Source organism: Stegodyphus dumicola, chromosome X1 (genome assembly GCF_044657685.1).
Source record: "Stegodyphus dumicola isolate Sdum_Otavi_A_Nest chromosome X1, ASM4465768v1".
Lineage (NCBI taxonomy): Eukaryota > Metazoa > Arthropoda > Arachnida > Araneae > Eresidae > Stegodyphus > Stegodyphus dumicola.
The window spans coordinates 155,424,719-155,546,614 of NC_140780.1; the positions used below are offsets into that span (position 1 = coordinate 155,424,719).

At 35.2% G+C, this 121,896-nt stretch overlaps 1 protein-coding gene across 1 annotated transcript; it reads right to left on the minus strand.

Moving 5' to 3' along the window:
• Window positions 1–10,678: 10,678 nt before the first annotated feature.
• Window positions 10,679–99,278, minus strand: LOC118187564 (protein jagunal-like). Its single transcript, XM_035357812.2, has 2 exons — window positions 99,006–99,278; window positions 10,679–12,627 (listed from the first exon to the last, which is right to left on the minus strand). Exons 1-2 carry the CDS (start codon window positions 99,176–99,178, stop codon window positions 12,147–12,149), a joined length of 654 nt encoding a protein of 217 aa, XP_035213703.1. The 5' UTR covers window positions 99,179–99,278; the 3' UTR covers window positions 10,679–12,146.
• Between the last annotated feature and the right edge of the window lie 22,618 nt (window positions 99,279–121,896).

The window sequence follows — 121,896 nt, forward strand, 5'->3', positions numbered from 1 at the left end:
TGAATTCGCATATTTATCTGTTGCATATGTCCCGTCCTAATAATCTCTTTGCTGTCCATAGCAGCTAACAATGTACTTATGGTACATTTTTTACCAGGTGCTGTTAAATATCTGAATATATTAAATCTGCATATTTACCTATGAATAATAATGTTATTGTCTTTATTTTTATCTTTTGCTCATGTATTATCATACATATAACTGCCTGTATTCCCTCATAATGCACTATGATAATATCTACATTGAACGTATTTTGCGTTTTTCACTGTATAATAGTATATAATATCTTGGCATATCTAGTTGTGCGTATTAATGATACATTGTTTGCCAGTTGCTGTTAAACATCGGTATATCATATACTTGCATATTTGGCTATACATTATACTGTTACTGTCTTCTTTTCATCAATTGCCCATGTAATATCATACATTTAATTCTCTGTGTAATAATAACACTGAATGTATTAGGGTCGCTAGAGATTTTCATTGTATAATATATCCAACCATTATCCATTGTTTTAAATATATCCATTGTATTTATACCAACATTGAATGTATTTTGTGTTTTTCACGGTATAATATATGTTCATAATTTGTGGCATACTTAAGTCTATATTTCATCCTTTACAAATGTATAGTAACACATTTAACTGTCTGCATCAATTTATTTGCTGCATAAGGATCACAGGTGTCATGACAATTTTAAATGTATATTTGTGTTACCAACACTGAATGTATTTTATATTTTTATTGTATAGTATTGTATAGTATCTACTGTATCGTATCGTATTGTGGTATTGTTTAGTATTGTATAGTATCTTATATCAGTTGGCTTTATACAGGTTAAATATGTTAATTTTTATTCATTATAATCGTTTAATTAGCTTTTGTATTGTATTGTAGTATTGTATAGTATTGTATGGTATCTTATATTACTTATCTTTTATGCAGGTAACTGCATCAATTTATTTGCTGCATTAGGATCACTGGTGTCATGACAATTTTAAATGTATTTTTGTGTCACCAACACTGAATGTATTTTGTATTTTCATCACTAGTGTCATGACAATTTTAAATGTATTTTTGTGTCACCAACACTGAATGTATTTTGTATTTTCATTGTATAGTATTGTATAGCATCTACTGTATCGTATTGCATTGTGGTATTGTATCTACTGTATCGTATTGTATTGTGGTATTGTATAGTATTGTATAGTATCTTATATCAGTTGGCTTTTAGTACAGGTTAAATATGTTAATTTTTTTTTGGTATTGTATTGTATTGTAATATTGTATAATATTGTATGGTATCCTATATTCGTTAACTTTTATGCAGGCTAAATATGTTATTTTTATTCCTCATAATCGTATAATTAGCCTTATTGCATGTTTTTCCCACAATACCACGTGATCAATTGTATTGTACCGCTATTGCATTCTGTTACTAAGTTTGGTACGAATCCTGTACCATAATTGGTAGTAACCAATGTATCGACCTTTGTATATCTTAAACACAGTTGCATGCTAAATATATTTTGTATAACATATTCCTTTTTCTTAACTATTGTTGTACTATAGGGATTGAATGCGTACCGAGATCAAATTATATTGTACGCTACCTACTTCTTCTGTATCACATCACTACCTGCGGTATTGTAACATGACTTTGTCATAGCGAATATCTAGTTTATTACACTGACTTTCAATATGTTGCTTTGTCAAATATATGTACTTGGCTATGCAATGTATCCCGATCCAGTTGTTAGTCTTCTGAATTAAGTCGAATTCTGAATGCTTTACGCATTTCCCATGTATCAGTACTTCCAGTCACACACTGATGGCTATTGTATTCTTTTATTTTTATTTCTTTTGGTATATCCTCTGTGTATTGCTGTAATCATTTACATTCATTATGTCACTATGTTCTCTATTGTTATATTGTCATGTTATATTGTCATTAAGTTATATTGTCATTAAGTCTAATTCTACTGTCTATATTTTACTCATTGCATATTATTGGGCTGCTCAACATCAGACTGTACTTTAGCTTATGTATATTCTATATTTGTGTGTATTACACCTTTGTAAAATTTTTGCTTATTGTCAAAACTCGCCCTTTTTGGCCCTGCACGCTTTTGTTATTTTATTTAATAAATGTGGGGCCTGGGCGGTTGCTGGGACTGTCATTCGTGGGCATTTGGTCTGTTGGACTGCCCCCGGGTTGAATTTGGCTTTGGGTTTGGGCGCCCGGTGCGTGGCGTCTTGTGATTCCTCTTTAGGCTCTAGATATAGGTGGACGTGGTGCTATACCGATTAACCTCTTGGTAAACGGACAGTGCCCACATCCTCTGTTGCTTATCGCTTATCGCTTATCAGTTTTCGCTGTGAATAGAGTAAAAGAAGTAAACAGTTTGCTTTCTTCTCAGATTTGGCGCCATGTACCAGGTGATTTGAACCCGGCAGATATACATTTTTTTTTCTCTTATTACGTGCTCCGTCCTTAGGCATTACACGGAAAGGGAGGGATGCCCCGTGGAGGTCTTTCTAAGGGAAACTGGCTCGTATCCACGTTACACATGGGGAAAACCACGAAAACGCCCATGCAGCCAGCCCGTTCGCCGGGACTCGAACCCCGGACCGAACTACCAGTGTTCAGTGGCTTTTACCGCTCGGCCGCTGGTGGGCCAGATATACATTTAAGGGGCAGTTTTCCGATTCCCTTTGGTGGGAGGGTCCGTCCTGGCTCCTGGAACCTACTAACAACTAACCACTAGACCGCCTGGCTTACGAGACCTCTGAAGTAGAGCGAGAAAAAAGGGAAGGTCAGGTTACGTAATCTTAATTTAGTTGAAGAGGAAATACCTTGATATGTCATTAGGTTCTCAGGTTTTCAATCCATCATTCGATTAGTGTCATGGATATTGCGGTTTGTGAAAAAACGCAAAACGTAAACGTGTATTTTGAGATTTACCCGTTCATGAGATGTCACACGCCAAGAAAACTTGTAAAAATTGTACAAAATAAGTATTTTCCCTCCCTGGACTCTATTCTTAAAATGTGTGTCATTTCAGACGGAGAGGGTATAAAAAGGGGAAAAACCCGCATTACCGAGCGATCAGACGACACTGAATTTATTTGTCCAATTAATATTACCAAACCAGTGCATTTTTACCCAGCGTCTGATCGAATATAATCATTTACAAAATTGTCAGGCTTGGACCCAAACACTACTTGTAATATTAAGTGAGCGATTTTGGATAGTGAGGGGCAGAAGAGGAAAGTCGTAAAACATTGTGTAAGATGCAATCAATATAAGACCAAGTCTCCTGGTTGCGAGCCGGTGTCCTTGCCGGGCGATTGTGTCAATAACGCTGCGGTGTTCGAGGTGGTAGGAGTTGATTTAGCAAGACCCTTGTACGTGAAGGGAGGTGAAAACGTTTGGATTGTTTTGTTCACATGCGCAATATATAGGGCCGTTCATTTAGAATTGACGTCTTCAGTGTCTACTGACGCATTCTTGTTGTCATTAAGATGATTCGTAGCCAGAAGGGGGAGGTTGAGAATAATTTATTTCCGCAACGGAACCAGTTTTCGAGGAGCGCAAAGAGAACTAAGTAACATCGATTGGGAAAAATTTTGAGGCAAAAGCCTACACAACGCTTAATATGGAAACTTAATTCTCCCACAGCTACTTGGTGGGGCGGCTGGTGGAAAAGGTTACTACCGGTTATGAATAGTCAGTCCTTCGACTCTCGCTCTCTCTAAACAAACTTTGGATGTCGGCTAGAGAGACTGTAGGAATTACGGATTGAATAAATAGCAGAAAGGCTGTCTACGAAGATGCGGAATATTTTCCCATAAAATTGCTCCGTTGCTGCGATGGCCTGCCTAACTGCGGCCACTTCAGCTTGAAATACCGTATTCCTTTATCCTAAGTGCCCTTTCTCTGCTTGTAAAACTTCATTGTTACAATTTATTACAGCGGTGCATCCAAATCCTCCATCGAGTTTGGAACCATCTGCATATATGTAAATTGCATTTTCGGAAAAATTTTGGCTATTGAGCATCATTGGGTGGGCATGGATACCTGCTCCATGTTGCGTTGGATGGACATTAAGCAACGACCACTTGTACTCATAATCGATTGGATTAAGGTAAACATCTCTGTACGTTGCTTGTCTTTTAAGCAATGTAACAGTTGTTATTGCTGACCCCGTGGCTGCGCTAATATGGAGAGGTACTAGGCCTGTTAAGGACCGTGTCAGCTGCAGTCACTGTAATGCGATTTGCTTTGGTAATGGCTAAGGCTAAAGAGCGTTGCGTACTACTTAAGATCATGATTTTACGTCTATTCATGGAGCTTACCCAACCTGCTGCTCCGTACGCAATGACATTTCCTTTTAATGTTTTGTAAATTATTTTGAGAATATGTGGTTTTATTCCCTAATCAGAACTTTGCATATTTTTAGGGTTATTCGTTATGCAACGCTTTGGTCCCCCTGTGCTCGCTGGTGCGGTATCCAAGTTAAGTTTTCATCTAATAACGATGCCTAGGAGTTTGAGTTCCTTGGACTCTTTTCGCTCGTTTACCGTTCATTTCTATTAATGGGTTTCCTTGGATAGTTTAGCCAGGTTTGTGGAAAATACTGTATCTGGATTTCTCTCCCGAGATTTTAAGACGTTTTAGGCAACAAGGACGATGGAACAAGGCTATAATTTCATTACAATTTTTCTGGAGAATGTCTCTGCTATGCTCTTGAACAATAACTGCAACGTTTTCAACAAATGCCAGAGCCCGTGCGTGTGATAGCCTTTGAGCTTTCAGAACCGAATTAATGTAACATTACAAAGGTCTGGACCAGCACATGATTCCTGTGGACCGCCTCGAGTCTGCTTGCGAGTGATTAGTCCTCCTTTGTGGACTATAACGTAGATCCGGTTGCTGAGATAGCTGATGATTACTTGCAGAAGATTATTAGGAATGCTGGCTCCAAGCAGTACCTATATTATGCAGTGCCCACCACAGAGAATCGAATGTACTTTGTAGTCCAGACTAAGAACGGCGGCATGACATTTGTTGCTTTTAATTGCTCTCACTTAATGTTGAATAATATCTAAGGCATTTAACGGCACGTCATTAAGCGTACCTGAGGACAAGCAATAGGTCAGATTTGACTGAAAGTCCAGTTCGTACTGCTGCTCGACCGGAAATACTGCTTCCAAGATGGCAGTGAGTGTCGCTTCCATCGAACTGGAAGTTGATTGTGTTGAGTGCACTTATTCTCTATGATGAGGTGGTTTTGAATGCCTTATTAGAAGCTATTTTATGTAAACGCCCATACACTTGCGTATCGTGCAAAATTTACTCCAGCTTTCTAATTTGGTCTTTTTAGTATAATTTTTATAGATTACCAATGCCTGATCGTAGGCAACACTTTGTGCCTGCCTTGTCTCCTGGTTATGTTCAGCTTTCCTTCTTCTCATCAAGGCACTCGTTGGACTGCGTCGTATCCTGAGGTTTTTCGACCACCAGTTTGGGCGATGTAGCACTTCTAGTTCTTAGAGAGAAGATTCTATTGCACAGGCTTGCGATAAGCTGAGATTTAAAATGTCCAGCTAGAAAACCGTATGGTACTCTTCTAATTCGCATTCCATTCGCATAAGTGCCTTTCTCACTTGGGTGATGAACCTTGAGAGACTGCCTCTTGTCAGCTGATATTGTTATATTGAGAATTTGGCCGATCCTATAGGTAACGTACTTATGGTAGGAGACAGACGGAACATCTTACACTGCCCATGCTATTGAGGCGGTTGAGAGGGCAAAGCCTGGCCCTTCCCCTGAATAATCTCATAAATCGGAGGACTGTTTGGAACATTTTGAAGGATTAAGTCATTACTTGCAATGGACCCTTCGACGACATGTCCTCTTATTTCCGTTATTAGGATATTATCACATTCCAGCCTGGGCGTTATAATCTCTAACCAGCAGATGTTGTGTCGAAGGATACCTGAGTAGTGCTTGCTGGATTCTCTAGAGCTTCCATAATATCAGCTGTTGGCGCGATGTATATACTGGTTATGCAGATACTGAGGTCTATAGCTTTTTCAGCGGTGGTGAGAGTCCATAGATAGAAATACTGTGTTAGGAACCTGTTTTTGCCAGCAGATTGTTTCGACTGTTGGGTTCTCTTCACCATCGGACTGTATAACGTCTATGTTAATGGCAGTTCTTCTACCCTGTTTAGGCGACAGTAAGGTTTCTGCGTGAGGATGAAGTCCATTTCACGTTCCAGGGTATATTGTACGAGCTGGGCAGTAGCCGCTCTTGCCCTTCGAAGATTGATTTGCAAAACACGAATTTTATCTTGTTGAGCTATGTGAGCATTGATATCACCGTCCGTGTCCTATTCCGTACCAGAGGAACTCCTGTGGACTAGTAGACTTCGGTTGATGATTTTTGCCCTTTGGCTAGTACCCGGTACTGTTGCGAAATTGTTTGGCAATACGTTGGTATTGTGGGCATCTAGGGTTGTAGGCTTTTTTGCGTGTCTAAAGTCATGGTTTCTGGTCATGCTCGTAGTTTGCAGTTCCGAGTCATTGCGAAAAGTCGCAACACAGCCTTCAAGTAGATCTAGTTACAATGCATGCTAACAAAGACTAGATCCTACAACATAAATGCGCGCCTTTATGTACTGTATTTGGGGGGGGAGAGGAAGAAAAATAAAATATATGCCTGTATATATATTAGAACCTAATTCACAAAGCCATGAAAGAAATGAAATTCAGATCCAGTAAAATCCCAAAATTTCTCTATAAAAATGCAAAAAATTATCAACTAAATGTTTTTGAACCGGAAAAAGCTTAAAAGCTACAGAAATATATAAAATAGGAAGAGAAATACAGTTAAAATATGACTTAACATTATCAAGTAGAGGTAAATATTGAATTAAATCCCCTCTCTTGATAACGTTGAATCATATTTTAATTGTGCATCTCTTCCTATTTTATGTATTTTTATATATTTCTGTTGTTTTCCGGAGTTTTCCTGGTTTGAAAGTGCTTAGTTGATATTTTTTTATATTTTTATTGGCAAATTTTGAGATTTTGCTGGTTTTCAATTTCATGTCTTTGTGAATTTGAGTCTAAATTTCTTACTATTTTGTCTATCATTGATTGAGTTTCCAGCAGCATATTGCACAGAAATAACATTGGGATATTTTTGCTTCAAAAAACTTTGTGATACTGATATATATATATATGAAAATGTATTTTCTCATACATTATTTGTGTTGTGCAGCCGGGACAACAGGAATGAGACAAATTTTGAAATATAAAGTGATAGGTTTATTTTAGCATCCATCTCACAAGCGTTCCCCCTGTACCTTAAGTAGAAGCCCTATTTATAGATATGATTTATATATAGATCTTTACATTATTTAAAACATTTTTGTAATCCGAAGTACATGTCTACGAACAATGGTTACGATAATTAAGGCCGGGTAAGGACTTCTGTAGACATACTGTAAACTGTATGTGCACAGTTTTGTACTTATTAAAAGTAACTATTTCAAATTATAATAAGATAATTCTTGCGACAATATTTAATTATAGCTTCATATATTTTGAAAAATAAATATATATAATGATTCACAATTTTGAAATGAAAATCGCTAAAAATATCCTTTTAGTGATTTTAAATAGCATAATAATCCAAGACAACTCTTAATTTATGTTTATAATCCTAAGTAGATTGTAACATTAATATAAAATGAACATAATTTTTCCTGCGGATATCATTTGTATTTTTTAAAACCATCCAAACATAGTTTCACCGCTCGTTGGAATTCTTTTAAAAACAATCGTATCTTTACAATAGCATTTTAAAACCGATTATATCTCTACAGTATACATAATTTTAAAAGAAGTATATATAATTCTACAGTACAGTATGCATTTATTACAGTATATATAATTTTAAAAATGCAATTTGAGTTTTAAAATTAATGAAGTAACACAGTAACTTAAGAATGATTTCAAAGTTAACGATATTTAATGATTCATTTTTTTTAAACTTTACGTTTAACCCGTGTCTTTAATTAACTCAATAGGCTTCCATGTATTAAATTTCGCGACTATGATAAGGGTTTGCCCCCAGTTATTATTCACAGCAATAAACAAGTTTTCCGTTTCAGGTCTAACTGAAACTGAATGACCTCTGCAAACTAAACATGGGTACAAGAAGACAAATCTCAAATCAAGCGCCTCCGTTCATTGGCAAATTTTACACAAAATATAGATTCAAAGATTAATAACAAGGTACATTTCCTTTTCACCCTCGCTCAGTCTTCCGATGCTATTCAATGTGAGTCATGCTGCAAAATATTGTCAGCAATTGCGTCACCATCTATGCTTACTTAGTAGACTTCAGAAAACTTACTATGGGCCAGTAGGAGTACAGGAAATTAATGGGAGACAGAGTAAAGAATTCCTGATATCAGGAGGATGATATTTTCTACGCAAGTTTAGTCTACGTAACTCGTTAGAGCAAGTGTAAATTAACTTCAGCATGCTACTTCCAATCATAAATTTTAATGTTAGAAAATAATACATGCACTACTCTGTGACCTCATCTCTTCTGAGAATAAATGTTATATATTAATTCTTCTTTTAATTTAAGTTGATTGTTTATAACAAAAAACTTGTTTTCATATTTATTCGTGTATTCCAGAGTTGAAAGTTAAAATCATAATTTATTTCTTAAAATGAATTTCTAAATTTTCCCAGCTAATTAACCGACTCTTTTGTTTACCCGAGGCAAATACTTCACTTACCTCACCTTTGTCCCCGCTCTGACTGAAGGCATATATTATCAAGCTCCATGTGCCTTTATACATAAAACTGAATTTTAATCTTAATTTATATTCAGAATAAATATTTCATCTTCAAGAATGTTTTGGTGACAAATATAAATGATTTGCATTCATACAGATGTTAACGAATCAAAAATTCTTAACCTGGCAAATTTTATGTAGTTATTTACTTACCTTTAATTTATAAAATCCTCCCAAGCTGCTGAATCATAACTGTTGCAAGTATTTAGTTATTTCTTAGAGAAACTTTAGAATTAATGCTGCTTAGCATTCAAAATATAAACTATCGTGTTGCACAAACCTAGTCATCTTTCTGCTACATCTTTAACGACCCCATGTTACTATTTCTTACTCTTGGAGGTGAACAACTCCTTCATATTTCAACTTCCTGGAAGTCGTTGCAATGCCGCCGCCGAAAGATGTGGAATTGAAATAAGTAATAATCCGATAGTGTAAGATTCGGACCGTATATAAATGTGCTAGCCATTAAAACTACAAAAGCAGATTCGGGAAAATTCGATAATTTCTTTCAACATCAGCTCGATTTTATCAAGTTCATGAAGTCTTTTTCTGGATCACGCGAATAGTATGAGGTTTAGAGTTATTTTGTAGGAAATGCGCTTCCTATTCACTGTTGCCAGGTGCTCCTGTTTCAAAATGGAATACTTACTCTCCAGTTGTTCCAAGTCAAAGTTGACTAAAGTCAAAGTTAACGCTAATTAGCGTTCACAGTACGATCATGTGGGATGATTCCGCAGTAGACTGCCTCCTAGAATTTCCACCAGATACAAAGCATCATGCTACGTTCGAAGCAGCAGTGCTTCTTCAGTCCGGTTCAAGAAGCTGGTTTGATTTTAAAGGCTCTTCTTTTTGCGTTTATGAAAACAGATCCACTTCTTATCGCATTCTATTGTATATCACATAGGTTTTCTATGAGATTTCTACGCATTTTTCATCCACTGTTTGCGTGAAATTTACGTCATTTCATGAGGTATGGTAAGTTTAAGTACGGAACAAAATTATTATTTGAGCTTTGTAGTTCTGATATTTGACTTCATTATTCAGCTCCCTCCATTGTTACAGCTGTTTTAGATACTTTGTTCTTTTCTCTACTATCTATTCTCATCCTAAAACAATTCAAATAATAATTTTGTTCCATACTTGTATTATGCGGCAGCTCCTATTGACATTGCAGATGCCGGGAAAGTGCAAACTATGGTAATCTGTTATACACACGGGTCCTTTCATGATCTCTAAGTTATAATCACCGGATTCGGTGATCTCTAAGTTATAATCACGGCTTGGAATCCTATGCCAGAATCTACGATTTGTAGACTACCAGACGTTGGCTGATTGTTGAAGTTCCTGTCGCTTGAATGAATTTTTTTAACCATTTGGTTGCGGTTTTTGCCATGGGCTAAGGAACCTCTCTCTCTCTCATGCCAAATGTTTTCATGCTGCTTATACAGCCTAAACTTGTTGCTCATAAAACACATTTCGTACTCGTATAGCAAAAGTTCTTTATCTTGATTGTTGTGACTGGATTTGGGTTAGGTGTCTGAATCATAGAAGGGACGAAGAAATTAAAAACGATTCAGATGAAATAAAGCATAATTCTTTAATGTTCAGTTTTCCTTACAGATTATATATTTGATACATTTGCCACTGAACGTGCTTTTATTCATTGTAAAACTTTTAATTAAACCTAATAATATTTTATGCAACTATCCATGCGTTCAGTTAAGAATATTGTGTACGTAATTTATTTTATTGTCTGCATATTATGCAAAAACGATTTTTACTCCTTCAAAGATTTTCACAACAATATTTATTGAATTCCACTTGCAATAATTACAGTAATGACATTTTCTTTTAAAATGAACTAATTTAGCACTTTTACAGGTAACAACAGGAATTCAAAAGGTGGTACGACGACAGATAAATGACGAATAAAGATACAGGCATTCATTTTTTGTTCAAATAAATGATGACATATCAGAAACAATGACATTCAAAATATTTGACCAGATGTCTTATACTTTCTTGCAGATGAAACACTTCAGGCAGGAGATATTCGCTTGCACAGCCGCAACATTTGAAAAAATAAGATCACATGCATCTCTTTCACATCAGGATAAAAATCATCCATGTACTTTTGATGAATGACTTCAAATTTGTTATAAAACAAAAAGGGGATGTAGAAAATATTTTGAATACGATACACAATGTCGGCCTGGAATTATAGTATTTGCAAAACATTTAGGAACGAAAAACGAAATAATTAAAAAAAATATCGAAAGAAAAACGTTTAATTTATTTATGATTTGACAAAGCAAAAGAAGAGGAACGCTTTTATTCAGTGGTCTTCGTTACACATATCGAGAGAAACTACTACTTTACTAATTTTTCCTAATGCATCAAGTAATTAATGTAACAAAAATGTACTTTTAGTAGTTTGGCGTGATTTAATATCTGAAACAAAGAAAGAAACAGTGTCTAGCTAACTAACAGTACCAAAAATAACTTAATAGAACCTAAACTGCAAATTAATTAAAAACATCTACAGAATGTTCGTTAAATACACAGTGTCACGTCACTGAAAAACTCCATTGAAGACGAGACTTCTGCTTGCATTGAGCGATTAGTTTTACTTTCACTTCAACTTCTTGAGGATAAAAAAGATACGTTTCAATGAAGCAGCAAACATTCTGAATTTGAAGTTGCTCTAATTGCTACTAGAGTTAATTAATAGGGGGGGGAAAGCTACTTTTGATGCTGACTTCATGAAAAAGCAACGTCATTTTCTTTCTATATTTTTAGATGTTTCGCCGAACAAGCGCTGCATACAACGTGTACTTACAATAGTCATTTTCCAGTGCTATATAAATTGTAAATATTTTTAGATTCTTTTATTTCGCAAAAAATGGTTTGCTTAATTAAATACATGGCAAGTGGTATTTTTCCTTCAAATACAAAATGTACTTGCATCACACAGAATGATTTTTAATTCTGCAATGAAGAAAGTATTTGCAGCATAAACATTCCAACAATGATGCCACCTTAAGGCCCATTTATGAAGCCCGAATTTAGCAACATATATTTCATATATGCTTCTGAAACTTATGAATAAGATTCATATCTATGACTTTCATTTTAACTGAACGTATCAAATCTTGTGAAAGAAGATAGTGATAAAAATTTTAGAACATGTTTTACAGTCGCTTAGTAGACCAGTTTCTATTAGTGAATAATGGATATGCACAGATAAAGGATGAAATCAAAATCGTTTCGTTTTGACGCGCCATATCTTGATCAGTTTGGCGGCGAACAACAATGAGAATATGTGAACCTGAAAGGCAATCATAATAAAGCCATACCACCATACTGCGACCGGGAATCCTTGCCACATTTCAATATCTGCTTCTCCTTTTTTTTCTGCATATTCCCAAACATCATTGAAGAAGTAGATGGCTGCTCCAAGCAGAGGGCATAGGGCGAATACGACGGTTCCCGCAGAGTATGTGTTAAGAGATGAAAGTCTGTTACGGGACAAGGCCCTTAGGCCTATAAAGCCAAATAATATGCTTAATGTCCAAAGATATTCCCAAGGCAAAGGTTTCGGGATGTAGAGCTCTTCTAATTCTAATATGAACACGTCCATTTTGTCCAGGATGTCTTCGGAAAGTTTCGCACACATGACTAGGAACAGTAGGAAATGCAGGAATATGCAGAACCGTAGCCGGCTCTTGTATAAAGCACTGAAAAGAAATAATAAAAGAAATCACTTTCATATGAAATAAAAGAAAAGATTCGTTATCTAATTAAGAAATATGAAAGAAGTAGTATAAAAGCGCCTGTTCATTGACAAAATTGCTCAGACATTCCCAGGCACACTGCAACCATGACCCGCGCTGCTTCAAGTGTAGACTTGGACATTTTTCTTATCAGTGTGAAAAACCCAAAGATGTCACACCTAAGTGTGACAATTGCTCAAGCCCACATACTTCAAATTTTCGAGGATGCGAGATGTTCCTTGGAAAAGGAGAATCTGATCCAGTCAAAACATATGAAGAAAGATTTGTTGTAGTAAGCAAATCCTATGCTGCAACCCTTTCCCCCACCATTACCCTTAAACCTCAAACAGATGAAATCGCAGAGGCCAAGAAATTGATTGAAAATCTTCAATCCCTTGTTTTGCTCTTCAAAAGCTCAGGCATAGAAGAACTTGCAAGTAATTTCGAAAAGAAACAGGGTGCTTTCACGCCTGAATCAGTCAAACGAATTCCAACCAATTATGGATAAGAGCGACAAAACTGCTCTACCAACCAGAAACATGGTGTGGAACGCTTGCTGCTAATTACAAACAGATTACAGACTTTTGCAAATCCCACACTAAAAATCAAAATTATGAACTATTTTTGCTACCGATGTGATAGAATTCGGCATAGAGGTGGTGGCGTAGCTATCCACGTCAAAAGAACTTTACAATCTTGCCTTATTTCAACTGACAATTCCAAAGGCTTTGAGTTAGTAGTGGCTTCAGTTATCCTTCCCAAGTTTAGAAGCACTTTCTTCAGTATGGTTTACAACCTTCCTGACAATAGACTAACCAAGAAAATACTCTTTGACCTGATACCGGACAATTCAGGTACGATCCTGGCTGGCAATCTAAACGCCAAACATGCAGAATGGCGATGCCGGAGGACTATCTTCAATGGAAAAATTCTTCATCAATTCATTCAAAATCATTCTGTGGCACTCCATGCTCGTGAAGAACCTATATACCGGCCCAACAGCATCCTTCAACGCCCGTATATCCTGGATCTCATCCTCTCAAATACTTCTATCCCAATGACAGGGGACACAAAAATTGAACTATGTTCTGATCCCATTCCGATTCTTGCTGCACTGGAAGCACCTCAACCTATTTCCAGAATTTCCGCTACATCACCGACTGGAGGTTATTTCACAACATTCTTGCCACCAACCCTTCAAAAATCTCAAAATTCAGCACTTCCGACCAAATCGACAAAGCAGTGCACGATTTCATGGACTGCATTACGCAAGCTCACAATGAAGCTACCAAAACAATTATCTTTAAACATAAATTCACCACACTTCCCTTGGAAATCAGAGAAACCGCAGAATTAAAAAATCAACTCCGAGAAACTTGGCAGCGTAGCTAAAACCCCAAGATTAAAAAAGAAATCAACAGACTTAATAGAGTGATCAAGAAACTCATCGATAAGCACAGAATCGAAAGCTGGGGAAATAAAATCTCCAACCTCGCTAATAAATGCATTGCACTAACATCTTCCGGGGAGGTAACAAATATTGTGAAACAACCCAAGCTCAAAAAAACTGCCGGTATCGACAAAATAACTGTTACAGCATTAGCTGCACCTACGCACCTCAGCCCTCTAGTGGCATTTTCTGTATATACTTAGGAGAATAGTAAAATTATTCATTAGTGGAATACAGTTCATAAAATAACAAATGCAAAGATAAAAAAAACCTCTCAATAAACTGCATTTCCAAACTCACCAGCGTTCTCAACGCCTGTCTGGCACAAGTGTACTTTCCCACCCCATGGAAAACGGCTATGATCACCATGCTGCCAAAACCGAAAAAAGATGCGTCCAAACCCCCGCCCCATCAGTCTCTTATCTGGTCTCGGAAAAATTTACGAAAAAAATCATTTTTCACAGACGTTAACCTTTTTTAGAGCTACTCCCAGACGAACAGCTTGGCTTTCGCCGTAACCTGTGCACTACGAAATAACTGGTCGGGAGTTTAGAATATGCAGGCTCTGCAATTCATAATAAAAGATGTGTGGCACTTCTACTCGATGTCTCAAAAGCTTTTGATAATGTATTTTATGGCATTACGGATTAATTTACAAATTAATACAGCTGATACTGATCGTGACATTATTAGGCTCATTTAGTCGTTCCTAAACGAAAGACGCTTCGTGGTTCGCCAAGGAAAAAATTTCTCCTCATAATGACCAATCAGAGCCGCCCTCAAGCTTCGTATTGGCTCCCGTAGCCAATTGGCTGACCTGAAACTCAAGTACTCAGGATCACGTTCCAGCCAATGAACCTGCCTCCTCATTATGCCTCACTGGATTGGACCCTAAAACATCATGTGACTACTGTGTTCTCTCTGGATGCTTCCACTACTGCTGACAACGCCACGAAGTGTACCCTTCACGGTAGCTCATGGTTACCCCGTTCTCCTTTGTCACCACTTCTCTACTCTCGCGGATCGCCATCTTACTGATCCAACTTTTTTTTCTTGTCTTGTCTATTTTGTTGCCTATTTTCATTCATTACATCTTTCTTTGCCGACTGATGGCGGCTAAGTGAAATACCTCACTCTACCACCTCGATTCTTCTTATCATCCTTTTGTTGTTCCAGACATTCTTTTATCTGATGCAGAGTAAAAGCGCGCTCTCTTTCTATTCGACACAAGTCAAGGCGGATATCCATCTCCAGAGATAGAAATCAAATGCCGTTTGTGGCAGTAATTTTAAATGAGCTGGTAACATGCGCTTCGCGGGATAATTCATCAATAATTCAATATTGGTTGGCAAAAGGCGCAGTACACCAGCAGGCAAATCGCTGAGTCAACTCAGTGATAAAGAGATAGTTTGAGTATGATAAGAGAGACAGGATGGCTGGATGACGTTGCATTTGATAAGAGTTAGAAATTAGAATATCCTTTAAGCATTTTTCAGCCATAACATTCTTAATCATTATCTTAATGAATTTATAGGATATTTATCCTCTGTAAATTATATTTTCCTCCATATTCTGAATATTTTATCCTATAATTCTTGATTCCCATTCTTTATTCAATTTTATTTCACCATTTTAATGTTTTCGTCAATTTTTAACCTTTGTAAATTTCATCATATTCTACGTTTTAACTTATTCTTATATTTTTTGACCATGTGCACAACTATAATTTTTTATATTATTTAATTTTAGATGTAAATTTTAGTCTCATTCACACTTCTATGTTTCCTAGTTGCCCATGGTCGGAAAATACAAGAAATAATTATAGGTTGGAATATAAGAAATAATTCTAGGGTCGAAAAATAAAAGAAATACTTTTAACTTATTTCTTAAATTTTGCGAGCCAAACTATTCATACACATGGCTTTAATTAATGACAGTATTTAATTTTAGATGTAATTTGTAATTTCATACGCATTTTTATCCTTCCTAGTTTCAAATGTGTTCTTAATTTAAATTTTTTATTATACCGTACATATTCGCGTATGTCTTCTCCTTTTCCTACTGATTTTACCGCTAAAAAGCAACGGGAAAGTACGCTGCGTATACTGCTTCTAAACAGACAGCTTAAATGATAAACATAGTACATTAATAAGGACACATAAAGACACGCTAATATTATGATATTATATATTTCGAAGGACTTAACGGCTTCAGCAATATTCTTTTTACTCATACGGAATAATTTCTTATTTGTGCACACGTTTTACATTATTACCATAAATCCGAAGTTTCTAAATCATATGCTGAAAAACCTGGTGGTGGAAAAATACACGAAGGGAGAATATATGCGAGTAAATATAGTATTTTTTGTTCATAACGACTCATTTCAATCCTATAATAATCGCATTTAACGTAGCTAATTTTGCTCTTTTACTTAACTTATGTAGTTTTGATTTCTTCCATATGTTTAGCACTTCGATTTCGTTACGTAGTCCAAGATTTTCAAATCAGATAGTTCATTTTACACTTATAACTGTCAATTACTATTCTACGTTCCCAAAAGCATTCAAGGTCGGCCAGGTCGTATTATTCCTAAAACAGGATCGCGATCCTTCAGATCCATCCTCGTACCGACCGATCTGCTTACTTTCGGCTCTCGGAAAAGTATATGAGAAGCTTCTAATGAATCGCTTACGACACCACTTAGAAAGAGGCCAACATCTACACCCCAAGCAATATGGATTTCGAACAGGGTCATCAACACTGCATGCACTCCACGATATACATTCAGCTATACACGATAATCGCAACCACGGCTATCATACTGCACTAATCAATATAGACCTGAAAAGTGCATTTGATATGCTGTGGTGGCCCTCAATTTTAGAAGCACTCAGAACAGTTCAATGTCCACGCAATATTTTCCTTACTTTGCGACATTACCTAACGGACCGTTGCCTTCTAATAGTGCACGACAGTGGGATTATCAAGCGTACCCAAACCAGAGGATGTCCACAGGGGTCCTGTGCAGGCCCCCATTTGTGGAACACAACCTTCAACTCAGTCCTAAATTTCATACTGCCAACGCATTCCTCCATATTCGCATATGCAGACGATGTTGCTCTACTTGTCCGAGGACGTACTAGAGCAGAATTGGAGGCCAACTCAAATGAAGTTTGCAATCTATTCTACCAGCAATGCAACAGACAAAAACTCAAGTAGCAGAGCACAAATGTCAAATTCTACTAATCGCAAAGAAGGGAGGATCACTTGTAAGGATCTTAAGTTTTACTAACGTTTATTTTATTTTAAATCTTTACTATCACTTCTTATTTTCTACTTCCGGCCAGAATTATAAGCGTGAAGGAGTTTATGCAAAGTTGTCTGGCGAACGCCAAGTATTTAAGTGTGGCCTTTTTGCCAAGCAGAGGAGAGGAAGCCGTGAGTTCGAAGCAGGCCGCTTACCTTAGAAGTTACGCAGTTGCTACTTTGCCTTCCAGGCCAGAGGTTTTAATCCTCTTGATAAATTAAACGTATTGTAGTGTTCACAGTCTCTGTGCTACATACGCTTTCTGTTATTATAAGGCCAATCTTATTCTAAAGTTAAATTAGAGTTTAGTTTTATTTTGATATCTTTTAAGTTAGACCACAAGTAGTGGGTCTTTGTATTCCGAAGTACGGAAGTCATTGTATATAAAGAAAAAAATAAAGGGTTTTGTATACCCTTCGTCTGTATCCTGTCTACTTACTACAATTAGTGAACATAGCTTTAGTAAGCTCTCTGTTCTAGTCAGGTCATTGTATGTTTCCGAAGAAGGTTAGAAGAAACATTGAACCTGATAGTGGCGCCCGACGAAGAATAACCATGGCCGAGTTTCAAGAAGAACCTGTGCTGCCTGCAGAAACAGCTCAGAATCCAGAAATGCCAGCTGCCGCCCTGGAAGGATTTGGGTATATTGTCCAGACCATGCGCGCTTCGATGAAACCAGAAGCAACGTTTAATGGAAACTCACAGGTAACCAGTTTTTTGGAAAAATTGGATGACCACTTCATGCTCTACCCCGTGCACGAGTTTCAAAAAGTTACCTTAGCTACCAGCGCTTTGAGGGGCCAAGCGCTTAACTGGTTCAAATGTATCGGCAGAAGTCTCTTGGGTCAAGCAGGAAGTCCCACCTATACCTACGAAAATTTCAAGACTGCCCTACTAAAAGCCTTCCCTGTTGTAAGGGATCGTGCGAAATTAGAAACAGAACTTTTCAGTATATATCAACAAAGAATGGAAAACATCTCGAGCTTTATTTTAAGAAAAATTCACGTTTTCAAGCTCTTGTATGGAAACCGTCCGGATCCTGAAATAATTCAAGTGATTTTGCCGAGGTTACTACCCCAAGTGCAAGACTTTATTGAATTGAGAAATCCGACTACACTGGAAAAATTATTTGAGCTGGCAATCCAGTTTGAAAGTAGAAGAACGGCGGACGTCGAAAGAAGACGCCAATATCAACAGCGAAACCAATTTGGTACGCCAAGACTACAGCAAACTCAAGCACATGGCTACGGAGAAAAAGCGAATCAGTGGGCAAGGAAACCCGAGCATTCAAAAACAGCCGGCGAACGTCGACAGTTCAATAGCAACCCAGGAAAAAAGTCTCAAGGCCAGTGGAGAAAGAAGGAAAGCACCGAAAGGAAAAATAATTTAAACTAAAACGGATTTCTGCTGACGAGAGGGTGCGGAAATCCGAAGGCCACGAAAACCCCTCTTCCTACAAGTTAAATACAGTAATGGTGAAAAATTTAACTCTTCCGAAGATTGAAGTCTTGGTAAATAATATCCCGGCCACCGCACTCCTGGATACCGGCGCGCAGTGTTCCTGTGTGCCAGAAGTCTTTTTTAGAAAGTATTTTCGCAAATACCGCATATATAATGCGGATAATACAACAGTATTAGCGGCGCAAGGAGAACAATGTAAGTGCGTAGGTAAAGTACCTTTGTACATCCGTATCAAGGACGAACAAGTAAAGGTAATGTTTTTTATAGTAAAGAATTTGCAAGCACACTTAATACTAGGAATAGACTTTCTTTCAGACGCACAAGCTACACTGGATTTTAATGAAGCGTCTCTTAAGCTGACGATGAAACCAGTGCGTGTAGAAAAGGTTGAACCGCCAAGGTTAAATCTCGACCACCTGCCTAATGACGAGCAAGATAGAATCCGACAAGTGGTAAGTGAATTTGCTTCCTTATTTAGTGATATTCCAGGATTTACCCAGGTTACTAACCATAGTATTGACACAGGAGATGCATTGCCGGTTCGTCAAAAACCATACCGGTATGATAAGAATAAGGAAAAAATTATAGAATGGCATATTACCGATATGCTACGTAAAAAGATCGTAACGCCTATCTCAAGTAGTTATGCTAGTCCGGTGGTTTTATGTAAGAAAAATAATGATTATCCTTTGGAGCATCCAAAAAGGTGGAGATTCGCTATTGATTACCGTAAATTAAATTCCATAACGAAATATCCGGTATATCCGTTACCGATTATAGAAGAAATTTTAAGGAACATAAAATCAACCAAATTTATGACAACTTTAGACTTAACGAATGGTTATTTTCAAATAGGGATCCGGCCTGAGGACGTGCCTAAGACTGCTTTTATAACCAAGTCTGGCACTTATGCATTTTTGCGAATGCCGTTTGGCCTTTCAGGCGCCCCAGCAACATTTCAGCGATGCATGGACATTGTGTTAAGACCTGTTCTCGGAAAGTCCACATTTATCTATTTAGACGATATCATTATTACTAGTGATAATCTAGACCAACATGTACAGGATTTAAGACAGGTGTTTTCTTTATTAAATGAGGCCGGTCTAAAAGTTAATGTCGAAAAATGCAAATTTGCAGCCCCTGAATTAAAATATTTAGGTTACAAAATATCGCAAAAAGGGATCGAGACAGATGAATCAAAAATAATCGCTGTACAAAAGTATCCGACTCCAAACACGGCAAAGAAGCTCTCTTCTTTTCTAGGACTTTGTTCATATTATAGGTCCTTTATAAAAGATTTTGCGGCTATCGCTGAGCCGTTGTTAAAATTAAAAAGGAAAAAGGCAAGATTCTCGTGGACGGCCGAAGCCAATAGTGCTTTCGAAAAATTAAAACAAGCATTAACGCAAGCCCCTGTGTTGAAATTTCCTGAAAAGGATGAAAATTTAGAAATTTCAGCGGATGCTTCGGATTATGCGGTAGGAGCGGTACTTTCGCAAAATCAGCAGCCAGTAGCATTTTTTAGCCGAACTTTAAATCAAACACAAAGAAACTATTCCGCGACCGAGAGAGAGGCACTTGCAGTTCTGTTAGCAGTGCAAAAGTTCCGAGTCTATTTTGGAAAGGCACCAATAACAGTGTACTCTGATCATGCGGAGGTAACTAGATTGTACTCAGGGAAAAACTTATCCCCAAGGTTAATAAGATGGGCACTCAAGCTACAAGAATATAATCTGGTAATCAAGCATACCCCGGAAAGGAAAATATCGTAGCAGATGCCCTATCCAGAATTAAAATAGATGAAGAAGGTAATACTGTAAAGGTGGCAATGCTCACAGCATGTACAATAAATTCCCGAGAAACTGTAATAACCGAACTGGGTAAGGATCCTGAGTTTGGAAGCATTTATGAGTATTTAAAGGATCCTGAAAATTTTAGCCACCAAGATATTGTGGCGATAAGAAATAGGGCGGCCCATTACGAACTAATAGATGGTCTATTATTTTATACAAAAACTACGAAATCCAACGACGAATTTCGACCTGTTATCCCAGCTAGTCTTAGATTAAATATCCTGCAAGAGCTCCATGACAGCCCTTTAGCTTCTCATGCTGGTATTCGAAAAACTACTCAACGCGTACGCGAGGCAGTCTACTTTCCTGAACTGCAAAAGTTAACAAGGGCGTATGTCCAGTCCTGCCCAACATGTCAAGCCGTTAATTATATTAATTTCCGCCCGGCCGGGTTTCTAAATAGTATTAAATCCGAATTTCCAAATGAAATAATCGGCATCGATTTATTGGGCCCTTTCCCAAAAAGTCAGTTAAACAAAAGTCGCTATCTCCTTGTTATAGTTGATCATTTTAGTAAATGGACCGAAATTGTTCCCTTAAAACGAGCCTCCGCGAAATTAGTTACCGATTCTATTTTAAATAAATATATTTTAAAATACGGGGCGCCCCTAAAAGTTATATCGGATAATGGTCCTCAATTTGTAAGTAATATATTTGAAGACATGTGCCAAAAACTGGGCATACGTCATTTAAAAATGGTCCCGTATCGGCCGCAATCAAATATAGCGGAACGGGTCAACAGAAATATAGTGAAAATTATCCGTAGTTATGTTAAAAATTTTCATAAAAGCTGGGATAACTATGTCAATGAATTTGCTTTCGCCCTTAGGACCGCAAAACATGATACAACGGGCAAAACTCCTGCTGAGTTATTTCTAGGCAGAAAGGTTATAACACCGTTAGATAAACTATTTTATGTGCAACAAAGAGCCCCAGAATTTAAAATGGGTGATATAGAAAAACTAATAAAAGAAGCAAAAAAGAATACGGAAGTAGCACAAAGAAAACAAAAATTGTATTATGATTTGAAACGACGGGGAGTAACTTATAAAGTAGGGGATGAAGTACTAAAAATTAAGCATTCACTTTCTTCAGCACCAGAAGATAAAACTGCCAAATTTTTTCCACGCTTTGAAGGACCATATGTTATAGAAAAAATAACTCACGCTGTTGTAGTGTTAAAGGCAAGAAATGGTGAAACCTGTTCCGCAAACATTCACCAGATAAAACCATTCTATGACCGTAATAAAATGCAAATCTTTTCAGATCTTTTGCAGGATCCGGTACGGCAGACACCGCAGGTACAAGTTCCAGAGGTGGGAAAACGACAAGTACAAGGGCAAGCCAATGAGAGACAGAAGCAAGTGAAAAGAAAATTGCCCCGCGGAAAAATTGAAGGTACAAAGAAAAAGAAGCCGTTCCACCGTCCAAAAAACAGAGTTCACGAACACCCCCAGAATGAAGAAGGGAGAAGGACGACGTATGTGGAAAAGACCGGGAGAAAGGACGGCAACTATAACCCGGCTGTGAAACGGAAGATTGACTCATCCGACAGAACTCTCCGCAGCAAAAGTCGCCGAACTGCGGAAGGGCCACCAGCGGCGGAGGAAAAAGTACAAGAAAAATTTGAACGGCCAACAACGAGGTCCAAGCAGGATCACGACAGAAGTTTCCCGGTTCCACCAAGACCAGCTGCCTTCAAACGGCCAAGACCACAAGCAGAGGACAGAAGGAAGATGTTCAAGGGTGGCCGTAGTGGTGAAAAACGGAAGCTTCCAGAAGAAAGCACTGAAGGGCGAGCCCGTACAAGAAGGAGGATCAACCAAGCTACGGTCTGCAGCACCTTTAAAGACTGGGCCCAGAAAAGGATGTCTGAATATTACAAAGATAAGTAAAATTTTATGTTACTTTACAAACTTAAGTTAATCTTTCATTCTTACTGCAAGTGGCAGATTTCAAGAAGTTTTACCTCATGCGAGGTCTACCTTTATCGCCAAAAGGGCGAGAAATGAGTTGTGACCGATTTTCTTATTATGTTTTTCAATTACTCGCGCGTAAAACTAAAGTTGATGTATAATAGCGTTGTATAAAGACTTAAATATTGTAAAAAGTTATTGTATAAATTTTATTTAAAACATTCTAACAAGAAAGAAGTTTTAGTCTGAAAGACTTTTTGAAATGTAGTATTATTTCAATGTAGAAAGAATTGGCACTTGCTTTGAAAAGAATAGAAGTTAACAATGTACTACTAATGTATGTTTTCAAATGTGTAAAATTAACGGCATCTTGATATGTTCTTGTATACATGTGAACTGTTATTTTGAATGTTTAGAAATACCGTGATATGGTAAAAGTGAAAGTAATGTTAAAAAATTTGTTATTCGTGTGACTGTAAAGATTAAATCATGGTGAATATGTGTTAAAGGTTGAATGATGTAGTTAGGCTCTCTGACGCTACACTTTAGAGTTAGCCACTTTCAGAATAGTACCTCAGGGTCTAGAGTTGAAATTAGGGTGTGTTAAGAGGTCTCGTATGTTGAATTTTAACACATTAGTGTTTTGATTGTAGGAGGAAGTGTTGAACACATAGACAGAAACACATTCGTGTTTGGTGTTTTTACAACACATGTCAGAGAGCACGGGGAGAGATAATTAAAATAATCATGAATGAAATAAGAATGTTAAGAAAAGTATATTCTATATGTTATTTGCAATGTCATTCTGTAACATTTCATTAAACTAGTTTTCCTTCCAGATCTCTGGAAGGAACCAGAATTGAATAAAGCTCCTGTTTTGATGCAGTACAGATGAAAAAGAAAAAAGATTGTTGTATATTCCGGGAGCTGCTATTGTAACAAATTTCTTTCTTTTAAAATTTTCTAGTTTCTAGCTAAGTTGTGATTGTTAAAGGTTGGCCTCGCGTTAGTTTCTAGAGCTAAAAGTTTTCAACAAGGTCGTTTTAGACCTCAGTTTCAAACTAATTAACTCTGGCGGGAAGTATGTAAGGATCTTAAGTTTTACTAACGTTTATTTTATTTTAAATCTTTACTATCACTTCTTATTTTCTACTTCCGGCCAGAATTATAAGCGTGAAGGAGTTTATGCAAAGTTGTCTGGCGAACGCCAAGTATTTAAGTGTGGCCTTTTTGCCAAGCAGAGGAGAGGAAGCCGTGAGTTCGAAGCAGGCCGCTTACCTTAGAAGTTACGCAGTTGCTACTTTGCCTTCCAGGCCAGAGGTTTTAATCCTCTTGATAAATTAAACGTATTAAATTAGAGTTTAGTTTTATTTTGATATCTTTTAAGTTAGACCCCGAGTAGAGGGTCATTGTATTCCGAAGTACGGAAGTCATTGTATATAAAGAAAAAAATAAAGGGTTTTGTATACCCTTCGTCTGTATCCTGTCTACTTACTACAATTAGTGAACATAGCTTTAGTAAGCTCTCTGTTCTAGTCAGGTCATTGTATGTTTCCGAAGAAGGTTAGAAGAAACATTGAACCTGATACACTGACTAGAAGACCGACAATCCGTATCAACAATCGTCGAATTAAAATTGTCCGTGTCCTGAGATACCTCGGCCTATACATAGATGAAAAACTGACATGGATGCCGCACATACTTAATTTAAGGAAGCGTACAGCAACCATAGCACAGCATTTCAGAATGCAACGCGGATTTCATTGGGGGATTAATTCTCACATACAAAAAGCGTTATATCTTACTGTCGCCGAGAAGATGGTGTCCTATGGAGCGGCCATTTGGGCCTTCCCTATGCAGTGAAGGAAAATTCGGCAACTGTCTGCACTACACAGGCCCTTCCTACTCTCAATTACAAGGGCCTTCAGGACAACATCTACTGATGCACTAAATATCTTGGAAGGAGTGCTACCACTTCATGTATGCATAGAAGAAGAAGAGGTGACACTGTAAGGATCTTAAGTTTTACTAACGTTTATTTTATTTTAAATCTTTACTATCACTTCTTATTTTCTACTTCCGGCCAGAATTATAAGCGTTAACGTATTTATGCAAAGTTTGTCTGGCGAACGCCAAGTATTTAAGTTGTGGCTTTTTGCCAAGCGAGAGAGAGCAAGCAGTTAGTCGAAGCAGGCCGCTTACCTTAGAAGTTTTACTCAGTCGCTGGTTGCCTTCCAGGCAAGAGGTTTAATCCTCTTGATAACTTTAAACGTATTGTAGTGTTCACAGTTCTCTGTACTACATACGGCTTCCTGTTAATATAAGGCCAATCTTCCACGTTTATTATTTTAAAGTTAAATTAGAGTTTAGTTTTATTTTTATATTTTTACGTTTAGACCACAAGTAGTGGGTCTTTGTATTCCGAAGTACGGAAGTTATTGTAAATAGAGAAAAATAAAGGGTTTTGTATACCCTTCTTGTGTATCCTGTCTACTTCCCACAGTTATTGAACATAGCTTTAGTAAGCTCTCTGTTCCGAGTCAGGTCCTTGCATGTTCCCGAAGAATGTAAGACGGAACATTGAACCTGATAGTGGCGCCCAACGAAGAAGAATAACCATGGCCGAGTTTCAAGAAGAACCTGTGCTGCCTGCAGAAGCGGCTCAGAATCCAGAAATGCCAGCTGCCGCCCTGGAAGGATTTGGTTACATCGTCCAGACCATGCGCGCTTCGATAAAACCAGAAGCAACATTTAATGGAAACTCACCGGTAACCAGTTTTTTGGAAAAATTGGATGACCACTTCATGCTCTACACCGTGCACGAATTTCAAAACGTTACCTTAGCTACCAGCGCTTTGAGGGGCCAAGCGCTTAATTGGTTCAAATGTATAGGCAGACGTCTCTTGGGTCAAGCAGGAAGTCCCACCTATACTTACGAGAATTTCAAGACTGCCCTACTAAAAGCCTTCCCTGTCGTAAGGGATCGTGCGAAATTATAAACGGAACTTTTCAGCATATATCAACAAAGAATCGAAAATCTCTCAAGCTTTATTTTAAGAAAAATTCACGTCTTCAAACTCTTGTATGGAAACCGTCCGGATCCTGAGATAATTCAAGTGATTTTGCCGAGGTTACTGCCCCAAGTGCAAGACTTTATTGAATTAAGAAATCCGACTACACTGGAAAAGTTATTTGAGCTAGCAATCCAGTTTGAAAGTAGAAGAACGGCGGACATTGAAAGAAGACGCCAATATCAACAGCGAAACCAATTTGGTGCGCCAAGACTACAGCAAACTCAAGCACACGGCTACGGAAGGAAAGCGAATCAGTGGGCAAGGAAACCCGAGCATTCAAAAACAGCCGGCGAACGTCGACAGTTCAATAGCAATCCAGGAAATAGCCAAAACATAGCCTTAATACATACAAATAGCCTGTCTTCTATGCACGCAATTGCCAATTCAGAACATACCTCCGAGCAAATAGCAGGCATTCAAAAAAGTCTACGTGAAAATGCTCACAATCATTACGTCATAAAATGGATTAAAGCGCACACAGGTATTTATGGCAATGAACTTGCAGACGGCCTGGCAAAAGATGCCGCCACTGGGAACAACATTACTACAGTACAGATCCCATGGCCTACCTCATATCTAAAAAAGACCTTACGACAAATTGTTTGCAATAAATGGCAGCAGGAGTGGACGAACAGCTTGACCGGCAGAAGAACTTTTTACTTCAAGCCAAAAGTAGATTTACAAAGACTTATCGCCAGTCCCCTCTTGGTACGTTACATATCCGGTCATGGCCCCTTCCCACAGTACTATCATCGACACGCTATCACCAGCACTGACGAATGCATCTGTGGTGAAGAGGGCACAGCAGACCATTACATCACTGCATGTCCCCTTACAGAGGACCACCATATTGCCATTCCTATAACGGATAGGCAGCCCTTCTGCAGGTTCCTCGTTAAGCATAAACCAACAATACGCCAAATCACTGCCGTCATGTCAAAGCTAATGACACTTGGCACAGAATTGTGTCAAACTGCTTAATGCAACTTATGGTGTCATGCAGCATAATGACTATTGCATAGGAATCACAAATTTATGCATGTACTATGCCTATTTTTCATATCAGACTATTTATATACAGACTGCAACCCAATCTGCAGATTACCTTTCCTTGTGCAATTAATAATGTTACAATATTTCAACATAGTGACTTTTTCTGCATGTATATTACATGCAAATTAATATAACCTGCATTATATAATGTGTGTAGTATGTGAAATGCAGGTTTGTAATATGCACTATGTAAAACTTGGCACAGAATTATAAGAAACTGCTTAATGTATCTTATGGTGTCAAGCAGCATAATGACTACTGCATATGAATCACAAACTTATGCATACAGTATGCCTATTAATCACATATCTGACTATTTATATTTATTCAATTTCTCAGTAATTGTAAACTGTACTATTTAATGTGTGTAATATGTACCATGCTAATATTGTAGTAATATGTACCATGCTAATATTATTATAATATGTACCATGCTAATATACTAAGTAATTGTAAACTGTAAATGCGTGTAATATGTACCATGCTAATATTCTAAGTAATTGTAATCTGTAAATGTGTGTAATATGTACCATGTCTCAGTAATTGTGTGTAATATGTACCATGCTAACACTCTCAGTACTTAAACTTAAGCGCTATTCAATCTCTCACCAAATGTTAAATGTACTATGAAATGTGTGTAATATGTACCATGCAAGTATTAATTAATATTATTAACTATTAACGAACTTCTTAGTAAATGTAATCAGTATTATGTAATGTATGTACTATCTATCATGCAAGTCTGTAAATAATAATGAATGCATAATGTTAACCTAAGTACCTAATTAAGTATGATTACGTAAACATGAACTCAACGGATGCAACGTACCTTAAACATAAGTTATATTCAATTTCCCAGTAAACGCAATATATAGTATGTAATGTGTAAAATATATACCATGCAATATGAATGTTTATGTATCATACAAGCCTGGATTTGCAAGTCTGAACGTATTAAGTACTTTAAAGACAAGTATTCATCAATCTCTCAATAAATGTAAACTGTACTATAATAAGCAAGTAATATGCACCATGCAAGTATTAATTAATATCATTAACGATTAATTAACTTCTTAGCAAATGTAATCAATATTATGTAATGTGTGTACTAGGTACCATGCAAGTCTGTAAACAATAATGAACGCATAATTATGTTTAATTAATATTAAAATATTGAACCTTGCGGATGCAACGTACCTTAAACATAAGTAAAAACAATTTCTGAGTAAATGCAATATATAGTATGTAACGTGTGAGAATATGTACCATGCAATATGAATGTATATGCATCAAGCAAGTTTGAATAGGGTATAAAACATATAATAGTCATGCAAGTCAGAATATGGTAATAGGTACCATGCAAGTCTGAACATAACGGAAATAAGTACTATTAAATTTCTCAATAATTGTAATCTGTACTATTTAATGTGTGCAACATGTACCATGTTAATATTATTCTAATATGTAACATGCTAATATTCTCAGCAATTGTATTTTTTGTAACTGTAAGTTGTAAACGTGTGTTATATGTACCATGCAAATGTACCCCATGTCTCAGTAATTGTGTGTAATATGTACCATGTCAATATTCACAGTACTATTTAATGTGTATAATATGTACCATGCTAATTAATTAGCATGCACTATTTAATGTGTGTAATATGTACCAATGTGTGTAATATGTACTATGCAAACTGTAAATAATAATTAATGCGTAAAGCCAACCTATGTGTTAACCTAAGCACCCAACTATACATACTTATAGTAAGAATTGAACCAAACAAGTGTAAAGTACTTTAAACATAAATATTAAGTACCCTAAACAAAAGTATTAATCAATCTCCTCAGTAAATGTAAACTGCACTATGAAATATGTATGATTGTATGATGTATGATTGTATGTATGTATGATGTACCATGCAAGTATTAATTAATATTATTAATTAATAATTAAATTCTTAGAAATGTAATCTGTATTATGTAATGCGTGAACTATGTACAATGCAAGTCTTCTCAGTAAATATAAGCTGTACTATGTAATGTGTATAATATGCACCATGCAAACCTGTAAACAATAATGAATGCGTAGTGTTAAACTATGTGCTAACCTAAATACCTAAGATGTAAAGTACCTTTAACATAAGTATTAATCAGTCTCTCTGTGTGTAATATGTACCATGCAAGTCTGTAAATAATAATGAATGCATAGAGTTAACCTAAGTATCTAATCGTGTATAATTAACGTAAATATTGAACCTTACGGATGCAAAGAACCTTAAACATAAGTCATATTCAATTTCCCAGTAAATGTAATGTGTAATATGAAATGTGTGAAATATGTACCATGCAATATGAATGTAAATGCACCATGCAAGTATGAATAAGCAAGTCCGAATATGGTACGGCATGTGTAATAGTCATGCAAGTCAGAGTATGTACTATGCAAGTCTGAATGGGTAGCGATAACCTAAGTACCTAATTATGTCATTGTAGATAAGGGCGGGCGTGGTGCTCATACCAATTAACCGTAACTGTAGAGGGATGGTTTCACAGCAACTCATTTCACAGCAACAAATATATTATTGCAGTGTGCATCTGCCTTTGAGTAACTGGGCCACTTACGTAGAATTTTCGATTCTACGCGCAGATCGACGTGTAATGGAGTATCGTTTCTATTGTTATACAAGAACCTAGTTATTCCTTAAATAAAATCATAACAGATTCTAATTGCATCAGCATTCCTCCTCCTTCTACTCTTCCCCATCATCTTTCTTCTTTTTCAGAACATATCCTATTATTTCATTGTGATATTGAAAGAGTGCGACGGAAACTAGATTGTCTGAATCTACTCAAGCCTATACCTACTCTTCACTAGCAAAAGGTCTCACTAATAGTATTTGCATTTTCTTCTCTGGTGGTAATCACTCAGCCACCTTTTCTTCAGAAAAGAAAGTTGAGTGGCCATTATAAATTCAACATGCTTTTTCTAACTCTTTTCCAACTCGTTAGCTTGTCGTACAGCATGTTATTCATGATGCATAGGATTTCCGCGAATCCCTCTGGATCTGCCTTCTTACTTTTTCTTGCATATATTTTAGCATTTTTGAAAGCATGTAAGGTATTTATGTTTGTCAGTTATTTTATGTTACGAATCTATACTGTCATTTCTCTCTTTCCGTTTTCCTGCCAGAATAAAATTTAGCTCGCGTGTATTTAGTGAGGGTTTGCAACTGTTTTAGACAGAGTGTGTTCTGCTTGCTGAAGACCATGTTACCAGTTGTTAGTCTACCATAATTCTTCCTGTCTACGGCGTTGATTTTATTAGTCCGACAGTGCTGTCATGATGGTGTAGGTTACAGCCAATTTGCTCGTTTTAATATCTCTTGTAGTCTTTGGCTAATTATGACTTAGCTCCAGTTTTTATTTAAAGTTCTAGTTTCGAGTTCGCGCCATAAATGCTGGCTGATTTTTAATCATTAGGAGTGCCTTTTGCTCAACTTTGTGAGTTTTTAATAAAAGGGTTTTGTACACACTTAGTACGTTTCTGTTTGCTTATCTAGACATAAAGTCGCTTACCTCTACATAGGAGTCTTGACTTAGTATAAGTTTACGAAACAGCTTAGTGAGACTGCAAACTTTGACAAAGTGGGGTATCTACAAAACACACCCCAGTCTTTTCTCTGCTGCCTCAGAGTTTCCTTCCATTTACGGCTTCACCATAGATTTAAGTAGTTAGAAAGATCTTTTTATGGTAGAGGTATAGACATCGTAGCTGTTTGAATAATAGTATACTGGTTATCATAAATCAAGGAAAAATCACAAAAATAGCGATAACTCCCTCAAAAATAAGCCAAACCGTGTAAAATTTGAATATGTTGGAAAGTAAGAGTAGCTGAATAAAACTGCAATATGCAAATTAGTGGTGCTGCAGTCGGAATACGTCATCTGCGAGGAGCATAAAAGTCAAGTCCATGTTTGAGAGCAAGCCATCACATTTCACTGTGATAGTGACATCAGAAATCTGAGATAGCCAATTCGTAACAATGACCTCCAGGCATCATTTGCCTGCAAAACTACGATGGAGAGCCACTGGGACACTAGAGGCAGGACAAAGTCCAACAGAAGTGGCCAGATGGTTAATGTGAGTCCTTCTGTGGTTCACAGACTTTGGAGGCGATTTCAAACCACAGATTCGGCATCTAGGAGGTTGAGCCAAAGACGGCCAACTGCTACGACGAGCGCCGATGGCCCATATTTGACATTATGCGCACGCAGGAATGGAACCGCTACTCCGACTCTTCTTAGATCCTCCCTTGCTGCAGCCACTGGAAGGTTAGTGTCAACGTCAACTGTGCGTAGAAGGCTTCACAAAGGTAGTCTGTATGCGAGACTAGCCATTTGCGTGCCGCTCACGTCATGCCATAGGAGGGAGCATTTGCAGTAGGCACGACAACATGTCCACTGGACGTCTAATCAATGGAGGGCTGTTATCTTTACGGATGAGTCCAGGTTTAGTCTAGAAAGCGATAGTAGGCGTTTTTTGATATGGAGAAAACCTGGAGCCCGCTATCATCCGTCAATCATCCGTGAAAGAGATGCATACGGAAGGGGCAGTGTCTGTGTTTGGGGTGGCATCTCTTTGGGTGGACGCACAGACCTCCATGTCTTTCTAAGGGGAACCGCGAATACTCAAGTTTATAGAGATGACATCCTTGATGTTTATGTGCGCCCATATTCCGGGGCAATAGGTGATGCTTTCCTGTTACAGGACGACAACGGAAGACCACACAGTGCTCGCACCGTAGATGATTATCTTCAACAGGAAACAATTATGCGCATGGAGTGGCCAGCTCGATTCCCGGACTTGAATTCTATCGAGCACTTTTGGGATGCTTTAGGGAGGCGTTTAGCTGCTCTCAATCCACCCCCTCAGATCCTTGCCGTGCTTGCAACTGCTTTGCAAGAGCAATGGCTCTCGCTCCTATGGAATTGATAGACCGCATAATTGAAAGCATCACGCATCGCTGTATGTTCTGTATTGCTTTTAGAGATGTTCATATTCCATATTGAAGGTACTTTTCCTATAGCAAACTGACACCTTCGATTTGTTCATTTTATACATGTGCTAATTTCTATACTACCAAGATTGCCTGGTAATTAATTTTTATGTTATTTGATACCTTACTATGTGTTGTATATTGTGGGTACGTTTCATAAAATTCTACATGTAACTCTTTCAGTAATCGTGATTTTTCCTTCATTTATGATAACCAGTGTATATCTAAGTTCTAAAATTAGAAGTGTCATAGCCCTATGGAAGACTGTGAGGAAGGTAAGAAAAAGAAATAAATAAAATAGCTAAAACTTAAAATTATTAAATAATAAATATAAATTTAAAATAATATTAATTTAATTAATTAATTATTTAATTAAAATGATTAATATTTAAAGAGATAAAGATAAATCTAATAAATTAATTTTAAATAGTTAAAATAGAAAACAAGTATCGGACCTTATCTTATTTGGGGCATCGGCTAGAATTACAGTTTCATTTAGATGCTAAAAAGCAGTTCAGCCGATCGCGGTCTGAGTTTAAGCCCTGATTATAGGCATAATATATTAATAAATCAGAAGGGATGACAAGGTATTTCAAGGGATGGCAGGTATCACACTTTTCTTGCAGCACAGCAAGGAAAAAATATAAAAGGATTAAAGCTCCACTAAAGAGAATTGTGAGAATTTTAGAAAAATTATGAGGATATGGAAAGAAATTTAACGGACAAGTGTAGCTTTGAAAATAAAGAGTGAAGAGTTCAAGACTTTCTGATCTCGATGCCCTGCCGATACAGTTCTATCGGTCAAGCAGAAATTTTCCCTGAATACTTTTCCTGAATAAATTTTTCTGAATACAGCGTGAGAATAAACATGAGACTTCTTTGCACGACCAGGCTTATTTTAATACATAACTAATCTGGTTAATCAATAAGATAACTAATTTGGTTAGTTACCAAATTAGTTAGAACTAAACGTGCACGACTTTTAGTTCTTTGAAGAATACAAAATTTACCCGTTCTCATAAATTCATTGCATATCCTGAAGAATAAGCCTTTGACATATAATTGGGGGACTTTTCTTTCCTTAAAAGTCTCAACCTCTGTGCAAGGCTTAAGTGCGAGGGAAAGACAGGCCTGCATTCAAAAGTTAGAATTGATTTTTAAGGCATGCTTATTATTAAAACAAAAATTATATGATAAAATTGTGGTTCCCTTACATAAAAGAAGTGCCGGAGACCTTTTACTTAAGGCTCCGGCTGAAATTATAATTTATCTCGAAAACTGAAAAGTACAGGAGCCGGGCTCCGGCGCAATTTAAGATCTGTATGGAATGGTTTTGTCTGCTTCTTTGATAGGAATATTGTTCTCTATTTATTTATTATTTATTTTATTTTCTTCAGTGATATCTGCGAAGGATAAGGAAGATTCCCAGTCCGCTTTATCAAGAAGAGAAGGAGTAGCTGTTGTAATAGTATTGCTTACAACTTCTGTAAAAGGTACAAATATAAGAGAGTAATCACTGGCATAGGGATCATTCCCCAGACTAAAACAGCTTTGGCATAGGGATCATTCCCCACACTGAAACAGCAAAGTGGCAGGAAGGCAAGATCAATGGTATGAAATGTCCTCGTAGGCTGTTGGAAGTAAGTGTTCTGTTCATTGTTCAACAAGTATAGTGAATGATCCTCTGTCAGATTTCTTATCTTTGTCCTCGTGAATTTAGACCATTACTTTCCCAGCGAGGGCTATGACCATTAAAGTCACCTGCAGAAATGAAAGGTTCAGCTGACCGTTCTATAAGATAATTTAATTCTTGTTAATCGATTCAATCATTTGAAGGCAAATAAGCATAACAGACTGAAACCAAAATACAAAAATTTGTTTGTAATGCGACAGCTTGGAGGCATGTTATCAAAAGAAGCGAATTTGACGGATAGTCAAATGAAGTGACGGAACCTACATCTCCCCTGGCATGCTTACCTAGTGTGAATCTTTTCTAATAAAAGAATACCTCCGAAACTTTGCTGGTCGTTGAGGTTTCCGCATAGTTTCCTATACTGCTAAGAGCGCATGATGATGGATATCGAGCATATCTTTGATAGTAACGAGATTTTGGTGACAGCCATTATAGTTTCATGGAATCGCAATGGCCATCATGAATACCGTTTTCCTTTCAGTGCTGATTTCTCAGTCTCACGTGTATTGAAAGAGTTTGGGAACGGCCAGTTTCTTGTTCATCTGTAGATGAGAATCTAAATTTTTCGAGTTCCTGCATTCTCTGGCTTGTAGGAAGTTTAAAATTTTTTATTTGCTTGTTTGCAATTTGGCTATCTTTTGTACCCTGTTATTTTAAACATTTTCTTTCCACGACGTATTCATATTTACTTTGTTTTTTTCCGGTCGGAATCTGATATTACCTGCGCACATACACTAATTTGGTGGCTATTGATCTGGTAGATTTAATGATATTGCCACATAATATTTTACATCGTGAATGTGACTTATTTACTATTTTACTTGTTTGTACTTTTAACTAAGGTGACTTTAACCGAGTGAAATTCCAAATTCTCTTTTCCAGTTTGGGCAGGAACTTACAAATGCTGTATTATTTCCCTTGCAATTTGTACAGTACTTTTCAGTAGTACAATTTTCACTACCCAGCCACACCCAAGGCAACTAGCGCGCTTGAAGCAGTCGTGACACGATATTTTGGTTACAACCGAAAACATCGCGGACGAAAATGTCGCGGAATAAACAACGCAAGGCGAAAACATCGTGCTATAAAACATCGTGGGAGAAAACATAGCAGTTCTAAAACATCGTGGTACAAAATATCGTCGTCGAAAATAAAGCGGTTCAAAAACTACCCAGTTTAAAAATATCGTCGTCGAAAATATAGTGGTAAAAAACAAAGTATCTACAAATCATCGCATGACGATAACATCGCAGACATGCTTTTTCAGGATTTAATAACTGTAAATGAGTATAACCATAATGATTTGTGAGCGCAAGATGGAAAGAAGTATAATTTTTACTTTCATATTTTTAATTTACTAATAAATGTTTGCTGAAAAAGTAAGAAGGAAACTTAAGCATAGAATATTAACGCAACTTATAGCACACTTAATATAGTTAACTAACAAAGGTCATTAATAAATCACTTTTTATAAAGTTCTTACTGGGAATTTTTCATTAAAAGTATAATCTAAGTAACTGCATGACCTTATCTATAAAAGAAACTGAGTATAAAATAAAGAGTATAAAAGAAATTGAGTATAAAATAAAATTGACTAATAAAAAAATTGATATCTATAAAAATATTATGAGATTATTTTCTTCAATTTTGTTAATCTAATACTCTTATAGTGAAAATTATTTCTTGTTTTGTTTCAGTTTATTCTTTAAGTTTCATTAAAACTTTCATGCACAGCGTGCAGTCAGTTACTTGAATGTCGATTTGTTAGTTATGACGAAAGTCAGCTATATAATATTTCAATAGAGTTTGGATTTATTAGATTATGCCAAAGCAGATTACGGCTATCTGCTTAAGGGGTGGGATTCCTTTGAGGAGTACATTCTCAGGAACTTGTTCATATGCATATTAAACTTTAGAAAAATCACGAAAACCTTCCCGGAGCTTTTTTTTCGAACAATAAACATAGGTTTTAATCATTACGCGAGTTCACCACATTCACACCAGATTAAAAAGATATGGAATTTTGAGTGGTCGCTTTAAATTGAATTGCTTACATTTAGTTTTAGATATAGACATTTCTTGTTAGCTCTTTAAAATTATTATTTAATTTTTCATACAAATTGTATTCGAAAATTTTGTAGTTACTTATTAAATTTACAGTGACCAACATCTTAAGGCTATTTTTAATGTTTTTCTTCGGTGTTTCTTAATTTTCAGAATATCTTAATTTACCAGAAATCTGTAACGAATTAAAATTAATAGTTCTGAGTGAGATTCTATTTTGTGGCGATTCTTTGTTCTCGGAATTCTTTGCCTAACAACTTTGAAGCGACTAATTTTTCTTGTAAATTTTTAATTAAAGATAAAATTTAATGAAATAGAAACTTAAATCAGATTTCCTTATATAATTTTCAGGCATAAAAACCGCACATATTTTACATGGATTTTTATTTTCAGTGCCTGAAACGTTTCAGAAACAATTTTTTTTGTATTTGAATGACAAATTGTTTGGAATAAGATCATGTAACTTTTTTATGTATTATTTTAAATGTTTTATAAATATATGATTTTGAACATCAACCATAACTAAATTTTAAAATCCGAGTTCGCTTCGTGCATGAGTATTTTTTAATTAAAGTAACCAGAAAGAATATTTTTTAAATAAATGAAAGTATTTAGTGCTTCTACGCATTAAACTATTGGGGAAAAGATATTTTGAAAGAAGGCATGTTAATTTCCATAGTTTACGTTTTAAATGAAACAAATGTATCTTTTTGTTTTAATAATTTTACTAATCTTATATTTTTTTTATCTGTAATTAACTGTAGTTTTAGTTTCTCAGTTCATAATAATAAACAAAGATATACTGTGGGTTTCCTAAATCAATGAGAGGTGTGTTATTAGGTAAATGTAGAATTCAGTTTATCCATGTACACCACTGTAAACAAGAAATATACTAATTGCTTGATTAATCTTTACCTCAAGGTTACACATTTTCTTCATCTTACACTTCACAGAGAGGGAAAAAGGGCTTCTCTATCTCTTTTCCCAGCCATAAAAACTCTACTACAATGTTCATTATTTCATCTGCATGTAACAAAAGGAGCAAAATGTTGCATATAAGTTTATAATTTCATGGAGCTTGCCATTTTTTATAACTTCATGGAGCTAGCCATTTTTTATAACTTCATGGAGCTAGCCATTTTTTATACTTCGATATGCGTTCTCATTAAAATTCATGTAAGGCTTAATTAGCATGTTGTTTGTGATTCATACTGTATATTTATACTTGTATGTACTAGAATCACATGCTTTTTTTAGTGTTGGATTGCTAAAAATTTTTTTTTTCATTTTATTGTTGCAACATGACTAATTTTCATATGAAGTGTAGTGGAGATGGTGCGTGTATAGGAGGATTACATATAATCCTTATTCGTTTTGTATATTGTCAGTATTTAGTGGTATTTATTATATTACATATTATAATAATGCATTTTAGTAATATCTACGAATTTGCATTGGTCTTGTGACACAATCATTTTCTTCTTGAAATCTACTTTTGCAATAAACTTCAAATGCTTTAGTTCCATCATAGAAGGGGAATGTTTTTCATACTGAATATTTTTTATGGATATTTAGCGCTAGGATTTTAGTACGAAAAATATGAATTGAATTTTGTGCTCTATTTTTCCATTAAATTGGACCAAAAGTTTTGGGAAATCCTCTTATTTATTTAAGTCTGTCCTATATAACGAAGTTATGTACTATATAATAAGTCTTATTTAAACAATTACATTGTTCAGAATCTATGTTGAATTGTCAAGAATAATGTTCAGCGTAATATGTTGCAAAGCATAGTGTATTAAGTGTAGCATTGAGTTGTAAATGTGCCTTAAGTACAGTGCAATAATCAACGCAATGCATATTATGAAATGTATATTGTAGCGGGTATGTGTAGCAATGTGTTAACATGCGATGTAGCCAGGAAAATGTTTAATTTCGTATGCAGAAAAATCTATATTTTGCCCTTGTATGGCCATGTACTTTGCCCTTGTATTGTTTTCGGAATGTAGCTTCAGATAGTTGCGGGATCCGGACGATACCCGACTAGTCTATGTAAGCCGTCCGGGTGTCCGGACCTGCTCTCACCTGTCACCTGTTATTGAAAACTAATACATATAAAAGTATAAAATAGTAGTTTCTCTAAATTGTTCTGAATTTCTTTTAAATGAATGTCAAATTCTTCTGGGATAAATATATTCCTAACTGTAATGATTAAGAATTGTTATCAAATTATAGCTGATAGGAAATGTAGAATTATAAAATAATCAGATGATTATGAATTTTCTCAACTGTATTCAGAATTCTTGAATCTTTATTTAGAACTGAGTCATCTATGATTGTTTCACTAATGACCTAGCTAACTACAGTGTTATCAAATGAGTCCTACAAAAATGCATAATATTATAATGCTTAAAATCATTTAAACAGTATAGATAATGGATATCTGGTTACATTTTTGTGTAAGGTCTTTCTGATTTGTATATAAAAATATTTGCATTATATTTATTTTATTGATAAATGTTTAAAAAGCAAACGTAAAACTCTGATCGACTTAAATGAATGTAGGTCTTTACATTTATGACTTAAATGAATCTAGGTCTTTACATTTATGACTTAAGTGAATCTAGGTCTTTACATTTATGACTTTATATAAACAAAGTTTTTGAAAATGGAATAACTTATTTAATTATTTTAAAATGGTTCAAACTCAAAGAAAAATATCTTTAAATCAAATATCAGATAGTAATTGAATCTTACAGTACTAATTAAACTGAAATTTTATGATAAACAATTAGAAGTAAAATGAAGACCGAAAGAGAGAGAGATGAGTCTAGTCAGAATGAAAATATTCATGTAGAATTAAAATGAAAAAAGTAAAAATACAATAATCCAACATCTAAGTTTTAGTTATCTATATCGTATAGAGATGTCTTATATGAGTGAGTATATTATACTCTAAGTAAAGTGGTAAAAAGCATTCCGTGTCATATTTGTTTGTACAGCTAGACTATTGTTATGATCTGAATGATGAGTTTTATCAGAAGTACTTTATTAATTACATATCTAGGGGTCTCTATCGATATTTATCCACGTATTGTCGAGCAGCGAGTACCAGATGTATGTAGATCACAGCCACTGTCATACTATAACACTAAAAGAAAACCGTTTACTTGAGAAACTTAAGATTGAGTCTACCAGGAAAATTAGAAATGAGCTTCAAATCTAAAAGTCACTCTGCACATTTTATGACGTAGTTCCATTTTTATAGAGTGTTTTTGTTTCATATTGAATTTTATTTGAAATCTTTAATCTTACCGTAAGCATGAATCCTATTAGTGGCCGAATGGTTATAATCGGTGAATGCTAGGAGTTTGAACGTAATCCCATTTCAGGCGAAGAGGCAGGCTTCATGGTTGGTTTCGCGTATGTGTAACGTGAATACAAGCCAATTTCCTTTAGAAAGCCGTCATCGGAGGCATCCTTTCTCTAAGGTTGATAGCCTTCGTGCGCCTTGCCATATTTAAATAACCTAGACTATAGTATAAACAAAGAAACATATGATAAGAGATCACACTCTGTAAGGATCTTAAGTTTTACTAACGTTTATTTTATTTTAAATCTTTACTATCACTTCTTATTTTCTACTTCCGGCCAGAATTATAAGCGTGAAGGTATTTATGCAAAGTTTGTCTGGCGAACGCCAAGTATTTAAGTTGTGGCTTTTTTGCCAAGCGAGAGAGAGGAAGCAGTGAGTCGAAGCAGGCCGCTTACCTTAGAAGTTGCGCAGTTGCTTGTTGCCTTCCAGGCCAGAGGTTTTAATCCTCTTGATAAATTTTAAACGTATTGTAGCGTTCACAGTTCTCTGTACTACATACGCTTCCTGTTAATATAAGGCCAATCTTCCACGTTTATTATTCTAAAGTTAAATTTGAGTTTAGTTTTATTTTTATACTTTTACGTTTTGACCCCAAGTAGCGGGTCGGTGTATTCCGAAGTACGGAAGTCATTGTAAATAGAGAAAAATAAAGGGTTTTGTATACCCTTCTTGTGTATCCTGTTTACTTCCCACAATTAGTGAACATAGCTTTAGTAAGCTCTCTGTTCCGAGTCAGGTCCTTGCATGTTCCCGAAGAAGGTAAGAAGGAACATTGAACCTGATAACTCTTTATGGAAACGAAATGTACGTGTCGAAAGTGTGCAATTAAATTCTAGACATGTTGTTGAATTATATATTTATATGCAAATGTAGTGTGTAGATTGTGCAATGCGTTTATTTGCTAACAATTTTTATTTTTAGTGCATTTTTATGAAGAATTTAAATACTTCTTACAAAATAACAGGACCGAGACAATGATGAAGAGAAAGCAGTACTTAGCTAGGATAAATAACTTGGAAATTGCACGGGAAAAAAATAACATGAAAGACAGTGCTACTTAAACCTGAATGAATTAATATGTGCTATTTTCTGCCATGGTAAATATTTTATGAAGGATTTGCAGTAATTAAGTCTTTTAATTTTGTTTAATTATGTTTTCGTTACATCGTGTGATTAACGAAAGAGATTTAGAGATTTAGATTAGAGATTTAAATTTAATAGAATTAATCATGTGATTGTGTTATGTGAATAATCAAATATAAAATTAAACTAGCTCTTTGGAAAGTTGTGCAAGATGTATATCAATGTAGAGGTTACGTCGATTATTCTTTAACCGTTCGTCGTCAAGGCCAAATCACATTCCCAATTCGTAAAGCCGCATATCATACTCCTAATTAATAATAATTTGTAAAATCATATTCCCAGTTCGTAAAGCCGTAGATGCTGTTTCAAGGCTGTAGATGTTAGTTATATCATCATTTAATCTTTAAGGTGCTATATACGATTCTAAATTTAATTTTGTCTAAATTTATTTTTTTAAATTACATTTTAATTTAGAATTACGCAGTACAGTTATTACGTAGATTTAATCGTACAGGTACAGACGTTTTGAATACGAGAGACATAAAGAAAGACAGTCGTGTGGGCGTTTTTTGAACAATCAGAAGCAAAGGGGAATTAATGAAACATTTCAGAAAGCGGAACTGAAAAAAAAAAAGAAAAAGAAAAAGAAAAAAGAAAGAAAGAAAGGAAAAAAAAAAAAACAGTACTTTTAAAGCATTGTGCCAACTTCATTTACTTGTAAAGCACTTATATTTTTTTCACTTCTTCGTATTTATATTATTCTCAGTATTTACATAAACTAAAGTTTTATTCCTTAAATACATTAAATCGTAAAAGCAAATTTTATAACTTTTGTGTTTAACGACCAGACGACAAATTTTTAAAGTTATTTTGACAGATTAAAACATTTTTCGGGAAAATCTGCATAATTCTCTTATTAGTCTGGAGAAGTATTAAATAATAAAGAAAAAAATGAAAAAAATGCATATTGCACTGTTCTGAAAATACACTGCTTAAAATTTATATAATTAAAAAAAATTATTGAAATTTGGAAAATCTTGTTCCTCAGATTCTAAATATTTTCCATTCTCAGCGACATGTTTTTATCATACGTATAATTGGGGACTTTCGCCTCCTTAATCGAACTACAAGTATATGTAATTTTATTGGAAAAAGATTAAAATGTACTGTTCATTATTCGTAATGCTGAAGTTTGGCCAAAAAAGAAAGAAAAAATGTCAATTAAATCTATATTTTTAATATAATTCATTGATGAAATTTTTTATTAATTAAATAAATCTGTATGCATGAATACATATATGCAAAAGAGGCAAAGGGCTTTATCAAAAACAAACAAGGGCGATCTAAACACGTCTGGTAAACTCTAAACTAAAGTTTACTGGGTTCTCTTTTTAAAGTGCATAGTAGCTGTAAAACATACAAATACTATTAAGTTAAGAAATGCTATTTCTGTCTGTATATGGAGCATCATCAGCAATGACCGAAATTTTCAGCTGTCTTTTATAGCCATCAGCGTCCAGAGGAGACAGACCCGTTCTCACGGTTGCCGACTAACGGGACTAATTATTGGGACTCTCCCCAATAGTATAATTAGCTGTAATTCATCCCTCACCCCTGAGTTCAGCTGCTTAGCTTGTTTTTCATCTCAATACTCAGAACTAAGAGCTTCAAGCGTAAGTTTCCCGAAAAGATTCTAATTGCTTTCATCTTGTATGCAGATTGCTACAGTTTCCAGCCAAACCCTGATTCTCACTTCTCTTTCGAAAAAAATATATACTACTATTAATGAAAGAACAAATTTCATTTTATGAATAAAATAACTGAATATAAAATGTGAAACTAAATCATTTATTAAAAATGAACTTTTATAAAAAACTCATAAATCAATATTCTGAAAATTTTAAGTGCGGTGAAATACAGTATTTAATTCTCTCCCTTAACCCTTTCAGTCCCATGGGTTATATAAGGCCCAGTAGATGTTTGAAGAAGCCTAGAGGGAATTACACGCATCAATTTACTACATAGATGATGTCCCACTGGTAGTATTCATCATTTCTAACATCCCCAATACAAAATTGTCGCGCGCATCTTCTTATAGAGGTTAGTGAGAGACTGTCAATTACCGTCAATGTCATTTGCGATAATTACCAAGAATACGTAAAAAAATCAAGTCGGTTGAAACAAACAAATAAATATGTACTGAAAGGGTTAAACAATTTAAGATGTTTTTAAAATTTTCAGTATTTAGTTATTCAGATTTCAAGCAGCAAAATCATCTTCTCCAAATGCATTTGTTAAATGTATTTATTTAGCCCCTCAAATTATTCTTCCTTTCATTTGAAGATTTTATATTTTGACAACTTGTACACACTTGTTTTTCATATTCTGCACTATATCACACTTAATGAATAAATTTTTACTCATAAAAATTCATAAAGTCATGAGTCTCTTTGAATTAATTGCGTTTCTTAATTCTAAAACATGTTTAATATGTTGAAGACGTATTTAATAGAGTTTTATAATATATTTTCAGTGAAAAATATGCACTAACATATAATATAACATGCATTAAAATAATTGAGTCACAGGATCAGTAAGAAACCATGGTTATTACCAAAATAAATAAGGGCAATGTACAATATAATAAAGACTACAAAAATGAATGAGGACAATATTTAAAATAAATAAGGACTATATACAGCTCCTCGCACCTCCACACCATCTCTACTATAAAAAATTAAACATGTTGCAACAATAAAATGAACAAAAAAGGAGGGAGCCTGAGCAATCCAGTATTCCAAAAAAAAAAGCATGTGATTCGAGTATATAGTGTGTGTGTGTGTGATTATGGCAAAGCCTCGAGGGCTATTTGCCTAAGGAGATGGATGCCTTCGTGGAGGACTTTCTAAGGGAAACTGTCTCGTATACACGTTACACATGGGGAAAACCACGAAAACGCCCATGCAGCCAGCCCGTTCGCGGGATTCGAACCTCGGACCGAACTACCAGTGTTCAGCGACTTTACCGCTCGGCCGCTGGTGGGCCGATTCGAGTATATAGAAGAATTAATGTATAGTATGAATCACAACAACATACTAATTAAGCCTTGCATGTATATTCAAGAGAACGCACATCGAAGTAAAAGAAATGGCTAACTCCTGAAGTATAAAGATGAAAAAGATATTTTTGTTTGATTTAAAATGTAAACTGTGGAAAACGTTGCCTTCTTTAAAGATATCCTTTTCCAAAATGTGTTAGATGCTTTTAGTTGAATGCATAGAACACTAAATACTTTCATTTTATTGAAATTATATCCTTTCTGATTACTTTAATTAAAAAATAACCATGCACGAAGCGAACTCGAACTTTAAAATTTAGTTAAAATGTTCAAAATCATATATTTAGAAAACATTTAAAATAATACATAAAAAGTTACATGATCTTATTCCAAACAATTTGTCATTCAAATACAAAAAAAAAAAAAAATGTTTCTGAAACGTTTCAGGCACTGAAAATAAAAATCCATGTAAAATATGTGCGGTTTTTATGCCTGAAAATTATATAAGGAAATCTGATTTAAGTTTCTATTTCATTAAATTTTATCTTTAATTAAAAATTTACAAGAAAAATTAGTCGCTTCAAAGTTGTTAGGCAAAGAATTCCGAGAAAAAAGAATCGCCACAAAATAGAATCTCACTCAGAACTATTAATTTTAATTCGTTACAGATTTCTGGTAAATTAAGATATTCTGAAAATTAAGAAACACCGAAGAAAAACATTAAAAATAGCCTTAAGATGTTGGTCACTGTAAGTTCAATAAGTAACTACAAAATTTTCGAATACAATTTGTATGAAAAATTAAATAATAATTTTAAAGAGCTAATAAGAAATGTCTATATCTAAAACTAAATGTAAGCAATCCAATTTAAAGCGACCACTCAAAATTCCATATCTTTTTAATCTGGTGTGAACGTGGTGAACTTGCGTAATGATTAAAACCTATGTTTATTGTTCTCAAAAACACTGTCCGTTTTAGGGAGATAGTCACCAAGAAGGTTCAATGCAAGTATACATATTTCTAAACACTTCCCCCGAAAAAAAAGCTCCTGGAAGATTTTCGTGATTTTCCTAAAGTATAATGTGCATATGAACAAGTTCCTGAGAATGTACTCCTCAAAGGAATCCCACCCCTTAAGCAGATAGCCGTAATCTGCTTTGGCATAATTCTAATAAATCCAAACTCTATTGAAATATTATATAGCTGACTTTCGTCATAACTAACAAATCGACATTCAAGTAACTGACTGCACGCTGTGCATGAAAATTTTAATGAAACTTAAAGAATAAACTGAAACAAAACAAGAAATAATTTTCACTATAAGAGTATTAGATTAACAAAAGTGAAGAAAATAATCTCGTATTTGACTTAGCAATTTTTTTATAGATATGGTCATGCAGTTACTTACCTTCCTTTTTCTAATCTTTTCTAGATTATACTTTTCATAAAAAATTACTAGTAAAAACTTTATAAAAAGTAATTTATTAATGACGTTTGTTAGTTAACTATGTCGGTTTAAAATTCTATTAAGTGTGCTGTAAATTGCATTAATATTCTATGTTTAAGTTTCCTTCTTACGTTTTCCGCAAACATTTATTAGTTAATTAATATGAAAGTAAAAATTATCTTTCCACCTTGCGCTCACAAATCATTATGTTATATATATTTACAGTTATTACAGCCTGAAAAAAGAATGTCTGCGATGTTATCGTCATGCAATTATTTGTAGGTACTTTGTTTTTTACCACGATATTTTCGACGACGATATTTTGTACCACGATGTTTTAGAACTGCGATGTTTTCTCCCAAGATGTTTTGTAGCAGGACTTTTTCGCTTTATGTTGTTTTTTCCGCGATGTTATCGGCGGACACCAATATTTTAGTGTGAGCAAAACGCTGGCATTTTTAGCATCGTATTATACTCCAATTGTATGATCTTACGAAACATTTTATATGCATACCGATTAATGCTTTTTGGCAGATCAATCAAGCCGAATGTCAGGATCACGAGTTTTGTGTTAATCACCTGATCTTCCTTTTGGATCTTGATTCGCTCGATAGCACATACGAGTACATTCTGATCTGACAGTTTAGTGGGTGTTTCGTCTTCTGCAATATACAGATCTGGCTTTGAAATCACAGCTTGATAGAAGTTGAGGATTTTGTGTCCAGAAAATTTAACGGTTTCTAGTCTTAAACTAATCATTTTTAAGAAGTGAAAATTTCTTAGATGAAGCAGATTCTAGGATTAGATTACCTTTGAGCAATTTTTATTACTTGCTTAGATTAGTATCCTAAGAGGAATAGCAAATCTTCCAAGAAATTGGATCAGGACTCTCGTTGTAAATCAAGGTATTTACACAGAAAGAACGTAAGCAGGAACTATCTGAGATAAAATTAATCGGAGGAAAAAACTTTCGAGTGCATTAATTTTAAATTGCCATCGTATAAGTATATTATGTGTTACCCCGATGGCCATTATCTGCTCTAAAAGTAACACGACTGTGACAGTAATTCGCAGAAATAGAATTATTTGTAATTCTGTTTGTTATTCTGACGATAAATGTGTGGCGGAAAGCTCAATTAAATGATTACATACATAATATACTATAAGAAAGCAAATTAGTAATTAATAAAAAAACGCGTAATTGCATTATTTCTATTTCAAAATGCGATTATATGTCGAAAATTAAGCTATTGTTTATTGAGAGCAAGTCGCATTTAAAGTGCCAAAGAGCCTCAAGGCCGCGAGCCGCAGTTTGGCCATGCCTACTATATATACTTTATATACTTCTAAATTAAAAATGGCGACATATTTTGTAGTTGACCTGATGGATAGGTTATAAGGTATTTCTCCCGCCTTCCTAGCGTGCCTTCGTGGTATAGTGGTTTTGCACGCTATTTTAGAGGTCCGTGGTTCGATTCCCGGCGAAGGCGTTTGCTAATTTTTCATCTCTCTGGCTTCTCCAATTAACCTAATGTCTCCACAAGGTGAAGCCGATAAATCGAGACGTAGATAGTTCTAGAAAATTTCTTCTGTGTCAGTTCATGTTTTTTGTTTGTTTGAGAATTATTAAGGTGAGTTATAGAAACCATAACTAAAAGGAAATATAAATTCGGACTCGGCGGCCTCTGCCCTTATTTGGTATTTGGTAGCTCTTATTTTGTTTTAGCCGCTCTTATCATTGTGGTTTGCGTGTTTTAACGGCACTGTAACTTTTTACGATCCTCGGGAGCCAACTAATATGCTTTTATGACAATATTATACAGTCGGTAACGATTAAAGAATATTTCATAAAAGTGTTTGATTTATTTATCTTAATTTTATGCAAAATGCATTATCAAAGCTAGAACTGCAGTTTTCTTGTTTTATAACATATTTACCAATACAATAATAACTGTTGATCATTCTAAATCCTCACAAAATAAAATTTTTACAACTAAAAAATTCTAGATCATTAAGCGCTTTTTTTTTTCTGTGTGTGTGTGTGTGTGTGTAACTGACGTTCTTAAACGCATTTTTATAAATTTGAATTTCGAAACACTCTTTGGATCTTACGCAACACTAATTCAAATTTGGGAAAAATTCTCAAGGTTAAGACAAATCAGTTAATATACACTTAAAATTATTTTTAAAATGTATATCAAGATTTTTAACTAGCCTACTACTTAAAATTCTATGGGTCTAAATTCTACTAATAAAAAAATATGTTATCTTAGCTCTGAAGAGTTCAATCCAAAAATATTTCTAATACTCTTGCTTACTCTATGAATTTGTAAGAAAATATTGAATCAAAATAAGATTTCTCAATTTACTCTTTAACCGTTTCTCCATATTCTCAAAGATATTTTTCAAACTTGGACTTTGAAATCGCATGAAAAATTTTTAAATAAACAATCCTTTTGGATTTATGATTTTTTATTGAGTCTCTACTATAAAAATCGCAAGCACCAGATTTTACCCTTTGCAACTGGAAACTAATCCCTCGAGGACCCCCTGGTCATAACTAGAATGGAGCTTAGGTAGCGAGTCCTTCTGTGTTTTGCCTAAATTAATATCAAGAGAATCAAAATTTCTCACTTCAATTATAGCGAGTATTTTGTATTCTTAATACATTTTATTAAATTACATTTGGGTGCTCTTCGAAATTTAACAAATATAAGTAAACATTAAGAAATTCATTTATGTGACTGCAGTGAAACATTTTATTTACAGCATTAATTATTTGACAAAATGTCGTTCCATATAACGATATTGGGTAACTGAAAATTCAAAGGGCATAGCCTTTTGTAACAAACACTGAGCTACTACGTCTCTGGACCTATTGTCCGGTTTAAATGAATAAATGAAATTTGATAAGATTATTTTGCTTATTGGGCAGTTTTGAAGAAAGTTTGAAAGGGCCGTCTATTTAGTTCGTAACCTTAGCAGATCATGCGGTCAAGATGGCTAAAGGCGAGTCAGCCCTTCTGTTTGTACAATTAAAAAATATGGTGACCGCATTAGCGGGGGAACTTATACAGTATTTTATTCAAATAAAGCACCAGTTATGCCAACGTAATGCAAATATTGGAAAACGTAAGCATTAGAGCTCTAAGCATTACAGCATTAAAGCTCTAAGCATTAGAGGGAAAAGAGGAGAATGTACAGTATTTATCTATTATAATAAATGCAATTTTATGGTTTTATGTACTCATAGTTAAAGAATGTTCGTTATTAATAGAACATTGTATTAATAATCTAGGTTCACTCATACAAGTCTTATCATGAATGAGATCTTTCGCAGCAAGTTTAGATAGTGTCAAGGAAAAAAACTTTATTTTCCAGTTTCCAAGGGTGTCTACCAATAAAGAAAAATGTTTCAAGCAATGATTAGCATCTCGTCAGACGTCATAGGTACCACAAGCACACGTGACATCATCGGTTAATTTATCAAATATTTTGTTAATTAAAATGCTGTTATTATTCTAATTACCGTCACATAATTTGGAGGAAATGATTCACATTTACTTTTATCATGCTAATAGATTAGCTCGGTTTATTTGATTACGAGGACTATTTGCCTAGGGGAAGGGTTGACTTCGGGGATGGCTGTTTAAGAAAAACTGGCTCGTATACACGATACACATGGGGCAAAACACGAAAACGTTTGTCCAGACAGCAGGTTCGCTCAGATTCGAACGGGATAAACTACCACTGTTCAGCAACTTAACCGCTCGGCCTCTGGTGGGCTACTAACTTATCAAGAGATGTGGCATATAATCCTCAGCCCTACGTATAAAGATTTCGAAAGTGGTTAAAGTATTAAGCAGCGTAAAAGTCAGTGAATACTTTCTGCTGAGACTGCTGTTGTGTGATGGGATTATTTTCCAGGGAGTATGCAAATACAATTAATGGAAGCATCACATGATCAAAAGAGGGATTAAAATGGGGAGTATCACGTTTTCAAAAATAGTATATCGTTATCACGCTATCAGAAGAACAGACTATCCACAATATGAAAAATCCAAGCAGTCGGTTAATATGAAGATGGACAAAAGGATGCTCCAGAAGAAGAGCAGCGAGCTCTAGTATCATTTTTAATGAAGAGGGGAGGCATCCTGGAATATTTTCTCTATTTAATATTTACTGCTCTATTTAGCTTCATAAGTGCATTTAAACAGGTTCTTTGCCTTTGGTGAGTCCATTTCTAAATTTTCGTTCGCAATGATTGTTGTTTCTACGGCTGATACTGAGAATTATCTTCTTTTTAGATAAAGTAATGCTGCCCTTAGTACTTTTAATCACACATGCATGGACTCTTGATTTTCCTTAGAATTATTACTGCACTCTTGGATTTGGATTATTGCTTTCTTTTATAAGCTTGTCACAATAGATATCGGCTCATTTTTTACTGACTTAACTTTATACTGAAATTACATTTAAATATTTTTAAAGAAATTAAAGAAAACTACACTGCTAAAATACTTCATATAAGTAGGAAAACAGAAGCGACTGAAATTCGCATATGAAATGAATTCCCAGAAACAATACAATAATTACGGTATAAATGCCGCCAAATCTTCAGTGTGAATGAAATAATTTTTGCTATTTGATTTCCAAGGTTTACATTTTAGTTTGCTTTAAACTATTACTTCTGACGTCCTGATCTTCCTGATGGTAGGGAAACCGACTGACATAGCGGTCGACCTGAGCTCGAATCCCGAAAACGGCAAGGTTGTTTGCAAATGTACAGTAACTGTAACTGTATAGTATGCAGTAGAGAGGCACTTAAAATACTGTCACGCAAACCATTAGATCGATATACCACGGTAGTCTGAATCATAATTGAGATGGAGATGGGCAAACTCGCACTGTTACCAATGAGGTGTACAAATCTTTTACAAACGACAGTAGCCACCCATTTTCTCTTGTCCAGAATGAATTCAAGGATTTGATCTAGACGATGTTAATATCAGGAAGATCACTCACAGCAATAACTATTACTTTTAAATTCGTAATCCTGTCTAATTTGTCGCACCTACATTCATTTCAGAAAGTAAGCGAGAAAATTAATCTAGACTTTATTTATTATGAACAACGTTCCTAATAATGAATGAAGCGCAACACTGCTAAAGTTAAGATATCTGTTAGCTTGCATTATAAGGTATTTCTCCCGCCTTCTTAGCATGCCTTCGTGATGTAAGGGTCAGCACACTCGGCGCGTATTCGAGAGGTCCAGGTTCGAGTCCCGGCGAGGGCACTGCACATTTTTCACATATTCGTCTTCGAAAATAATTTATTGACTCTACGGTGGCGCCCGAACTATACAAGGTGGTGGATAATGATTCTCCATCACCAGGATTTGACGACTGGGTCCACTAATCTTAACTCGTCCATTAAAGGGGGAGTATATAAGGTATTTATCCCACCTTCTTAGCATGCCTTCGTAATGTAATGGTCAGCACAGTCGGCGCGTATTCGAGAGGACCAAGGTTCGAGTCTCGGCAAGAGCATTGCTCATTTTCATGTTTTCTGCTTCGAATTAATCTAATCTCTCTACAGCATCACCGAGAGTTGTCCCGTTGTAAGATCTTAGCTCGAATAAGGATTCGCATGTTGAATGGCCTGACTAATTGACTTCCCACGTGATCGGTAAGCAAAGTTTTATTGCGTTTGGTTTTAGGTTAAACTAAGCAAGAACAAATTGAGCTTTATCTTACGTTTCGTTACGTTATGCTACAACAATTCTACATGGAAACAAATCTGTGTACCTGCTGTCTGAGAACAAACATGCCCATACTACTTCGTAGGAGAACTTTCTGTAACAACTGTATTCCAATAACATAATCCATAACGCAGTGTCTTTGTAACATATAATATTTAGCATGTGATTAGCCATTTGATTGGACTTATTGCACTTGTTTGAAGGTAAGATCAGAAAAGTCTATGAATGTGATTTGCAGGAGCGCAGGATCGTGTCTGTCGTTGGCGTGGGCCTTAAACATCATATAGGTCACAATACTTCTTCCAGCTCCGTTCCACTTTTAAAGGGGAATCCCCAATGACGGTTCCAGAGTTCGTAGTGGAATACAACAGTCATTTTGGTCTAAACATGAAGGGATCCCGATCCTAAGATTGAGACAGAATTCTTTGTCTGGATAGAATGATCTTTAAAAGTTTGAACGTCGTGAAGCTGACTTTTAGATTACTTCAAGAATGTCAAGCAATCATATGCATGTATTCTTTCTTCGCTGTAGTCAGATGTTGCTGGAATATCCGATGAAAAGCATGTAAACAGCTATTTAAAATAATATAATCAATTAGATATTGAATCGTATCCAGGATAAAAAGAAACTGTTTCTAAAAGTTACATAAAATATTACGAAAGTTCAAAGTAGTGAAAAAACTAACAATGAATAAACAAAACTATTGCATCCGAGCAAAGTTTCCGGTAACTAAAATTATAAATGATTATTTAATATAGCCTAACAAATATTTTTTTATCATTCTTACCTTAAAAGGAGGTTATAAAAGATCTTTATAGTGTATAAAAATTTCAAGATGTTTTAAACCTTAGATTCTCCAATATTGGAATTAAAAAATATTGACTTAAAATTATCGAAAAACAAGCGATCCTGTTTAGACAATTCGTCATAAATCCCGTGAATTGTGTAAGAAATCCCGTATTAACTTCATTTAGAAGAATATTCCCTGAGCTTTCCCATGGTGGTATGTTGTGACTTATCTCACTTAACTTGTCTAGCAGTAACACAAGATCAAGTCCTCGAATTTTCCCAAGGCAAGAAGCGAGGATTGCGTTTGTCGTTGGCATGAGCCTTGACCACCTGATTAAGTGGCACTATGATTTTACCCAGTTCAGTCAAAATTTTGAGGGCCAATTCCCTGGAAATCGGGTCGAAAGTTTTTCCACCCCTATTCTCCTACCATAAAACCTCTAAAGAGGACGTTTGGCTTGGAGTGTATTTTAAGTGGCCCCATGCAGATTGTTTACAAACTTCCAAGCCTTCTCGAGAGCTCGGAACCGTGACAAGTTATACGGCAGTCAGTATAGCTAATCACTATACTTATCAAATCTTGCTGCTGAACTGTACATAATCATAAATCTGTTTTAACACTAGCCAAATAAGTTACTCAGAAAAACTGGTGACACAGTTCTATATAATCTTAATATACAAGGTGATTCATCTACACAAATTTTTGGAATGGTAGGTTCCACACAGACAAATCAGTATCATAAAGCAATGCAGATCTCAAACGCCATCTTCATACATTCATCATCACTTAAACATCACATTTGGACATCAGTGAATCAGGTTACTCGGGCACTGGACTGCAAGATCGCCGGATTTAAGATCTCCTAATTACCTCTGGGTTTATATCAAAGGACTGGTGTACGATAGCTCACATCTCTGTGGCTGCCCTAGAAATCTGATCTATACCCCGAATTTTCTAGAATGCATATGATTCCATGAACTGATAATATGAAGTACATGTTATTATTCACTACTGCGAGTCTGAACATCTTCTGCAACCTCAATGTAATTCGTAAATGTCTTGGGAGTGATAAAAATCATTTTGTGATCCTACAAGCTGCTCTTTCAGTTCTGGCCTACTCTGCATAATAACACAGGAGGATGGCATTTTTGACCCTGCAGTGGTGTGGCTGCGAATTTTTTTAACGTAATCAACTCTGCCAAAAATTTGCACTCTTTTAGCTGAATTATACTACATAAGAATAAATTATATGCATCATATTCAGTCAAAATTTTCTAAACTCAGGCAATAGGTGTCGGATTATTTTGAGAATAACTGAAACTGTCGAGCCTGAATCAGTGTATATGGAAGAACGACTACAATTAATTAAATGGCAGGAAAAAAAGTCTTTTCAAAAACTACAAAACATTGCATAATTATAAATTTTGCCATCTAATGCTGTTACAAAACGATGATAGGGGATTAAAATAAATAAAACTTATACTTAATCGATCCACAACTCAAAGCACCATTCTGATAAAGCTTATTTATTCTTTCTTAATTCTGAATTTCTCTTGACTTTGTTAGCTGAACGTTATAAACGGATAACAATTGATTTGACTAGTCAAGTGTGAAAATAAATTAGGAAATGAAAAATGAAAGATTTAAAATTTTTTAGTAATTCTGTTGTCCTTCATTTATTATAATGTCTGTTGAATGAGATAACCATCATATAAATGCCCACAGTAGGAATTCTTAATTTAAAGTTCGGCAGTTTCAGGCCTTTCATTTCGCGAATGTAAATCGCATGAAAATGTTTAGGGTAATAAATGAACACCCAAGTATATATTATATATACGTACTTGTTAGAAAAGGTCTATGTAGTTTTACATCAAAAGACTGAAAGCGGTATATAACCTTATGCGATGAATTAAGGCGAAATAGCTGGCATTGCCTTGTTATCCCGAAAGAGCTGTTAGTTTCGAATCTGACTTTCTCGCCCAATCGCTTTTAATGTCCGTATCATTTTTTAAATAAACAGGTGCAAGGACGTCGTTCAATCCTTAGAGCAGTGGTTCCTAAACTTTTCCCAATTGCGGGCCTTTCTTCAATTAGGCGCCCTACCCTAAGTAAAAGTATGACTAATCGTAATTGAGAGATAAAAATAAATGAAACTCCGGTATCTTCATTATTAAACTTTTTTTATACTTCAGTAACGTTAAATAAATAATTAATTTGATGGATGAGTCGAATCACAGAGCATTTTCTGAAATCGGGGAATTAAACGGAACACTGCTACCCTCATTTCCTTTTCTACTTTGATTTTTGCTCTAGCTCTATACTAACGTTGATTTTTGCTCTATACTAACTTTTTACTACAGCGACCGCTGAAAACCCAGCTTTCTCTCAAATACGAAGTCGAAAATGGAATTAAAATTCCCTTAGCCTTATCACTTAGGAAGGCAGTTTCATCTTTTATTGAAATCCAAAATTCTATCAAGTCTATGCTTCCAAATTTTGCTTTCAAACTTTTGTAGCAAGATAGCTGGACAAGTTTCTCTTCTTCGACAGAAATAAATTCAGATGGAATACTAGTGTTAAATGGATCTTGAATCCATGCAAACCTATCGAAATGTTCATTTTGAAAGTATTTCGCAAACCAAATAATTTGCTGTGATAAATGCCCTTCAAACATGGTTTTCATATCTTGAGAAAGATCAAGTTCATTTGACATCGAAAATTGCCGATTAAAATACAATCTTTGCCTACATCTTCATTTAATTTTCTTCTCTACAGTTTGAGTTCTTTTATAAAAGCTGATATTTTTGACACACTTTAAAAGATGCATGTTTATTCCTACAGAGAGAGATTAACAGAATTCAGCTTTTTAAAAATGTTACATAAATATGTCAGTTTTATTAAAAAATCGGCATTAGCAAAATCTTCTGCATCTTTGTACCCTTCCTCTTTACTGAAAATACAAATTTCTTGCCGCAGTTCAAACGTAGGTGATAAAACATTACCACAAGAGAGGCATCGTGCACTGTACAATCAAGGGGTATGTTCGGCTTCCATATTCTCAAACATTTTGTTTCCTAAAAACCTTGCAAACCTTGCTTTCGATGGAGAAGCTATTATAATATTTAGCACATTCACTACACATTCTAACACATGATTCAGTTCAGGACTCAGATGCTTTGACGTAAGCGCTCTCTATAAATAATGCAGTTGGTAAAGAGTGTCATTGTGTGATTTGCTTCGAATACGTACCTGCAATCCTCAATGACAGCTATACATGGTGCAAGCTCCATAAGTACAGACACCAACGCACTTAATCCAATTCAAATTATTTTGAGATATGAATGTCTCAAATAGGTTCTGAGACTTTGCTCCTGTAATGATATTTTTAAAAAACAGAAGGTTTTTCTTTAATATTATTACCATGTATATACCGTACAGAGCATACCAAATGAGCATCCTTATTATTATCTGTAGCCTCATCTAGCTGCAATTCAAATTCCTCTCTTTAAATTTTTTTCCAATTAATTGATCTGTAATATCCTCCGCCATATGTTATACTCTTCAACTAATTGTGTTATTGGAGAAAAGCACTTTTAAAAGCAGCTTCCCAGCAGACGTGCCAACCATGATGTTCGCCATATTTACAGCAGCCGGTAGAATATGTTCTTCAGCGATGGTATGAGGCTTCTTACATTTCGCGATTCTGTAAACCACCTTGTAAGATGCTAACAAAGCGTTGTTTGGCATTAATGCAGTCTTAAAAATACATTTTTTGTTGTTTCAGTTCTTTTAATTTCTTGGCAAAAACATCACGAAGTTTGACAACCATGCTCTGCTCTGGTGATTTGCTTCTAAATTGCGCTTCAGTTTACTTAAAAGCGTACACTTCACTGCCAAAATTTTCATATATAATACACATTGTTTTCTCTCTTCATCATTCATTTATGTTGACGTAAAACCAAACTCTAAATAACCGTCATCATATTTATATGATGACTGTATATAGATATTTTCGTTTCTTAATAGTCGTGCCACTGGTTGAAGACATACTTTCTTTATCTGCACTATCATGTTTATTACTGTTCAAAAATCTCTCCATCAAAGATACAAGAGCAAAGTGACAAAACTATTTATTAAAGACAACAGTCAAGAAGGAATATAATGAACTAATTTATATAGCTATCTATTTATATGAAGCGCTGAATTTAATTTCACAAGACTTAGATTATAAAACCGACTGACTGAAATCGAGGCGGCAATGCTTGCTTATATGTTTTCCGCAAGATCTTCCAGAACAGTCCATAACATAAGAACTTCAGAGATAATTAGATAGTGTATTGATGGTGTATTGTGAATACGGCAAAGCACACTAGGGCTATCTGCCTAAGGGAAGGGATGCCTTCGTGGAGGACTTTCTAAGGGAAACAGGCTCGTATACACGTTACACATGGGAAAACCACGAAAACGCTCATGCAGCCAGCCCGTTCGCGGGAGTCGAACCTCGGACCGAACTACCAGTGTTCAACGATTTTACCGCTCGGCCGCTGGTGGGCCCTCAGAGATAATTAGAAATTAGTCTCTACGGCACACGTGAAAAGGATATTCGGCGTCGAGGACCTTATTTTTATACAGGTTAAAGTAAAAACAAACCACACAAAAAGTATAGATATTTTTAGCTTCTCACTTTGCTTTTGTTTAGTTAAGACAAACGTCTTGGCACAATTAATTCTGAAGCTTTTACAATATTTCGTGGCGTCCCTGTGAAGAGTACAGTTTGAGAGCCACTTCCTTAAAGGGAAAGCGATGCTCCAAATCAGTCGCATTGGTAAAGGTATCTAAGTTAAGTTTATTTGAACCAATTCAAGTTTATTTGAAGCGTTTTTCAGACTATCACGTGATCGGAAGTTTTGTATCGCTTGAAGTAACCGATGAAATTTTTTATTTTCCATAATATAGAAGAACAGAATAGTATAAAAAGAATAGTCTACAGGAGTGAATACAAGAACAGATTAAACAACTGTCACGTTAGAACGATGTAACAAAAGCATACGAAACTTGGGGGGGGGGAGTCCTTTTGATTGATGTTAAAATCTGAACATTTTCTGTTTTTTAATATTTAAATTTATATGCATTTATAAATCCTGAATAAAAACTAGGGGGTACGTTTTGTCAGTTCTGCCAGTCTGCTGTAAAGAATACTGTTTGACATCTCTTTCGATCTTTAGAAATTAATTAATTTTAATTTCATTCTTTAGAAATTATTTAATCTTCACTCGAGAGCTATGGGGAAGAGGTCATTAACATGAGCGAGGGATATATCTCGGGAAGAATGCCGTGGAAAGAGCGTTTTCAGAATAACAAGTTTAGGTCTATGGTATACAGGCAGAGGAAAAAAAAAGCACTATCCTCGCGGAAATTCCAATCTTACCACCTTTCAAGAATAAGAAAACTTAACCAGCACCTAACTAAAGAAAGAAAAGAGCGCTAGGAGCAATTTTTCATCTTCAGTCCCAAGAATTTACAACGCAGTTAGGTTGCGCGTAACAGTTCCATTGCCTTCAAAATACTCCAAAAGGTCTTATAAAGCCGTAATTACCTTTAGTATTTAAGTACTTTGGAATATTGTTTCTCCATGTGTTGCATGAATATGAGCCAGTTTTCCTTACAACCCCCCCCCCCCCCACACACACATGAAGATTCTCTTTAGGTAGATTGCCCACGCGCGTTTTTGCCTCATAAACTAAATAGCTAACTTTTAGAATATTGAATAACTTTTGAATTAAATTTTTTGAAATTTAAATAAAAAGACTCTATTTTGAAGAAAATGTATTCGCAGTATGAATGTCAGAAGTTTTGAATCGAAGAAAGTAAAATAATGGAAAATTTTAAATAGATAATTATTTTAAACTGACTTTTTTGTTTTATTACTTTCAACACCAATTAATAAAAATTCCCACGAAATAGTTATTGCATCAACAGCTAATTGGGCTTTAAACTGCAGTTAAACTGTTCTCTTTAAAGTTTTCACGTGTTTTTGTGTTATCCGTTCATTCACGTGCTTCCTTATCAAATCATTCCAACCCTGTGTGTCCTTTCTTATCTCTGAATTCGTATTTGATAAAACGTAATCGGAATAATATTGAGACACTTTGAACTAAAAAGGTGTGATCTGTAAATATACCTTCGTAATATATCTTTAAACAAATTTTTTTTCTTCTCCCATTGGTGGGCACTTAGCCGATTTAGACTTGGCCACTACAAAGGCCGGAAATTGAGGCCATTTTATTGTCGAAGTACCTAATAGGTAGGCCATCGTTACCACCTATGAAGAAACGGATAATTACAGCCATGCCTTATTCGAATGTGGATCCTTCGGTACCGCAGTAGGCTTTCCTGACCACTATACCGTATGAGATGCTCTTTAAGAATAGTAATAACTTATATAATAGTAAGCAATAGTACTTTATATTTAAGAAAAGTCCAACTTAATCCTCGTCCAACTTATTACCTTTTTAAAATGTTCAAAATTACAAACAATGGGCAAAATACATTAAATGGCCAATTTTTCATATTTATTTTTAATTAATTTATTTTTATTATGTTTTATATTCAGATTATGAACAACCTCTTATAGAAAATTACATCAGAGGTTAATTATTTTCTTAATTTAAACTGAGGTGAGATTGAAATAAAGAACAAGTACTTTAATTACTCCCCACCCTAAAGTTCCAGGTCGGAGAAATTTCGCTTTTTGCTATACATAGTTTTGAAATATTGAACTATGAAAACAAATTTCATGTGTTAGGAAAAAATATCTCATATTTTCGCTTCGCTTAAGAGGCTATAGTAGAAAAATATTAGAAAATTTTCATCTTGCACATCTCCCGGTTTTGAGATATTTATAAGTAATAATAATTTACAATTAACGCATTTGTTTTTTGACATCTAAATTAACACAAAATTTTAACATTGTTTCTAGAAAAACCAGCGTATTAGAAGTGTAAAGCACAACACTTAAAAATGGTAATTTACGAAAGCGCTGACTGTAGGTACATATGGTAAATGTATAGCAGTATTTCTTGTAAGTGCATAACACGAATTTTTATTTAGAGACTTCACTAAATTTACGGTTAAACTGCGGATGAAAAAGCATTTATTTTATTTCGCAAATAAACAGCGTGAAAATAAATTGTAAACGAAACATGCAATAGACAAAGCTTATTTTCTTTTCACGACTCCCTTTTTTACCTTCATAGACGCTTCATGCAGTAATACATTTCGGCATTTATTAATTCATTACTGTCTCTCTTCAAGATGTTTATGTTATATTTACATAATACATCGTCGAATTTGTGTTCAGAGTGACGGTGGTTTCCACTATTATTAAAACAATATGAAAAAGTTCACCACGGTCATGCAGTTTGTTAGCAAAATCAACAAAAATCTAACTTGGCTCAAGGTGCTAAGTAGTGCCAAGGAAAAACGATGCGGGTGCCTGTGTAACTTGGCACCGTTAGGCAGCTGACCTTTAGAATAAAGAATGACTCATGCCGACTTCCTCGAACTTTACTTCAATCAAATTTCAGGCAGTTGTTGCTCACACTCACACTGCAATCTTTACTCCTCCTCTCTTCAATTCATAAAATGATTGCTAAGGGCGGTAAATGTTTTCAAGGTTAAAAACAATTCTGAATTCTCTTCTAACTATTTGCTGCTCAGCAGAAATTGCAGTTGGCTTTGCCAGGCTCGCACTGAAATCGCTTACGGCGAAAATTTAACTCATTCACCTACAGAGTATGAGAACAAAAATAGTTGTTTTCCCTTTGCGCTTTCGAAATTAACTGTTTAATCGACGAGAAAATGCGAGGAAAAAATTAATTTGAATTGATAAGATAATTTCCAATGAATTTATTTAAAATCATTTCGCATAATTCGTTATTTATCATCAAATAATATAAGCTTATCAGGCGGTTAGGTTATCTGATTATGGCAAAGCGCATGAGGGCCATCTACCTAAATCTTATTATGTGAAACAACAAAACTATGTTAAAACAAATGCTTCAGCTAAGACTTATCGTAAATATCTAGTACTCATTTTATTGCACTCTGACTGCTCTTAATCTAAAATACTGAGTTACTTTACTAGACCATCGGATGAATTTAATATCGTCTTAACTTAAAACCCTACAATACAAATTGATAACAACGTACGCATAAAAACGACTGAAATATTTACTGGTACTTCAGTTTGAAGTTACAACTAATGAAACTAACAAAACTTAACTACTACTGCTTCCGTCTACAGAATACAAATAATAGCTCAGTTATTTGCAAATAAAATACTTCAGACAAAAGCGGCTTCTCGTGAACTACAAAAGAATGCTAATAAATATTACAGTTCTCCAGACATAAACTGGTAAATCTCTCCCTCTAAGCTTAAATTCTCACTCACTCATTAAACTCATTTAATTTGCATTTTCTGGTGGAGTAGACGAAACTGCGCAGGAGACATTCAACATAAGAAATCGCGTGTTAATTAAAATAAACCTTACAAGGTACTCTCGAAAACAGAATTATTTTACGTTTGAAACAAACAAATACCTGAGAATCACATATTTCTCCAGAAATAGCAGACGAAACACTGTTGCAGATGTTGACAATTTGGTAAAAGCTGTCTCAAAATAAAATCGATTAACGACTTTAAGGTAAAGGTATAGTAATATTTTTATGGGCCTATCGAAATGATATAGCACTCTTATTCATATTAAAAAATTTCGAGGAACATTTCATGGAGGCTTGGTAATAAAACTGCATATCGCGTCCGTCCCGCTTGAAAAACAATGGATTAACCCTTTGCAACACAGTGTGTCCGGTCTGGACACACCTAAAAATTTCCTTCTGTACGCACAGAAAAATTGAATGAAAAAGGATTTAGAGACTACTATAGGTTACTCTAAACCTTCTTTATTTATAGTAGATGGCAGCTCAACACAAACCAGTCCACATATTTTAGCCATGCTTAGTCTTTTAAGACCCTCATTTTTCAAAGAAATCTTCCAGATTTTTTTAGGGTATAAAAGGAATTGTTTGAAAAGAAATTTCTATGTTATTTTTCGGCTGTATGCTAATCTCCTTATTCTATATTAGTTTTAAGTTTTTACCTTGAAATCTTGCCTAAAATCAAACGGCGAACCCTAGGTGTGCCCAGATCGGGCTCACCGATAATCTAGGACAACTGAGAGTATGTATTTTTTGTTTCTCCGCATCTCATCGGTCAGTTCATTGACAACAACGCTCGTTTCAGCACCGTTTTCGAAGCTCTATTCAATGAGTGTGCCCACTTTTGGCACACCCACAGAATTAAAACAAAATTTTAGTGTACTCTTCTAGGCCTAATTAGACTGTCTACCTTTTTTTAATCAAAACTCCGACTTTAAAAGGCAGCGTGGGGGAAAGGGTTAATACGAGGGCTGTCTGAAAAGTTTCCGACCTCATTATGTAGTTGGTAACTCAAATCAACTGAAGTAAGAGGGAACTTGTTTGGGCATCACTTGATAACTACCAATCAAAATTTCGGCTATTTTGAACAGGAATTTTTCGTTTGACAATTAATTTTGTGGGTTGATGCGACCGTTTTTGCAAAAATGAAAAAAAAAATTGAGTATCATGCTCTCATTAGATACCTGTTTTGGAAAGGAAATACGCTTACTCAGATTAAAGAGGAGTTGGACACAGTGTACGGGAACACTACACTATCATTTATTACTGTGCAATTTTGAGCAGCTGAATTTAAACATATTTGTACTAGCTTGGATGACAATGAACGTTCATGAGGCCAAAAACTGCAACCACTGACGAAAACTTCGCTAAAATCCACAAAATGGTGCTGGACGACCATCGAATCAAGTTTAGAGAGTTAGCAGAGGCTATTAACATTTCCAAAGAAAGTGTTCGCCATATATTGAACTAAAGATTTAGATATGCGCAAGCTGGCTGCACATTGGCTGCCGCGATGGCTCACTTTCTAGAGACATTAGGTATTTTCTGAAAGCAGGAGACATGAAAATGAGCAATATCCTCGCCGGGACTCGAGCCATGGACCTCTCGAATACTCCCCGAGCTTGCTGACCATTACAGCACGAAGTCATGTTAAGAAGGCTGGAGAAATACCTTATAACTTTGGACCGAAAACATGTCCGAATGAATATTTACACTGTTTTCGGAGTTTTTTCGACTATTAATCACTGTAGATGAAAAGTGTATTCATCATTACAGCTCAGTTAAGAAAACACAATAAAAACAGTAGAATGCAAAAGGGCTCCAAAAATGGCAAAAACTGTTCCTTCTGCTGGGAAAGTGATAGCAACAGTTTTTTGGAGCAGCGATGAAATTGTCTTAATAGATTATCTTGAAAGAGATAACCATTATCGGAGCTAAAAGAAGCACTTGGAGGACAAAGATTTTCATCAAATGAGGAAACTTTACAGAGAAAGATTCCGCATATTATTTGGGCGGGTTAAAAGGATGGGAGCATCGCTGAAAAAAATGTGCAGAATTACAAGCAGACTATGTCGAAAAGTAAGGTAATTTTTGAGAAAAAATGCATTTTTTCTATGTTAGGTCGGAAATTTTTCAGACAAAAACCTGTTTTCTATTCCTCTATCATTACTTTGGGAAGCTAAATATATCCAATCTTCCGCTGCAAGTAAATTTCACAAATTTATTCATTTAGAAATATTTCAGGTTCATTTGTCTGCCAAGAAAACCTCATGTGGCTGAATGTCGAAAGAGGCGGAGCTGAGCTATAAAGATTTCTTTATAAACTTTTTTCTTCCGTGAGTGCATTGTAGTTAAACCACCATTACCACAACTTTGGTTGGCATTCCGCCAAAAGACTTCGACTCACGTACCATTCTGAGGAGGAATAATGTGCAATTTAATTGATCTTGTCTCTCTTACGCGAACTGCTGGCATCTACGCTGCATACTTCATAAATAAATCGGTCCGAATTGCGCATGAACATTTTTGTTCATAGTCGCGTCTTTAGGGTCTAACTGTACTAAGCTAAGCTATACTAAGCTGAACTAAGGAAAACAGCCGATACGTTTTCTAAATGAAGACATTTAAGGAGAAATAGAAATATAGCAGTTTAAACTTTAAAATTAAACAAACTTCAGCATTAAATTGAAGTTGATTTTTTTGACAAAGCTGCATGCATTTCAAAGGAGACTGCCAGTGGTCCTCTTTCTGAAAGAGCAAAAAACATTCTGCGTCATTCTGCTTAAATGCACTCACTGAAGCAAACTTAGTTTTCTCTAGACTGTCAAAGATTATTCCAATGCTTTCTTTTCCGGATATTTAAACACTGTTATTAAATAAGGCTTTAAACACTTTGATGAGTAAAGGACTGAAATTAAAAATCTTTAATTTCGTTGATATACATATTTGGAGGCTATGTAAGTCTTTAAGAAAATCTAATCCAGCAGGTAAGGAATGTTTTGGATAATTTTAGTGGAATTAAAATTAAAAGACTAATTAGGGGACCCACAGTATTTGGTGATGGAAGAGTTATTAATTTTGTCCCTATCTGGTTTGAAAGTCGTGTTCTTTAATAGGAAAGTTAAACGCACAGTTAATTCTGTTAGAGATATCATATAAAATAAAGTATGACTGAGGCGTGACTATTGCTAGACAAAAGTCCATAATAAATTACACTGATAAGAAACGTTATTATAAATAATACATTACATAATAATCAGCAAGATAATAAGCACGGCTATTAAAATAAGGAACATTCGGTTTCATTCATAACGATATACTGATATACTACTACAAACAGCACCTAAAGCAGAAGAAGGGAGGGTGAAGAGAGCAATTTTTGTTTTCTGTGAATGGAAACATCTGTGCATTGAAAGCAGACATTTTCGAATTATTTTATTACTTTTTTCGAATTAAGGGGGGGGGAATAAACATAAGCGGGAATTTTACAGTTAACGCTCAATAATTCCTCTTCCCTTCTCCCATTTCAGACTCATTTTGTACAGAAACCCTTGAAACTTTGTTGTAGAAGAGCAATTTAACAAGCAACCCATGTTTATGTTAGTATGATCGTTTTCATTTTTCTATTTTCGTACGTTCTTGGCAGTTTTCTTAAATTCAGACATCTGTTATGCTTCAGGAGGTGAAGAAAGAAAGTGACAGACGGTCTCGAGACACAAATCTATTGGCATTTCATTATTCAGCCAAGGAACTCAGAAGACAAAAACACATTCTTAATACTTTTAGATGAATTTTAAATAAGTATAGAATTCTGAAAGTTGCGTAAATTCAAAATGCATACGTTGTAAATAATGTCCCAAATCCTTTTATCTAAGAATTTTCTAATACGTAAGACAGCAAACTATCATTTCTTTTCTTTAGCAACGAAAATGATTACAGGTTGCTTTAGGTGCTGCTACGTCTCTTCCTTTCACATTAAAGTACACTACTACCTAGAGTTACCTATTTGTTTTGATCTTGGATACTGAAAAAGTGAAAAAAAATCAGCGTATAGAACTTCCGGATTACTGCTTACAATACTGCGTCCGTAAAGTTTTTACACAGTCTATTTTTTCAGTTTATTTACACAGTCTATTTGTAAATATATATATAAGTCCAATTGCAAAAGTGTTTTAAATGAGGTACAATTATTTCCGCTATTGCATTTTAAATTTCTTTGATGGTTCCGAAGTCCATATAAATATGCTTTGGAAAAATCTTTACTCATTCCAAAAAGTGAAACACAAAACGTTCGACGTGCGTGCGACAAAAATTGACCGAAATATTTTCTTCTAAAATTTGATATCGTATTTAGTTGTACACAGATTGAGGAGTGAAGCGTTTCCATTTGCGCGTAACTAAAAATGGAATAACAGTTTACAGAAATGCTTTTGACGCTAACAAATTAAGGGACGCACATTGCTATCTGATTTGTGGCGAAAAGCATTAATCAGTGCAAATTAGTTAAAAAATGAGATGTTATTCATAGAATCTCATAGAATTGGTGGTCTAACGGCAATGGCACATATACAACTCATAACATTTGCATAAATAAAAGATATAGACTATTTCTAGTTTAATAAACTTTTACATAATTATTAGGTTACAGTTCATAAGTAATAAAACTGTATTTGAATATTATTAATGTGTATTTAGTAGTTGACAAATTATAAATTACTTATAGGAAAATCCTTTTGACATACCAAATGTAACAAAATTATACATTAAAATTAATATCACTGAAGGACATTGAATGAGAAAAAAAGAGGTCAACCTCGAATTATCGTAATTTTATTTTAGCAGTCTCTCAAGGACAGCAAATGGCTTAATTTTCTGACACTGAAAAATCTAGAAACATCCTCAATTTCAAAATTAAATAACTTGGTTAATTTTTGTGAAAAGAGACTCAAATTTTTTGTTTTATTTTTTGGAATGAGTAAAAACATTAATTAAATTTTTACTTCTTTTATGGAGCGGGAGAACACATACAAAGTAAAAACTGTGTAATTTTTACAAAATTAAATTTTTTAAATTTAAAATTACTATAACATGAATATTTTAGTCATCTAAAATATTTTTGCAACGGGAAGTATGGGTGTACGGCTAACGGTTTCGAAAGTAAAGACTACACATGGACATTCATGGAAACGGTGTATATTTGTAGTGTAAGCATTTATCTGTTAAATCTAATATCAGTGATGAATTTTAATAATCGATAATCACTAAGCTAGCTTTGGACTATTAGCAATATATGTTTGACATTTAAACAAAATTTTTTATAATTGAGTTGAAGCAATGTTAGCTTATGTTATGCATTTTTTATCAAGGAACCTTCAACAAGAATGTGAATTAATGAAGGACACACAAACACAAACTCAATCAGAAGATTTATTTTTATCCGATTTTTGTGTCATGGTTTTTCGAGAATTTGATGTATTAAAGGTGAATAGTATTTAATAATAAGAGTCCTGAGGAGATTCTTAAAAAAATATGTATTGTATGCTTCGTATTTCCAAATTCCTTCCTGGGGGTTTCAGTGCCTGCGTGCAGTTCTTTGTGCGCTCTTATGCAATTAAGTATTTTTTATGCGTTTTTTTACAACTTTAAGTGGGGATTAGTTAATTTACTTAACGGTTTTTTTATTTTGAAGCAGCCTTCTTCCTATCGCTTTTGCTTTCAACTTCAGTTTTTTTAACAGAATGTAAATGATACAACACACGTGTATTCAAATGAGGCAGAAAGAAGGAAGGTGAATTTTGAAGGAAGGTTTTGAAAGGTGAAATCAGAATGTTCTGCCTGCCTGAAGATCACGTCGCTATCTCGATTTCTCTAGAGAGTAGATTTCTGCGGAGTTGAGCGCTTCTTGCCATTAAGCTTGTTTACGTCGAATTTTACGAGTCAGAGCCAGCCTGCGTGTTAATTAACCTGTGAAGACATAAGCTAATTCTCATTAAATTTTTAATTAATCGTTACCTTTTTGAGTTAAGCCAAACGTGTTGGCTTTTGCAAACACGAATAGGTGCCATATGTGAACTTTACCTAAGTTAATAAAGAGTTCCTTGCACCCTTCTCCTGACTTTGTTGTACTATACGACTTACGTATAATTCCCTAAACAGTCTTCTGACCTCTAGCTCAGATTATGATAGCAAAGGATACGAGACGTTAAAATATAATTTAATAATTTATTTTATCCTTTGGACAAAATAAGGCGTTTTTTTTACCTCCTTATGGCAAAAAATCATTGGATAACGTATTTGCTCTTGCGCAGGTAACTGACACTTTGCAGGATATCAACCGAATTTGGAAACCTTAAATTTTGAAGCCTGCGTATGGAGCATTCTCTGTATACCCACCAGGAACGGGGTTTTGTATTTCCTAACAATAGGAACCTTCTCGGTGTAAAGCGAGATTTTGAAACCTGATCAGAAGTTTTAACTTTCTCTACTTTTGTGTCAAGATTGTTCGACGTAACAGGATCTACCTTCAATATTAGGTGTCATAAAGCAATTCGAAATTAGCTGCGAATGAATGAATTATTCTTTATTCATCACTATGATATTATAGTTCTTCAGAATACGTAAATACATGTCGTCATTCTACAAAGTGATTACGCTTCTCGAAGCCGAAAAACATGCAAAATCAAATGTGGCTTCTCCGAGATTTCGAATCACAGATGTTCCAATTGCTAGTTGGACGTTCTGCCACTTATACCACGAAAGCACGATCAGAGAAAATCGATAATTTCTTATAATTCTAAATAGATTTTGTTATGCATTATAATTATTTTAAAACGAATATTAACATTATGCATTTTATATGTCGAAATTGAAAAATGAAGGTGCATATGTGCTGATTGTATAAGTGAAAACCACCTATGTATACTAAGAGTTCAGAATCATGAGAAACAAAAGTCGATGTAACGTTTAAAATCACATGAACCAAATATAGATCGAAAACTTTGAGCAAAAGCATGATATAAGGATAGCGGAAGCAACAGAAGATTTTCTTTAATGCAATATATCTATCGCAAATTCACTAAAAATCTTCCTCGAAACTTTTTCTGGTAACTTACTAGGAGTTCGAACAACAGCAATAAATCAAAAAGCTTTAAATTGATTCGCTAAGTCACTAAGTCTTTTCATGATATAAAAAGCGGTATTCCCGACTCAGAAAAAGTATATATAGATTGTGTAAGAGAACTAAAATATGACCCCCCTCTCCATTGATTAGAGAGATCGTAATCATACGAATGCATACGGCAGGGAATTAACTCCGCATAAACTTAAAAAAATGTACATATATCTGAAACATTTATTTTTATAAAATCAATGATTAAACTTAAGAAATTGAGGAAGCTGAAATTTCATTGGAAAATGAAGGATATGAGAATTTTTAGAGTGCTTAAGATATTCGTTATAAGTATCCCCAATAACTCCAGCGAACATATATATATGTTCTTAGCTGTTCCTTGCTCTCAATTAGAAGATAGATTTTAGTCTTATTAATACATTACTTTGAAAATAAGTAACAGAAATTTTACTTTGGAAATAAGTTACCAGAAAAGGTTTCAGAAACCATAGATCTAAGAATCACTTTAAATAACTTCGATCCTAACTGCGCAAATCTTAACATTCCTTCAAGATCTAGTATCTTATTAAAAATCTCCCCATTAATTCGGTATTACTGATAAGATTTCTAAGTGAATGTTATTTCAACATTTTATCTTGAAATTTTTTATTTTTTCTTATATTTATTAATTTAGTTATTTATTTTATTTCTTATTACCTTTAATTTTGTTATCGTATTTTTAGTTATTTCTCGTTTTTCATTTTTATTCATTTTTGTTAATCTTCTTACAGATGCAATACATAACAAAATTTAACTGTTCCAGTTGCAGGAGCTAAGTCCTTAAATCGTCTATCTTCACCGAAAGAAAAAACCTTCCGTCCTGTAACTCGCACGTTAATTTTTAATGCCGTCAAAAACCAAACTAACCTGAGCACTAAAAAGAATTAATTTAAAAGTAAAACAGCAAAAATCAGTGTTTACGAGATAATTCTTGTTCATTTGCGCTTTTGAAGCTGAGGATGATGGTTTAGTAAAGCCATCGAAACTAGTCCTGTAAAAATTTAAAAATAAAACGCTGATTTTTGTTGTTTGACTTCTAAATTAACACTTGTTTGGCGTGTTATTGTATCTTAATCACTAAAAAGAAGTTTATATCAGAATCACGTCTCTAGGAGTTTCAGCTTGTTAGCAGAAAATAAGGGTACAACTCCATAAAGTGCCTCGTTATAAAATTTCCGGCACCTACATAAAAATCAACCACTATTTCGAAAAGACACAGACTTTCGTTAGGGTGCCCAGGCATGAAGGTCTTCATACCCTTATGAAGATCAGCTTCTTATTTACAACAAGAAATCTCATAAATGCAGGCACCGCTATGCAAGTAAAGATTTAGTTTGCTAATTTTATAAAGTTCGCTCCTCTATGGAGTTTGCTTTTCACAAGTAAGAAAGTGAACTTCTTTAGGATATAGGTACATTTAATGCCCTGGTACCCTCATGAAGGTTTCTGTCTTTTCGATCAATGGCCGACTTGCATAAAAGTGTCAGCAGCTTCATAATTGGGCAACATTATGAAGGTATCCCATTAAACACCGCAATATATTTCCTGAAGGTAAATTTCACTAAGATTCAACAATATTTTTGAAAAGTAATGGGAGCTCATAGAAAATTAAACTGAAAAACAATACATCAAATAATAATTAAAATTAGGCGTTTGTTTTGTAGAAAAATACGATTATAAAGTAGTGAAGGTACATCTTAAAAATACTTAGATACATTTCAACTTACATAGTATTATTTTACAGCTATATAACTACGTAAGTACAGTTTTCAGAAAAGGGTAGCACTCTTTAAGGTACTTATTTAAGTTACCATATATACAATCTAGTTTACATATTAAAAAAATTTTATCTTGTAAACGTTTTCTACCGAGTTTAACAGGGCTCCGTGATAAAAACGCTAATCATTAAAATTTAATTTCGAACATCAATCTTCGTGAATAAGATGCGTTAAAAGAAGGGAAATCAATGTCTAGAATCTCTTTATAGGAAATTGAATACAGAGAATCCTTAATTTATATAAAAATAGTCATTGCTTTATCGCATTCTATCAAGAAGTTATTTTTAAATCCGAAAGCGACTTTACACAGTATCTTCACTAAACAGTACTAACATATCTTAATGTCTTCCGGAAATTCTCCAATCTTCAAACCATATTCTTATCTACTTCGCTAATACAGGTAAGAAATGTGCGAAGATAGGTTTTACAGAAAAAGCGGAAATAAAACTCCGCAATGCTCTGCTAAACTTTAAGAAAACGTCGAGAATGCCAGAAAGAATTCGATAAATTCACTATCTCATTTATATGTAAACCTTTGTCAAACCAGTAGCAAAGGGCGATCTTTAGTAATTTCAGCTTCTTAAAAATTTTTTATAACACAAATATATCGCTTTACATGCGTACTTTATGTACCCTTTCTCTTATTAGAATGGGGGGGAGGGTGTAAAAATGAAGAAGCTGTACAGTATTACACTATTCCGCTGTACCTTGAAATGCAGAGTAAATGATCATACTCCAAGAAGTCATTTTATATGGGCTAAATTAGACAACAAACATTCTATGCGGAAACTACAAATAGCGGAAACGCTTGAATATATCACTAAGAGCGGAGTGAGGAAACTAACTGCGTGAGCCATTCAAATGAAGATGCAAGGTAAGAAGAAGAAACCAACGTTTCGAGTCCCAGCGAACATCATAGGTATGACTTTGATATGGAAAAAAAAAATGACACGACAGGTATAAAAGCGTTTTGTCAAGAGATAGCTGTTTATTACCTTAACTGCCGCGTAACCCCCCAGTGGATTATGATGGGTTTGTTTTGGGGGCCTCGTGATCCACCGTTGTGTCACAGCAACTTTCAAATTTGTGGATGCATGTGTCACTGTTGTGTCACCTTCTCTGCAGTTTTATATGGGAACGTAAATTTCTTCGGCCTCCAAATCCCTGTGCTCATCTTAGTCCCAAATTGCAAACGCATATAATTTCATAAATGTATTTCGTTATTAATTGTAAACACAATGGTTGCAAATTACAAACGCATATACTTTCATAAATGTATTTCCTTATTACTCGTAAAAATATACATAGTTCTAAAATTTTGGAAATAATATTAATTTTTTTTTTTTAACAAAAGGGTGTTCAAAAGATATGAATATGTGCTGCAGTGTTCTTCTAAAACCTACGGCACGAATAAGTTTAGTAAATTGTATACCTTAAAAAAGAGTGCAATTTTTAAGGTTTTTATTCAAAATTGAATTCACAAGATGTGAAAGAAGGCTTTAAAGTCATAGTGTGCCATATGCTATGAATCCCCTGTATTTTAGCTGTATAAATTCGGAGAAATCGACTAGTTTTATCTATGGATTTCAAGGTTTCTTCGCTGGTAGGAATCTTGGAATGTTCATCCAACAGAAGATGTGTAGCTCGACAAAAGATGTGTGGTATATATTATGAACAAGTCGACAGTCCGGATAAATGCATTTTTTTTTTGAAGATATTGTTTGATTTAATGTTACTTTGCCATGCAGAAAAACCTCTATAATGTTGAAGTAATAAGTGAAGAAAATTTTTAAACGCACTAGTGTCTCCTAAATGTACACACGAGGAAGAATAAAACATAGAAGAGGAATATTCCGACACCCCCCCCCCAAAAAAAAGAAGCTTTAAAAAGAATGGAGAAAAGTAGCCAGTTTCTTTAAACCCAAAGCATGGTTAAGGGTAGCATGAACGATTCTATCCTTTTAAAATTTCATCAAATTATATTTCTTTCTTTAAAAAAGTTTTTCAAATTATATTTATTTTATTTCAAAATTTAATAGAAAACATTGTAAGGATCTTAAGTTTTACTAACGTTTATTTTATTTTAAATCTTTACTATCACTTCTTATTTTCTACTTCCGGCCAGAATTATAAGCGTTAACTGATTTATGCAAAATTTGTCTGGCGAACGCCAAGTACTTAAGTTGTGGCTTTTTGCCAAGCGATAGAGAGGAAGCAGTTAGTCGAAGCAGGCCGCTTACCTTAGAAGTTTTACTCAGTTGCTGGTTGCCTTCCAGGCCAGAGGTTTAATCCTCTTGATAATTTTAAACGTATTGTAGTGTTAACAGTTCTCTGTACTACATACGGCTTCCTGTTAATATAAGGCCAATCTTCCACGTTTATTATTTTAAAGTTAAAGTAGAGTTTAGTTATATTTTTATATTCTTACGTTTAGACCACGAGTAGTGGGTCTTTGTATTCCGAAGTACGGAAATTATTGTAAATAGAGAAAAATAAAGGGTTTTGTATACCCTTCTTGTGTATCCTGTCTACTTCCCACAGTTATTGAACATAGCTTTAGTAAGCTCTCTGTTCCGAGTCAGGTCCTTGCATGTTCCCGAAGAAAGTAAGACGGAACATTGAACCTGATAGTGGCGCCCGACGAAAAAGAATAACCACGGCCGAGTTTCAAGAAGAACCTGTGCTGCCTGCAGAAGTGGCTCAGAATCCAGAAATGCCAGCTGCCTCCCTGGAAGGATTTGGTTACATCGTCCAGACCATGCGCGCTTCGATGAAACCAGAAGCAACATTTAATGGAAACTCACCGGTAACCAGTTTTTTGGAAAAATTGGATGACCACTTCATGCTCTACCCCGTGCACGAGTATCAAAAAGTTACCTTAGCTACCAGCGCTTTGAAGGGCCAAGCGCTTAACTGGTTCAAATGTATAGGCAGAAGTCTCTTGGGTCAAGCAGGAAGTCCCACCTATACTTACGAGAATTTCAAGACTGCCCTAGTAAAAGCCTTCCCTGTTGTAAGGGATCGTGCGAAATTAGAAACGGAACTTTTCAGTATATATCAGCAAAGAATCGAAAATCTCTCAAGCTTTATTTTAAGAAAAATTCACGTCTTCAAACTTGTATGGAAACCGTCCGGATCCTGAGATAATTCAAGTGATTTTGCCAAGGTTACTGCCCCAAGTGCAAGACTTTATTGAATTTAGAAATCCGACTACACTGGAAAAGTTATTTGAGCTAGCAATCCAGTTTTAAAATAGAAGAACGGCGGACATTGAAAGAAGACGCCAATATCAACAGCGAAACCAATTTGGTGCGCCAAGACTACAGCAAAGTCAGGCACACGGCTACGGAAGCAAAGCGAATCAGTGGGCAAGGAAACCCGAGCATTCAGAAACAGCCGGCGAACGTCGACAGTTCAATAGCAATCCAGGAAAAAAGTCTCAAGTCCAGTGGAAAAAGGAAAGCACGGAAATGAAAAATAATTTAAACTAAAACGGATTTCTGCTGACGGGAGGGTGCGGAAATCCGAAGGCCACGAAAACCCCTCTTCCTTCAAGTTAAATACAGTAATGGTGAAAAATTTGACTCTTCCGAAGATTGAAGTGTTGGTGAAAAATATCCCAGCCACCGCACTCCTGGATACAGGCGCGCAGTGTTCCTCTGTGGCAGAAGATTTTTTTAGGAAGTATTTTCGTAAATATCGTATATATAATTCGGATAATACGACAGTGTTAGCGGCGCAAGGAGAAAAATGTAAGTGTATAGGTAAATTACCGCTGTATGTCCGTATCAAGGACGAACAAGTAAAGGTGATGTTTTTCATAGTAAAGAATCTGCAAGCACATATTATTTTAGGAATAGATTTTCTTTCAGAGGCACAAGCAACGCTAGATTTTAATGAAGCGTCCCTTAAGCTGACAATGAAACCAGTTCGAGAAGAAAAGGCTGAACCGCCGATGTTAAACCTTGACCACCTGCCTAATGACGAGCAACGAAGAATCCGACAAGTGGTAAGTGAATTTGCTTCGTTATTTAGTGATATTTCAGGATTTACTCAGGTTACTAACCATAGTATTGACACCGGAGATTCAATGCCAGTTCGCCACAAAGCATACCGGTATCATAAGAATAAGGAAAAAATTATAGAATGGCATATCACCGATATGCTACGTAAAAAGATCATAACGCCCATCTCAAGTAGTTATGCTAGCCCGGTGGTTTTATGTAAGAAAAATAATGACTATCCTTTGACACATCCAAAAAGGTGGAGATTCGCAATTGACTACCGTAAATTAAACTCCATAACTAAATATCCGGTATATCCGTTACCTATTATTGAAGAAATTCTAAGGAACATAACATCCACCAAATATAGGACGACTTTAGACTTAACGACTGGTTATTTTCAAATAGGGGTTAAGCCTGAGGACGTGCCTAAGACTGCTTTTATAACCAAGTCTGGCACTTATGCATTTCTGCGTATGCCGTTTGGCCTTTCAGGGGCACCGGCAACATTTCAGCGATGTATGGACATTGTGTTAAGGCCTGTTCTTGGAAAGTCCACATTTATCTATTTAGACGATATCATTATTACTAGTGATAATCTCGACCAACATGTACAGGATTTAAGACAGGTGTTTTCTTTATTAAATGAGGCCGGTCTAAAAGTTAATGTCGAAAAGTGCAAATTTGCAGCCCCTGAATTAAAATATTTAGGTTACAAAATATCTCAGAAAAGAATCGAGACAGACGAATCAAAAATAATCGCTGTACAAAAGTATCCGACTCCAAACACGGCGAAGAAGCTCTCTTCTTTTCTAGGACTTTGTTCATATTATAGGCCCTTTATAAAAAATTTTGCAGCTATTGCTGAACCATTGTTAAAATTAAAAAGGAAAAAGGCAAGATTCTCGTGGACGGCCGAAGCCAATAGTGCTTTCGAAAAATTAAAACAAGCATTAACGCAAGCCCCTGTGTTGAAATTTCCTGAAAAGGATGAGAATTTAGAAATTTCAGCGGATGCTTCGGATTATGCGGTAGGAGCGGTACTTTCGCAAAATCAGCAGCCCGTGGCATTTTTTAGCCGAACTTTAAATCAAACACAAAGAAACTATTCCGAGACCGAGAGAGAGGCAAAACTCCTGCTGAGTTCTGTTAGCAGTGCAAAAGTTCCGAGTCTATTTTGGAAAGGCACCAATAACAGTGTACTCTGATCATGCGGAGGTAACTAGATTGTACTCAGGGAAAAACTTATCCCCAAGGTTAATAAGATGGGCACTCAAGCTACAAGAATATAATCTGGTAATCAAGCATACCCCGGAAAGGAAAATATCGTAGCAGATGCCCTATCCAGAATTAAAATAGATGAAGAAGGTAATACTGTAAAGGTGGCAATGCTCACAGCATGTACAATAAATTCCCGAGAAACTGTAATAACCGAACTGGGTAAGGATCCTGAGTTTGGAAGCATTTATGAGTATTTAAAGGATCCTGAAAATTTTAGCCACCAAGATATTGTGGCGATAAGAAATAGGGCGGCCCATTACGAACTAATAGATGGTCTATTATTTTATACAAAAACTACGAAATCCAACGACGAATTTCGACCTGTTATCCCAGCTAGTCTTAGATTAAATATCCTGCAGGAGCTCCATGACAGCCCTTTAGCTTCTCATGCTGGTATTCGAAAAACTATCCAACGCGTACGCGAGGCAGTCTATTTTCCTGAACTGCAAAAGTTAACAAGTGCGTATGTCCAGTCCTGCCCAACATGTCAAGCAGTTAATTATATTAATTTCCGCCCGGCCGGGTTTCTAAATAGTATTAAATCCGAATTTCCAAATGAAATAATTGGCATCGGTTTATTGGGCCCTTTCCCAAAAAGTCAGTTAAATAAAAGTCGCTATCTCCTTGTTATGGTTGATCATTTTAGTAAGTGGACCGAAATTGTTCCCTTAAAACGAGCCTCCGCGAAATTAGTTACTGATTCTATTTTAAATAAATATATTTTAAAATACGGGGCGCCCCTAAAAGTTATATCGGATAATGGTCTTCAATTTGTAGGTAATGTATTTGAAGACATGTGCCAAAAACTGGGCATACGTCATTTAAAAATGGTCCCGTATCGGCCGCAATCAAATATAGCAGAACGGGTCAATAGAAATATAGTGAAAATTATCCGTAGTTATGTTAAAAATTTTCATAAAAGCTGGGATAACTATGTCAATGAATTTGCTTTCGCCCTTAGGACCGCAAAACATGATACAACGGGCAAAACTCCTGCTGAGTTATTTTGAGGCAGAAAGATTATAACGCCGTTAGATAAATTATTTTATGTGCAACAAAGAGCCCCAGAATTTAAAATGGGTGATATAGAAAAACTAATTAAAGAAGCAAAAAAGAATACGGAAGTAGCACAGAGAAAACAAAAGCTGTATTATGACTTGAAACGACGGGGAGTAACTTATAAAGTAGAGGATGAAGTACTAAAAATTAAGCATTCACTTTCTTCAGCACCAGAAGATAAAACTGCCAAATTTTTTCCACAATTTGAAGGACCATATGTCATAGAAAAAATAACTCACGCTGTAGTAGTGTTAAAAGCCAGAAATGGGGAAACCTGCTCCGCAAACATTGATCAAATCAAACCCTACTATGATCGTAATAAAATGCAAATTTTCAAAGATCTTTTGCAGGATCCGGCACGGCAGACACCGCAGGCACAAGCTCCAGAGGTGGAACAACGACAAGTACAAGGGCAAGCCATTAAGAGGCAGGAGCAAGTGAAAAGAAAGTTTCCCCGCGGGAAAATTGAAGGTAGCAAGAAAAAGAAGCCGTTCCACCGTCCAGAAAAGAGAGCTCACGAACACCCCCCAGAATGAAGAAGGGAGAAGGACGACGAATGCAAAGAGAGCCAGGAGAAATGACGGCAACTATAACCCGGCTCTAAAACGGAAGATCTACTCATCCGACAGGACTCTCCGCAGCAAATGTCGCCGAACTGCGGAAGGGCCACCAGCGGCGGAGGAAAAGTTACAAGGAAAATTTGAACGGCCAGCAACGAGGTCCAAGCAGGAACGCAAAAGAAGTTTCCCGGTTCCGCCAAGACCAGCTGCCATCAAACGGCCAAGACCACAGGCAGAGGCGAAAAAGAAGGTATTCAAGGGTGACCGAACTGGAGAAAAAAGAAAGCTTCTAGAGGAAGGCATTGAAGGGCGAGCCCGCACAAGAAGGAGGATAAATCAAACGAGAATCTGCACTACCTTTCAGGACTGGGCTCAGAAAAGAATGTCCGAATATCCGAATATCACAAAGATAAGTAAAATTTTATGTTACTTTGCAAACTTAAGTTAATCTTTCATTCTTACTGCAAGTGGCAGATTTCAAGAAGTTTTACCTCATGCGAGGTCTACCTTTATCGCCAAAAAGGCGAGAAATGAGTTGTTATTGATTTTGGTATTATGTTTTTCAATTACTCGCGCGTAAAACTAAAGTTGATGTATAATAGCGATGTGTAAATACTTAAATATTGTAAAAGTTATTGTATAAATTTTATTTAAAACATTCTGGCAAGAAAGAAGTTTTAGTCTGAAAGACTTTTTGAAATGTAGTATTTCAATGTAGAAGAATTGGCACTTGCTTTGAAAAGAAGAGAAGTTAACAATGTACTACTAATGTATGTTTTCAAATGCGTAAAATTAACGGCATGTTAATCAGTTCTTATATACAATGTGAACTGTTATTTCAAATGTTAAGAAATACCGTGATATGGTAAAAATGAAAGTAATGTTAAATTTTTTTTTTTTATTCGTGTGACTGTAAAAAGACCAAATCATGGTGAATATGTGTTAAAGGTTGAATGAATGTAATTAGGCTCTCTGACGCTACACTTCAGAGTTAGCCACTTTCAGAATAGTACCTCAGGGTTTAGAGTTGAAGTTAGGGTGTGTTACGAGGTCTTGGTATGTCGAATTTTAACACGTTAGTGTTTTGATTGTAGGAGGAAGTGTTGAACACGTATACATAAACACATTCGTGTTTGGTGTTCTTTTACAACACATGTCAGAGAGCACGGGGAGAGATAATTAAAATAGTCATGAATGAAATAAGAATCTTAAGAGAAATATAATTATGCATGTTACTTGCCATTTCATTGTGTAACATTTCATTAAACTAGTTTTCCTTCCAGATCTCTGGAAGGAACCAGATTTGAATAAAAGCTCCTGTTTAGATGCAGTACAGATGAAAAAATTGCGTGTCCTGGGAGCTGCTATTGTAAAAACAAATTTCTTTTTTTTTAAATTTCTAGTTTCTAGTAAGGAATGTTTGTAAAAGATTGGCCTCGCGTTAGATTCTAGAGCTAAAAGTTTTCAACAAGGTCGTTTTAGACCTCAGTTTCAAACTAATTAACTCTGGCGGGAAGTATGTAAGGATCTTAAGTTTTACTAACGTTTATTTTATTTTAAATCTTTACTATCACTTCTTATTTTCTACTTCCGGCCAGAATTATAAGCGTGAAGGTATTTATGCAAAGTTTGTCTGGCGAACGCCAAGTATTTAAGTTGTGGCTTTTTTGCCAAGCGAGAGAGAGGAAGCAGTTAGTCGAAGCAGGCCGCTTACCTTAGAAGTTTTACTCAGTTGCTGGTTGCCTTCCAGGCCAGAGGTTTAATCCTCTTGATAATTTTAAACGTATTGTAGTGTTAACAGTTCTCTGTACTACATACGGCTTCCTGTTAATATAAGGCCAATCTTCCACGTTTATTATTTTAAAGTTAAAGTAGAGTTTAGTTATATTTTTATATTCTTACGTTTAGACCACGAGTAGTGGGTCTTTGTATTCCGAAGTACGGAAATTATTGTAAATAGAGAAAAATAAAGGGTTTTGTATACCCTTCTTGTGTATCCTGTCTACTTCCCACACTTATTGAACATAGCTTTAGTAAGCTCTCTGTTCCGAGTCAGGTCCTTGCATGTTCCGAAGAAAGTAAGACGGAACATTGAACCTGATAACATACAAATTATTTTTATACTTATTTATAGATATACTGCATTCATTAAAATTTAGTAGAAAGTTTATAAATTATATCAAACTATAATTGTCTTCGAAATTTAAATTGTCAGAAGAATGTGAAATTAAATTGTTAGAAATGCTTTCTAAAATTTGCTCTTGTAGCTGGATACCCGCATCACTTGCCATAATCATTTAACCCATGACGTATCGAGATTTCTTTGCCTGCCAGTAAAAGTTTTCATATCCGTTTTCCGATATAATTTTCCATTTTGTTCCACTCTTTAGATCTTCGAGAAAAGTTGCGCTCGGAGCCACTCGCAATAAATGTGTTCTGCATTTTCAACCTAGATTTTTTTATTATGATACTTCTTCACTTACAAGTAAACCTGATTAAATAACATTCACAGTGTTATCTCGCATGTTGTTACGTAAATGCTTCAAATATTTGAATCATTCTCAGAATTCTGTTTTCATATGATAATATCAAATAAATAATGAATTTAATGCATTTACAATATTTACGATAGTAAAACACTAGTCAACCCTCTCTCTCTTAAAAATCACAAGATTTTCTTGAGAGGTATTACACAGGACTCTTTCAGAATGCTAAAATAAAAATAAAACACAAAACCAGAAATTTTAATAAAATTAATTTGAAAAAGGCCTAGCAGGCCCAAAGTGCACTTTCGTTATCCATGTGTATTTGAATACTCAGGATTTCCAGTATTCTTTGAATTAAGGCTGGATTGGATCATTTTATTACAGTAAAGATTACGAAAACAAACACACATTTGAGGACTATAATTGCCTAAGCCCCATCCCAATTTTGACACAACAGTTCATCGGTAAATCCTTATGGAATTAAACTGATAAGAATTTAAACTCAAATGATAAGTTCATTCACTACAAGAGAGTCCAGGATAATGTGCTGGTACAAAGAAACAATCCTGGCTTATAAGGGTTTCTCTTAAAAGAAATATGCAAACAAAATATGATTATAAAAATTTTCAACTAATAATTTCGCATTAACCCTAACCTTGGAAAAATTAGTATGTAATATTGAGAACATGATCTATAATGGCGAACTTTTTCCATCTAAACCTAAACAGCGATTCAGTTTAATGTTTACGAGCGTCGGGTGAGGGTTAAACTGCGCGAAGACAAATCGGAATCATGTAAAACTGCAAGGTTGGAAACACTACCCTCATACTATGTTAAGTGTATGAAAAAAACGAGAAATGAAATGGCAGCAAGTAAGAAAACAATAGGCCTTTTATTATTCAAAAGACATTTATGAATTGAATTACATAATTGAAGGTGTCCAAAGTAGCAAACAGAAATTGAAATAGATGTTTGACATCTCCGACGCATGGAACCGTGTATATTTTAGGAACACATAGCGTGTCTCAGATTTCCGAAGCAGTTACAGAGATGGCTGCTTACGACCCTGCATTGCTATAATTTTAGCTTGTCTCAATGCAGTTTATCTTTCTAAGCTTATCTTTGATTTTTTCCCTATTTATTTATTTATTTCCGATTCCATAATGGTGTGGTTTAATAACCATAATAATTTAAACTATTCTACTACTACTATTATCTTAATAACCGCAAATTAGGCAATGAATCCATTTGCACTGGAAATTCGTAAGATAATCTCCGAATTTTTATTAAGTAGCTAGTTTGAATTTTGAAGACAGTTATTTTTTAATTTCTCTTACTCCTGCATCAAAAAGTGTAAAAGATATCAAATGTGCCTAAAACAGTTTATTTACAACACCAGTACGTTAACAATATATTATATATTAATGAAACAAATTAATTTAAAAATTATGTCCATTCAAACAGTAATTGAAATGTGAGTCATTACAAAATGAAATGAAAAGTGAATTTAAATATTTTCTTTCAGCTGCTTTCAGCGGGGGAATTCTTTTTTTCCAATGGCGACCACTTGCCTATGTAGGCATCGGCCACTCCTAGGGTCAGATGTGGTGGTCTCTTTATTATCGAGGCACCTAATAGGTGAGCCAACTTTGCCTCCTATGAAGGGACAGACAATTACAACTATGCCTTCTCTGAGATTCGAACCTGGGCCCTTCAGTATCGCAGTCATGCTCCCCTACCCACTATATCGTCTAGGCGGCTCAGTGGTAAATACTGAGAGGTAAATCTGGCTTAGGTTATTTATCTTGGATCGCGACAAAGCGCACGGAGGCTACCGACCTATCGAATATCGTCATCTTACCTCAGGTCTCAACTACAAAGAGTTTTTACCAGTATATTGAAATTCATAACAAGTAACATTTGCTTGGTTTTCAAAAACACTTAACTACGGTGTCTTAACAAAAACAGCACTGTACAGAGGCAAGAATACGTATGTAAAAACATGAAATTTCAATCGTAACTAAAGACTTCTAACCGGTGAAAGTCTGGAGGTTGAGCTTAGGAAAGGGTAGAGCATCGCAAGGCACGTGATCTGAGGAAAGTTGCTGGTTGGCTGAGGATGAGCTGCTCTTGAAGTGGTGCTTCTATTTCATTTAATAAATGTCCTATCATTTAGATGTTTGTATTTTCCATTAAATAAAAGTTCATAATAACCGACCGACCTATCGACCTATGGGGAGGACAGAATGCCTTTATAGAAGACCTTTTAAGGAAAAACTAGTTGGTATTTACGTTGCATACGGAGACGGCCATGAAAACTCCTATGCAGCCTATCCGTTCGCTGGATTTGAACACGGGTAGAAACGTTGGCAGTACTACGTTCTAATTACTTGGACTCTGAAAGGCCACGAAAAAGGAGGAATGTAAGCGATAACAACAAGCATCATACCACGAAACTTTGCTCCACCAGAGTTACTAAAAACTTTACCATTGTTTCGGATACTTTAAAACAGCATTTCAAAGATTTCCGTAATCAATTTTCGACATGTTTAATATTTCCCAGTTAGAATTAAAAATTCCGTAGTATTTCATGGTTCGTAATGGGGCGATTAAAAAGTTCATAAAGGTTTGTAGGTCGTATAGTGGCGATTAAAATTTTGTAAAGCGGTGTAAGAAATAATGCTAGGTAAAGCGATTATTTTTCATTTTTCAATGTAATCCCTTCCTACGTTAATAGGTTTTCTTCCAGTGTTCTCCATGTGTACTTAATCCTGGACGAGAGATTCTTCCTTCAGCTTTAATAGCTAGTCCCTGGTATTATTCATGGCATTATCATCGCATGCAAAATGAATCCTAAGAAGGTTCAGGGTTTTAAACCAGAAAAAGTCACTTGAAACAAACGAAGCACAAGGTAATAGTTGTTACCTTCAACAGTTATAACAGCCGTTGCCTTGGGATATATTATTACTCGCACTGTAACGGTCACTAAAACATTAACGGTTAAGAAAAAACTGCCATCTACAACTTATTCTTGTTTGTTCTTAATTTCATTAACCTTTTCGCCGTCTTCTCCTGTTCGCAAAAATTTCTCCCCAGCGGCTGTCCGTTTTTCGTAGTGTGTAATGTTGTTTTCTCTGTACATCCTAACTTTCCATACTTAACTTTCGTAGTGGATGAATGTCAATGAATATTAAATAAAATTATAAGGAAATAAAGCATAATGGAAAAATAATATCTCTGCTTATTTTTCACAGCAAGATAATTTGGTAACATCTCATCCAGGCCGTCCACTCCTCCCATTTTGTTGCTGTAATCTTTTACAATTATTGGTTTTTTTACAGTTCTTTTCCAACATCAATCATCGAGTTATTAGGGACTGTACTCATCAAACGTATATCCTTCTTGTCTTTCCAATTCACAACCTCATTTTTTCTCTTTTTCTGCTGAGTAGACGTTGAATCCATCTCTCACTCTCTTGTATCTTATGTAAAATGGCGTGAATATTCATAAAACCCGGGGCAAATTCAATTAGAAATAGAATACCTGATTAGAGCTGCCCTCTAGGAGGTATTAAAACAAACAAAATTAAAAACTCAAACAAGTAAACATTTAGAAAGCGTTTTAAACGTTTAAAAGTTTTAAAACGTAGAAGAACGCTTGTAGTGCGTTACGGCCGCCCTGCGGAAGTTTCACTTGAACGCGCTATATGCGTTACGGACGACGAAGAGGTTAAGTAGCTTTGCTATTACCTGTGCATAGTACTTCTCTGTGATTCTCTTGTCTTCATCGTTGACGGTAGTCAATAATTAACAGTGTTTTGGAATTTCAGAAACATTGGCCATAACTCTGGTTGACGATGCTAACACACAACATTTTTTGAACACAAGAGAAGTAGCATACTGTTGCTTATTCTTACGATTGAAGGTGTGGCCTTATATTTCATCTACGATCACATAGTTATAAAAACCCTCTACTCAATTTCCCTAAATCATTACGAAATTTTCATGTAATTTATTTTCTGTACCTACGTAAACATTCTGGGCAGCACCTATCAAGTTGAGGCATTATTTATCTCGAGAGTTTTTCTTAAAACTGATTTTGTGCTTCCATATATGTAGCACGCAGTCTCTGCAACAGATCTAACTCTCTTCAACTCTGTAGCTTGATTAGCAGCCGATCCAGTGGGATAGATAGCATATCGGACAGATAGCCCCGCTAACGGATTTAACTTGGTCCACATAAAACACTTTGATGCATATTGTGCTCAAGACGAGTGCTGGGGGCGGTGCTAACAAATGCTGGGCGAGTCGATAGTTCAGTGATGGAAGAAGGGTGCATTGCGGGCGAGGAGAACAACTTCAGTCATACATTTGCAAGAGTTATAGATAGATAGTCACAATAGGCATACACATCGTGAACAATAATAGAGTACTGTACAATATATAAGCAATTAACAGAGTGATTGATTTAACTCTTGATATCTACGGGCAGACACAGATCCTCTATCAAACACATAAAGACAGTAAGTGTCCAATCTTCATTATGCCAGTTTATATGATCATATCTGCATCGAAGTAGTGATCATGTTCTCTAGCCCATCGTGGGAATATTTCGCATTCCTGGCTTCCTGCAGATAAACGCCTTTAGAAATATATGTTAAATATATCTTGACTCGTTACAAAAAACTTTTCTTACTAAGCCTTCTGTTGTATACAGTTTGCCGCAATAGGAAAGTTTCAGTTGCAAGCTTTAAACCCAGCTGCTTAAAACAGTCCTGTTAGAAACTAAGTTCCTGTTACCAACAGGCAGCTACGGTCAGAAATTCACCTTGAGAAACAGTTGTTTCTTTCCTGCAACACTGATCTGTCTTCTGATCAGTAGTTTCAGAGTCCTAAAACGGCATTTGTAAGCTAGAGGCTATTTATCTTGACCCATCCATTCATCTTAATTACCTGCTTCTAAACGGCTGACAGTTCTCTACCTAAATGATACTTTGGTGCCACAAAAAATTGTTATGACTTTATAAATACTAAAATCAAACCAATAACTGTAGGGATTAAATAACCATAACTCATACAAAACGTTTGCCATTCCTTTATGTCATGCTATCATTTGCATTTTAGAAATAAACTGACCTAATTGAATAATTAAGCTACAATTCCGATACTTAAAGAATATCAGTTTTTTTTTTCATTAAAGAGGGTTCTCCCAGAAAAAAAAACTGAAAACTTATGCATTTAACTATTTATTTAAAAATATAACAGAGCTCGTTTAGTACTGTACCCTTGCGATAATACAATTTTCTAACGCCATTTCTGGACCATCCGTACAATTAGCTTGAATAGTCCGGAATTCAGTGTTTTCCTTTTGTTAGAAACTCGGAGAAGATGTTTCATCTTACTTAAATGAACATTATTATACAGAGTGTTTCATAGATCATGAGACAAACTTGGAGGAGTGGTGGAGCGTACTAAAACATGCATTTTTTGTATAGGAATGTAGAGTCTAAAGTGACGGGTTTAAGTCAGGAACGCAAAAAAACGACACGAGAGGAAAATGCGTTTATGTACAAAATCAACGCAAAGTGCTTCTTTGCAGCAATACAGTATTCACAATAAATGTTCAAAAAAGGGAACACTAACAGTAATAGGAACTACAACTGTGACTGGCTGGCAATGCAGCGGTAGAGGACGATAGTGAGCCGGACAAACCACGTTTCGATGCATCAGAGGATCATTAGAAACTCTGATGTCGAGCGTGATGGGTGAGTTTATGCACAGGGAAAAAGCTGACATGCATCTCATGTATGGTGCTGCTAATGGAAACGGCAGAGCAACGCTACGGTTGTACAGGAACTGTTTCCGAAAAGGCGTATGCCGAAGCACACAATGTTCGAGAAGTTGCATCGGTCTCTGTGTGAAAACGGGTCATTTGAAGCGACCTCTGACACTAGGAGTGGAAGAAGAAATGCATGACAACCTCGCATTGAAGAATCCATCTTGAACATTGTGCATGAATCACCTCAGACAAGTACAAGAGATATTGCACGTCGTCCGCAGCTGAGTCATTCCACCGTTTGGAGAGTATTGCATGAAAATGGTTTGCACTGATACCAACTGCAGAGAGTCCAAGCCTTGTAAAAGACAGATTACCCTCTTCGAGTTCATTTCTGTCATTGGTTCTTGCAGCAGTGTGCGGCGCAGGCGGATTTCCCATCGGATGCGCTATTCACGGACGAGGCAACTTTCTCGCAGGACGGCATCTTCAATAGTCACAACATGCACGCGTAGGCAACTCATAATCCACACAGCACACGTCCACATGCAATTCCAAACTCGCTTCTCCGTGAATGTGTAGGCCCATACCTCTTACCTGCACGTATAAATGGCTTATGTTATCATATTTTTCTGCAAGAGGTGCTACCGGAATTGCTTCAGGATGTTCCGGCTGTCGTTCGTGATCGCATGTGGTTCCAGCATGATGGTGCACCAGCCCATAACCACGTGCGGGCCTGCAATTATTTGGATGGGACATTTCCGGACCGATGGATTGGCCGTGGTGGACCCGTTCAATGGCCACCCCTTTCGCCAGATTTATCCAGCTTGGATTTTTTTATAGGGCTATCTGAAGAGCATCATTTACGAGACTCCCGTTGACTCACTGGAGGGCCTCGTTGCACGACTATCCATTGCGGCTGCAAGAGTGTGCGAAATGCCCACTCGTTTTTCAAAATGTTCGTCAATCCCTTCTGCGACGTTACCAAGCATGTATTACTGCTGGTGGCCGCAATTTTTAACATTTATATTTATTGTGAATACTGTATTGCTACAAAGAAGCACTTTGCGTTGATTTTGTACATAAACACATTTTCCTCTCGTGTCGTTTTTTTTTTTTTTTTTTTTTTTTTTCGTTCCTGACTTAAACCCGTCATTTTAGACCCTACATTCCTATAAAAATGCATTTTTTGCATTTTTTAGTACGCTCCACCACCACTCCAAGTTTGCCACAGTTTGTCCCATAATGTATGAAACACCCTGTATAGTAATTCCTTGCCCTTTGTAGTTGGCTTTACAATTATATGTGACAACCAACTATACTTTGCGGTTGCAGGTAACAACTTAACATATGAATCATGTGGGTCAGTGGGCATAAATTGCGTAAAAAATAAGAGTTATGCCATGGAGTAAAAGTTGTGAAGATGTACAATATATTCGTGATAGAAGATATCTAGTCGCTGAAAAACACCTTTTTGAACCATTCCTTTATAATTCTTTTTGGTCTTTGCGATGCTAAGAAACATCGATATACAAGTCAGATATCTGGGCAGCGATATTGCATTTTTGAAGCTCATTTAGAGATTTTCATCTTCTTTGGGGCAGTGGTAAATAAAGGCTGATTTTCACGTTTGTGAAAAGAAACTACGTAAAGCAAGTTTTATTACTGAAACATCTGTAGTACGATCTTTCCATTTTTTCGCATCGCGTTTATCAAAGTATCACAACATTAATAAATCACAAAAGCTATCCAATCAATTGTCTATACTGATAGCTAATGCTTAAATTCAGCTGAAGTCCAGTTTCGGTGCTTCTGATTTTTGAGGAAACTATGCGTCAGAGGCACAGATAAGATGAGCCCTGTATTGTGAAATTGAATGGCAATGACAGCAGAAAATTTTGCTATTCCTTCAACTATTTCCGGCCCAAATAATCGGACACTTGCTCGAAGGCGTTCTGGAAGAAAGGCCTCTTCCATTTAGTCATCTCATCATCGAGAACGTGCCCAGAATGCACTACAAGGGGGTAGACCAGTATCACAACTGCAACAGAAGGGGAAAGCCATTAGCGTGGGAGCCGAAACAATACTGTTTGATTCCGACTAACAGTCAGCTTCCGCTCACCACTATGCCATCCTGACCGAAAATTACCAGGTTTATCGTTGAACCTGGTAGCAGTAATTGACACCACTGAAGGCGCTCCTGTCTGTGACGCAGCGTCAAGCCTAGTCGAAGCCATGGTCTCCGTGTTGACAGTCCATGCTGTTGCAAACGTCTTCGAACTGTTTGTTCGAACATAAACCTGTTGTCTTGCAAACGACACCATTTCTCAAATCAGAGTTTGCGATGTGGCTGTACAATCTCTTGGGGCCATGTAGATAAGATGCCTGTTTTCTGGGCTATTAGTGATGAAGGGCCAGCTTAGATCCTGCACAAAGTTCCGCATGATTGTTCTAAGCCTTATAGATTCCATATTCTGCGGACAGTCATAAGATCTCGACCGATGCGAGCAAATACCGCTGCATGATAAACTACAATCCCAGGAGTTATCCTTTCTTGATCAAAGTCAGGAACGTCTTGATAGACATTTTTCCTTCTTACAACAGACATTATAACAACTTTCTTAGCCGAAAACAGCATTCAAGTACACACTGAGTATGAGAAAACTGCCGTTAAATCTCTGGTATGTACACATAGTAGGTACCGCCTGGTTTGCATGAATGCCCTGAAAATCTAATGGTTTGAACATCACAGTATGTTCTATCTGTCATGCGAATTTCCCGCGTGTTGCGTGCTGTCTTCCTGGTGTAGCAATTTTAATGTCCACTTATGTATTTATAAGCATAGTATAAGTAATCTTTTCATCAGAATAAGATACCGCTGACTTTCTTTTACGACAGCAGTTTACAGTCGAATGCTAATTAAATCAGCCGATTTGCCTTTCTTCTTTCCTTCCGTTTACAGTAAATTGAGATTAATGGAGAGGTAAAAAAAATAAGTCGTCATTATTGCCGCCGGCCAATGTTAACCTTTTATTAATAATTATTGTTCCTTCTTAGTATGGAAGATGAAATAAAAAATTTACTAATTAGATAAATAATTCCGGGGATTTTTTGGCCTTTCGAGAAACATAAGTTGCAGAGTTGATAGAAAAGATAAATGAACAAGAGAAAAAGTAGCGTACGAATATTCGTTAAAGAAAATTAGAAATCCCTATGGATACGTAATTGCTGTTCTTTGCTAATTTCACACAATTTAGGTATTCAACGTTCACGATACCCGAGTCCAAGTTTTACTCATTTGCTAATAGCAATTCGGTCAGTCACCGGAAGAGTATATAAGTATGAGTTAGTAGTCTTATTCATGCGGTCGTTGGTGAGCCCAGCAACATTAAGAAATATAATTTCAGCAAATTAAGAAGTCAATAATTCTAAGAGAAGTTTCCTAAATGCTTTAAACATAAATCAAAGCTCTAAATAAAATTGAAGTTAGCTGTTTAAAAGTTAATGAAGAGAATACGTTTTAGATCGAAAATCACCCAGAACTCTATATAGAAAAGAATGAATAAATGAATTAATCTTAATTATGTATACACAATTTTTATATCTTCTAAGAGCTAACAGTATCATATTTCATAAATATCAAACAGCGTTAAAAGTAACTTATTGAAGTCTCACTGCGGTTCCCTCTGCCTCAAAACAAGAATTTACGTCTGCGTATTTTTGTTTCGAATATTAATACTTTTCATTTTTGAAAGGAAATATACCAGAGAATGGCAACATCTGATAAAGACATAAGGTAACCGAAGAATACCACTCAATCGTATCTCTTTATTTTTTTTAAAAAGTCTAGTAAAATTGCGAAATGAAATTTCTTTTAAAAGATTCCCCTCCCCCAAATCCTGTGAATTTAAAATTATACAAAACTAAAAATATGATAAATTAAAAACATCGGAAACCACAAATATCAGACATATAAAGCATTCGTAATGTCATCGTTTAGCTTTTGGCCCAGCATACTGTGAAAATGAATAACTTGATACGATATAAATGACCTTTCTTGTAATATTAAGAGTAATCCTGAGATCATACTAAAAGATATATATTCTTTTAATGTATGGTATTTAATAACGTATTTAACCATTCTATAAAAGTAACTTTTATAATTTACAATTAAATCTTTTCCTTTGTCGTCCGGGGCCCACCAGCGGCCGAGCGGTAAAGACGCTGAACACTGGTAGTTCGGTCCGAGGTTCGAATCCCGCGAACGGGCTGGCTGCATGGGCGTTTCCGTGGTTTTCCTCATGTGTAACGTGTATACGAGCCAATTTTCCTTAGAAAGTCCTCCACGAAGGCATTCCTCCCTTTAGGCAGATAGCCCTCGTGTGCTTTGCCATAACTGAATCCAATCCTTTCTCGTCCTTTTACAAACGTGACAACTGCTTCGAAACAGAATTAAAGCATTAAAATAGTGACAGTTTGGGAATGGAGAATTAAAATATTAATGATGCAAGAAAAATCTTTGCTAAGTTTTGAATTCAGAATGGTAAAGGCAAATGTACTGCAGATGAATGAATTATTGAGGTTTAATGAAAGCGTTACTTATGTGAACCTCAGATATTAGGGGTTTTTTCGCATGCATTTCGAAAAAAAAATTACAACAGCTAAATGTAACTATAGTCAAACGGTAAGTTTTCAACATTTTAGAAGGGACTGCTTTTCTACATGTTTTAAAACTGCTTTGTTTCGTAAGTTCACAAAATCAATGAAATCTATTTACCTATAGAACTGTCACCAGTGAAAATATTTAATGAGTGTTGATTTAGTTTCGAATAAATACGGATTTTAAAGCTTCATTTCTTCGCAAACTGCATGAATCAACTTACTTTAGGAAGTCTATGAAAATTAAAAATTTCTGTGATAATAGAAACAAGTCTATCTTTTGTCTTCACATAAAATTTATTAAGTATGGGGCAAAATTCTTTGTCGACTTCTTTTATGCAAATCTGTTTCAGTATATAAAGCATCGAGCCTAGCTGCAAATTACTGCAGAGTTTCAGTAGCATTCAAATATTTTTAACAGCACTGCTCGATTTAGAAACTAAATCTCATCTCGTCTTCCACAGTAAACGCACTTCGCACGAACAGTCCAGACAGCCAGCTGTTCCATTCACGCCTATTATACGCATATTCACATTTTCATACATTTACATGCCTAAATTTCTTTTTATAATATAAAACAATATCTACGTGATCAAGCAAACGCTCTTAATTGTCTACGTAAATTTCAAGTAAGAACACAAAGGAAAAAATTATTATTATAACTTTCATGTAAGCTGAATGCTTTTCCAATATACAAAACACTAGCAATGTAATCCAAGTTTTCCCATGCAAAGAAAAATATTCTTGCAATAATAATTAAGGAAATAATTATAATTTGAATCTCAACTGAGATTTTCTTTGTGATGTAACTAAGAAAGGTCTTTTGAAATTCATTTTCGAAAGCAAGTTTCCTAAAATTTATAGCACTTAAGTGTTTTCCCGTAGCAATTTATCCTCCATTCTACGAGTAATTTATTTAATGAAAGCCAATACTTAGGTATCCTTTCAGAAATTCTGTTTTCCATTATGGTTATTTTTTATCTGTTTGGTGCAGTTCGAAGCTAGCAAAATATTTATTCTCCTCTTTCATACTTTCCACTTGACAAGCAGTTTTATGATACACTTTCGAAACTGATAAGTATATGCAAAATGAAAAGTAATATTTCTTCCTCTTGCGCTGATAAAATTAGTTTCAGAGTACGATATCGATGCACTTTATCTCCCTCTTGAAGTTGCCAAGGTACTTGAAACCTCTTTAAATATCCTGCAATACAATTTAAGCTACTTTCTGGTCTAAAGTATTTTGAATGATTTATTTAATCTTTAGTTTAATAGCAGAAGGATAGTTGCGAAGAACATTGTACTAGTAATCAAACTAATATACAGAATGATTATAAACGATTTACCGCATTTGAAACCACTTTATTTAAAAACTATTAAACATGGAACAATGAATGATATATATAGTTTTATTTTGTTTATTTTACTTTCGCAAAACTATTGAAACATTCCGCAGGCCTACTTGATTGCTCCAGTTGCTTTTATATAGATAGTATAGAAAGACTTCTTAAAGGCAAAATAAACATTTGTAGGTTGCAACAATTGTGAGGTAAGTTAGCAATAGTATTAATACATTTAGAACATTGTTCTGGATATTGTATTTCAGAATAAACTGCAAATGTTCATAGGGATTGCCCTTCTAAGCTCCTATTTCATTTTCCCCAGCAATAACGGAAATAAAACGTAATACAATAAATACTTTTCTTCTAACGAGAATTCTTCCTTATTAAAGTCCAAGTGATCATAATGTAGTTCATATTCAATAATTTTCAGTCAAAAGTTTCGACGGAATAAAAAAGGTATAACAAGAGTATGTAGCTACTGAAATGTTCGTGACGATTTCTTTGAATACATTATCGAGAGCAAAAACTGTTTATATTCTTAATTTCATTCAGTATGACAATTTCGAATCTATTACTCTTCATCTCCAAGAACGATCCACATGTGTAAGCCGTATAAAATACTATTTAACGCAAAAAATCGCCACTTCCAAAAATGTACCTTCTGAGTATCTTCCTTAAAACAGATGTATTTCTAGACATACCTGCAAAAAAAATTAGAGTTTTTTTTTTTTATTATTATTCAAAATTCCCAAAGATATACGTGAATTTATATACTGGGGCGGTTTGAAATTTGGCATATTTATTATAAGCGAAAATAACGCCACATGTGCTTTAAGCACTTTTTTAAAATAATTTGAAAGAATGAACGATGAACCTTTTTTTTTCCACTCATGCACAATGGAAAAAAGGGAAAAGAAATATATTGCTATAAATTAAGAATTTCGCCAAGCGAATTAGTCTTGGCGAAAAATGAAAAAAGCGAGCCAAGGGAAATTTTTAAATCCCTCGGTAAGTTTCCCGGTAGATTTTACAAAATTTAATATTTGGGAATAATTTTAGTTGTAGAATCGAAATATGAAAAAAAATGCATATTATTTAAAAAAAGTCCGATTTTGTGGCAAAATACCTGTGTTAGAACAAGGCTACGTATAAATCTAATATATGTCCTAAGTCGCGCTTTTGAGACATGAAAAACGCAAGTTAAATTTCGTCAATCGGTCCATTAGAACAGAAGATATATAACGCCCCCGTTTTTTTTTTTTTGTACAAGGTATACATGTATTTATCTATAAATGAAATATATATTTACCCGAAAGTGTATTTTAGTGCAGATACGCATTTTAGACCGAAAAAAATTTAAAATATGCAAAAACAATGAAAAAGAAAATTAAATCAATCTCTGTGCTGCAGAAATCTTCCGGTATCTGTCTATGTTCGTAGGTAGGTTGTATTAACTAAAATTCCCATTCAACTGAAAAAGTAACCTAAAAACATCGAAGCTACCAAAATTTTAAAATACTGAAGATTCTAATAAATTATTTAAAAAAAAAAGCTTCGCAAGTCATTCTAAACGAATTTTTAACCATTCTGTAAGCATTGGGTTAACCTTATGAGACTATCACACGAATTCTCGTCTCCTCTTTAAACTTCAAATACAGCAAAACAAAACAATAACAATCGTGAAACCAACTAACATTTTATTTTTACTTCTGCTTGAAGTGGAAAAACTAAAACGGTAACGCAGACTTTACTCATATTTTGCGGGCTGATAATACAACAGTATTTCAATGATTTATAAAAACAAATATCAAATTAGAGACTATGCGAGCGGGCCTTCTAATATCATAAGTCTAATATCGCAAGTCAGAAGCGAAACCTCATGAAGAATCGACACCACTCTACAGGAGATAGAATCTATGAGTTAAAAGTGCTTCTAGCTGAAAATGTAAACATTCTCTCTTTAAGTTCAGATTCTCACTCCTTATTTAAACTAACTTAATTTTCATTTCCTGACGGAGATGACAGAAAGGAGCATAGGAAATATTCATCACAAAAAATAAATAGAATGTTAGTTAAATTAAATCTTACTGTTCCATGACGTAATTTCGTGATGGCCATTCACTGATATCGATAGTTCTACAGGAAAGAATATTGTAAACTAATAAATTATCATTTTTGTGGAACATAATGAGTTCTTTAATTTCAATTCTTGTGTAAATTTTTTTAACACTTACATGTTAAACTAGGGAACTCTATTGCTTTTCACTAGGCGTCTTTCCAACTTCATTAATGGAACACTGGTTCAGTAATTAAGGTGATATTATAAGTTAAAGTATTTATTTTGCAATTAGCCCTTTTCGTAATTTTCTTCACAGTTTAAACGAAAGTAATGAACTTTAAAATGAAATTCTAAAGTTAAAATGAATAAAATATTTTAAAACAATTGGATTATTGTTGAAAATGAAAAGTCCAAAAATTTATCATTCTCCTTTTTTTTTTAAACTATCCTGACAGAATACAACAGGATGCAGAAGTCGTTTTATAGTCAAGTACGAAGAAAGATATAAAACCTCAAAAGAAAACCAGTCACAATTTCAAATAAACATAAAAATGTAAGTGTATTGCAAAAATACACTTACATTTTTATAAAACGTACACTTACATTATGCATAAAAATTACACTTACATTATGCATAAAAATGCAGAAATACAAATGCATTGTAATGAATATACTTGATCAACAATGTAACAGGATATTTGTTTTTGCTTTTAACAGCAAAAAATAGTTATCATGTGTTGTCTTGAAAAAGAAAAAAAAATCAGAAGAGCCAGTCTTAATATAGATTGGATAAACGGGGCTCTTCTATAAGATTTTTATAGTTTTGCAAGAAAAAATATCAAATTATCATAATTATTTTAAGATAATCGATCTCAGGAGTTACGAGAATCTATTGATGAGTTTCCGAATCATTTTCCGTGTAAAAAAGAGAAAATAAGAAAAAGTCTTATCTAAATTTCTAAATGCAACGGATAATGGCGAAATGTAAGGTAAATTCCCTTTCACCGTGTGCTTATTCAGTAGAATTCCAGAGCTCCATTCATGCAGGTCGCTTGTTTTCCTTTAGAGGCCGTTAGTTTTACTTCCTTTTAAACAGCATAAATTCACGTGTTTTGAAGTTGTTTAGTTTGATGTCAGTTTATTTGCTTTTAATTTCTTCTTTAATTTAAGCGATATAAAGAAATAAAACTGTTTAATATCAATTTTTAATACTATTAAATTAGTTTAGACGATTTTTGTAGCATATTTATTAACTTAAGCAAACATAATTTATTGTAAGGTAATAATCATATTATAAGCATACATCTAATTTAATTGAAAAACATGTCATCATTTATTCGTAACATGTCACTACATATCATTTAGCAGCACGTAGATTTTCACTAATATGTCATTAGATTTCATTAGAAAAATATGCAGCATATAAACATCCAACAGAAAAGCGATTATGTACCATATATATGCCAACTGCTGTTTACACTGTACATCATTGTTTAACGAATATAAAACCCAGCTTAGTTTAACGTTATTTAGATATAAACAGGTTATGGATTTTGTTTTACATGTATAAAAAAATTAATTCTCCTCTTAATTTTAGTACTACAAAAATAAAGTTAGGATCATGCACTGGGGTCCGATGTAAATACAAAATAATTTGTTTTATTTTAGTTGAAACAGAAATGGCTTGCATGTTTAAACAAATGGAAATGCATTGCATTGTTCAGCATTATCGAAATAATTTCGCTTTCCATTCTTTTCTAACGGAAATAAAATTATTTTATCATTTTCAGTTGTATAATTTTCGTTGAATTAGAGCAGAATAAATGAAAAAATAAAATACCCTCTCTAGCATAAGAATAAATATATTATGTGGCCACAGAAAGACAGTCAGTGCAATTATTCATATTTTCCGATTATCCGAATGATCATAGTTCGAGTTAAGTTCAGGTATTTACATCTATTGTAATTACTACATTAAATTCTTCGCTTTATATACGTGGAGGCAAAAGTAAAATATTTCCTTAGCGTCTGGTTTATTAAAAATTTCTAAGCCACTTAAATTTCCGGATATCGAGTATAAATTATGGTAAGATGTATAGTTTCTAGGAATGCAAAATATTTACACTTTGCTCATTTACTTAATGATTAGAAACATTTTTTTTTAAACAGAGATGAAAGATTTTATCATTATTTTTATTTGTATGGATTTAAGTATTAGTTGAAAATTAATTAACATAACTCTGCTTTTCTAATTTTTACTTTTAAACTAATGCATGCGTTACGTCTACATATTTTGGATATTGCAGTAGACTCCCAATTAACCTGGGTAATACGGGAGATGGTTAGTCAAACAACAGTTTAAAAAAACACAATAAAGTGGAATAACCCACATTATAATTAATAGAAAAATACTGTTAACAATCTACCAGAATTTTTAAGCAGTTTGTACATTAAATCAGCATTCAAAACTAGAAGAACACACTTTCAAAAGAGAAAGAAAAATTCTTTTATTAATGTTACTCTTGTGCTTCGATAGGAATCAATGGGAAACAGAAGATTAAAGCCTGTACACTTAATTTATTTTTGGAATTTAGCAATTTATTTTAAAGGATGGTTTAACAATATTTAAATATTCCAGAATTTGCTCAATTAAATTAGTACACACTGATGTGGATAAAAATAATTTCTAAGTACAGTGATCTAATCTGCTACCACTGCCATTACTCATTGTCTTCCCCTTTTTAGATTTCCGTACAAAATTTGCTTTACTTTGATGATTTGGAATAGTTATTTCCCCTCATTTCATAATAAATTAATAAAAAAAGGCCCGGTTAATCGAGAACTAACCATATTTAGTTTTGGCAGAACAACACTCCATATTAAATATTCTGTATTCGTAAAAGTTAATTGATTTTTATTTTGTCAGAATCATTATAATGGTACACTTTCCCAGACAATCGAACTTGCATTTTTTGAATGTGTAATATAGCGTTACTTTACATTTTATGCAAGCAAAATGCTATTTGATTCGTTAATTGTAAAAGATCATGATAAATTCTCAGTTTAAGGGAATTTTAGATGCTTTAGAAGTATTTTTCAACTATATTTCTTGTTTATACTTTTGTTTCGGTTTGGTTTAATTTTTGGTTTTATTTACACAAATGCAAATGTTGCAAAAATTGCTCAGGCCCATTAAATTGAATTATTCTCTCGTCGAATAGCTCTCAGCTACAGAAATATGTTCTTCTTTCAAAGTTCTTTCTCATGTTACATGATGATCCTGAGATAGCGGTACGAAAACGCTTACACGCAAGAATCAGCAAGTGCCTTTTCATAACGCTAATTACCATTGAATTAGGATGTATTTTGAATATTTCTAAACAGTTCATTTTAGCTTGGAATTATTTTACATGTATACAAATGTGTTTGTGTATTCAGTATATCTATATAGCTATCTATCTATCTATATATGTATGTATATAAAGAAACCTAATAAGCGGCTAAAAATTAAAAGCAAAATTTTTATACCCGTCCTGCGCTATAGCTGCAGGATTGAAGTAAAATCAACTTAATATATATATACATATTAAGACAATAACACGAGTCTCAGTCTTGGCTTACTGTGAGAAGATTACTATCTGCCCCATTTAGAAGACAGAATATGTCAAATTTGTCTTCAGAGTTATCTTAGCGTCAACGAACGTGTATGTTTACAGTAAGAGAATCTGTTTGGTATATCCATAATGCTATAAATAAGGATGGTCATTTTGAAGAGAATTCTTTAAATTTCACCAGTGCTCTTATCTTACTGCCAGATAAAAGTAAAATCCTTGAGAAGCAATATCTGTCAGCATCTAAAAACTCATGATAGCTGTGACCATTTAAATACGTAAAAATTTATTTTCTGCTATTACATTTATAGAATTATAGCATCACATTAATTTTTAGATTCCCAGCTACCCACACATGCTACTACATCTGTTAGAGAAAGATGTAGCTTTATTTTTAAATAGTCCAGAAATGTCTCAATACTAACTTACTTTTTTATTTTTTAAATAATATACAATATACTGTAATGTTTTGATTAATGCTAACTTCAGGCAAAGGGCGTGGAATGAAACATCTAAGGATTGGTCCAAACAAACTATCTAGGGCGGGCAGGGAAAACTGTACCCCTTGAGGGGTTAGCTCTTCTCCAATAACTTATGTACATATTTCGAAAATAATGCTGAATCTAAAGCTTATTAACTTTATAATAATTCATTAACTTAATAATTCCTTATTAAATTAATAATAATTTGTTAGTTAAAGTACTACAATTTATTTATGTAATAAATCTTTAAAATAATGTAGATATTTAACCAATACTTAGATGCGATTCATTATTACATAATTTATATATATATATAAATTAAGTAAATAAATAAAGAAAGTTACAGAAATTAAAACTGCAATATATATATATATATATATATATATATATATATATATATTGCAGTTTAATTTCTGTAACTTTATTACATTTAACATATTTTCTGGAAAACTAAGCCTTGCTTTGAGTTGGTGCAATTTTTCACTTCAGCATTTTATCTTTAGCTTGGCTGAATAAAAAAAAAAAAATATGAGTGCGTATTTTTGTGTCTATTTTCCTGATTAATCAACGCTAATTAATGACATCCGATAGTGAGTACACAATATGCAGCTTTAATAATAAAACAGTCATCATGGTTTTTAATATAGCCGCAGTTTAATTCGTCATGAATACAGAAAGCAACCGTCATAACTAGGATTTTTTTTTCTGTCCTATAATGCTAATTGAAGAACTACGGAATTATTAACCGTGGAAGCATGCGGATTCATAGGAGAGTGATAAAATGTGAAGCTATAGGGCTCTATTTTCATATCTCAAAAGCAAAATATTATAAAACCCTGATAAAACGTTCAGTGATTACCTTAGGTGGATAAATTAATCATGGTAAGATACAAGAGTATACTTCCGCAATAAGAAGTTGTTGCTTTGTGGAGGACCTTCGGAATAAAACTGACTGGCATTTACATCACGAATAAGAAAAACTTTGAAAGCACAATATAATAAATCTATATGTCACTGAAAATCGAATTGTAGGTTAAAATACCAATGATACTCAGGTTAAGCCACGCAGCCAGTGGTAGACCCGCGATTAATTAAATTAATTTTCCAAAATCTTAATAAAATATTACATATTTAATTTTAGTTTTTCTTTATCAGCGCTTCTTTCAGCAAAAAATCTGCAAATAAATAAGAATTGTTTCAGTAAAAATGTATGTGCATTGTTGGAATCCGTTTTGGTCTTCCTTCCCTTTCATTACTCAAAGATTTTACTCCAGATTCCATTTCATACTCTCCCTTCCATTATACTGAAACCCAAATGCTAACTCTTTTATTTTCGTAATCTATTATTGCAAAGCATTCAAGCCTATTTGCCTAAAGTGAGCATGCTTTTGCGCAGGATTTTTTAGAGGAAACTGATTCTTATTTACTTTACCATGGGGAAATCATGAAAATACTCCTGCCGTTTTCTAGGAATTCGAACCCAGGAGAAGCTTTTAGTATTTAGCGGTCATGTCCAGTCAGCTGCTGGGGGGGGGCCTAAGATATATGCGTTTCCGTAGATTTAATAATCAGCTAGTAAAAAAATGACTGAAAAATATTTCCGCAGTTTCAAGAAGACATGTTTAATTTAATAACAGCAAGGTATGCGAGGGCTATCTTCCTAGAGGACCTTATATGGGCAACTTTTGAAAGAAACTGACATCTGTTTTCTGTTTATTATGGAGTAAAGCAACAGGCTAGATAACGTCTTTTAAAATCATTCCTGCCCTGAAACATAAAAGGTCATAATGGAATTTTTTAATTTGATTGTTAAAATCTGTTACATGATACGGTTTCATTGAAATCTCTTATGACACGTATTTAATAAAGAATAATCGCTGTATAAAAAAGAAGATGAAAAAGAGAAAAGATCAAGTATGAATGAAGAATATTTTGTAAAATATAATACACATACACGTGATTAAAATGTCAAAACATATTCCTATTGTTTTTTTTCACTCATCAAATTGCAACATGTATTTCCTAAACGCAGAACAAGATCCTTATTTCTGTTTGTACCAAAGAAAGCATTTTTCAAGCACTATTCCGTTTTCTTTGCAAATGTTCCAGCTAAAGGAGTTAATCCCTTCAGCGTTTCTTTAATGTACGCAAAAGACAAAAATAATTATACTCGGCAGGGGCGACGTGTTTGTTCCGCCTGCAATACATTCTCTTAAAACGGGGCAAGGTCTCTTTCTTCCCTCTCCTCCTTTTTATCTCTGAAAATTTCCTGGATATTTTTTTTTAAATTTATTTTCTTGTTAAGACAGAGCTTGGTTCGTAATTTTACCACAGATTCTTAGCAAAGAAAGAATTTTATGTTATTAGAAAGCAACTACTTGAATATTTTATTTAATACTCTTTAGAATTTTTTGAAAATATGTCACTGATATTTTGCTCCTATTACTGGTCATTCTTATTTCTAATTAGAGTTTATATTTTTCATTCTGATTTTATAAATGAATTATTCTTAAAAGCGTCCATACTACATAGCGCATCATAATTCTTCATGACGTTTGCTAATGAACAAATATTTGTTCCGTTTTGTTTCGAAACATAAGGAGGAAATATCAAAATATAGAACGGAATGAAAGATACGCCGTATCATTTAAAATCATTTGGCTTAGCTAATGTCCCTTTCAGTATATTAAAACTACCCATACAGTTTCAATATTACGGTTTTATTAGCTATCTTTCTTTGCCACAAGTCTCTTTACTTAAAATTCTTTAAATATAAAAAAAAAGGACAAACGTACTACATTTAAGGTCGCTTACCACCTTCTCTTTTTATTTATCAAAATAGTTATATATTTATATCAATATCTAAACAAAACAAAAACAAAAACAAAAAAAAGCTGTGACTGCTGTAAATTTTTACTATGATGTAATTTTATAATTAAGTTTGATAGTCTAAGAATTTGAAGGTTTTCAAATACTACAGTTGGGCATTTTTATTGAGATCTCAAGCTAATGCATTTTGATATAAAAAATTTATATGATAGGTATCTTTCCTACTCTAGGTTGCAATATGTCTACCGTTAGGAATTCCAGTCGCAAGGAACGGAAGACAAAGCTAAAAATATACCACCAACCTCAGTCGAAACAGCGGAGTCCCCTTGGGTTTGAGAGCAAGGCTGAACTCATGGCCTTCCGTTTTGGGTCCAACTGTTGCGATGTTATTGATTTGGTGATCTTCTTGCATGGCATCTGATTCCGATTCCGCAGTAGCCATCGGTTCCTGGATGTATCCGTTGCTCTGTTTCATTAGTTTCGGATTCGGGATACCGAGGGGGTGGAAAACATCGCACGCAACTTCCTTGGCCCCCTCTTTTCGCTGCTCGAAAATTCACTCGAGTCTGGGTCGAAGGAGCTACGTCTTGGCTGCCGCCAAAAGAAAATAATCGCCAAGATCCGACGCCTGGTAACTTAAATGAACAACTTTCGGAAAGACTCACAATCTTGAAGCTTGGTTGAGTCAGCTAATTTAACAGTTCTTTAGAATTTGGAAGATATCATTTGCTTCTGTGGGCGATAAAACTTTTAACAAACATAGGAAAAATACTCTGATTTAAATATTCCATTATGGTTCATTATGAATTGAGAAATATTAATATCTCTAAAAATCAAAGTAAGTATACATCGCAATTTAATCAGTTAAATGCAAGCAAGTTTTTAAAGAGAGACAGAAATAATAAAATTCGTAAGGAAAGCAGAATTGAGTTTGTAAAATTTTCGAGCTGGAATACCTTTTCATAAATGACATCTTATTTTACAGATTCTATTCTATGATAATAATTTAAATTTTCTTTCAGTCACACTGGACAGAAATAGATTGTTATTAGAAATAATCATAATTCGTTAACAGAAATGAGATAGTAATGTTCTAATATTCAGCTTAAAAATATGCAAATAATAGCGAGAATAGCCACAAACAGATGTGGTTGGGAGAAAGTAAAGCACTAAATTTTATATTTTACTTACGATACGCAATACTGAAACTTCAGTTATGTTACACGGTTGTTATATAAACACGAATTAGGGAGAACAAATGTGACAAACAATTCGGATAGTTTTTATTTCCCCCCCAATGGCAGATTATGAACAATTACAAATGTAACCCAGTCCATTAATTTATACAAGGCCGGATGTGGTGGTCTCTTTATTATGGGGGCACCTAATAGGTGGGCCATCATCGCCTTTACCATGAAGGGACGGACATGCCTTCTCCGGGATTCGAACCCAAGCCCTTCGGGCATCGCAGTCCTGACCACTATACCGACTGGGCGGCAATTTGGAAAGTATGTGTTTGAAGAAAATAAATTCTAATAAATATTAAGTTTCAAATTTTTGTAAAACTTTTATTTAAGCAAATGAATTTTCATAATTAAAATTTCATAAATTTAAATTTTTTTTGTTAATTTATAAAGAAAATCGGCTCAAAGCAAATTAAAAAATAACGCTTTGTTACTAGGTACTAAAGTTAGAGCATTGTCAGGGGTATAAAACAATAAAGTTTTCCTATTGTCACTTTTCATTTTATCATGAGATAACATGTACGGAAATAGAATAATCAGTATTTTTATATTTTGACGAAAGATAATAAATTACTGTTCTAGTTTTTCTTCTTCACCAACGCAATATCTCTGGCGCTGCTTTATTTTATTTATATAACAGAACTTTTATTAGATAACTCATTTATTAGAAAAATCAGTATTGGTTTCGTAAGCTTACTCACCTTTGTAATCAAACCTTCCAAAGCCATGTGCTGTCAATTTTTAATTCAACTTTTGATTGGGGTAAAGAAAAGAAACAAATGCTCATTTTCCTGTTAGTTTTAAAGCATAGAAATAAGTATTTTATTTCAGATATTAAAAACATTTTCATTCTTCTAAACACATCAAACATTCAAAGGCTGAGAGGCGTCTTTGTTCAGCCTCTTTTCCGGTTGATTTTTTACGATGTAACTTAACTAAAGATAAAATAGTTTTCTATAAATAAAATAGTAATATCACTATAAATAAAATACTTAAATTCTGAATATTGATAAATTGTTATCTAATCAAAAACAGGTTAAAAATTTAAAATAAAAGTCCAAAAATTGTAAAAATTCAGATTAAATTCTCTTGGATAAAGTGATATTTAAAGTAAAATAAATATTAATCGGATTATTCTAGCATTAAACAATATATCAAATATTAAAAAAGTATCAAAATTTTAATTGCGGTATTTATTAAATATTATACTAAAGAAATTTGCCCCTTTTCTTCTGATTCAATATTTAAGATAACAGTTACTCACGACTTGCTTCAGTTATTCTTTTAATTAAAGAAATAATGGTTTAAAAGATCTTAAAATTACAAACTATTTATTTATTCCTATTATTACTACATTATTATAGATTTATAAAAGAGAATAGACAGTAATATGGAGAGATTGGGTTTATGTGATTGCGGCTAAACATCGAGGGCTGCCTCGCCTAACGGGAGGGGGCCTTCGTGGAGGATTTTCTAAGGGAAATTGGCTCGTATACGCGTAACACATAGGGAAAAAAACGAAAGCGCCCATGCAACCAGTCCTTTAGTGTGAATCGAACCTCGGGCCGAGCTACCAGTGTTCAGCGAGTTTACCACTCGGCCGCTGGTGGTCTCAGTAACAGGGAGAAATATACCCAGTACTGTCTTTCTATGGTAATCTCAACCGTAATGGGAAGTGCATTCGCGATTCAGATAGATGGTTATCTGCCGCCCAACCGATATAGTGGTTAGCATTGCTGACTGCCGTGCCGAAGGGTCCGGGTTCGAATCCCGAAGAAGGCATGGATGTTTGTAAATGTTTAATAAAAAGTTGTAAAAACGTTTGTTGTTAATTTCAATATTAACCCTCACGGATTGGAGGAAACGGCGTTCGCCAAAGTCCTCATCTTCTTTTTTCTTGCTTAAAAAGCAAGATTGATACAGATACAGATGGTTATCTGTTTATGCTGTGCTTTGATGGAAGAACAGAAATTTTGTTGTATCATACCTTGAAATTATGCATTATACCTTCAGTAGCCATGCTATTTATACAGAACAGGTTCACTGCTTTTCATTGTTCTATCCCTTCTTCAAAATTTGTCTAAAACGTCGTTATGATTTACTTTATTAATATTTTCCAGCAAAGCACGCCAGGGCTTTTAGCTTACGACAAGAGCAGTTTCGTAGAGAAATTTCTAAGGGAAAGTGACTTGTGCTAAAGTGACAGAATCCTTTACTTTTATACATTTACAACACAGAGAGCCAAAGCACTTTGTAATGTACAGTGGCAAAACTGAGTATACTTTATTTTTACTTTATTTAAGGTTAGAAAAATTTACTCTAAGTTTTATTCTAATTATGCACACTGCCCTTATATCGCGTTACATCTAGCTTTCGACATCATCCACGATTTCAGACAGCCACACTAAGTCTTAGAACGTATTTATTACCCGTGGGTATGGCGCAATAAGCGTAAAACATAGGGGAGGTAATAGAATCAATTTTAAAGTATACCTGAGCAATGAATTGGTAGCTATGTAGAAAACAAGCAGTATAAAATGCAACCGTCAAATTGTAATGACTTTTATATACTTAAAAATAGGCTTACGATGTGGCCGAGTGGAAAAGTCGCTGAACACTGGTAGTTCGGTCAGGGGTTAGGAATCCCGCGAACGGGCTGGCTGCATGGGCGTTTTCGTGGTTTTCTCATGTGTAACGTGTATATGTGCCAGTTTTTTTTATATAAAGCCCTCCACGAACGCGTCCCTCACCTTAGACAAATAGCTCTCGAGACTTTGCCGTAATCACATAAACCAATCAAACGAATACTTAAAAATCCATTTATTCTCAATTTTAAATGTTCTCAGATACGAATATTGTAATGCAATGACATGCATTTAAGAACAGTTACAAATAGTACAGCAAAATGTTTAGTCTGGCATGCAGCAGAATGTTAAGTACTCATTGACGGACCGAGAGGAGGGAGAGAAAACGAAATGTAGGTCATTTGACTACTGTGTAAAATAACGCGACATTTGGTACTTTTCCATTTCGCCGGTGCAAATCTCGCCAAACAGACTTTATTGGCGACAACATACAGTAAACACACAAAAAATATTAACAAATGTTAGTTCTAAGAATTTTTAATTGTGAAGGCATAAACATTTTAATATCGTTTTAAATTTTTTAAAAAGCCAATAAATAAAGAAAATAAATTTTTAAAATAACATTAGTTTAAGAATTTACTATGCTTTCATAGTTCAACATCCTAATTCGCCGGTTCGTATCACGTGACCCCAAGTGATCTCATCTCACGTAAACTACGCTACAAAAATATAATTCTCTTATTTATAGTTTTGATAAATTCACTTTCTTTAAGCATTACCAGGTTCAGTTATGTGGTAAAAGTATTCAAATGTACTCCAAAAGTATCCGAAAGCCAAAATATCCGAATGCTATATTTCTTATATAAAAGTTAAGAGTTCGCAATTAATGTTATATGCACCAAGTTTTAGGCTCAATGATTTTATCTGCAGTTCTTTCAGTTTCTCTTTTCGATGTAGTTAAGGATAAAAGTAACAAAAATTCAATCTTAATTTAAAAATAAATCAAAAAAGGGGAATTACTATCGTACTTCTGGTGGCGAAGTAACAACCATTTGGTACTTCGTATTCTTATTTATTTATTTTCTGAATTTAATGCTATTATCTCAGGTTATTGTTCTTCATTATAATTTTCATGGAAACTCGTAGTATATGCTTTAATGAACAAGGTAATTTTTCTCATCTTTAAAGTGCATTTTCTTTTCGTCTGCTTATAGCTGTTCTTATTTTTCTTTTCAAATTAATTACATTTCTCTAACAATAGTTATTTTTCTACACAGATTTTAATTTAAATTCCGTTTCGTCATGTCTGTAACATTTCGCTTAACCATTACGTTCTCCCACCTTCGACCTCAACTTTCTATATACTGTTCAGTCTTTAGTTGCATTGGGATCAGTTTTTTTTTAATTTGAATAACTTCATTCCAAATTGCTTCAAAATGTATTTTCTCCCCTTGTTAAATGGTATGCTTGGTCTTCCTGTACATTTCTCACGTCAGAAAGGCGACTTGTTGGGATTTTTGTTGATTTATTTAGGATTCCTGAGACTCCGAAGAAAAACTAATGTATCAGTTATTTTAATTTTTCTAATTTATCCTGCGTATGCTCTTTTCATTTATTTGTAGAGATCTATTAGATTTGTGAGGCTGCAAACACGAAAAATCAACTGTGCATCGCTGAGATTCGAACCTCATACCTTCTAATGCAAGCACTTACACCATAGCAGCACACACGGGGGATTTTTCCTTACCTTCTCCCCACTTAAAGGACGAGTGAGAAGAGTCACTTAGTTGATGAAATTGACGAAGTTGACCTAGTTGACAAAATCTAAATAGCGATGAATGAAATATGTTTCACCCCTGTAGGTTTAGTTTACTTGAACAATTACGGCAAAATACACTAAAGCTGTCTGCATTAGGGAAGCGATGCTGTCGTGGAGGACTGTCTAGGGCAAACTGGCTCGTATCTACTTTATAAACGGGAAAACCACTAAAACACCCGCCGGAATCGAATCCCGTTTGAACTATCAGTCACGGCTCTTCGTTACTATAGAAACTATGTAGAATGTTTAGAACGAAAGACGTTAGAAATGAGCTATGTACTTACAGGGGTTCAAGCCACGGTTCTTCCAACTACACTCATGTCCATAAATTAAGGATAATTCGGAGTCACGCGGAAATCGAACTCTAAAATAAATATATCACCTGTAAAATCACTACACGCATCTTCAAGAATCATATGCAAATTTCAGGAAGTAACCAGATGACACCGATGGTACGTCACAATGACGAGAGTGTAAGAGAGTGATATATAAGGAAAACAGGCAAAGAAGAAAAATTGTTCGCAGGCGCTTTATAAGCATTTCAGTGCAATAACCGAATAGTTATGACACAAAGGACACATTTGGATGGTTTTTTATGTGGTAGAATTATCGGCCGTCTGGAATGTAGGCGTACCCAACTGGAAGTATCAGACGAACTTGGAATTGTCCAGAGTGTCATCTCCAGGCTTTGGAAACGATTCCAAGATGATGGTAATGTGAGTAGACGTTACAGCACAGGTCGCCCCAGTTACAACGCCGAACGAGGACCGGTATTTGGCAGTTACTGCCAAAAGGCAGTTTCCGCCTGTTTCTTTTGGCAGTTACTGCCAAAAGAAACAGGCGGAGCACAGCCTCAGACCTGTCTCGACAGCTCTCTTCAGCCACTGGTACGACAATTTCAAGGCAAACCGCGTACAGACGCTTAAGGCAGATTGGTCTATATGCTTGTAGACCTGTCAGACGCGTTCCACTTCCTGCAACTCACTGTCGCCTTCGGTTAGCCTGGAGTAGAGATCATGCATTGTGGACACCGCAACAGTGGGCTTGTGTGATGTTTTCCGACGAGTCCAGGTTTAGCTTGCAGTCTGATTCTCGACGGACTTTCATACGGAGAGCTCCAGGTACCCGTTACCACCAAGAAAACATCATTGAACGACACCGTTACGGTGGTGCAGGAGTGCTCATTTGGGGCGGAATTATTCTGGTTCCAGAACTGACCTGCATGTTCAAATTGGAACCATGACAAGCCAAATCTATTGGGACATCATTCTGGAACAACATGTACGTTTGTTTCGGGGCGCCATGGGCGCACAATTTGTGTTTATGGATGACAACGTCCGTCCTCACCGTGCAAACATCGTAAGCGAATGCCTTCAATCGGAGGATATCACCCGTATGGACTGGCCAGCATTCTCACCGGACTTGAATCCAGTAGAGCATGTGTGGGAATGCTTGGCCGACGAATTGCAGCCCGTCAACCTCCTCCTACATGTCTACCGGAACTTCGGAGAGCATTGCTTTTTGAGTGGTGTAATATTCCCCAAGATCAGATCGATAATTTGATACTCAGCATGCCTAGGCGTTATACGGACTGTATTGCATCGTCTGGGAGACATACAATGTATTAACAATCATACCAACCATGTAATATTGGTTTTTTGTAAATAGGTTTTTTTTTTTTTGTAATTTGCTCCAGGAAGAAGTAATCGCTAATTTTTTTTAATAATATCAAACATATAGCATCTTTTTTTGCTCTTTACCTTTTGTTTAATAAATAAGCTTTACAAATAAGTCAAATTTGTTTTGCTTCTAACTCTTCTTTTGTCTGGTTTTTCATTATCCTTAATTTATAGACATGAGTGTATTAACTGGATGTGTTGACAATTAAACTAAGAGAGTATGGATAGGTAAATAGAATAATTCTTTATGTAGAATGTTAGGAATCAACTCTTGTAATTTCTATTCATGATTTAAGCACAATATAAATACTTTAATTCAGATAATCTCCTATTCCCACCCCCGTTAATTAAATGATGGCTAATGTTGGGCTGGAGAAATATCAGTGGAAAGTGAAAAAAGATGTCCCTTTAGCTGTGCCAAAAACAGTATATATTCATAATTTAGAATTTTGCTGTCTGTTAGTTTTATGACGCTTACAATGGCATTATAAAACAATACCCTCTATTGGTGCTCATATCAAATGTTTCTAATTAAAAATATCATAACAAAGCAGTACATTTTTACTGGCAGAAAATAAATCTACTAAGAAATAAACTAATAAGCAAACAGAATTCTTCCTTTATTTTATGGCAGAAAAGGATCTGCCCATAAGCAAATTAACAAGTAAATTCTTTCTTTCTTGTCTGGGACTCCAAACAAAATACATTTGCCTCATAATGCTCCAGAACTTTTAAGGCAATTTTTTTTTCGTTCTATGTAGTTGCATATTATTCACTTGAATTACGTAATTTTGTAACTATGCTGAATAGAAAATATCACACTTTCCACTGATATTTCTTCAGCACAACATTATCATTATCTCTAGTATTATCATATTCTGTACTGCAGTATTACGTATATTTACAGATTTAAATTTTAAAATTTAGCAAAATTCTATCTTGTATTTATGTTTCAAATTCTGTCACCTTCTGCTAATGACTTTGTTTCCAAGACTGTTTTTTCAAATGGGCCATGTTTTAAACCTTTTCTTATAAGTTCAATATTTACCTTCTTATTTTGCTCATATTTGAAGCGTATTGCTTATACCAAGAAAGAGTCTTTAAATTTTGTAAACAAGTTTGAAAGAGGAAGTGCGATCATTTCTCCAGTTTTTAAAACACTTTTAATATAATATGGTATTTCAAAGCAAATTTACTTTCATTCAAGTCACTATAAATTTATTGCTTAAAGTTTAGTATTCCAGTTTTATTTGGGAAGGTGTGCAGTATAAATATGTGTCAGTTCTCTTTTGAAAGTTCACCACGAAGGCATCCTTATCCTTAGATAGATAGCTATCACACTTTTCTGTATTCGTATAAACAAACATATTTGTTTGAAAGTGATACTGTTGGATTTGAGCATAATCCTACTCTATAGTTTTATTGGATATGTAATTAAATAATGAGCGATTAGTTTCTGTCAGGTACGAAGCTACGATGGTGTAAAACTCCGTCTTTGACGGATATAATTGTTGACAAATTAAGTTATTTGCTACTATACCCTGAAAAAAATTCTGTATTTTACTTAATAACCATTAATTACATGTGGAACGGTGGAACAACATTCCAGAATGTACCTTTTTATCGCAGCTCTTTAAAAAATGGCGGTTATTTGAGCAGGACTAAGTACACAAGGGCTTGTAAAGCTGTAGTGTAAAAGGAAAACTGACGAAGAATACTCAAAGGGTAATGTTTTGTTAGTGTATACATTAATAACTGATACTATAGAAGATAATGGGGAAATTTAATAACACTTAACAAAAATTTAAAAAAATGGATGCTACAGAAGCGTATTCTAATCTTAACTCTTGAATTTACTATGTGAAAAGTTCCCATTTATACCCTCAAATGCGCTTTTACTTCTCTTCCTTGTTATAGTATTAAAAACTGACGATTGCTGTCAGTCGAGCGGGAACCAGTTGTCTGAAGTTTCCAATTACGTTTTCAAGGTTATGTTAGATTAGATAAATTAATTATGGCAAAGGGGAGGCCCTTAACCAGAGTCGTAGCTAGGGTTTTCAGCGTCCAGGGACAACTGAAGGTTTCGCGCCCCCTACTGCTTGCCAAGGATGGAAAACATTTCATTTAATTTTAAAATGTCGTAACATCAGTTTGGCGCCCCTTGGATTCTGCGCCCGGGGACAGATGCCCCCCTTGACGCCCTCTAGCTACGCCCCTACCCTTAACATAGATCATGAAGGAAAATTTTTCGTAGAGTAAAGTACATTATTATAGCTAAAAATTTCTAATTTAACTTTCACGAAGAATTTTTGTCTGATGTGTAAAAACTGAACCCACTTTGAAGAGGGGGATTTAGTAGTCGCGCAAGTAGTAACCTAAAAGGGGCTCTCTAGATCTTAACAAAATAGTAAACATAAGCCTATGTCTTAGGAAGAGGGTCCTCGGAAGTCTAAATGCGAGAGGTCATTTCTTGAATCCGCTAGTGCCGCCACGAAGATACTTCAGTTCTGCTGAACAAGCAAGTGCAAAGAGAAGAGGCTAGTGCAGATTCCAGGATTCCGAATGGCACGATATTTATTTGCAAATGAAAATTAAAATGCTAGGGGCTTAACTGTGACTCCGGTTTGGATGGTCGTATGAGCAAGTACAAGACTGTAAGAAATGCGTCTAATCAAAAACCTATAATGATGCTTTGAGAAAATAGACAGGTGGTAACTAAATAGGAATTACACATCCGAAAATGCTGCGTTGGTGTTCAGTTGGCCCACGACCAACTTCAAATGGCGACGAATTAAAAATAAAATCACGCATCAATAGCTTGCTCTTGAATTCAGGCATTGTTTCCCTCAAGATGTTTTCCTTTTGTTTTTATGTTATTATATTTAGTATGAAATATGATTACAAGCTCTGAAAAAACTTAAAAACTTAATTCGTACGCAGATCTCGTATGATAACGCTGTTGTGAGAATGTCTGATTATTTAGACATGCTAACAAATTTAGTCGAGCAACAAACAGCAACTGTCTGATTTAGTGCGGATCGTTTGTGTAGGGAAGAAAGCGACGTGTACAATCAAGAGGCGCCATCTGTCGACTTTCTTATTGTAAAATATTTTCATTGTGATTTCATACCTCATAAGTAGTAATTTAACTCGTTAAAAAGTAATCAAGCCTAAGCACAGAGAAAATTTTTAAGCTAGCTTTTAATTCGTAGTGGAGGAAAACTTAAAAGGCCACATAAAGTTCTCTCAACCCGGGGTAAAATGCCGTTGCGTTTTACACCCTAAATGAATCGTAAAACCACCCCACAAAGTTGGGACACAGACATAGTTTCATGGTCCTCTTAATTATTTTAAATTATAAAAACTTCTTCTAATGTACTTTAGAGAAATGAACAAAATGAAAGCAGCAAGTTGATTCTGCCGTTTACGAAACATAATATTTTTAACTTTATACTGCTACAACCCATTACATTTTACACAGATTTCCATCTTCTGAATTTTTTTTCTTTTGTTTGCCTGCTGTAATAATAATAAAATTAATTGACTGTGTTAAAGAGGAAGGCTTTTACAAGACTAAAAACCTTATTAAAATATTAAAATTATTTATAATATAAACGCTAGTTCATACAACAACACAACATATATCATTAGCATAATTATTGGAAATTACGTGAATGGATAATCAACTCTTAAAAGCATTTGAATGTAAAATAACGTCTAAATATCTGTTATGAAACATTTCTTCTGGCAGGAAATAAGTTACTTTTAACGTTAAAATAAGTCTCAAGCTTATAGGATAGTCGAGGATGCATAGATGAAAGTCCAATATATCATTTTTCATGCTTCTAAGCCTTCCACCTCATTTGCTGGTACTTAAAAACATTTATGAATCCACGTTTCTGAGCATTCATGCAGTACTTTAAGGTGAATGTTGCAATCCTTAATTTCATAAATTACGAAAGCAAAAGAGGAAGAATAATTTTAAATATTTATTTCATTGGTTACAAAAACAAAACAGGATGTAAAAAAAAAAAAAAGAAAAGTATATCTTAGATAAGATTCGAGCAACGAGTTTTAAAAGCTTGAGAATGCAGAGTCGCATCAACAGATATCTTCTAAGATCTAAAAGTAATATCCTTACAGGGAATTGCTGGCTTTCTGCCTACAGTTTTGAAATTATTTCTTGGAGTTGCATATAATTTGACATGCATTTCTCCAGTATATTTATTTTCTTTTGTTTTAAAATAGAAGAGTTCTATTTTGTGCCTCTGAAAATTCAATCATTCCGCCAGGCTAGAGGCTGTTTACATACCAGACGCTACATAACAAATGAAGAAATTATACGCTTTGAAATGTGTATTTATTTTAAAAGCGCCACACATTTTAAGTAGAGGGATGAATTAAACTGGCTTTATAGCAAGGTATATCTGGTTAATGGAGTAAGCAGTAATTTCATTATGTTTGCTTATGTATCTTGGATAATCTCAATTCTATTAATGTATTTTGATGAATACGAAAGTTTTCCAGTCTCTCCTCCTCCAGAAAATAAAAACTAAATATTTATCTAAAATGCTCTGCTGTAAGTGATCTGCTATTTAGAAGGAGGACTTAAATGCAAAATAATTTCTTTCTTAATGAAAATGCACTTCAGTGTATCTGTTTTACACTTTTAATTAAAATAATTATTAGATTTGCATATGATAAAAACACAGCATTCTAGATGACTGTGCCAGGCACATATATATTCATACCTATTTCAGTACATAATAAACAGTTCGAGATTTGGTTGCTACTTAATGCAGAAAAGAATTCTCGAGAAGGTTTCTTTCAGAAATATGTACTACTAAGAATAATAAATTAGCATTAAGGTAAGGTGCATAAAAGAGCTATCTGTGTGCTAGAGACAGGATGCCTTCGTGGAGAAATCGCTAAGTGAAACTGCCTCTTATTCACGTTAAACATGGGGGGAAAGCAGCAAAAAGTTTCACGCAGCATTCGATGGAGATCATTAATGAGATCCAAAAATTTTATGCAGACTTCGACTAAGATAATTACACAATTTCTGGTAGTTAAGTTTATTCATGAAGAGAAAACATTTAAAAACAATATACTAATTTTTATTACATTTTATTAAAAAAATAATTTTACTACTGGTTCAAATTTTTTAATAAAATTACTTGAGTTGGCTTAAATGGAAATAACATGTTGGATTACATTCCAGTATATGAACTGAAACTTTTTTATAGTTATGAATATATTTTACATTTGGTCCTAACTTTCATTTTGAATGCATATCAAAAGTAATCCATGCACAACTAGAAACACGAAATTAAATAAAATGCTGTCAAAATAAACTCTTTCCACTTTGAAAGAGTAGTTTCAGCAAAGAACTTAAATGGGAATCAAGATTACACCTTCATGTAAATCATGTTCCCATTCATGTTCTTTGGATTTAAAAGTAGGTAAGGCACGTATTTCCACCTAGGACAGTTCGTCTAAACTTGTAAGAAGCTTTCAAATATATATATATTCTAAAGATACAAAATTAGAGACAGGACAAATTTTTGAATCTCTTATTTATTTCTTTTTAATGCTTTTCCTTGAAAACCAGGCATTGGACTCCTTGCACTTTCTTTAGTGACTGATATCATTTAGCGAAATTCTGATTACAAATTCGATTTAACCCGAACAATTGATCTCTGTTACCGCGTGGCCACCACATTTGATGCTCATGATGTCAAGTGAATATTAACACCTTTTGATAATCGCAAGTATTGCCAGATATTTGAATATAAATTAAAAAAGCAATTTACACTAGTGGCCTTTAAAATTGCAACACCAAAAAGAAGTTATCTAACGCACGTCCAAATCACATTAAAGGAAGAAGATGTTGGGGTATGCAAATGATTAGCATTTCAGGGCATTTAGAAGATCCTTATGGAGGGATAAATGACATCTGAAGCACTGCATAAAAGAAAAATTGTGAAGTGGATTTCTTATTCGGAAAGCGCTTTGTAAGGTTGAAGTTAGCTTAGAATATCGTGTTATGCCTCGAATAATAATAAGAAATGCTTACCAGCAAGTGTCGGAATTTGATAAAGGCAGGATCGTTCCCTATCTAGAGTGTGGATTATCGTTCCCCAATAACGCCTGTCTCATTGGTCAACATCCAACTACTGCCATGTGAATATGGAATCAGTGGACTGCTGAGGGTCATCCTGAACGGCCTGCAAAATCTCAACTCCCTCCCATGATTAAAGCTAGAAAGGACAGACATATTGTGAGGTCAGCCCAGAAAAACCGTACTACCACATCACGGGCCATTAGTCAGGAAATAGACATGTTTGCAGCACGCCCATTATCCGCTCGTAGGGTGAGTCGACGTTTGCAACAGCGGGGATATCAGCACGGGGACCATTACTTCGGCTTTCCTTGACAATGCAGCGTGCAGCATAGAGACTGACGACAAAGCTGGATACAGGAGTGGCACAATGTCGTCTTTTCAGACAAATCCCGGTTCTGTGTGCAGTATTTTGATGGCTGTATACGTGTCCGGAGGCTCCATGGAGACCGCACCGCACCTGCTTGCATTCGATATCGGCATAGGAGCCCTGCACCTGGTGTGATGGTTTGGGCAGCCATTGGGTAGACGACACGCACATCTCTAGTTCGGATCGACAGTAATTTGAACTCAGATGTGTACATTTCTGACATCTTACGTCCAGTGGTTGTGTCCTAGCTTCCAAGCTTGCAAAACGCCATCATTCAACAATAAAACGCAAAACCACATGTTATACGTGGTGTTCTGACCTTTCTCGATACACAGGGTATTGGATTGCTACCCTGACCTGCACGCTTTCCAGATCTGTCCCCCATTGAAAACATCTGATCATGGATTGCTCAGAGACTTGCCCGCCACCCCTCTCCAGCTAATACGGTCAACCTAAATGTGGTATAGACTTCGAGCAGCATGGAAGGAGTTGCCCATTTCAGTTCTCCAAGCCCAGTTTGACTCCATGCCTAACCGCGTAATGGCCGTTTTATCCGTCAGGGTGGCAATTGTTTTTACTAATTTCGCACCCCTGTAAACACCCATATTTCTTACAAATTTGTTCATTTTGTCTTCATGCCATACTGTTATACGCACAGTAAATATATTTTTTGTATTTGCTTTCCTTCATGGTGTTGCAATTTTAATGGCCAGCAGTGTAATATTAAAAGATGAAATTCCAGTTCCTCTGCAGTCGAGGAGAATTTCATTCGCTGACCAAAAAGTTGTTGAACCAAATGGAGGAGTGGTTAAGTGATGGGATTATAAAGCCATCTTGTTCAGAATATGCTTCTCCAATTGTTTTCTGTGGAAAATAATGGCATGACGCGCATTTGTGTTGATTTTCCTGAATTAAATAAAAACATAGAAGAATGAAGTAGATTTAATTTCTAATAAGTAAATTTCTTTTTTTGATGGCAAAATGGAAAATTTTAAAGACCTTTATAAACTCTGGATTGGTTTATTGGTTCATGAGTAAAATCAGCTAAAACATACACCGATGAAAATTAATAACTATTATGAAGAAAAGAACAAGAAGAAAAAGCAAGGTTTGTACAAAATTGTAGTTCCAATGTCTCTTCGTACTAAGTTACATGAAAAAGCTGATACTGAATTTAGTCATATTGGTGTATATTCTATGCTAAATTTGTTGTCGCCTGTGTATTATTCGGTAGATATAGTGTAAGATATTAGAAATCATTGTAAACATTGTGAAGTATGCCAATTTAATAAGAAAAGTAAACAAAAGAAATCTGGTTTAATACAAGCCTTTCCATCTGTCAAGTGAACCTTTCGAATTATTATCTATTGATACTGTTAGTGGTTTAAATTATTATAATTCTACAAAAAAGTCTATCCCCAATATTATAGATCATGCTACTTGTTATATGTGGACTTTTGCTTCTAAAAGTGTAGCTACTGAAACTCATGTAAATTGTTTAAGATAATTTTTTTTTTTCAAATTCAAGTACCAAAGAAAATTTTAAGTGATAGAAATGCTGCTTCTTAAAAATTTGACCACTTTAACAAAATGTTTTACTCCTTGTATTCTCTCCTTAGAGAGGATACATGAAGTGACATCACACGCCCGCTGTCCCCCTAGGAATACTCCTATTTCTCAAATTAATTTTTTTTTTTTTTATTTAGGAGAGTCAGTATGGTTGGAAAACTGACTGAGTAGATATATGTAATAAGACGATTTGGTGAAAGAAAGTTGCAAGGGATTGACGATGGTTCTTTGCATTATAACTTGAAGAGGCTTTACTGCGTAGTTAGAAACATGGATGCATAAACCAAAAAAAAAAAAAAAATCCAGACTTGGCTGTTTCGAAACATAATTTTATTCCTTGATAATGCACATAATCACTATGGGTGCACTATGCACCCCCATAGAGCTGTAATATACTAGAGAGAGAAACGTCAACACTGAGGGGGAACAGGAATGAGAACCACGTGATATATGGAACATTTCCCAGATCGTATTTCCCGCCGATCTTCCTTACCATTACAGTTCTATGGACAATTTGGTGAGAAGCAAGTGTTTTGCGAGTACGAGCATTGTTTTGGACTTCAAAAATGGTACTTTCGTGCTCCGCATATGGATGTAATTCCAGATACGTGAAAGGAGTAACATTTAACAGGTGAGCTTTTTCTAATGTTTTAAAACCTATTTTTTACAAAATGTAGTGTTTTTTTTAATCCACTCTACTTGCCGTTTTCTAATAAAAATAGACTTTCTAATTTTATATAATATATAATTATTTGAAATAACATTTAAATAAAAGTATCATAATATATGTGTATGTTTTTAATAACTGCGTTCTGAAAAAAATGTTAAAATTTTAGTAATATCATATAATTTTAATTAGTCTAGTATTCTGCTTTGGCGACATTTTTTATACGCCAACAGACTTTGCTTTAAATGCGTTTGTTTATATATTCTTTGTATGCGTTTGCTTATGCGGACATGTACGAAGTAGTAATGTATGTATTTAATACTTGGTAATGTCGATGTAATACACTGTGTAAGAAATGCATAAAATTATGATTTTTTTTTTTACATGAATGACCTTATTTTATCCTCTTTTCTTGCATCCAAATATAACAAATATGTTTACTTTCAATCACGTATTTTCTTTCTTATATCATGTTTCTGTCATTTATTTTAATATTAAGAATTTGTTAAGTATTAAGATAATAGTCATTATATAGCAGTTAAATTTCAAAACTTTAATCATTTTAAGTTTCTTTTTAAAAATAATGAACATTATTTAAATTTTATCTTCTAAAATTATTTAAAATCAGTGCGACTACATTGTGCAACGTGCGTAATATACTTATTTTTGCTAGTAAAAGTCTTAATTTATCACTTTTTTGTTTCATTAATTTACCTCTCTCTCTTCCTTTTAACTTGTATCTGTTATATTGACATTCATTTTTAGTTCATTTAATTTAATGCCTTTCTCACGTTGATTTGCCTACTCTGTAGTTCTCTGTAATACACGTGTTAACGTTAAATTTCCTTTTCGTATTAACATTAAATTTCCTTTTCGTATTAACATTAAATTTCCTTTTTGTATTATTTTCTGTTTTCACTCCTTTTTCTTATGTTATCTGTTTTTTATTTTTTTACTTTTTATTCTGTCCTTAGTACTAAAAAACCTTCTATTTTTTATTTATTTATTTATTTATTTTTCCTGGCCAATTTTTAGGCCTATAATCATTCTGTTTTATTTTAATCTCTTTTTCACTCAAAATAATTCCTTATATTATCTATCTAAAAGAAGGGGAAAAAATCGCCAGCCGTGGCGATAGTACGCCAAAGTCTGGGTTCAGTTCCATTTCATGCCCAAACTCCTGCAGTCATTCCTGTGTCGCTTCTTCACCCGGTTTTGAATGGCGATGCTGTGTCTAGTATATAACAGGTCTATGTGCACCCCACGACTTTATTTCCTCAACAAATTGTCAAGAATGTTCAAAGTCATGTGCCCACTGGGCTTACTCTCATGAGCCGGACAAGTTGCGCTTTGCGCGACATTTCGGCTATATCGGTACAGACGAGACGAGACCACAGCTTTATACAGCCTTCATTTCTTAAACAATGGAGGAAAATTGGAAAAGTAAACTCTGCGTGGCTAACGGTAAAGCGGTGCAGCAAAATGAAGCAGAAGAGAGAAAAGAGGAGCAGTTGTGACGCAATTACCTTTTACACCAAAATTCCATTTCAGATCACATGAAAGATTAATATCCAGATGTTGCTTTCATATTTCATCTATGAATGCGCATCAAAACTGCAGGGAGTTTAGTGAGAAAAATTATTGCTCTGTTATTTTTAGAGTGAAGACAAACCTTAAACTGCTATTATTTTAGAGTCCAAAAATGTAATGCAAGCACACAATTTTGGAAGCACTGATGTAAGAACACTGAGATGTAGAAGCGCAGCAATGTTGTTTATTGTTGATCCATATTAAAGAGGAGCAAGTCGAGCTGGATTGATTTCCTTTTTTATTTAAATTCCCATTTGTGGCCACAATCCACTTGGCACTCCAATCTTGCGTTTTCCAGAACATTTACATTTTTGATACAATGGTGATAGAAGCGAGCATAGCGAAGGATCCACACAGCACAGAAGTTGAAGCTGAAAGTAGCGCATTTATCCAATACGGCGGGCTATTAAGAGAAAAGTTTTGGTTTAGGTTAGACAAATATCAGTTCCCAAGCGTTACATCATCAGCGTTGCGCAGGCCTTGCAAAATGGAATGATTTAGAAATGACGCAATCCACAGAAATTATTACGATTTTTTAAACAGATAGGGAGATTTAAAGGGTTATCGTTAGTTTAAATTATAATTTTAATTTATGCAATGCAGTTGTTTCCTTGTAAATTTTTTTGTTTTACCCCATTTATTATGCAGATCTAATAAACAGTACGTGTCTTACTGATACTGACTTTTTTCTTTACTGACTTCGATATAGATAATCTTTACGAAGAGTTAATATATTTTTCCTTTTAATCTCAATAACAACTAAAACATTTATGTTTATTAAGCTAAGAAATTAAAATAGTATTAACAGCTAGTTTTGTAACAATATTACAAAATTAGGAATAGAATCAAAAATAAAAAGATCAACAAAGAAGAGTAAACTCAGACATATATTCAACCTAACAAAAACAAAAGTACTAAGAACACGAATTGTTTACCAAGAAATAATCCACCCCTCTTTAACGATTTATAGGGTGAAATCGTTCCACAAAAATAGCTGTGTGATAGATAAAGACTATTCCCCGGGCAGACTTCCTCCGGTACCTCAGTCACCGATTGACCACCAAGTGTACCTACACTGCATAACGGTGACACCAAGAGCCAACTCTCTAATCTGTCTCTTTTTCCTCCATTGTCACCCAACGATGTATCCTTACAGAATGTCGCGACAAAGCAATAGCACCGAAAGACAGAACATTAACTCTCTCCTAGATGTGCAAGAAGAGATTAAGATTATACAGGTGAACCTCCAGAGAGCTCTGGCAGCCACAGCCCAACTAGTCTATTATGCAATGGAAACAGAAGCTGACCTTCTGCTCATACAAGAGCCATACACCCAAGCAGGAAGGGTGGCAGAATTCCCCTTATCCTGGACCATTTTAGAGAACCCGGAAAGAGAAGGGTCCAGAGCTGCCATAGTCTGCTGCCGTAACAAATGGTCACTTACGAGTATCTCACTGTCTAGGGACCAAGTTACCATAGCAATTGAAGCAGTGGGACTAAGTCTCCTGATTACGAATACCTATATCCCACCCACAGCGGAGGCTGCAGAATATCTTGACCAGCTGCAGACAACACTCCGGGACTATCCCTCCAACAACCACCTTTTAGTCGGAGACTTTAACTTCCACTCTGAAGTGTGAGGCTACTTATTTACCGATCCACGTGGTAGACTAGTTGAGGACTTTATAGCGAGTCATGGTCTAATTCTACACAACACCCAAGAGTGCCTCCCCACTTTCGAGACAACCACTGGACAGGGATGGACAGGTCTCACGCTGTACACAGTAGAGTTGGCTACAAAAATCCAGAACTGGGAGGTGCAGAATATGCCCACAAACTCAGACCATCGATATATCACCTTCAGCCTCATGCACCCCCATTCCTGATTATCACTTAAACGATATAGAAACTCGGCACATAAAGAAATTGACCCGTGAGATCAGATTGGTTCTGGAACAGCAAGGAGATGAACTGAATAACTGTTCTACAGCACAAGACGCAGATCGCATCACATGTAACCTGGTGTAGTTAATACAGCAAACATGTGACGGTACGATGGGCACCAAATCTCCAAAAATTCTTAAAAGCCGCTAGCTGGTGGACGAAGGAGCTACAGACTAAGCAAAGCCGCACGCGGGCTATGCGCAGAAGGTTGAAAAAAGAGCGGAACCCGGATCGTAAACAATAACTCAGCGTAGAATACAAGAGAGCGCAGGCTCAGTACAAGAAGGAGATCCTGAAGGCAAAGCTCGATAGCTGGAGGAACTTCCGCATACAGTACACTGAAGTCTTAGGCGTACTGTACAAGATAGCCTCCATCAAAGTATTCATACCAAAATTACACCGCACGTATGCTGGTTCACAGATACGGTCACAAGGCTTCATGGCCACCACACTTCAACGTATCCTTGACGCAGTATTCCCACAGGATGGAAATGATGTGTCTTCTGAACATGAGGCATACAGCCTGCCCACGACAGTTCCAAATGATCCCCCATTTACAGTTAAGGAGGTCACAACTGTTATACGTAATCTCCCGGTCAAAAAGGCACCAGGGCCGGACTCTATAGACTACCAGATCTTGAGGGCAACCTACAAAGCCTGCCCGTGTTGCTAGTGGCGTACTTCAACAAACTTTTTAAGCACTTTCCAAAACATTTTAAAACGGGCCAAGTGGTCCTCTTTACGAAAGAAGGCAAGGACTCCAATGATCCTTCGTTCTTTAGATCAATTTGCCTTCTACCAGTCCTGGGAAAGTTCTTCGAGAAGCTTCTCGTTCTCAGGCTGAAGCATAATATAGCTAAAAACGGTATCCCCTCAGATGCACAATATGGCTTTCGGGAGCATCACTCTACGCTTAATGTCCTAGAGGATGTATGCGAGGAAGTCAAGCGGCTGCGCAAAGAGGAACAGCATATGGCAGTCCTCAGTCTAAATCTGCAAAAAGCATTTGACTCCCTGTGGTGGCCGGCAATCCTAGAAGCCTTACATGCAGCTAATATTCCAAATAATATCCTAAAGATTTTTAAAAGTTATCTCAGTAACCGCAGCTTCATCGCGGTTCACAACGGGGGAATAATTACCCGGTCAGAGCAAAGAGGCTGCCCACAGGGATCCTGTGCAGATCCAGACCTGCGAAACTGAACATTTAACTCGATTCTAAAAGCAGAATGGCCGGCTCACACAACAGTCGCAGCCTTCGCAGATGATGCCACCTTCGTGGTCAGTGGGAAAAGCCGCGTCATCCTTAAACAATACTGCAAGGAAGTCATTGACATCTTCTATGGTCTTTGGAAGGTTAAGAGGCTTAACATCTCGCATTTAAAATCTAAATATATCATCTACCATAAACCGAGCCAGACCTTACAAAGAAACCCGGCAATCACGAAGCAGGGCACAAGATTAAAAGAGTTACAGAGATGAAGCTCTTAGGTATCATACTAGATGAGGGCTTTACTTGGATCCGCCATTTAAGATCGCAAAGAACAAAAGCATTCAAAATAGCCATAAACCTAAGGAAAATGCAAGGCTCCAAATGGAAACCTGCGTCCCCATATCCTAAAGATCTTATACTCTGCAGTAGCAGAAATGATCATGATCCACGGGGCGGCAATTTGGGCAAACCTCATGAGACCTGCAGGAAACAAAAAATTCTTCAAAGTTCCCAAAGACCCTTCATACTTTCCCAAAGATACTGGCGATCACAAAGGCATATTGAACAACATCTACAGTAGCCGCATAATACGTTACCAATAAAAGCACAACAGGAAGCCGCAATTACAATGGTTTACCAACTGCATAGAAAAGCACGATTTGGGGAGCTTAGCTATGACCCTGCAGACTTCGAGTTTAAAAGTTCAAAGCTTAAAATGCACCCTTCGGATTACGGAAAAGGTTTTGTGACTCACTGCGCCTTTGAATTACTTCCATCCATAGAGGGCCCGGGCATCAAGATTTACACAGATGGGTCGAAGATGGACAATGCAGTCGGCAGCGCATATACAGTTTTCCATAATGGCACTGAAGTGCAAACCTGGAAGTGCCATATGTCTCCGCACAATTCGGTCTTCCAGGCGGAAGCCCTTGCTTTGCTTAATGCAATAGAATGGGCACAAACTACCACAGCAAAAGATTTTACAATCTATACTGATAGCCTATCGCTACTGTACGCCATCAACGACCCACGCCACACCTCCCCACTCATGTACCAAATTCAGGAAACACTAAGAAATACGAGTCCGGTCCAAAAAATTGGAATCTCTTGGGTAAAAGCGCACGTTGGTGCCTAGGGCAACGAACGCGCAGATACGCTGGCAAAAGAGGCAGCACAGGATCAGGATGCCGTGCAAATAGACCAACCTTTACCAAATTCACTTCTCAAGCGCAGACTTAGCAGTCAGCTCAGTCGCAGTGGCAGCAGGAATGGAACACGTCGCCACAGAGTCGGCGAACTTTCGAATTCATACGAAAAGTGGACACGGAACGACTCATATCTGCGCCCTACTTAACAAGATTTATCACAGGACATGGGCCGTTCCCGACCTACTTCGCAGAGAGAAATATAACCTCCACAGACCTATGTGTCTGCGGAAAAGTCTCTACTTGACGGATTGTCAACTCACCACACAATTAAACTACCGTCGAATAATGTGGCGGCCTATAAAAGGTTCGTGCTGAAACAACCACGACTTGTGGACAAAATCAAAAAGATCATGGATCACGTAGAAGTACTGGGGCAGGAGCCCTGCAACCTTGCATAGATGCCCCACATGCCAGTTTCCGAACGTACGTGTGTACCTTGCTAGCATATATGCTCAGCGTGCCACAAACGCATTTACAACGTACCTCAGCATGCGCTGTACCCATCATGCACGCACCAAGAGAATAATGCATAGACAAGTGCATAGTGCAGTGTAGAATTCTCTTACAATTTATGTCCGCCTATTTCTTATGTACATCTCTACCAGGCAAAGTGTAAATTTCTAATATCATGTTGTCAATTTTTAAGATTTAAGCACATACAGGCCCTGTAGTAGTCATGTGTTAAATACTCACATTAATGTGCACTTCGTAATATGTCGAATCCACGTAGTATTTAGTGTTTTAATATGCGTATGTGCCTGCATATTTCAGTGTATTGTATTCACGTGTATGTAACAGTAGTATAATTGAATAACTGTTTAATCTTATTTACGTGTATTGTATTCAAGTATTATCAGTGTATTGTATCCACGTGTATGTTACAGTAGTATAATTGAATAGTTGTATGATCTTATCCACGTGTATTTTTGTGTACATGGTACTTAACGTATTAGTGCCAATGTATATCAGTGTAAAGTATATTAGTGTGTCGCTATTAATGTGCGTTGGTGTATTGTGTCTATATTTTAGTGTATCGTGTATTAGTGTACAGTATATACGTGTATAGTATGTTAGTGTGTCGCATTTATGCGCATTGGTGTATTGTGTCTGTCTTTTAATGCATGGTATATTAGTGTGAAGCATTTACGTATATTGACGCATCGTGTCATTGGTGTATTGTGTCTATA

Bases quoted from the DNA above. Each gene is read 5' to 3' on its own strand.
- LOC118187564 (XM_035357812.2), bottom strand. From the start codon at position 99,178: ATGAAACAGAGCAACGGATACATCCAGGAACCGATGGCTACTGCGGAA. The intron at 12,628-99,005 runs GTTGGTGGTATA...ATTTCTTTTCAG, and splicing joins ACTCCGCTGTTTCGACTGAG to TGCTTTATACAAGAGCCGGC.